The sequence below is a fragment of the Myotis lucifugus genome, unplaced genomic scaffold (assembly GCF_000147115.1).
Source record: "Myotis lucifugus unplaced genomic scaffold, Myoluc2.0 scaffold_166, whole genome shotgun sequence".
NCBI classification, from domain to species: domain Eukaryota; kingdom Metazoa; phylum Chordata; class Mammalia; order Chiroptera; family Vespertilionidae; genus Myotis; species Myotis lucifugus.
In genome coordinates, this window is record NW_005871214.1 from 1,897,347 (window position 1) to 2,041,525 (window position 144,179).

At 40.4% G+C, this 144,179-nt stretch overlaps 3 protein-coding genes and 1 pseudogene across 5 annotated transcripts in view; 1 reads left to right on the forward strand and 3 right to left on the reverse strand.

Moving 5' to 3' along the window:
* Positions 1-41,243: 41,243 nt before the first annotated feature.
* On the reverse strand, positions 41,244-106,658 carry SLC38A6 (solute carrier family 38 member 6). Its single transcript, XM_006096035.3, has 16 exons — positions 106,515-106,658; positions 105,077-105,207; positions 102,950-103,023; positions 88,148-88,200; positions 85,194-85,233; positions 67,660-67,738; positions 58,346-58,422; positions 57,808-57,866; positions 53,310-53,375; positions 53,014-53,067; positions 51,111-51,190; positions 50,663-50,763; positions 44,288-44,412; positions 42,980-43,124; positions 42,779-42,873; positions 41,244-42,598 (listed from the first exon to the last, which is right to left on the reverse strand). The coding sequence occupies exons 1-16, from the start codon at positions 106,623-106,625 to the stop codon at positions 42,515-42,517; spliced, it is 1,374 nt and encodes a 457-aa protein (XP_006096097.1). The 5' UTR covers positions 106,626-106,658; the 3' UTR covers positions 41,244-42,514.
* Positions 106,659-106,726: 68 nt separating this feature from the next.
* TRMT5 (tRNA methyltransferase 5) lies at positions 106,727-115,517 on the forward strand. Of its 2 annotated transcripts, none has more exons than XM_006096033.3 (5): positions 106,727-106,870; positions 108,440-109,095; positions 111,057-111,181; positions 113,911-114,565; positions 115,235-115,517. In XM_006096033.3, exons 1-5 carry the CDS (start codon positions 106,776-106,778, stop codon positions 115,312-115,314), a joined length of 1,611 nt encoding a protein of 536 aa, XP_006096095.1. In that variant the 5' UTR covers positions 106,727-106,775; the 3' UTR covers positions 115,315-115,517. The 2 variants fall into 2 exon arrangements, with proteins under 2 accessions (XP_006096095.1, XP_023615678.1); XM_023759910.1 differs by lacking the exon at positions 106,727-106,870 and adding an exon at positions 107,417-108,291.
* Positions 115,518-120,594: 5,077 nt separating this feature from the next.
* The window catches only part of MNAT1 (MNAT1, CDK activating kinase assembly factor), a 200,637-nt gene continuing 177,052 nt past the window's right edge, over positions 120,595-144,179 (reverse strand). For both annotated transcript variants that reach the window (XM_023759913.1, XM_006096036.3), the window contains one exon: positions 120,595-121,045. In XM_023759913.1, coding sequence (XP_023615681.1) covers positions 120,905-121,045 — 141 coding nt within the window. In that variant the 3' untranslated portion in view covers positions 120,595-120,904. The remainder of the gene's footprint in view (positions 121,046-144,179) is intronic.
* On the reverse strand, positions 121,849-125,231 carry LOC111827449 (annotated as a pseudogene).

Here is a 144,179-nt window from a genome sequence, read left to right on the forward strand (position 1 = left end):
ATTATCAAGCTTCTCATGAAATTCAGTTTCCTCATCTGCAAAAGTTGGGAAACAATGCATTCCTGACAGGTTGTTGAGAGGACTCAGTGAGATGATGTCAAGGACTCAGCACTGTGCCTGACAGAGGAAGTGCTCCAAAGTAGTAGCACACGTTCCTCATCACCCACAAAATGCCACCCCTGGAGAGCAGGGCACCTGGAACTCCCCACACCCCACGAGGCTGCAAAGCATCTCAGAGTCTCCAGGCCCCTTGTGCTTAGCTCTGCTGATGGAGGAGGCTCAGGCAGGCTGGTGCAGGCCACAGAAGCCGCCAGGGAGCAGAGGGATGGCAGCCACATGCAGCAGTCTGGCAAAGTCAGAGAACCAGCCCTGGCCTCCCTAAGCCCTGACATGTCCCGCTGCTGGCTGCCACATTTGGAGCTGAAACCCAATCAGCCTGGTTTATGTCAGTTCTCCTGAGCAGAGTGCAGAAGGGCTGCTATGGGGTGAGAAGCGGGATCTTGATGCTGGCTTGTCTACCCTTCTCCCCTCCCCATCCCAAACTTCCCTCTGGGCAGAGCAGAGGGGAAGGAGTCTGACCCCATTGGGTGGCTGCTCTTGGCTTTTTGCTTGTGATTTTCCATAGATGCCAGCAACCTGGTAAATTCCCAAGCGCCCCCTGTGGGTTTGAGTGACGATCTTTGCCAAGGAACTTGGCTTCCAAAGCTGGTGAGGCTGGGGGGCACTTCCCAACCTCGCTCCTGCTCTCTCTTGACTGTGCCTCTGTCATGTCCCAGAACCAGAGGACACCACTGCCCTGATGGGCCACAGAGTAATCCGGGCCATCTGAGAACAAGAGAGAGAGGTGGATGCCATTTCTGCTTCTCTCTTTGACCTCCTGGAGCAAAGGGGTGATTTTGGGGAAAGCTCAAGGTCAGTTCATGGCCCAGAACAAACATAGCACCAGCTGCTTGGTGGCAGCACAGAGAGGCAGCTTTCGTGGCTGCTCTACCTTATGGACAGAAACCCCACCCCTCGGTTTTCATGCCAAGAAAGCAAGCTGAGATTTACGGGGACTTATAGAAGGAAGAAAGGAGGGGAAGACAGAGAGAAAAACTTGATCTCATAGTCTTGAAACAGACCTGCTATATATAGCTGGGCAGAAGATCCTGGCAACCAACCAAGCCATAGCAAGAGCGTGATGGCTGGTGCAAGCACTGAACCAAGAGCCAAGAATGCCAGCAAAATGGATGTGGCCACTGACCAACAGCCATCATTCCCCCAGAGCAGGTGCAGAGGGGAGATGGGCAAATGGAGCCTCTTTGTCTTTGTCACCGCACCCATCATGCCCACAGTGCTGTGAACCCCATTTGTCCTGGTGGCAGGGAAGAGAAAAAGGAGCTGGAAAAAGATGACTGCTCACTCCGGATCCATAAATCACTGGAAGGAAGAGACCTTGCCCTGTGAAGTTGGAGATTCTACCTGGCACTACCCTGATGGTGAACCCAGGTATCATAAGTCACCAGGGCTCTGCCAACAACAGCCCCGCCCCCTGGCCTGGCGCAAAGGTGGTGGTTGTTTTGCTGGCACTGGAGCAGGTGTCTGCCTGCCCATGGACACAAGCCCATTCTGTGTTTCCCTTGGGTGGCATGGGGAGGGGAGCAGAGTGGGTAGCTGTCCTGGGAACTTGGCCCGGTGGCCTGGCAGAGATGGAATGTCCTTGGCCAGCTCTTTGTGAGCAGTCAGAGATGGTCAGGAGATGAGTCTTATGATCAGATGACTTAGGCTTGCTGGAGTATTTTCCCCAGGTTTCAGAATCATCTGAGGTCACTTGAGTGTCCTTGCAGTCCTTGTTGGGTCCCTCGGGTAGCTCTCTGAGTTTTAATTGTTCAGCTTGTACTGAATTTGTTTAGCTTGGATGTGCTCGACCAAGAGGTAGATGTGTCAAAGTAGACTTAATAGTTTACCTTTTTGTCCCATCCATCAAGGAGGGGCTTATACAAAAAGGGGCAGATTACCAATAGCGGTTGTGCCCCCTCCCTACCACTCCAGGTGGGCTACCTGTAGCCCTGCCCCAGCCTTCACCACCATCAGAATCACATCCATGCTCATACACCTGCAATGGCCCTTCCATCTGGCAAACACTTAACACTACAAGGCTCTTCTCAACTGTCCTGTCTTCTGGAAGCCTTCCATGACATCTCTCCAACCTCACACCACCAAATACTGGAGAACCAATAAGAGCCCTTCTTTCCTTTATTTGCTTAATAAATGGTGATTAAGTCCCTACTATGTGCTAGGTGTTGTCAATATAGGAGAAAGCACTACGGATGCAATCTCTGCCTTCATGGAGGTTACTGTTATAGATTAGAGAGATAGTAAATATCCTATATAATAAAAGGGTAATATGCAAACTGACCCTAACAGCAGAACGACTGGGAATGACTGGTCACTATGACACACACTGACCACCAGGGGGCAGACGCTCAATGAAGGAGCTGCCCCCTGGTGGTTAGTGCGCTCCCACAGGGGGGGCTCTGCTCAGCCACAAGCCAGGCTGATGGCTGCCAGTACAGTGGTGGTGGTGGGAGCCTCTCCTGCCTCCTCAGCAGCACTAAGGATGTCAGACTGCAGCTTAGGCCTGCTCCCCACTGGCAAGTGGACATCCCCCAGGGATCCCGGGCTGCCAGAGGGATGTCTGATTGCCAGCTTAGGCCCAATCCCCTGGGGAGCGGGCCTAAGCCAGCAGGTGGTCATCCCCCGAGGGGTCCCAGACTGCGAGAGGGCACAGGCCGGGCTGAGGGACCCCCCACACACATGCCCCCGAGTGCACAAATTTTTGTGCACCGGGCCTCTAGTAAATAAATAAGATGGTCACACTTGACAGGTGCTTTAAAGGAAATAAACAAGTAGCTGAGAGCAAATAATGAGGATTAAAGTGGAGAGGTTACCACATAGCGGGTGATGGAAGAAGGCCTCTGTGAGGAAACGATGTTCAGTGGAAGCTGGACAGTGAAACAGAGCTGGCGGTACGTAACCAGAGGAAGAGCGCTCTGGCAGAGGCTCGTGCAATGGAGAGCAGGCAGGCTCAGATCCCAGGGGCCCGGGGTCACGGGAAGGAGTCGGGTGCGGTCCATGCTTGGGTCCTCCGATCCTTTGGCCTTTCACCCTATTTGGCAGGTGTTCTGCTGCATTGGTCCTATTGGGTCGCTTCCCCACTTCCAAGCGGAGTATGAGTGCTTCGGGGCAGGGTTGCATTTGTTCATGATTTTGTCTTTGGCACCATTTAGTGCATCGTGCATGACCACCCGGGGAGATGTCATACCCGTCTGCCCCTTCCCCTTTTCCCCCCCTTTCAAAGGTGACAGAGAAGCCCTCGTTGGCTCCTCCTGTCGGAGGAAGGGGATGCAGAGCCCAGTGGCTGGAGTAACTGACCTGACCTTTGTCCTGAGATGACCCTGGCACCTGAGAGACAAAGTCCGCGCCTGGAACTGCTGCAGGCTCTGGGTGCTTTTCCAGCTGCGGGCGATCTCAGGGTTCTCAGTAAGACTGAGCACCTTTTATGGGCTCATCCATGTCTTGAATGCATGCCCGAAACTCATGGTCTGTCCCCACCCGCCCTCCCCCCCAACACACACACACCCATTGTTTGGGAATTGTTACTATACACAACACCTGATAAAAACATATCAAGTAATATATGCTCATCAACACATGATCCAATCTGTGGCAGCAAGCCCTGAACATATGACATATGTACACTTTCCTATTTCAATCCAACATGTGTTTCCATGTCAGGTACAGACATGCTAAGAACAATATAGCCCTTGCCTTCAGAGAGCGTGCAGTTGGTGAGGGGAAAAGGAAAAAAAAAAGACCTGTAAGTGATTCAGTGGTATTCAATGCTAGAAAATACATTAATTGTGATGATGTAGGAAGATTCTGGAAGTAAGAAGGAGTTGGGTCACTAGAACGGAATGCTGCTTTGGTGATGAGGAAGGCCTTCCCCTCTCAGAGGTGGATGATGGCACTTTTCCTGGAGGCAGAATAAAGAGGGGGGAGTAGATTTGGTGGGAAAGTCATCCTGTTTTAAACAGGCCGAGTTTGACATACTCAAGTTAAGACTTAGACTTGGATACCTGGGTTCCTGCCCTGGGCCCCACACTTTGGGAACCCATCCTAGCCCTTCCTGAGGGACACCACTTCCCACAAGGCGATGAGAAGCCAGCAGGACCAAGGGAATATGTCCACTTAGACCCAGTGAGGGCTCCTTGCTCCGCATAACTAGAACCTGGAATTCCCTGCCCAAATAGTCCCAGCCTGGGACCTCTGCCCAGATCCGTCCTCCCAAGGGTAGCCAATGTGCCCACTGCTGCTCCTTTGGTGGGGTACAGAGATGTAGCTTGGATATGGGCTGGCCATGCACATACATGTGTGTAAGCACATGTGTGGGGGACAAGGGAGTGGTTTGGAAGAGAAACAGTCTCCATTTATCTCTCACCAATATTAAAGACAGGCATGCAGGTAACCTACGGGCTATTTTTTAGTGTTCTGAAGTCTTCTCTTTTCTAGACTAGTTACAACATCTGTTCTAGACTAGTTCCAATATCTGTAATACCTCCCCACCCAAGTTGCTCTGACTCAGTTACCAGAGCCCCCCCCCCCATCATCTTGGTTACCCTTTTTTTAATTAACTCTACATTTTACATAACTAGGAATTCAGATAACTGTTGCATAAATAAACTCCATAATTGGGGACAACCGGGGAATATGGATTCAGCTACCTATCCTAAATCCCCCAAACATTGATGGATGTGGATAGAGGTGACTCAGGGATTATGTCAGTGGGTGGGAAGGGGGTGCTACCTGGGGCGGGTTTGGAGCTGCCAACCTATAACTCAGAGGAGCAGATGATGAGCCAAGAACAGAGAGGAAGGGAAGCTGAGTGCAAGGATCTCATGTGACTCCAGAGAAGACAAAGACACACCTAAATGTCCTGCAAGTGCCATCGAAGACAAGGGCAGGGTCCACATCTCTTTCAAGCCTGTACTCCTCACCCAGGCTCCTCAAAGTCTTCCTTTTGTCCCCTTCATGCAAACCCGTAGGTCTCCCCCCTCCCTCCTCCCCTCTGCTCCAATTACAATGCAGCGTCTCCCAGGGAGCAACAGCCATCTGGATTATCTTCTCTGTGTCTGGCCCGCTCATCATCTCATCATCTTTTTAATAATCTCATCTGAAAACATATGCCTCCTAATTTCTCCCTCCTCCAGCATGTTCTTCTTCTCTCGCTCACTTTCTCTCTCGAAACCTTATTATTATTACCGTATAGAACACTGGGGGATAGATAGCCTAAGAAACATGCACTGTAAAGTAAACGCATATGGTGTGTCTGCATTATTCCCATCTAGTCCAGCTGTGCAACTGCACAAGCCCAGCTGTTTACTTGTGCACAGCCCAACAGCTTCGTGATGTGGGGACAGGCTTAGAAGCTACCCTGGCGCTGCTCAGGAGCTTCCCGAGCACGGTTAACCTTAGATCACCGTGGTGAATCGAGCACAGCCCTGGTAGATCACCCCAACCCAGGCCCCTGGCGAGCCAAGCAGGAGCACCGCACCAGCCACGGCGGGAGCAGATATTAATTCCAGGCCATCAGGAGCTGCCTGACATCGGTGTCCCCATGGTGTTTCATAAGCCTCGACAGCTCCTCACCATTGTTTCAGGGGAAGTGAGAGGGGGTTCCTCTCGCTTCCCCACCCCATTGCTTCCCTGGAATTGAACACTTTCCCCCCATTTTGAATAGCGTCCCAGAGGAAGGAGAGGAAATAACTGCACGTATCAAAGAAGGTCAAGTATGGCCTGAAAGAAAAGGATGCTCAGACTGCGTTCCCAGGAGCCCCTTGCAGTTCCCAGGAATTGGCTTGTTTTGTGCTCCTCTCAGGTGGGCGAGCCCAGGATCCCTCTGTCAACAGCTCTATCTATAGCGGAACCCGGAGGACCCAGCCTGCACCCGGCCTCTGCGCCTGCAGGGCGCTCACTGACCCTGAGGCTCAGCTGTGAGAATCAATCATCTCCTTCCAGAACTCATCCTTCAGCAGCTGCGGGGCCTCGGTTATTTTTATCACCCCAGGAAGCCGGTGGCCAAGGACGTGCTGGGCTACCTTCACGGGAGGTGTTGCTGTAGAAATGAGCTGCGGGTTGTCAGGGCAGCTGAGCCTCTGCCTCAAGGTTAAAGCCCAAGTGCCTGACCTGGAACAGGAACACGTGACCTTCCTCTGCTCTGCAGCAGCGAAAGCCCCTAGATGTCCCAAGGAGGGGCAGGGGCCAGGGACACTGCGGAAGGACTTGGGGTGGGAGGGAGCGAAAAATCAGGTGCACAGGAGTGTGCATGTGCCTGGGCTTCTCCTATGCAAACAGGGATATCAGAAACTGAAACACACCGAGCAGCTGGCCTCCATCACCTGCACATCCCAGCCAAGGAACGCCCAGCTTGCTGCGTGCCCATCAACAACCAACATTTGTGGGCACCTTGTATGTGCCAGGCCCTGGACTGGGCCTGAGGGTCCAGGGGTCTGCCTTGTGTTTGTCCAGAGTCTAGAGAGGCCAAAGGAAACCGACCATCGAAAAAACCCATGAGGGCCCCTTGCTTCCCAGCCTGCCTGTCCCCCCAGGTCCTTCGCCTGGCCTGCGTTTACAACCATCTTCCTGTTTGGTTCCCAGGGGAGCAACCTGTGTGGTGTAAGAGCAGGTGACGCAAAGCGTTTATATTTATAAAGGTCCATCCGATACCCTACACAAGTTCCTTCAGCACAATCCCCTGAGGTAAGTCAGTATTTTTAGTCTGTTTAAAAATAGTCTGGACGGCCCATCTCGGCGGCATGTGCAGATGCGTGCTTTGCTCACAGAGCGCAGGGTGGGGGAGTCTGGGGTTCCACTCTCTCTCACCTCTGGGAAGGAGAGAAGGGGGTCTGGAGAGGAAAGAGGCGCACTAAGATTGCGTGCATGTCCTCTTGTGGTTTTAGGGAGAGGGAGAGCAGACCCTTGAAACTGTCTACTGGAGGAAGGAGAGGGTGTGGTAGCTGAGGCCCATGATCCCATCTAAGCTCCAATGAGGGAGAAAGCAATGAGTTCCCTTCTGAGCTGGAGAGGAGGCTGGTGTGCCCAGGGTCACCGGGTCTATTTTGGAATGGCTGGGAGGAGTGGCTGAGGGAGGCGTATCCAAGGTGGAGTGAGAGCTACCCCAGGGAATCCTGCATCTCCAGAGCAGGAGGCAGGGGTGAGGACCCACTTGGATTCCAGGGGTCAGTGGGCATCCTTGCCTGGGAGGGCAGCAGGGCCAGAGGCCCTGAGAGGTTTGTGGACTGAGCGATCCCAAGGCCCTGGCATCCAGCCAGGCCGAGAACTTGCTCAGTGCCCCGGGCTCTCTGTGGCTGTAACTGACCAGACACTCCACTGCCCTGGAGGAGTCTCTCCCACAGCCAACAGCACATTAGCAAATCATTTAAAGAATAAAGTCACTTGACACTCTCACAGCTTGGAGTGTGTAAATTGACATAACCTCTCTGAAGGACATTTTGGCAATTAGTATTGGCCCTTAAAAATATTCACACCCCTTGAACTAATCATTTCTGCTTTATATATTTCCCCAAAGCAAAGAATGCCCAACAATAGCGGAATAGTGAAATGAGTAACAGTGCGTCTACTTAATGAAACACTGCGGCGTTACATATTTAGTGATATGGGAAAGTGCTAAAAATGTAATGTTCAATTAAGAAGGTCAGAATATAATAAGGACTGTTTATAGAGTATAATCCTGAGATTTTTATTATTGTGACAGAAGAAAAGCCCCTGTTTAAGAAAAGTCCTTCAAAATAAAAGCCCTTCATCAGCCACTTATCTTAGAACAGTGGTTCTCAACCTTCTGGCCCTTTAAATACAGTTCCTCATGTTGTGACCCAACCATAAAATTATTTTCGTTGCTACTTCATAACTGTAATGTTGCTACTGTTATGAATCGTAATGTAAATATCTGATATGCAGGATGGTCTTAGGCGACCCCTGTGAAAGGGTCGTTCGACGGCCAAAGGGGTCGAAACACACAGGTTGAGAACCGCTGTCTTAGAAGGAAGACCTTGAAGGTCGGGGGTTGACAGGTGCAAAGCAACAGGAGAAGCTTTGGAGCTACAGTGGTGAGGGTGCGAAGGACGGGGTACAGAACCACAAGAGGGCCAAAGAGCCGGGGTGGTGAGTCTGGGACCGGCCAGAGCGAGGCAGTCAGAGAAATTCTACATGGTGGGGGTTGGGGGGCCTACAGTCATTGAGGTGCCTAGGGTGCCATTTGAAGATGCTACTGTGGCCACAAGCTAAAGCCCAACTCGGTCCCCCCCCCCTGAAATTCTCAGTAAAGCCCACTTCATCAATACGTGTGCTGAGTGAGTGAACATTTGGGGTGGAAACCCAGAGGAAGACTTATTCACCTATGTTCATGAAATGCACAACAGCACAATTAAAGTGGCTGTAGACCCAGATGCTCGGAGGCAGAGGTGATCCTGAGGACATAAGAGGCCCGGAGTTTCCAGCAACACTGGGGAGGACTTTGGATTTCTGGAGAGTATGCAGTGTGGTCAAGCCTCTCCAGGTGTGCCAGGGGCTGGGACGTCCTGGCTGATGTCCGACTTGCGTGTAAATATCTGTACACACATGTGCACATAGGACTGAAGGAGCACTGCCAGGAGTTCAACAGTGGTATTACACGTGGGTCGTGGGATTACGATTTTTTTCTTTTTATATGGTTTAGAGTGTTCCAACTCTTTTATAATAATACATTACATTTTTTTAAACAATAAATATAAGTATTAATCACTGCCATTCCTTGTGGCTTGTGGAGCGCTTGAGTGTCTGCAGGTACTCTGCCTCGGGGCTAATGAGGTCTGGTGGGTCCAGATCCTACCATGGACACTGATTCTGTGTGTAACCCGGGCAGCCCTGGGGGCCGGGCCCTGCCCACTAACACACCAGTGACCACAGGGAACCCCCAAGCTGGTGCTCTGGGACTTGCCGGACATGTTCCGTTCTCGTCTGCAGCCCAGGACCTTCTGCAGCTCACGTATCGGGTCTGTGAAAGGGAACCTATTTCCCTGCAAATTGAGGCACAGCTACAGTTGTTGGAAGGATATACCTGACCACTGTCTCTTGATTTCTTTGCCTTCCTTTGATTTCTGGTTATACGTATGTCCTAAAAGCTGTAAGTAAAACATTATCCCATGCTGAGTTTTGCCTTTGAGTATCTTTCCCCTTCTTATAATAGAGCAGAAGCCTACACTGCTGAACTACTTCTCTTTTTCTTCTCTTTTATTGAAGGGAAATTCTGCACATACTAGTAGTAAAAAGAGACGGAGAGACAACCAAGCCACATACCCATTGCCCCTAAATAAAAGTTCATATTTAGAGTTTTTCTACCATCGCCTATGGAGGGCCTTGAAAATGCTTTACTGCCCTGCCATGAATTCTCAAACCATTTTGATGAAAAAGAGAGGAAGCTGGGAAAAATTATTTGCGGCGTTCTTTCTCTGGATGGTGCCTTCAAGTTTTTTGACTGTGGCCAGTTTAGACTTGGCGGGAGTCCCCACAGCTCATGTCCCTCAGCCTGTTCCCTCTTTCCAGGACAAAAATAAAACAAAACAAAACTCAGGTAATAAGTGGCAGAGGCAGGCCTGGCATTCAGCTCTGATTCCGGAGGCCGGACTCATTCTTATGAAGGTGCATCAAGCACCCTTCTTGGATATCCTTGGGGGTGTGAAAGGGAGGACAGTAGACAGACGCCGAGGGGCTGGAGGAAGCCATGGGGTTGGGAAGGTCATGAGCCACCGCAAAGGAGTGTGTTCAACCAGCGAGCGAATGGCAGGCGCCCTCTGTGGCCCTGTCCCCAGGCCAAATGCTGGGGAGGGCACCAAGGAACCAGAGGAGGCGGACCCTTAGCCACATCAGGGAGGGCAGGTGAGGTCAGAGGGCAGATAACGGGGCAGTCACTGTGGGGTTGAGTAGGGGAATCTTAGGACTCAGCTTTGTGGGGGTGCAGCCTGGTGAGGAAGGGCCTGGTCGGGGTTAACTCTGGGCACGCCGTGGTCAGTACACTTCACAGAAAACATGCTGCTGTTCCCCTTAACAAACAATGTGGGCAGTGAGTGGCCCTTGTGCCCAGGCTGGGGCACAGAGTTCTTCTCTTGAGTGAAAAATATGGCCAGTCGATGGACTTCCTGGGCTGGTTTTATTTGTTCTACAAAAGTATAAATATAAGAACATTTCTCAGACAGCAAATTACAATAAACACAACTCAGCAAGCACACAAGGTCATGAAGCTTCTAATGCAAGGTCTGCTGCATCCCAGGCACTCAGTCCCCAGAACAGCTCTGCCAGGCTATGCGTGGGCCCCCACCCCTTGCACATCTATGGGGTCCTCCTGCTACACACTCCATGCCGTCCCGATGCCCACTCTGGCTCCTCAGGCAGTGCCCTGGTGTTGCCTAAGTTGGGTATCATTCTGGCTTTTGATGTCTTCCCTTGTAGCTAAATGTCTCTCTCTCTGAAATTCAATGATTTGGTGGGTGCTCTCCCCACTTTTTCCATTCTCCTAGGAGTGGGCATTGTCCTTGTGCTCTGGAAACCTCTGTGAACTTGGTCTAGACCTGCCCGCAGGCAACTGCAAAGGCCTAGATGGAGCGAAAGGGTTTGGCCAAATCCTAAAGAAAATAAAACGATTCAACCCCAAGGAGGCGGACAGTCCTGATTCCGGGCACACGAGGTGAACGCCGAGTGGAAATCCAACTGCTGCAGAGAGTGATTACTCAGATGGAGCAAATGTGCTGTGAAATCAGCCCTTGGAAAATCATCTGGAGTTCATCTCAGTGAAATCCAAAAACAATAACGGGCTCCCCGGCCGCTCCGGGGGGAGCCTCAGGAGCTCCCCTCGTCAGAAGCCCGGAAAGCCGCGGCAGGAGCGAGGCCCTGGGTCTCGACTCTGCTCTTGTTTATTTACAAGCCTGCTTTTCTTTCCCACCTCCGCTCATCCTCGCTCCCTGGGGAGCTCAGGGCATCCATCTGGCCTCTCACAGGGCGCCGCAGAGTCACAGATGAAAAAGCTGTGCCTGCCTCTCCATCCCAGAGACTGGCAGAGTCCCCGCTTCTGGGCGGGAGGTGGGCACCCCTGGGACTCCCCTCTGGGCTGTTGCAACAGATGTCAAAGGAGAGGAGCCTCAGGGGGAGAGGCTGAGAGTTCCTAGAAAAATCGGACAAGGTTGGGCTTGGCCTGTCACGGTGCACATTCTTCAATGTCATAGAAGCCCTCGGGTCCCTGGTCCCTGATCTTGCAAGTGGCCTGAGCTCATCTCCATTCCCGAGGCCCCGGGAGCAGCCCAGGGAAGGTGGCCACCCTACCAGCCGGCAGAGCCAGGTGGCCTGTCAGTGGGCGTGGTGTGCGCCTGAGGTCCTGGGATGGCTCCCACGGATGAGGTTGGAGCTCTGAGGAACTTAGGGCTTAGTGGCCTTGCGATGGGTTCTGATATCACAAAAAATAGCATGAAATGGGGGACTCTCCAGAGACTGATGGCCCCATCACAAAACCTCACACCTCCCAGACATCCTCCCCCGCCGGGCCTGTGATCTCACTTGAAAAATTCAGGGTCGGGCTGAAGCAAAGAAGCCGGGGGAGCCCGGGGAAGGAACGGGAAGATGTTTGTAAGCTGCTCAGCAGATGAAAGTGACGACGTGTCAGGTTTTCCAAGCTGGTTTCCAAGGCGTCCTCTTAATGGGTCTTCCAGAAAGCCCATCGCTTAACAACCTGAACGAGGTTTGGTTCCCGACATCTTTCTGCCACAACATACAAGATGACGACATTTATATGGGCAACACACCCCAGGGACCAGCCCACACTTATGCCCAATTCCCAGCACACGAGCTATCCTCCGCCCTTCCTCTCCCACCCGGGGAAGCAAATCGCGATAAAAGTGAGTGTGGGGGCTTCATTATGGGCTAATCTAGAAGCTACTCTGGTTGTTTTTTTTTAAATTAGTGAACAAGCCATTCGCACACTCTGACACTTTACTAGAAGGGGCAGACGATGGCTGTCCACGGGCAGTCTCATTGGGACCGTGATGGGGGGGAGAGCTGAGCGGCAGCGAGCCTCCTGAGGGTTTGGGTCTGGCCCCTGGGCAGCAGGCCTGGCTGCCCCCGTTTCAGGGTCTGGTGTGGGGGACTGGCCATTGTTCCAGGCCGTGACCCCATCCTCTCTGAAGCAGTAGCCCAGGGCTGGTGCCGCCCCTACAGGAGCACTTTAGCTGTCTGCACCCCCGCTGTCGTAGACTGAGAAAGTCCATTCTGGCAGGGGTTAGGGTAATTAAAATATAATTACATGGTCAAGATGATCAAGCTATGAGCCATGGCCCCCCAAAAGGCATGAGACCCGGGCCCTGGGCCATTTGAGAAGATAGATGAGGCCGAGGAAGGCGGGCTAGCGATGGGGGCCTTTGGACTTTGAGAGGAACCAGAGGGGAAAATGTGGGGAAATGACCCAGTGAGCAGCATTCCCAGGAACTGGGTAGAAGGGCTCTCTCGGCTTCGAGAATCTGCTGTCTTTGTTCTACATCTTGGCCTCCAGCCAGCCGGTACCTTCTTTCCGTCCTGTGTGCCTCTAACAGAGAAAGCAGCCAGAAGCGTGTATTTCAGGGCAGTGACTCAAACGAGCAGCAGCTATGCCACACACCACGGAGCCGTTTCTCACACCGGAGCCAGAGGTTCTTGGACCAACGACCTCATGGGAGGAAGCTGCCCACACCCGTCGTAGGGGCAGGCCCAGAGTTCTTTCGAGCTAATTGGGCATTTAGATGTGATTGAAACCAAAGTGGACATTCCACAGAAAGTCTAAATATGCGTCCCTCTCTTTTAAACACCCCTCCAGTCCTCTGAGCACAAGTCATGGCGTATGTATACCAAATAAAAAACTGGGAGCTGTAGGCATTTGTAATAACTTGGAAATCACTTGCTCCTTTTTGTGTGGTGCAAGTCCCTTGTCCCTCAGCAATCCAATGGCCTCGCTTGTTTAATGGCAGCACCGGGGTCCTGGCCCAGTCACTCACTGACCTTGGGTAGGGTCAGTGTTTCGTTCTCATCCATTGGGCAAACGTGTGTCGTGAACACACACAATCCTGCTCTCCTGGAGGTACTTTTCTCTGGGAAGACAGAAGAGAAACAAACCCAGAAACCTCAAATGGCATCTCCACGACAGGGAGGAATTTTTTCCATTTTGTCTCCCCAGACTCCCGAGGAGTACTTGGCACATAATAGGTGCTCAACAAATGAATATGTTACTAACCATGGAAAAGCATCAGAGTTGCAAGTGTGATGGCACGCATGACGGTGTGCCGAGCTAGAGAGGGTCCAGGGGAATCACCGGCAAAGTGCAGCTGCCATGAGAATGAATCTGATCACTCGCTGCTCACCGTTCATGACTGACTACACATGGCCCTTACGTGGTGAGAGCTAGAACTGAGCGGCGAAGTACTGCAGACTGGGAGGCTAGAGGTCCAAGGTCAGGGTGTCAGCAGGGTTGCTTCCTTCTAAGGCTCTGAGGGAAAATTTTTCCAAGCCTCTCTCCTTGGCTCGTAGATGGCCATCTTCTCCCTGTGTCTGTGCACACTATCTTCCCTCTATATGTATCTCGGTGTCCAATTTTCTCCTTATAAGGACACCAGGTATACTAGACGAGGGCCCACCCAAAAGATTTCATTTTAGCTTGGTTACTTTGATAAAGATCCTGTCTCCACATAAGGCCACACCCTGAGATTCTGGGGTTAGGACTTCATCATGTGAATTTTGGGGTGGACGCAATTCAACCCATACTGTTCCATAAATATTATCGATGACGTTACTAACGATGGCAGTAAGATCAATAAAAAGGAAAAAGTAGAAACACAAGACAAAACAAAGCCACTGATAATAAAGTCAAAACATTTGCCTCATTAGTTCAAACTCTGTCCATAGCTCCATGTAGCCCAAGAGATAAAGAGCAGGTTCCGGGGCCAGGCCGTCGGAACAGCCATGCTGAGTCTTCCTCTTGTTTTCTAGCTTTCCCTCCTGTCTAGGCAAAGCCTCCTAACCTGCACTGGTCTTTCTGGCACCTCTGCTAGGCTGGGCTCCTCTGGGAAGCCCTTTTGTCTCTTCTCTGTTTACCCAACTTCAACACCCCCTCAGAAGCCCAGCTCCAGGCTCGCTCCTTCAGAGGGTATTTTCCAAGCTGGTTTACCAGCGAGCGACTGGCACACTATTCCTGCTGTGGCTGGCAGCGGGGACCAGCCACAGCAGGAAGCCACACCGCCCTGCGCCTCTACAGGAGCCGTGAGGATCCAGCCAAACCAGAATCGCAACAAGACAAGGAGGAAGCAGTGAGGGAATGCAGGCGGCCTCACTCTCCTCCTGCCCTCCCATCTCCTGCCGGTGGCTCCATTGGCAAGCCCAACTGGAGCTGGGGGCAGGGACCAGTGGATGTGGTCTAACACAGTCCCAGGGCACCCAGCAGGAAAGAGGGGGGCTCCGGGGCTGCATAGCAGGCAAGCAGATCATCGGCGCACGTGCTGCCCGTCTGTTATGCCCGCCTCTGAGCCCACACTGTATTATCTAACTCCACTTATGTGACCTGGAACCAAACAGAGCCCCCTGGCTGGTGACCTCACTTTCCAAGTGTGTGCTGTCATTATGGCTTACCAACAGCAGAGAGCCTGTCAGATGCATCCTCTGTGCCCTCCCTACTCCCCACCTTCCTCCTGTCCTGCCCCCCCCCCCAACCCCTGCACATCCCTGGCCCCACCCACCTCCATCCTAGCCCTGAGGACAGAGCTGGGCTTGTAGTATGTGCTTAGTAAATCAGTGTTGACCACGAGCTGGGGTTTGAGAGATGGAGTGTGGGTGGGATCGTCCAAATGCATCCTGCAAAATCACCGGCTCTGGAAGAACAATTGTCAGGCCCATTTCCTGCTGCAGATGGAGCCAGGAGACGCTCAGGGCTTGGCAACCTGACAGCTGAGGAGCAGCCAGGGAATTTAGCAGGAGACAGAGAAAATGAGCCCTGCGGGTCTGGCCCAGCCCCATCAAAAGCAGACTCAAGGCAGAGTCTCTTCCCAGAGTGGGGCCGAAGTGGGGTGGGGGCTGGCTCTGTTTGCTCAGGTCTGCTGTGAGCCAGAGTGTGGGGAGTCAGGAGGTGGCGGCAGTCGGGGAGGAGGCAGCATCGTATTTTTGGAAGCGGTGGCTCAGCCTGAGTTCTGACAGAGCTTAAGGGCGTAGAAATTGTCTCCTGAAGGGAGACCACTGATGGACCAGTTGTGGTACTTGTCATGCCCCAGGCCCTCCTGTGATTGAAACTGTCTGCCCTTGACCTAGGCTGGTTTGGGGGCAGCCCCTGAATGGACCAGCAGGGGGCACCTGCCTCAATGACAACCTGTCCATAGGCTAGTCATGGACACGTGATGGCCATTGTGGTTCTCACCTTGACACCCTTTCCACCCGAGAAAACCTTCCTGGTCCGTTCATTTCCCTTTCCATAAAAGGAGCGTGGCACTCAATTCTCACCAATGACATCGATAAAGAAGTCTGTTGAGGGACTTTTAGGAGAAGGGAAAAGACGAAGCCATCTCTCCTATTTCTCTGGACGCTGTGTCAGTGGGATGCTAAGACCACCGCTGCCATCTTGCCACCAGCAGCAGCACCACCGAGGTCACTGGGACAGGGGGTGGAAAGGATTCAACCTTTGATGAGCCCCTAACACAACCAGTCTTCATACCTCGCCATTCTAATATCCCAGGGTGTGAGGTAATGATGACTGTCCTTATTACTGAGTCAGCTCCAGGGGAGTTTCTGCGCCTTGGAGCTGCGAGCACGCTCTCTGTTATCACCTGAGAGGGGTCGGCTAAGCCGGTCTACTCCTCCAGGACAGGTCGCCCACCAGGAGCCCAGGAGATGGATTTAGCTGTTACACAAGCATTTAACAGCTAATGTTGGCTTTAACATCAATAGACTTAAACATGGTAAGTAGACGATCAACCCACATAGTGTTTCTTCTCAAAATAAATTTGTGTGTGTAGAAACATGAATTATTTTAAAGGAGAACATTAGGGAAGTACTGGTACAAGTGGCGCACAGTGAAATATGGTAAACAGCACGTGACTCTGAAACGTGGGCGAATCGGATGAGAGGCTCCTGAGGAACGGGCCCGTCAGGAGAGAGGGGAGAAGGGAGCGGAATCACCAACAGTGAGAGACCTTCAACTCAGCAGCCGCGAACCAAGTGCCTCTATGTGCCACGCCTGGGCCACGTCCAGGGGATGCAGCAAAGAACAGAGCACTTACTTGCCCTGCTGTCCTGGTGCTCCCCAGCGAGCAGGGAGGTGGCTGGGGACCAGATAACGTTACAACACATGGTGTCATCCCAGTGCTGGTAAACGCTGCATGGAAGACAAATCCTACATGCCAGGAAGACCCGACCTCAGCGCAAGGAAATGGAAAAGCCACGACAGAGACTGAGAAGGAAAACTCCCTGGAGCTGCCATCCACACCGACCCAGCGCAGCTCCGGGCCATGAGCACCCTGGGAATAAACCTGCTCTGAGAGGCCGTTACAGGCTGAATTGTGCCCCTTAACACTTGTGTATGTTGAAGTCCTAACCCCCAGGACCTCAGAATACCTCCGTGACTGTACTTGGAGTTAGGATCTTAAAGGATAACTAACTAAAAATGAGGTCATTAGGGTGGAGCCCAGTCCAGTCTGGCTGGTGGGGCGATGCGGGCCAGGGGCAAGCATAGATGATGGGAAGACGGAGGGAGAAGACGAACATCCACAAGCCAAGGAGAGAGGCCAGAACAGAGCCTCCCCTCACAGCCCTCAGGAGGAAGCAAACCTGCCGAGACCGTGGTTTCGGACTTCCAGACTCCAAAACTGAGACCGTCCGTTTCTGTTGTTTATGCCCCCACTCTGGTAACTTCGCTACGGCAGCTCTAGTAAACTAATGCAGAGGCCTGGGCGAGTGTTTGTCCTCTACAGTCAAAGAGCCCAACTGACCCTGGGAGCAAACAGACTTGAGTTTGGGGAGGATCCTGGCTGGGCCAGGGGACTTCACAGGGCAGCCCCTTGTGCCCCGCAGGCTCATGGTTCCCCTCCACCCCCAACCCCCCAAATGGGAAATCTGCAGCGGACACCTGTCTTTCCTCCTGGGGAGCGAGCGGATGAGGAGAACGCCCACCCCTGCCAGGTTATGGGCTCCCTGATGTCCTACCCTTGGATCAGTCATAACAGTCCTGCAGGGACCACTGGGTTTACTGCCAGGAAGAGAAACCCCAGGAAGCAGCCTTCCTGCTCTGGGGGCAGTGGGGTGGGGTGAGATTCTGCAGCCATGACTCATGCAGGCTTCATGGGGAAGGAAGTGAAGAGAGTCGTAATGACCATACTGAAAAGCAGTTAGGCCATTTTCATGGCCGCATCACACAGAATTAAAAACTGCAGATTTGATCCTATTTGTGACTGCAGCTGCCATGAACTAACGCACAAGCAGCCGGGGCAGGGTGAGCTCAGTGCCTGGCTCAGGCTGGGCACAGTGGGTGCATGGGCCTGCAGCCAGGGCAGGGAGACTTGGAGCCTCTCCAGAAAAGGCTCACACCCATCTGTTCCTTCCCAGGCCTCAGGACCCTTGAAACCTCATGGGTGTCTGCCGCTTGGGTGGGGACATCATCAGGGCTGGCCTGGGCCAGTAGAAGAACAGGGGTCTTGCTTGGCCAGACTTCACAGAGTCCGAGAATGAAACTCCCTGTTGTCCTGGTAAGAAGAAACCCCCGAGGCTGTTGAGAAAGTGAAGTGTTTGTAGCCAGGCGGAGAGCTCCTAGATTTTCCATTCCCAGTGCTTCTGGACCTGAGCAACACCCCCGGCAGCAGAAAGACTTGGACAGACAGCACTGAGGAAATCCCAGAGAAGTGGGGGGCCAGCAGGGAGAAAAACAAGCTCTTTCATAGAGGACAGGAGATTGACAGGTGCTAAGTTTGGGGTGTGAGGCTCAGCCAGGGCTCTGCCACCCACCAAGACGTAGAAGCTGGGACAACCTCTCCCCGCCAGCAGCCAGCGCTCTGCGGGCTGGACTGTTGGTACTTTCAGGCCAGCTGGTTGGCGTCGGTGCTTCTGTCTGCTAGCATTTATTGAGTGCCGAGTGTTTACCAAGTGCATACTAACAGCAGAGAACTTGACAAATAGGCAGTTATTCTATGGTGTCCCTGTCTTTGAACTTGGTCTAGATCAGTGATGGCGAACCTTTTGAGCTCGGCGTGTCAGCATTTTGAAAAAACCCTAACTTAACTCTGGTGCCGTGTCACATATAGAAAGTTTTTGATATTTGCAACCATAGTAAAACAAAGACTTATATTTTTGATATTTATTTTATATAATTAAATGCCATTGAACAAAGAAAAATCAACCAAAAAAATGAGTTCATGTGTCACCTCTGACATGCATGTCATAGGTTCACCTTCACTGGTCTAGATGCATGGAGGCATCCTACATCCTCCTGCTCCTTCTTTCAATGGAAGAAAGAAGCAGGAATGGTCACAGAAAAAAGAGCTATTTGTCCAACTGCTTTAGCTGTCCCTGAGCTCATCCAAGCCCTATTTGCTTTGCGCCAACCTGGCTTCTGAAGTCCATGAACATGTGCTGTGTGTGCTGCTGAGGGATGTCCAAAGCAGTTCCGGTTGGAGCACACGCCTACAAGGAGAAATGTGCACGTGAGCTACCACTCACAGCACCGGCATTGTGGGTGGGGACCTCTATGCTCAACCACTTCCTCAAGGCACCCTCAAAAGACCCCTCCATGATGCCAGAAGGAGAAAACCTTTTCAGAAAGGAGCACAGTAAAAAAGACCATATTCTCCCAGCACCCTCTACCCCTACCCTGTCCCAAATGCCAAAGCATCACAAAGGAGCTAGCTGGCTTTCCCACCCTAAACATTCTTCGTAACAATAACCAGAACTCTTTGTTGAGGGTATGAGTCAGGCTCTGTGGGGTTACTCTTTTCAATCTTCACAATAATTCTGCAATATAAGCGGTATCTCCCTATCTTATAGATGTGAAAATACAATGACAAGATGAAATCCTTGCCAAGGGCACGGAGCCGGAGGCAGGGTTGAATGCAGGAGAGTCTGATGACAAAGGCTCCCTCCCAGCCTGCCCCAAATTGTTCACTGTTTCCACAGTGATCACGACTAATTCGATGTCAAGAATAATAAATTGGGAGTGCGTCTGAGAGGGAGTCAACCGGCTATAAATAAATACTCATGTGTGTTTCTCTTGAGCAAGATCCAGTAAATTGTACGGAGCCACAGTTCTACCTGGAATCCATTCTTCACTCAGGACACAAGCCAGCAGCGGCCGCTCTTTCTCAGGCACCACAACGCAAGAAGAGTGAGGCCGTCAGCGCTGTCCCCGGGAGTCCTGCCGTGCGGTGGCAGTTTAGTCTAGGAACCGCACGGCAGAGCGTGACCAAAAATAGAAATGCGGGTTTTGCAAATGTCATTCCCCCTTTGACCCTGGCCACCGTGGGCCGGGATGGCTGCTGTGATTAATCAAACTTTATTGACACTTGGTGTGTCCCAAGTTGGCTGAAGTGCCAGGTGCCTCAAAGGTGACAGTTACTTTCAGATGAGCACTTACGTCAAAGTTTCATAGTGTCAGCACATTGACCTCCCTTGAAGCAAACTTTTTAAACTTTAATAGGTACTGAGAAGGAATGTGTTCTTCAAGGCTTGGGCCATGGTTAAGCATGGGTTTGACTTTATGTTTTGAAACAGCGAGGATGACTGACTAAGGTGATTTGATATGGCCTAACTAACAACACATCCATTTAGGTTCATTCCTGACCCTGATGGTTTGGACAGTTGATCCTAGCAACCACGGCTCTGTTCCCATAACAGTTGTGAGCCGGAGGCTGAGAAAGTGAGCTACTGAGGCATGTTCGCAGAGAGCCAAGGGGGAAAGGCAAGGCAGACAGCAAGGAAACCCGATATTTTCTGGTCGGTTCCCACTCGGCCCTGCTGGTGCCTGACTTCCCACCATTTAATATTGATTCATCTCTTCTAGTTAACACAGGACTTCTCAAAAGACCATCACTGGCCAGCAGCAAGATGAAGGTAGATTTCCATAAGCTGAATCTATTCCATGTAAAAGACTATCCTTTGTGCTAAAAGTCTACCCTTTTCATTATTTCTCATTAAAATATGCTTTTAGGAAGTATTGATGATATTAGGTGGGAATTTGTGATTTTTTAATGTTGTCACATAGCAAGAGTAAAAGTCAGCACTTTGTCAGGGTTTGCCAAATTTTGAGTATTTTACTGATCTAGGAACCCCTGCATTCGAGCATTCTCAGAAAGCTGCCTTCAGGGGGCTGCCAGTGCCGGGTAAGCCCAGGCCAGTCCCTGGGAGTGAGCTTGCAGGTCCCTTCTTCTCTGACAGGGGGGGCCGAGTTCAGTGAGCACAGGGAGCCTAGATGGGGAGACTTCACACTGGCAGGGTGTCAGGCAAAGGCACGTGGTGTTTACTTTATAATTTTTGCCAAAGCTCTTCCTAGCTGCCTCTTCACCAGAGAGGGGTGAGGGGAGGAGATGCAAATACATCCCCCAAGGAAAGAAAAGGAAAACGAGGCAGATTACGGTCTGGAAGGGAGTTTATATTATGGATGATTTACCTCCCATCAAAAGAGACAGGTTATTGTCAGGGCATCTCTTATCAGTGTTCTCTATCTCCCAAAGTCCTGAACAAGAGGAAATTGCCTCAAAATGAAACAAGAACGGGTCTCGTTAGGACTTGCTCTTCCCCTGGCCTCGAAAGCTCTTCCCCCACCTTCTCCATCTTCAAGGCCCAAATGAAACTTCTTCCTGATCCCGTCCCAGCCCTTCCCAGGCAGCCCACGCCCTTCTCTCTGGGCCCCCACGGCACTTTATTGATACTTCTAGCACAGCCCCTCTCATTAGGTATTTTTAAATAGGCCACTTCCTTCTGATTATGAAAACATAAAAGTTAAAATGTTGAACCTTTGAAATAATAACAAACTTCTGCAAAGCTTGCTAGGAGCCTGGCCCTCTTGTAAGCAGTTTCCAGATGTCAACCACGTTAATCCTCTCAATAACCCAATGGCTCAGCACGCCCGGGGGTCACCCTCCTTTCCGAGCCAGAACCAGGTCCTGTTGCTCTTTCTGCCGCTGGTGTCTGATGCAGTGCTGGCCACAGCCAAAGCCTAATAAAAGGTCTTTGCGTTTACAAGAAAGAGAACAGTTTGATTTGGATATTTCAGGCATTGCCAAATTGAGGACTACGAGGCTGGTCTATGATGTTTGGAAACTTTCTGCAGCTGTTTAATTGTGGAAACCCGTAATTAACTTGCACATCGACAGTCTCATTGAGAATACAAGTGTATCAGTACACTCATCATTTGCCAATTTATTGATGACTGACTGGCAGTTCTGGGTGGGTGCATAATTCTATCTCCACCTTGGATGTTCTGAAGTTATGAGTGTATGTCCCAAAGGATTAGCAAATTAGTACATTATGCCTGTGTCAACACTTCTATTTTTAAACTACACTATTTACTTACTTAACTAACTTTTGGCTTTACTAACAGCTGTTAGTACAGCAAACTGGTATTTAATGAAGCAGGAAAAATAATAAACCATATTGACATTATTCCCCCCAATCACTGCTTTTTAAAAACATCTCTTTGCTGGGAAGGCAAAATGGAGCTGGAGGAGATCCAGAGAAATGCAATAATATGGTCAAGAAAATGGTATTACACAGCCAAAAAAAAGAATCTCTTTTTCCTGGAAAGATGAGAGAAAATGTAATAAAAAGCTATAAACTTGTGAAAGGTACAGAGAAGATAAACACGGAGAGTTGGTTCCAAATTCCAGAAGAGCAGAGTTACTTTTCTTCTCTACCTTGGAGATCAAGGTAAATTGAGGAATGTAAAAGAAAATACTAGTGGGGGAGTGGGGCACGCCAGGGTTAAGATGGCGAAGGATGTTTCTCGCACCTCCTCCCAAAACCAAACTGGAATTAAAATTAAATGCCCTCTACCAGTCCCACCTCAAACCAAGCACGCTGAGCGAGCCATGAATCAATGCATGCATTTCCTGCCGTGCTTGTGTATCAGATGACGAATCTGATCTTCTCTAGTATGTATGTTATCTTCCTTTGGCCAGTTTCAGAGCATCACTACCCGTAAAAACAATTATCTTCTAATAACAGGTCTTGTTTTAGTGACGAATGATAGTCCTTCCCAACAGAAGTACCAGCAGGCCACTATAATGCCAGGCTGTTTGGCTGCTCTCTTGAACATTCGTCCAAGTTCTGCCTTTGGCCAGGAGACGTCTCTATCCCTCATCCTAGCGAATCCAATCACTAAATTACCGTATGTTCCAGATGCAACAGCCATGTCAATCAATGCTCCCTCTGCTCATAAACTCGCCTTTGACTCAGGACACTGAGTCCTGGCACCCCTGCCATCGAGGTGCCCACGGGGACATGTTCTAACACATAACAGCGATGATGAAAAAGGGTTGGGAGCCCTTCCTGGGTTTTGGTTCGGCATGAAGTTGCCATTCTCCTGGCTTCTCCTGACACAGCCTTCACGTAGCAGATAATCACAGTTCACCCTGCAGCACATGTGATTCGTATTAATGGTGCAGCGTTGCCTCGCAGGGCGGCCCACTTTCCCATGGCGGCTGGACGAGTGTGGTGTGTGTCCACAGATCTGGGGCAGCGCCAGCATCTTCTGCTCCAAGTAAAATCTTGGAGACCTTTGCTTTAAATGGTAATTATTCTGGCAAAGGTCCTTTATACCTTGCTCTAAATGTTATCCTTCCAAAAGCAGAAAATGACTTTGTGGAAAGTCTTTCTTGTTAAAAAAAAAAAAAAAAAAGCTTTAGTAAAGGCATAGCAACTCCAGAAATGGAATATGTGTACTTTTATGGGCCATTATGAAACGAACTTGCAGTCACTAGTAACTATTTCACACACCCATTTGCCTCCGTCAGCAATCTTCCAGGATTCAAGATCCCAGACCTCTCTCTGGCTAACGAGAAATTCCCAGGAACCCCTTCTTCCAGGAGGCAGCACCGGGGCCACGCCAAGGAAAAGGCACTTGGAAAACTGTGTTTCCCAATATTAGGGTGCATTATGGATATGAAATCTTCGTCCAAATCCTCTTGGCCATATAAAACATCATATAATTATATATTTGGTCAGGGAGGAGTGTTACAAAATAAATATTTCCCCATTAGAGCACACTGGGCAATGTTTGCTGACACCTACACTCAACCCCAGCAGGTTCCCTTGGAAGAGCTTGGCTAAGAACAGGCCCCTCCTTAATGAGGTGCCGGAGTTGTTTGAAAATTAAATATTAATTTACCAAAAAAAATGGTTGCATCTTAAAAATCAAAATTGAGGCCTGCATGTGGGCGTCTGCGCCTCCTGCGTGCCTCTGGCTTTGCGTCTGTGAAATGTCCTGGGTCAACCAAGGATCACCGTCTTTTATTGAATTGCATAACTCCTTTCTTTCTAAAGCAGGCTGGGGAAGACATCAAGAAGTTTTGTTACTTTTCTTTTTCTTTCTCAGAATGTTGTCCTTTCTGTTTCCCCTACTGGAAAACCTTTCAGAAACTACTGATGGGTGTGTTTTGTTTTGTTTTTTCATTTGATTCCAAGAGATTCAAAGTTGCAAGAGCTATAGGATACAAATCAATGGATGTAATGAGTGCTGGTTTCTCTTGGAGAACTTTTTCCTCCAACGAACCCCCTGGCTAGGTCTACCCCATTCGCACCAGTGGCTCTGAAGAGTCTTGTCTGCTTGGCTCCAGCTTTCCTCTGGGGGCCAGATTCAAGCGCCATGACCACAGAGGTGGTGGGGCTTTCACTCCCGCTGCTCCTCTCCGCCAGGGGGCTCAGAGTCTTCATGCTCCACTTCTCAGGTGCTCTCAGTTCAGATCCAGTGATTTCCCCTCAGCTTCCATGTTCTTTTTATTATTATTTTATTTTGATTGATTTCAGAGTGGAAGGGAGAGGGAGAGAGGGAGAGAGAAATATCAAGGATAAGAGAGAATCATTGATCAGCTGCCTCCTGCACAGCCCCTACTGGGGATCGAGCCCACAACCCGGGCATGTGCCTGGACCAGGAATCGAACCGTGATCTCCTGGTTCATAGGTTGATGCTTAACCACTGAGCAACACCGGCTGGGCTCTAGCTTCCATGTTCTTAACAGAATTCCTCGTGCTTATTTACCCACACATTCACACGGCTACTCATTCGATTACGTAAGGCTTTGTCGAGTTCCGTGGCACGCATTTTTAGTGAAGTGATGTTTGGGAAGTATTACTACACTGGTCCTTTGGAGGCAAACTGCGTGTATTGTTGATCCCCCAAGGTTCTGGAAAGGTTTCTCCCACCTCCAAGGCAGACAGTTCCGAGCAGCAGGGCAAACAGTGAAGACTTCAAGGCAGACTGGCCTTTGAGGATTTTTCCAATCACAACACCTGCTCTGCTGCTGTGTTCTGATCTTGTGGATGGGAGGTTTGAAACTATCTGAGACCCCAATTCGTCTATATATTTTAACACCATTTTAATCAGGAAATATTTTTTGAGGGGTTGGAAGATGAAAAGCTTGATAAAAAATGATTCTAAAGTGTATTTAAGGCAATAAATACATGAAGCTAGCCAAGAAAAATTCTGAAATGAATAATAAGGAGGGTATACACGCTTGATTTGATATGAAAACACGAGTTCCACTGCTGCCTAAGATGTAGAAAACTGAAAACAGTGCCTCTCCCATCCTAACAACAACAGAGAGAAGTCAGGTAAACTACAAAACCATACATTTGCTTAAATGCATCAGAAAGCCAAGGTCATGCAGAATCAAAAAGCCTGAAATCTCAGGAAATACAGCACCTCCAAGGAGAAAGGGGACATAAGCAAGGACTTACTTGTGTTGAATATAGGAAGAAGAAACACGGGGTACCATGCAAGAAAGAATAGAGAATTCATCTAAAAGTTTTAAACTGCTAAAGGCCAAAAGCCAAGGAGCATGAGAATACATCACCCCTCCCCACATGTGCAAATACAAGAGGAATTCACACCCACTTGCAGGCTCTCATCCATGGGCCTCCACCCAGGGCTTGAGAAAGGACTGAAAGCAGGACAGGCCAGCAAAGACCCTTCCCGCCCTGGTGCGGGCCAGATGACAACAGGACAACACCCCAAAATGGAGCCACTCATGCTAAGTTCCACACCACCAAAACAAGGCTTAACTTCGATTTTCCTAGAAATGGGTGCTGCCCAACTCATGGACTGTTGCATAAAGCCAGTAAGATCTTTAAAATTTACTCCGTTGAATTTCCTTCTTTAACACATGTAAGAACCTTACCACTGTATAGTGCCAATTGCTCTCTCCAACATTTGTACAATGTCATACATGTGACATATACAGTTCATGCACGTATAATACATTGCTACTATCTTTTACTCGAGAGTCGTTTATCTTTCAGAACAATAAAAATTTTAAAAACGTCTTGTACTTTACCTTCATTTGTACTCCCAGTGCTATGCAGGGATTCTTGCTCAGGACTTCAGCCAGTCTTTGCTGCAAGTGCCTGATGCTTTCTGTGGGGAAAGCCCGCAGGAAGATGCAAACGCCCTCTGTGTATGTGGAACCCCGAGACTCCGCACTCCCTCCCCAGCCCACACTCATTCTCCGCTAATGCTCACCTGTCCCAGGTGAGTTCTATTGGCTGCATCTGAACCCAGTTAAGCAGGGCTCTGTCCCTGCTCCTCCACCGGCCCCCGTGCATCCTCAGATCTCAGGCTAGTTGACTGCCCTGTGACCTCAGCTTTCTGACAGATCCAAAAAACATAGTCAACTTGCCCTTTGTCTGGAGTTTGTATTTTTTAATGAGGGTGGAAGTGAATCTCTACATCTTGAGCTTTTTATTCTCTTGTCACCTGGCTAACCCACAAGACCATTTCATTCCTCAATATGCTTTCACACCCACAAGAATGCCTGAGTCACAGCCAGAGCTGATGACAACTGGAAATAGTGGTACAGGGTACACTCATACACTCGCAAAGAGGTGCTCCCATCCCCAGAGGCAGCTTTCTTCCAGGAGCAGCTCTTCCCTGGAGGGAGCCAGAGGCCGACAGAAGGGCAGCCTGGCTCTCCCGCAGGCGCTGGGAGGGGCCTGTAGAGAGTTGCAGAGAGAACAAGGATTCAAGAAGCTGCCGCCTGCCCCAGCCCCTTCCCTTTCCAGGCCCCATCTCCGTCTCCAGCACCTGTCAGTCCCTCCCAATGGCAACCAGGGAGGCTGGGCCTGCCCCATCCTAGCACCATCCCTGTGTCATGTCAGGATGTCCCGCTTCGCAGTGTGGGGGGCGGTAACGATTGTTTCAGCGTTTGCAGGTGGAGGTGACATGGTTGAGAAGCCTCGTTTATTGGCAATAGAAAACAGGACCCAGAACAGTCTGTTCCTCTCTACAAGCCACACCGTTTTGGGGTCTGAGCTGCTCTGGCCTCCAGCTGGTTAAAGGGGACAAGGCAAAGAGGTGGGCACATTCACCTGCTGTGCATATGGGGCCTGTGTCTGTATGAAATAAAACTGGTTTCTTTCTTTTTAAGGAAGAGCTAATAGGGAGCGTCTGAGCAAAGGCCTGAACTACACCCAGGGCCAGTAAAAATCTAGCAAAGATCTCCATTCTCTTGCCTTCAAAGTATACTTTGTGCGTACTCATCAATGAAATTGCTTATGGATATGCTACATGAAAGCACTTTCTTTCTTTGCAGGTTTCTCTCAGTTAATTCACATTTGCATCCAATATGTACCTCAAAATACCCCCGAAGAGGCAGCTTTTGCTTTCTATGCTTTACACACAGTAAAACTGAAACCCACAGGGAATGACTAACCCAGTCACTCAGCTCCTAAGGAGAGTGAACACCTGGGACAGCACCAGAACCCAGGAGGGCCCGCAGGAGGGGTGTTGGGTGGCAGACACCTTTAAGGGGGCTGCTTTCAGTGATGTATATTCTTGCCTTTGTCACTAAGCGCTCCTGTTAAAGTCTAGGCTTGTATATCAGTCTGGGTCCCAGTAAGAAACAGATGTCATGCCCAAAAGGAAAGATTAGTAAAGGGACTTACTTATGCAATGTAATATGCAGGGTGGAAATTGCCAGGGGATAGTGAAGTACTGTGCATTCGTTCGCTGGAGCCGCCATAGCCCAATACCACAGCCTGGGTGGCTGAAACACCCCAAGTTAACTTTCTCACAGTTCTGGAGGCTAGAAGTCCAAGAGCAAGGTATTGGCAGGTGTGGTTTCTCCTGAGGCCTCTCTCCTGGGCTTGTAGATGGCTGTCTCCTGCATCCTCCTATGGCAGTGATGGTGAACCTATGACACGCGTGTCAGAGGTGACACGCGAACTCATTTTTTTGGTTGATTTTTCTTTGTTAAATGGCATTTAAATATATAAAATAAATATCAAAAATGTCTTTGTTTTACTATGGTTGCAAATATCCAAAAATTTCTATATGTGACACGGCACCAGAGTTAAGGTTTTTCAAAATGCTGACACGTCGAGCTCAAAAGGTTCGCCATCACTGTCCTATGGTCTGTCCTCTGTGCATGTGCATCCCTGGTATCTCTTTGTTTGCACTAACCTCCTCCTTTCACAGGGATACCGTCAAAGCAGATGAGGGCCCACTCAAATGCCCATTTAACTCAATCACCCTTTAAAGGCCCTATCTCGAAATATAGTTACATTCTGAGGAGTTGGGCATTAGGGCTTCAACATATGAAATTTGGGCGAGACACAATTTAGCCCAAAATGGCGGTGGGGGAGGACTGTTACCACGCTATGGCTGCAGGGGCAATAGGAAGGGGAGATTACCAGAACCCAGACCCCAGCGAGGATGGCTACAGGCAGCGGGCCTTTGGCAGAGGGTGCCCACAGGGCCTGGCAGGGAGACAGTGGGGGGAACAGATACCCTGACATCCGTTTCCTTCCATCCCTGAGTTCCCACTGGTGCCTCTTTGGCTGAACCCATGGGAAGCCAGAGGCAAGGAAACCCACTGACATGGTCCACTGGGGTCAGCCTCCTAGGCTTAGAGAGGGCAGGACAGGGCAGAGGGGAAGGTACAGGATACTCAGTGGTGGCAAGCTGCACACTGAATCCTGCTCTGAAGCAGTGGTGACTTAGGAGAGGGGCATCCTCGTGCCTGGGTTTTCAATTATTCCCGGGGATGCTCAAAGGAGAGAGGACACGGAGGACACAGCTGTCCGCAGGGGCATTCCAAGGAGGCATTTCCTAGGAAAGCAGAATTCAGAGACGTCTTCCCCGGGATCAGCGTCAGAAGGGTCACTACATCGCTCGTGTGGATGGCAGAGAAGGTGAGGGTGCATCCTGGGTTTCCACCCTCCTCAGAGGCCTTTCCAGTCAGGAGTCCAGCTGCACTCACTAGGGCATGTGAGCGAGCCTCCAGGCCTTTGTCCTCGCCCTTCTCTGCCTGGGGCGCCCTTCACACCCCTGGGCACTGGCTGACTCTCATCCTCGGGGAACCAGCCCTGGACTCTCGGGCCAGGTCAGGTGCCCCTCCAAGTGGAGTCCCGCTGTCTCTGATGCTCCCATTTAATACCTGTTTGTGTGACTGAAACAGACTCATAGAAGTAAATAAGAAAGCTCATTTGGGGGGCCCACCGTGGCAATAGGCCTTGGTCCAGATTCAGAAACAAAATCAAGGCAGTCACATTCTCTGAACTTCCTATAAGGTAAGGAGATTCTTGTTGACGTAACAGGCAGACCAATTTTATTGTTTTAGCCTCGTGTCAGAGGACAACAGAAAGCGAGAGGAGTGGTTATCCAAAGATCTCAATATTTTAATACGTCTCGGGAGGGAAATAGCATAGGTGAGGGGGAGGGGGCTGTGTAACCATCCACCCATTCACCCATCCATCCATCCATCCATCTGCACTCGGAGGTCAGGGCGTCCAGAGAGGCAGTGGTGACGGTGCCTGCCCTGCAGGTCCTTACAGCCGGGCAGGCGAGCCAGCGCTGTGCATGTGCGGCCTTAGACAGCAGCCCTGCGCATTTCCCGGAGCCACAGACGGTCTCTCCTCAGTACACGGGCCAAGTGGCACTAAGTAGCCAACTCCCGGTGCCGAACACAGGCTTTGGAGTCAGTTTTCCACCCTGACTCTTACGGGCTCTGACACTGGACACATTATTTAATCTTTCTGAAGCGATGTCATCATCTGTACGATGGAAATAAGAGTGCCTTCCGCATAGACTGTTGTGAGGGTAAAATGTGCTGGTAGCACAAATGAAGCACTCAGTAACTGTGAGCTGTCTTATTGACAACAGTGTACGGGAGAGAAATCACTGCGGCCTGGGTGGTCAGGAAGGCTTCACGGAACTTGAGAGACTTGAATTAGGCCTGGGAAGGTGGGTTTGAAATTTCTATGGATGATGTGCAAAAGGATGGGTCAAGTAATGACCCAAAACACTGGCCTAATGAGAATAATTCCTGCAGCTTCGGGGCTTAGACCCTGGTCCAACTTACTTTGGTTTCTATTTTTCAATCAAGACTCTGGCCTCTGGCACCACCCCCTCCACAGCCCGTTTCCAGGTCTGGCTAATTCCCCTCCTGCTCCAAACCCCCATGATTTGCTACATGCCATGTGGCCCTCTAATTCCATCCCAAGGCTCCAGAGGTGCAGATCTGCAAACCAGCATGATTAGCCACCACTGCTGGCTTCCCATTCAGCATATAAATCTAGTGCCTGGGATTACCTCATGCCAGAAAACCGAAATCCAAGTCAGATGGTTAAGGCATTAATAGCAGTGAGTGTTGTAAAGACTCAACAATGCGAACCTTCCCAAAATGAACCATCCTGACCTCCCTCGCGCTGACAATGCGTGTGTGACATCATGTGTAAATGAGCCTTAAATTTGAACCAGGTGCCGAGAGCTGTCTGGCGTCTCCTGGCTGCTGTATTAACCACTAACATGCACAGGGGGATTGAGGCAGTAAAATGGAGTGAAACGATGGCAGTGACCAGCCCTGGACGCAGCAGCTGTGCAGTGAACATTCAAATCACGCCCACCCTGTTGAGCCCAGGGCCCGGGGCCCTGTAAGGCTTGTTTCCGGAGGGCTGGGGAACCCAGGGAATTTGGCTGGCTTCACTCAACCAACAAAAGCTCTTCCATGCAAATCAAATCACTGGGACTTGCTTCCCAACTGGATTCTGAGCTCTGTTTTAATTTGCATCCGTGAGGTGGGGCTCTGAAGTTCAGGCTAAAGCTTGGCAGTTGGTGACAGTCAACGCTGATGCATGCAGGACAGGCAGCCTAAGATATTCTTGGAGGGCTCCCTTTCCAAGGAAGAGAGCCAGCTTCAATCCTTAGGTGCTATGATTTCTACCAGGCTTGTACCTGGAGATAAAACTATGCCTCTGCCCACCTAGCATCACCAATGCCTCACGGGAGGTCCCATGACAGGCAGGCTCTAGAGACCACTAAATAAAATTTGGAGGGATTGGAACCAGGTATATATGCGGGGTGGGCTGTAGGCATGAGAGAACAGATGAAGACAGGTAAAAGTGAGTTAACAAGAAATTAAGCCTGGATAAAATTAAGAGTTGTGTGGGGGGTTTTTTAATGCTTACTGTTCATGGTGCCCAATCCCAGGTTATGAACAGCATGGCCATGTTAATGGCCTGTATTCTGATCATCACTAGCAGGCACACACAAACTGGAGCCAGTGAGCATAGGAAGGAGGCATACGAAGTGATTCTCTCTTGGAGGGGGCTGTTCTGGTAGCTCTACACATGCCAGTGAAAAGAAGCTTGAGCCAGAGGGGTGAAAACCCACACTCCATGGATCCCATAGGACTTCAGCTCCAACGAAGGACTGTGCTGTTCAGGCAAGCGCCTACACCACTAACAGCCACTGCGCTGCACTGTGAAGTGGAATGGGATGGGGTGGGATAGGAGGCAGGTCTTGGACGGAGGATATAAAGGGGCTGGTAGATGTAGTCTTTCCTAAAAGCTATTATAGTGTGCTTAGATGTAAATATGTAAGAATTTGTCTATTTTGTAAAACAAAAAGTGAATGTAGCACCAAGATGTTGGGGATGGGTCTCCAGATGTTACATGAAGTCGCAGTCTTAGAAGTCCTTCAAGCGGAGGTAGCATTTAGTTAGGTTTTGAGGAAGAGGAGGAGCTTGGGAGAGGAAACAGCACAGCACGGATGGCTCTGCAAAAGTGTGGGGGCAGGAACTCATGGGGAGTCCCTTGAGATACCAGAGTAAGACCTCCTATTCTTAACAGAATCTGAGGGCATGAGGGATTTCCCAAAACTCCTGAAAAAGTTCCTCAGGACCCCTGGCGCTAAAACTTTGGAACAAATTATGTGTGGGTGTTCGATGACCAGCTCCTGAAGGCTGGAGGTTCTTCTTTTCATAGAGCTTTTGGAAGGCAGTGATGGCGATAGTGCAGAGGCACCTGACGTTCTTCTATCCTGCCTTCCTCAAAGGCCTTCAACCAAGACCTTAATTTTTGTTTGATGTAAAGTCCAAACTCAGCCTGGCTCCCAGCATCTTTTACAACCAGGATCCTACTCTTCAGCTTTATTTCTCAAACTACCATTACATCTCTGCTCCTGGCAAAATGGTTGTCATTTCAAAAATATACCATTTACTTGTACATTTGTTTCTATTTTCTTCCCAAATGGGAATGCCTTCCTCCCACTCTCACTTCTGTGATTTTATTCAGCTATTACTTCCTCCACAGAATTATCCCCACTCCCCCAGAAGGCAGTGAGCCACACCCCAATGAAACTGTCTGGCAGAGCTTGCAATGTTCATATTACTCATCAAGCTATGTCATTCTTTCAGCAAGAGCCCACTGATGGTCTAGCATGCACATGGCACACGCTATGGCCAAACCCTGTCCTGCAGTATATTACAATCTTAGTTATTGCAGAGAGGTTGTCTCTATTACATTGTAACCCCTAAGAGTGGTTTACCAACTAAAGAACAAATACTATATATGCTGAACGATGCCATATACCTATGTGACAGGCAAAAATCATCCTTTCACAAATGAGATTGGGAATGGAGTTCAATAATTTTCTCTCATCCGAATAAAGTTCTAAGTTGCTAAAGTATGGCTTGCTGATTTACTAAAAGCAAGTTTTTGTTTTACTATAGAAGTGACAATGTTGTGAAATGTTTAAGTGATAGTCTGGGAGTGATTAGACATCTTTTGGGAGATTTGATTGAAAAGAAAAAATATCTGGGAACCCATTTTTACACTGACATTAAAATGCACGAATGCAACTCTTTTTAGTCTGGTTAACTAATAAGTTGAGAACTATTCTGGATGAGTGGGGGGGGGGCGATGGGAATTTGTATGAATGCAAATGAATGACTAATCTTTTTTTTTCTTAATGACTAATCTTTAGACAGAGACATGGGGGCCCAAGTCTCCAAGTATTATACTTCCCTGTGAAGTGTAAGTACTACTGTGAAATGTAAATACATTATTGATTGACTTTCTATATAGCATTTAAACCTATGAAGTGTCACAGCAAAAATAGTGTTTATTTCCTAAATCCTGAAATGTTGACAAAATTTTGTAAAGTTGTAAACTAGGAACCTATTATTTAGATATTTTCCCTTCCAAAATTTAGAATCAGCAATTACTGGGGAGAAAGCCAACTAAATAATTAATCCACTTTTATAACCAACATATATATATATATTATTTCTTTCCAAACATAAGATGATTGATGTTCATGAGCATTAGAGGTGAGAAAATTTTTACTGAATTTTCAAATATAGACTGTTTATTTAGATCAGTAGGTTTCAAATGCTGGCCCATGGGAAACTTTTCATTGGTCCTTGGGAAAAATAAAAAAATACATAGCAAGTTTTTAACAAATGTAGACCTGAATTTAAAGAACTATATTTTATTATATTATGACCTTCCTTACTTTTTTATATGAAAGGATGGTGCTGATCGGTGGCAAGTTTTTTTAATATCCTCAATTAATTTGAAAAATAAAAAGTTGATAATCTTATGAATGTCCCCAAAAATTCATTTGAAGTTCTAAGGATCCAAAAGATATCCAAGTTCTAGGAAACTCTGAATTAGACTGTTGGTATCTGAGCTATATTTCAATTTTTTTAATAATTGTATTTGCAGAGAGTCATAGAACACAAAAACGGATTTATTCCTTTTTCAAGGGATCCAAGATTTTTCAAAGTCTGATTGACAAGTATTGGGACACATTCTTGGTCTATGTAAAAGCCCACATACCTCTCCTTTGCCTAGAATTTCCTCTGACATACTTCACCAAGAGGAAACAAAATGCTGTGAAAGTAGACCATGACTCAGGACGGAGACACGAAGCGGTCAATGCCGTCTGGCTGGTGTGAGGAACAAACTTAGACAGCGCAACAATTTAAATGAATAAAGCCCTCTCAGCACAGTCAGTATCATCTATGAATCTACTATGAGCAGAATCATTCTGTGGGAAAACTCCAACAGCTGGATACACTATTGTTAGCATAATAGTTAAGCACACATGTTTTATAGTCAAACAAGTCAAAATTCTGAATGTGTGATCTTGGACAAGTCACTTGAACTCCATAACCTCTCTAAACTTTAACTTGTAACCTATTAAATGAGGGAATATACCTGTACCTACCTCAGGTTACATGAGATAATGTGGTTGCCATAGTGCCTAGTCCATACATACAAGTGCTTGCTCATCATACTATTTTATGCTCCTGACAACCTTCCATTCATTTAAAATACCAAATTCTTTTGAACAGAGAACTGAGTAAGAGAATCAGGAGCTATGAAAATGGTCTTCACTATTTCCCTAAGGGAATAGTGCCCTTCCCTAGGGGCCCAACTCCCTTTGAGTCCTACTACCACCATCCAACTAGAAGTGGGGTCGAGTTGTGATCCCAAACACACGACACCTCGGGTTGATACAAGGCACGTTCTGGGAGCCCAGTTTCTAAACTCCTAGGCTTGGTTCTAGAGAACCTAGACTAATGACTCTAGGGCAGCGGTTCTCAACCTGGGGGTCGCGACCCCTTTGGCGGTCAAACGACCCTTTCCATCCTGCATATCAGATATTTACATTACGATTCATAACAGTAGCAACATTACAGTTATGAAGTAGCAACAAAAATAATTTTATGGTTGGGTCACAACATGAGGAACTGTATTTAAAGGGCCAGAAGGTTGAGAACCACTGCTCTAGGGGGAAGTGTTAGGAAGTGTAGAGCTATCCCCAATACCAGAGATCCACTTCTTTGAAGGTTGGTCTTTTGTTGTTAATTTTATGTCACATCACATAAAATTAACCATTTTAAAGTATATGGATTCACACTGTTGTGAAAATGGGTAGGGTCCCACCTTTCATCCAAATGACCTATCAAGGTATTTTCCTAAACAAAGACATAGATAGTTCCTTTACTAGAAGAAATTGTGGTGCCCGCTGCTTCCCCCACTTAAACCTTGTTGTGTCCTGGATACAGGTCTTTTGGCATCTGAGGAAAAGATGCCATCAAACAGCCTTCTTATCCTTTCAGAGAAAGGAATATAATTTGTAAAAAAAATAAAAAATGTTGTGAAACATTTAAACTACATTTGTTCACAGAAGGAGATATTTACAAAATTAATTTTCAGCTTTATTTACTACCCAATAGAATATCAGCAAGAATTGCTTGCAAATCATTCAGCAGATACATATATTCATGTTTATATGTGGGTAGCAAAATAAATATGAACAAAGGTTAAATGTCAGTGGTGGGTATATGGATGTCTTATTCTAACTTTATATATATGTTTGAGATTTTTCATTATAAAAAGTTGGAAAAAACTCAAGAAGTATTTCTGTCTAGATAATTTATAGTAAATGGGAGAAAAATGTGTTATCCACAAAGTTGCAGGATATGAAGCATTCTAGGTACTGTCTGATGTCACTGCAGTCCTTATACTGAAATACTCAAACTAAACCTGATAGTAGGTCTAAAGACTGGCTGATCTTTCAGAGACAATGATAACACAGAATCCTGGGAAGAAATAACAATAAATGGCATTTCTCCTACGAATATCACACATAGGAACGTCCTCTCCTGGGAACAGCACATGTATGAAGGGGACAACTCTCATGTGGCATTCATCACAACCTTAAGAAAACTCCCTAGACCAGTGGTCGGCAAACTTGCGGGTCGGCAAACTGCAGCTTGCGAGCCACATGCGGCTCTTTGGCCCCTTGAGTGTGGCGGTATTTTGTGGAAGACCCACACTCAAGGGGCCAAAGAGCCGCATGTGGCTCGTGAGCCACGGTTTGCCGACCATGGCCCTAGACCAGTGGTTCTCAACCTTGGCTGCACATTGGCCTCAGGAGGCCCAGAAATCAGGATTTTAAAAAGATTCCCAGGTGATTCTAATGTGCAGCCAAGGTTGAGAACCACTACCCTAGACATACAATGAAGTGAGATTAAACAAATATTTGCTGACACCAGTTAAATAAACTCATGGTGATAGGCATTATGTATAAGCACAGGACATATATGTGCATCTTTGTGTTAATAACAACCGAGTCAGGGAAAGAAGGTGTTTAAATGTGAAAAGACAAATGACCTCACAACATTTAAAGAGCAATTACTAGATTGTTGGTGGGAATGTAAGTTAGTAAAACCTATAACAAAGGGCAATTTAGTTATATATATCAAAACTCAAAACGCACATACCCTTTGACTCAGAATTCCAGTTAAATGGGTGTGAATTTAACCTACAGATATACTCATATATGGGCTAAATGATGTAGGCATAAATTTAATAATCGAAGCATTATAATAAAATAGCAAAATTAAAAAAACTAAAACTCTTAAAAAATGCATTGATAGGAAACTGATGAATTAGGGTACATGCATTAATGGATTACTATGAGCTGTTAGAGTTAGACAGATTTATATGTTTTGAAAATGCAACCTACAGAATGGGAGAAAATATTCACAAACCATATATCTGAAATATGTAATAACTGAAATATATAATAACTAAAATATATAATAACTCCTACAACTTAATAACAACATTAACAAAAAATAGCCTTATTTTAAAATGGGTGAAGGACTTAAATAGATGTTTCTTCAGAGAAGACACAGAAATGGCCAATGAGTATATGAAAAGATGTTCAACATCATTAATTATGGGGGAAATGCAAATCAAAGCCATAATGAGATAACATCTCACACCTGTCAGGATGGTCATTATAAAGAAAGACAACCAAAAAACAGAAAACAACAAATGCTGGTGAGGAAGTGGGTAAAATGAAGCCTTGTGCATTACTGGTGGAAATGTAAAATGGTACTGCCATTATTGAAAATGTGTAGAGGTTCCTCATAAAATAAAAAATAGAATTTCCATATGATCCAGCAATTCCACTTCTGGGTATATATCCTAAAGAACTGAAAGAGATATTTGCACCAAGTTCATTGATTACAGCATTACTCACAACAGCCAAGAGGTGGAAACAATCTAAATTTCCATTGACAGATGAATGGATAAAGAAATCGTGGTACATACATACAATAGAGTATTATTCAGCCTTTCAAGAAGGACTCCTGTCACATGCTACAATATGAATGAAACTTGAAGATATTACGCTAAGTGAAACAAGCCAGTCACAAATACTGCATGTTTCCACTGTATGAGGTAGCTGAAGTAGTCAAACACAAAGTAAAATGGTAGCTGCCAGGGAAGAAAACAGGGGGAAATGGGGAGCTGCTGTCCAAAAGGCATAGAGTTTTGTCATACATGATGAAAATGTTCTAGAGATCTGCTGTACAAATATGTACATATAATTAACAACAGTATTATACACTTAAAAGTTTAAGAGGGCAGATTTCCTGTTAGGTGCGTTTCACCACAATTTAAAAATAACTTATCTATATCTTTAAATATATTTATTAGTATATCTCTCTCAGTGAAAAGAAGTCAAAGTGCAGAGGATTCATGTAGTTTGCTAACATTCGTGTGTGTGTGTGTGTGTGTGTGTGTGCGTGTGTGTTCTGTAGAACTCTACAGTTAGCTAGGCTTCGAATGTATTTGCAAGGACACAGAAAGTTGCAAGAGTGGTTGCATCCAAGGAAGAAAACTAGATGCTTGGGGCAGAAGTGAGAGAGAAGCAATTCTGTAAATTTTGAATTTGTACCACATGTATATTAACTATTAAAAATGAAATGCAAAAGCAATTTACTAAGAAACAGAAAATATATTACAAGGTACTAATGGCATGTACCAAAAGAACCACACAGATCATAAGGGGTAAGGTGGAGTGGAGGATGAAGCATTTATTTTACAAGGTGGTATCTGAGCTGGTTCCTGGAGAACGGGAAGTATGTGGCGAGGCAGAGGAAAGCAATGAGGACATTGTGGGTGTGTATGTGGAAGTGGGACTGGGGAAAGGAGGATAGTGGAAGTAAAAATGCTGAAACATGGTAACCAAAGGCAAATCAAGTACCAAACAGTGAAACAATTGCAGTGTATTGTAGAATGTAGGCAAGAAAAGGATAAAATACAGTTTAGTAGATGAGACAGGGGAATGTGGAATTAAGCCCAGTTGTGTGATGTGACATAAAATTAACAACAAAAGACCAAACCTTCAAAGAAGTAGGAAGCCACCTGAGGCTTTTGAGCAGGAAAGTCATCCTATGAAAGCAGGATTCCAAGTGGACAGCAACAGACAAAATGGACTGGAAGGCAGACATCTGTGAGAAGGCTGATGTAGCAATCCAGTGGTTGCCCATTACAGTCATCTGGGAAGCTTTAAAAATATGTATCGGTGCCTAGGCCCCATCCCATATTAGAATGTCTTTTAATCCATCTGTTTTGTGTGGGGTTTTTTCCTGCCAACTCCATTTCCCTTTGCACCCATTTACTTTGTGCTACAGGTGAATGAACCTCTCATTCCCACCTGTCCACCTGGCCGTCAGCCAAGATGAGTCTTCCTGCACCTCATAATTGCTCACCTTAATTGACAGCCTGGAAAACTAGGTCAGTGGATCATGATGACAGTAGGACATTTATCAGATTGTTTAGGAAGGGTGAGAGACAGAAAGAGTTCTGATCGCAGTGAGGAAAACACCCCCACAATATCTTTATTCATCCTTTATCAAAATTTTGTTTATCTTAAATTTCCTACTTCATAGAGAGACTATCGAAGGATTACGACAGGAGAAAAAGGGATAAATTTTGTGTTTAAATTAGAAAAACAAATTTTACTACAGAAGGTTCTGAGAAGTTCTAAGACCAAAAATTGTAACACCTGAAATTTAGGCAGAGTAATTTGCAGGAAACAAACTGTTTTTAATTGGGCTAATTCTAACACAGCCCAATACAGGTTTAGATGAATTGGTTGGGCCCTTGTGTTTCTAGCATCTACTTTCCATTTCTATATACTGTACTGGCAATGTCAACATGAGAGGCAGCCCAAATGGAAATACTGTCCACACCCAGCTGCCCACAGATTATCTAGCAACTTGATCCTGCAAATACACGGGCAGAGATTGGACACAAGAAAAATCTGTTTACGTTAAAAAGATCTTCCAAATTCATTGACATGGTGAAGGGGGCACTGCTCATAAAATGCTCATACAGCCTTATTGCTAGCCTCTAAAACTAATTATTTCAGAATCGATTGGCTAGAAGACTTCCATCAATGGGGGGAATGCACATTTCAAATATACAACATTACTACCACAGAGAACACACTGACAAACGCCTCTCCCATTGGATCCCTGCTCACTTCAACCACATGCCATACCCCCAAATGGGGGAGAAAATAGCTGTTAAAGATGCAAACCTTATGTCAGGCAAAGGCAGAACTTGAGAGTTGCGAAGATGATAATGCGAGGATTATTTCATAAACCATTTAAAGGCATGTGCAAAGTTTACCCCAAAATGGATGGTTCCTTTCTGCTTTTCCACTGGTGAATTACTAGTGGAACTTTAATATAAACGGTGCCATGGTAGGAAGAAACACTAGAGTACAGGAACAAATAAAGCCAGGTAGGAACTTGCAGATAACAGAGAATCTATGGTACTTTCAAGACTTCAATTCTATACCTAAATTGTGCTGAATTTCAGATTCTGCTTCTAGGTGAAAAAGAAAAAAACAACAACAACAAAGATTTCCAGACCTTGGGTGTTTAAAGGGCCTTCACACAGTAAATCAACCCACTGCTGTCTTGTTTTCTCCGCAGCCAGACTGAAATAATACAGCACCAGCAGAGGTGTGAATTACCCCCATTCATCTTAATGGAGTGTTAACTTCAAAGGCTTGTTTTAACCATTTAAATGCTAAGCTCATGAGTAAACATTCCGTTAAAAAAAGTACAATTTAAACATTCACCCTCAACATATGAAAGTAATTTTATATTCTCAGCACTTCGTCTTTTAATTTAGCAAACAAGTCTCCAAGTGTTGGAGAAGTATACATTTTGTGCTTAACTTCGTTTTATTTTAAATAGTTATTACCTAATAAATTATGAACATTAAGCCCATAATGAGAAGGCCTATATTTCGCAGGAAAAACGCTGAGGAGTACTTGAAGGTTTTTGGGTAATGCTGGTGAAGGGGGCACTGCTCATACCTGCCATCTTATTAGCTTCTTCCAAACTCATAGGGAAAGCTGTGACTCTACACAGGCAACTAGATAAGGCAGAATATTAACGTAAAATAAAAACACCTCCACAAATAATTTCTCTTGATATTAACAGAGTTTTGTGCAAGAGTGTTCAATAGGTTACTTTTGTCCCTTTGCCAAACCTCCCATGATCCTATCCCATGAGCGGGTGACAAATGTAATAATTGATGCCCAGCTGTCATCACACTTAACATTTGCCCCAGGGGGCATCCTTGCATCTGTTGCAGACTTAGGGTTATTTTGGTATTACTGCAGTTAGATTTATTTAAGCAGCTGAACCCCTATTTGTATTTGGATCTATAATTTCATAAACAGAAAAAGAGGGTACAAGAATGAGCTTATCAGGTGGATAGACTCTGGCTGACCCGAAGCCACATGGAAGGCCATGCCCGGCGGTGCCTCTGGGACCAGGCTCAGTGCCCAGTTTCAGGAAGGCATTAGTAGGAGTCCAGCTGGGGTAGAACTGTGGGAAAGCACTAAAGTTGTGCAAGATGCAAGATGAAGAAATTCCATGTCCCTGATTGAAAGCAAATTTATTTTATTGCTCCAGATAAAGGGATGGAAGAAAGGGGATAAATAGCTAATCTATGAAGGGAGCCTGTTTCAAACTGTACCTAATTTATACAAGGTCACTTAATCCTCTCAGCACAACCCTGCATAATTGGTATTAACTCCATCTAATACCTATGTGAAAGTGGAGGCTTAGAGAGGTTAAGTAGTTTCCCTAAACTCACTGAGATTTGAATCTAAGTCTTTCTAACCCCCAAACTTGGACTTCTTCCATTAGACCATGCAGATCTCAGATTTGCCAAAGAAGTATCTTAACTCAAAAGAAAAGCTCAGTTGTCAATTTTTCAGCCAATTTCCTAAGTGGGAAGCAAGAGGCACCTGCAAAAGTGTGGATTTCCATACATGCAAACTGGCATTTTGCATGTAATTCCCTACTTTACATGTGCACAGGGATGGGATTACATTTTCACTGATACACCCTGGCTTTGGTAGGCTGCTAAGGTGCCCTTTACATAGAATATTCACGGGGAGGAGAGACTCAGCTTCTGGTTCCCAACCAGAAACAAGCCACATCACTGGGAAGACTGGAATGATTTATAACCTCCAAACAAAATATGAAATAAAGCATCAATATTTGTCATATTGCCAAGTAGAAAGTCACATGTTTTAGTGACAAACAAGAAAGCTCAGAGAACTTTCAAGTCCACAGCCAAGCATCACAATTCTGTCTCATAATGCACAACAGAGAAAAATCACAAAAGTTTCTTGGAGAGGATTTGGAGTCAGGGCAAAGTACCAAATGGAATAATCCCACAGTTTTGTTGGTGATTGACGCTGACAACATTAGCCCACAAGCTAAGATTCAATTTTGTATATAAGCTTAACACATTGATTTCTTTAAAAAATAAACAAAAGATTGACTTAATATATTTAATAACATTAAACACTTCTGCTCTGTGAATTACACTGTTAAAGAGAATGAAAAGAGAAACAGACTGGGAGAAAATCTTTGCAAAACACATATCTGATAAAGAACCAGTATCTAAAATAGACAAATGCTTAAAACTCAACAATGAGAAAACAACCTAATTTAAAAAACAGGCATAAGATCTGAACCTTACCAAAGAAAATACACAGATGACAAATAAGCACATGAAAAGATGATCAACATCGTATGTCATTAGGGAAATACAAATTAAAACAACAGAGGTACAACTACACACCCATTAGAATGGTAAAAATACAAAATACTGTCAACACCAAATGCTAGTGAGGATGTAGAATAACAGGAATTCTCAATCACTGCTGGTGGGAATGAAAAATGTTACAGCCACTTTGGAAGGCAGTTTGGCAATTTCTTACAGGACTAAACATATTCTTACCACATGATGTGGCAATTGTGTCCTTTGGTATTAACTCAAATAAGCTGAAATTTTATGTCCACACAAAAACCTGCCAAAATTTGGAAGCAACCAAGAGGTCCTTCAATAGGTGAATGGAAAACAAAACTGTGGTACATCCAATAAATGAGCTACCAAGCCATGACAAGACATGTAGACAACTTAATTGCATATTGCTTAGTGAAAGAAGCCAGTCTGAAAGGTTAGATACTATTTTTCATTCCAACTATAGGACATGCTAGAAAAGGCTCAGAGTTTTTACGAAGGTAGTAAAATGATTAGTGACTGCCAATGCTTACATCAAGAGTGAACCCCAATGTGAACTATGGACTTTAGTTAATAATAATATTTGGCTCAACAAGTATAATAAATATACCACACTAATTCAAGATGTTAATAATATGGGAAACTATGGATGTTTTGAGGGTGAAGCCACATATGGGAATCTACTTTCTGCTCAACATTTGTGAAAATTAAAACTACCCTAAAAAACTAAGTCTATTAATCTAAAAAAAACAACAGACCCACAAATAGACAAAGAAAAGATTGACCTAATACATTTAAGAGTATTCTGAGTTTGTTTCTTATTTTGATTAAAACTGCTATGAGTCCACTTTCCCTTGCCCACTCCCATGTTGTTCCACTTTTCAGTTAATAATGTTTACAGAAATGTTAACCCATATAGAGAGCATTCATCTAAGGTACCTTCCAGAATTGGTTTTTCTTTCGTTTGTTTTTTGCATATGGAGGTAAATTATTCTTCACAAGAAATGGAAAAAGATATCTTTCATTTGTTATTAATCCAATTAAAAATGATGAGGGCTAAACTAAAAGTCCCAACCAAAATTCCAAAGATGAGCAAAGCAAAGGCCTGTGGAAATAAGAAAAAAGATAAAAACAATTAGGGTATTTTTTAAAATCTCCACCCTTTCCAATAATGTATGTTATCACTCAAAATACATTATTCTTTATGTAGATAAAATAATTAGAAAATGACAAATTATTTCTTAAAATAGGATTCTTAAAAGAAACAAAACAAAAATCAACCTACCCCAAGCTTTTTCCATGAGAGGAAATCCTCTCTGCTAAGTTTAAGATAAAATAGTCCTGGGAATACAAAAATCAAACACGTGGATGTGCTGGAACCTTTAAGCAGGAGAAAAAGAGAGGATGATTGCCAGACTCAGATGTTAGGCTGGATAACAAGTTTACCCATTTTATTATGTGGATCTTTTTGAAATATAAAACTTACCAACTACACCAAATACATTCTTAATGTCAGGAACATATATTGCAAGTAAGACAATGATAATATTGAGTGCTAGCGTGGTCACAAAATGGTGAATCCATGAGAATGGAAAATTGGAGAAAAACATCATCATTAAAGCTTTCCTTGCCTGTATAGCATAAAGAGAAACAGATTTAAGCAAAGAGAAAGTGTGAAAGCCAAAATACTCGCTTGGGGAAACACATGTACAGTACCGTAACCATGATATTCCTGTCCCCAACACCACTTAGTTTTCAAAAATATAACACAAACCATTATCGTGTTTATTATTCACAAACTAAGAAATACATATTTCTGTGTGATCTTCATAAAAATTATTTTGCTTTAATTCTTGAAAAAATGTTCACATACAATTTCTTTAAGTTGCATAATTTTCAAAAGTTTCAACAATAACACTGTGTGATGAAATCTTGGAGAATCATTAATTTCAACAGAAGAACAAAAGGTTTAAAACGAGAAAAGAAATCATGCCATGTGGAAGAAACACCATTTACTATTTTATTTTATATTATCTGTTTCACAGCATGTAAATATGAAAACTAATTCATGACACTTCCCACTGCTAAGGCAGGCAGCAGGCGGTCACGTCCACAAATGTTTACACAGCCCCTGCTGCACTCCTGGCCCTGCAGTCTGCACAGGGAGGGGGCAGAACTCCTGAAGGCCCAGGGCTTAAGGAACTCACTGTTCAGGAATTCGGGACTTCCATGCAGAAGCATTTATACCCAAAGCCTTTGTTTCCATTTTCTCAGAAATTCTTAAGATTCTTAAGTATGGCAACTAAATGCAGAATGAAAATCTGTTCTGTCCTTAAACTATAATTCTAGAGCAAATAAAATAGTTGGACTTAGATTAAACTAGAATGTCTCCATGAAGATAAATTTACAATAAACCAGAAGGAGCTTATTTTTGCTGACTTGACTTTTTCCTCTTCATGCACATTCTTTTGAAAAAAACAGAATACAGAATTAAAGGGGGGGGGGGGGACACATCCAAAACCTTAGAAGAACTATAGTCTCTAAATTGGAAACAATGCTGTGGGAAAGCATAAATCTAAACTAAATCTCAAAAAGCACAAATTAGCTTAGGGGCTCACTGTTATTTTTGTGCATTCATGGGTTATACGCAAGTATGAAGTCTTTGATCAATTACTTAACAAATGAATAAGATACACAAGACTAGATGTGATTCAAACATTCTAGTCTGCAAAGAATTAGTGTTGCCACATTAGGGAGCTGCTACACCGACAGCAGAACCTTTAAGAGTACTTACAGGGAAGTGGATTAGAGGGACTGTCAGAAGCACAGCAAACAGTATGCATAACTTCACAGTCCTCACAACAACATCATGAGGCAAGTATTTACTATAAGCTTCAAGTATATCAGACGCCACTTTGTCTGTAAATTTAAAGAAATAACAATAAGGATCACAATAAAAACTACTAAGATGTCAATAACAGCAAATTGTTTGCCTTTGCACAAAGGAATCTTAACAGATTTTGGATTCCCAGTCCCCAACCCATCTCTGGCCTTTTTCTCTCCTATGAAACACAGAGACATTAGTTAAATATCTTCTTGAAGCCCACAATCTCTTCTTTTAATGACACTAGAGATCAGCACAGGCAGAACTTAAATTATGACAATAAAATATATATAAAAATATCTCATTAGAACTTTCCCACAATCTGAAGGTTTTGAACATGTATGTTGTTTGCTTTGTAAAGTGCTTTCACGTGTATATACTACTGAATTTGGTCTGTGTGATAATAATATAAGATTGGTAGCTCATTGGGGCAGAGCTGGCACAGCTGTACACCTTTTTTTTTTTTTTTGGTACCAAAGCCAATATCTTTTCCTCGATACTGCAATTTTTCTAGAGTCTCACTGAGTTGCGCGCATCTTACCAGTTTCCTCAACATCTCATCTGTAGATAATCTTTCATACAAGTTTTAGGGAACTGGCTTACTTAGCTAGCCAGTGTGGTAGTCAGTGACAGAATTTGTACCTGCTAACCATGCCTTATTCCACGGTGTTCTTCCACTCCGTTTTCCGCACCCCAAGACAGATAAAGTGTACCCAAGTGAGGGTATTCAGAACATTGCATATCACTGCCTTGTAGGGAAAGACAGATTTATTTGTACGTACTTATGAAAGAATAGTGCTTTTTAAATTTGAGCATATATGATTTGGAAAGGTACTTTGGAGGAAATAAGAGACAAATCAAACACACCTCCATTTTCAAGGATCTTAAAATTTAAAGGGCAGATAAGGTGAATAGACACTCACATATATAATAGTGTCTAAGCACAGATACACACATAAGTGACAGAAGAAGGTCCAAACAAATAGCTATGGCAGCCGTGGGCAAACTATGGCCCGCGGGCCGGATGCGGCCAGTTTGAAGTGAATAAAACTAAAAAAAAAAAAGACCGTACCCTTTTATGTAATGATGTTTACTTTGAATTTATATTAGTTCACACAAACACTCCATCCATGATTTTGTTCCGGCCCTCCGGTCCAGTTTAAGAACCCATTGTGGCCCTCGAGTCAAAAAGTTTGCCCACCCCTGAGCTATGGTGATTCTGAACAGAGAACGATAACTATGGCCTTGGAATGAGCAAGAAAGAAATCCAGGAAGGCTTAGGGAGAGTCACCATGACATAGTGGGCAGCAGGATGGTAGAGGGGGGCTTGAAATCTGGGACCACACAGACTAATGTTCAAGTCCCACTACTTAATAGCAAATTAACTTTTGAGTCCCTTGGTTCTTACACCTGTAAAATGGAGACAATGATACATTCACCTGTAGAGTTAAGGCATTAAATGAGTCAGTGTATGTGTGCTGACACTCAAAGTTGTGGGAAAGAGAGCAGAAGTCCTGAGGAAGCAGAGGGAATAGGCAGCTGAGAAAATGAGATTCCAGAGGAGCACAGCGGCTGACGTAGAGGGTGCCGCAGTGCAAGAGCAGAGGGTGGTAAGGCTGGAGACACATTTAAGACTCAGCAATGGAACTCTTTCTTCAAGGGTTAGGGCTCACTCTGGTAGAACAGAGATGCCATGACTTATGAAGAATAGTGTATTTTGATCTGAACTAAGCAGGAGGACAGATTGGGAGAAATGAGACCCAAAACAGGGATAACAGAAGCAACGGTCATAATCACTGAGAGTAATGAGGACTGGACTAGACCAGTGATAATGGAAAGGGGAGAGGAACTAATTGTCTAAATTATCAAAGATGTACTTTACATAGTGTGGAACTATGGACTAAGTAGGAGATTAAAGTTGAATTCTATTCCCAGATCTGTGAGATACTTGTGAGTTTTGGAGAAATACGGCAAACTGCCCCCCCTTCTGAATCATAAAAATGAGCTATTAACACTTATTGCTTAACAACCTCATAGACTTTTTACATGGTCTGGTTATTATGCAACATTTGGGCATTGGCCTGGCTTACCAAAGGAACACTTTTCCCCCTCAACTTAAAATGCTTTAACATCTGCAATCAGAGCCAATATTAGTAATCTAGATACATACTCATAGGTCTCTTTAATCTGACAAAAGTTAAGTATTAACTAAGCCTGGGGAGCACTGTGACAGAACCCCAAGCAGCTCCAGAAGGCTGAAGAACTAGACTTATTATATATTGAAAATAGCGGTTACATGTCCACTTTCTACTTTCTGAGGATGAAGCCCTTCCTTCTGAGCCAGTCAGTTCTGTGTTCTTAGCTGAGCCTTACCATATGTAAGGAATAGAGCATGACATGCTTCTCTGGATTCAGACAAATCTCTACAAATCTCAGTAAGAACCGGTGGTGGTCTCTGCGAGTTGTGTATGCTACTGAAGTCAGGAGGCTGTCCTGTTTCATACACATTGTCAAACTGGTATGAAGTTTCTAAAGATCACTACAGAGCAGCGGAAAGACCACGGGATTAGGATTCAGGAGGCCTGCCACTAATCACTAATCGCGTGACAGGTCACTTCGCCTCTTTGGGCTTTAGATGCTCATCTATAAATGAGTTGAAGCCTTAACTTGTGATAAGCCCTTTTGATTAAGGCCTCAGACTCTATTAGCAATTTATTTTCATAAGACTGAGAGCTATTGTTGTCCAGATAGAAATATACAAGATTTTCCCTGGTTATGATTAACAAAACACTGACTAGCAAATCAGTATCAGAATTTTCCTCTGTCTTTGGAAAAATTATTTTTCTTTAATTCTCTTTCTTTTATTATTGTGTGTGTGTGTGTGCGCGCGCACGCGCACGCTTTTTTTGTTAATCCTCACCCAAAGATATTTTTTCATTGATTTTAAGAAAGAGTAAAGGGAGGGGAAGAGACAGAGTGAAACATCTATGTGAGAGAGATACATCGATTGGTTGCCTCCTGCACGTGCCCTGACCAGGGCTCGGGATTAAGCCTGAAACTAAGGTACATGCCCTTGACCAGAATCGAACCCGAAACCCATCAGCCAAACTGGTTAGGATTTCTTCCTTCCTTCCTTCCTTCCTCCCTCCCTCCCTTCCTTCCTTCTCCCTCCTCTCTCTCTTTCTCTCCCCCCTCCTTCTCCCTCTCTTCCTTCCTTCCTTCCTTCCTTCCTTCCATACATACATACATCCTTCCATCCCTACATTCCTTCCTTTCGTTCCCGATCCATGTACCTATCTACCTACCTACCTACCTACCTACGTACCATGTTATTTTTCTTAGATGTGCATTTCTCCATAATATAAAATGTGGATACTCTGAAGAATCTGCATTGGTGGGGAAGGATTAAGTCCAAGACAACATAACAGTGTTACTTGATAATCAGGAAAACCCCTGGGTAGTAAACATTACATTTACATGATGATCATACAGCTCCTAAGCATCTCATGGTAATTTATGTAACTACTTCTCAAGCTATCCTGGAGATGTGTAGCCCATCTGAGGTTTCTTCCAATAGCTCTATTTGTCCATAGGGAGAAGAAGGAGGTCCATTTTTTAGACTTTCTTTTCAATGTTGAAGAGCCCTAAATATAATAGTATTTGTGCCAAGTTTCAATTTTAATTTAGAAAAATATACAACTATTCTGATATACTGTTTTTGCTGAATCCCAACAGAGACCCTGCTATCATATCTTATGTTAAAAAAAGTCTTACTGAGCTAAAGTCTGTATAAAAACTAATAAACAAGCCCTAGCCGGTTTTGCTCAGTGGATAGAGCTTCGGCCTGCGGACTGAAAGGTCCCAGGTTCGATTCCGGTCAAGGGCACATGTCGGGGTTGTAAGCTCGATTCCCCAGTAGGGGGCGTGCAGGAGACAGCCATCAATGATTCTCTCTCATCATTAATGTTTCTATCTCTCCCTCTCCCTTCCTCTCTGAAATCAATAAAAATATATTTAAAAACTAACAAACCAGCCCTAGCTGGTTTGGCTCAATAGACACAGTATCGGCCTGCGGACTGAAGGGTCCCAGGTTTGATTCCAGTCAAGGGCATGTGCCCAGTTTGCGGGCTTGATCCCCAGTAGGGGGCATGCAGAGGTGGCCAATCAATGATTCTCTCTCATCATTGATGTCTCTAGCTCTACCTCTCCAAAATCAATTAATATATCTATAATAATAAAAGCGTAATAAGCTAATTAGACCGGACGTCCTTCCAGATGACCTTCCGGACTGTTGCAAGGGAAGCCTGGGTCCCAGGTGCCTGCTGGCAGCTGGGGGAAGGAAGGCCTACTCTTGCACGAATTCGTGCATCAGGCCTCTAGTAAGTATGTGTGTGTATGTGTATATATATATATATATATATATATATATATATATATATATATACAAGAAACCACATCAAAAATAGAGCTTATGTATTTCAAGATTTTTGTTTCATTAGCAATGATCAAAAAGCTTAACAGCCTGTTTTAACTTTATTTGTGGTGTATACAGCAGGGTACCATGCTCAAGCTGGAAATAGTACAAAAACGCAAGAGCAGCTTTAGATTAATGACTGACCTTTATAACTGTTGAAATAACAAAGAGATAGCAAAGAAAGGACTATATAGAGCAATTATAATTTTCTCACACCCTGAAAATCCAAAATAATACTCACAACATATACTGAAAAGCTACCATATTTAAATTAAATGTCATTAAAGACAGTAAGAAGTACCATGTTGAAAAACAGAGCACCTATAAATATGCAATAATACACTAGTAATGATAATAACACACCATCAGCAGGCGCTTCCCTTTGTGGAAGACTGTTGTGTGCCAGACACGGTAACAGGCACTCTTTGCAACTATCCCTTGTAACAGATTAGGACAGCGGTCGGCAAACTCATTAGTCAACAGAGCCAAATATCAACAGTACAACGATTGAAATTTCTTTTGAGAGCCAAATGTTTTAAACTTAAACTATATAGGTAGGTACACTGTTATTAACTTAATTAGGGTACTCCGAAGGCTTAGGAAGAGCCACACTCAAGGGGCCAAAGAGCCGCATGTGGCTCGCGAGCCGCAGTTTGCTGACCACGGGATTAGGAGATAAGATACTGTAAGTACCCTGCTCAAGGTCACATAACTAGTTAGAGCAGAATAGTCATTTAGATAATATTTGTTGGATTCAGAAATCCATACTCTTTCCACCAGGCTTAGGAAAGGAAGCTATGCAAGTAAATGTTCTCCAAAATCTTGGCAGATGTGGACAAACTCTGAGAGAGAAGCAAAGGCCCATTACAAGTCATCATGGATGGCTAAAACCTGAAGCATGCGCACAAGGCTATCAACTGTGAAATCAGAGTCGTAACAGCTAACTATCACCAAAGTAATAACAGTCATTTACTTGGAGAGTTGTTACAAAAGCATTCATAAACTGACAAGTGTACTGAAGTGTCTGACAAACTAAGTATAATTTGTTATAATGTGTTTGTTTGCAAATTAAACAAGAAGCATGTTTGCAAATTAGAGAGCTTACAGATTTTAAGGTCTTATTCTAGACTTTGAAGTTTTACTTTTTCTTGAGGTTCTTATCAGAAGAGAAAAAAACACATACCAAGCAAGCAATTTTTCAAAAATAAATACAAGAAGTATTTAATTTTAATTTATGAATTTAAAAGAATCCTTTTAAAAAATTATGTCTTGAGTCATATGACTTGAGGCTGAAGGCAGAAATGTCTGACATGTAAGCATACAACTATAGTTCAGTATAAAACCCTTTCCCTTCTCAATTTGTTCTTCTGCAGTTAAAATAGCTGATTCTCCCAAACTGCTGAACTAGTCTAATGTATCGAAAATAAAATTCTAAAATATTTTTTAAATAAATCATTATTGTACATTTTTTCTTGTAGAAAGACATTAATCCCGAGGTTTTATTCAGGTGTTTAAGAAAATTTTCATATAAAATTATTAATCCTGAACCTGATTCTTTATAAGAGAAAGAAAATCAATTCTTTAGGCCCGTAGAGCCACACAGTACTGCAGTGAATTCTGGTACCCTGAATAAATTAGCTTACTAATGAAAGGCAGAAACAAAGTTCAGATTCAAGTGTGAGATCAACTAGAGCAGCGGTCACCAACCTTTTGGACCTCATGGACCACCAGTGGTCCACGGACCACCGGTTGGCAATCGCTGAACGAGAGGACAATCTATTTTTTCGCCTACAATTAAATGATATACTTACCATAAAAAGTGAGGTACCCAAAGAGTGCCGATATAAAATAAATGAGGAAACTTAAAGCAATTGCGGTATTGGTTACATTCTGCATTCTTTTCTTTGAAGGGCTAAAAGACAAAAATGGCAAAAGTAGAATCAGTGAAATGATTTATATCTATAGAAACACTCTCCCAAGCTAGACAAAAGGGTTCCTTAATCATTTAAGACCTAGTTCATTAGTGATTATACACTAGAATTCCTGATTTAAAATTACCACACAAAGATTATGCTTCCAGGAAACATTCTCAATTTGGACAAAACTAACTCTTGGTTGTTTCATTTTGTTTTAAACTAACACTTAGAATCCAGTGATGGGAGGAAAGAATTCATAAAGGAGAATGTCATTCAACCTGAAAGGCCTAGAAGTAAAAGATCATATTTAATACATTTAAAAGAATCCAGGATCCTGTGGTACCTGTGAAGTTCACAGTATATGGGCAATACTGAGGTATGGCAGAGAAATGAAAAAGCCATGGTTGGTATCGCATAAGCACTCTGAAAAGAAAAAAAGGACAAAATTACTAAATGCTACTCTGTCGAAACCACTACTTCATTTGACAATAAGCTTAGTTCTTAAAAAAAAAAATCAATTTGGTTACATTCACTTCATTTTTCATAAATTGTCTCTATAAAATAAGATTGTGTTTTTTTGTTTTGTTTTGTTTTAAGAGAGACACAAATTATGGTCATCAGCAAATCTTTTCTCTGGTAGATGGAATGCTTGTACTAGCCAGATATTTCTTGGCTGGCTTCTATACCATGTTACTTTTACTACAACTGCTGTTGCTCGTGTATCATTTGGGTAAGATAAAAATAACTTATGTGAAATAAGTAATATTTAGGTAAGATTCAAAATAATAACATTTAGAAATAATCTTAATTCTAATGTATGCATTAGAAAATTTAAATACAACTTTCTTCTGTAAGCAGAAATAATCATTAATGCTTTTGAACCTTCTTTTACCAACTCAATCCAAGGTAATATCACCAATTTAATCTAAGGGAATATTACAAATATTAATCACACCTCAGCATCTTTGCCTATGTTCTCTTTCAATGGGAATGAACATGATTTATTCTAGACAGGCAAATTTTTGGAGGTCCACTGGAATACACAAACATAACTTTAAAAATAAATTAGAATATTTAAGAGCCAGAGGTCATTACAAAGCAAACAAAAGTTACCAACGAAATGAAAATACTGTCTCTACAAAATGATGGTGATGATTTACTTTCTTACTCTACTCTAAAATAATTTTCCCCTTACTAACTTCAGGCTCTTCAGCAAAAGAAGTTCCAGATGACTGAAGACCTATCTTGGGACATAATGCCTCCTCAAATATTTGAAGGGAATTGAGAGGAAGGAAAGCTGTAGTGTTTCCTGAGACTGGATTAGGGGAATGAGACTTTAATTCACAAATTCTCTTTCATATATTGCTCAATTTCCTGGCTTGTCAATTACCCTACCTAGATCTTTAAGGCACACAGGGGCCTTTACCACATAAGATGTGGTAACCTCCCTTGGGGGGCCAGAGAGACATTTCTCGTGTAAAAATTGCAAATAAAAGGGAAAGTTCTGCGTGGAGGAGTTACTGCACTGAAATAGTACACTGACAGAGTTGTACATGAGTGGAGGGTTCCTAGCATCTGGAACCTGCATTTCAGCAGAATCTAAAAGTGTAGATTAAAAAACAACAAAAAACAACTTATAGCCACCGGGAAGTCTAAGCTCTTCCAAAATGCTAGAGATCACCGTCTCCCCTGTAGGTACCAAGGGCTCTTGCAGGCATTGTCAGTATCGGAGGCTCTCAGAGAAGGCAAGGGGACCTGGTTTTCCAGTCTCCACTAAAGGCATCATAAATTTCAACTGTGGAATGTCTGCCAGAAGACATACTGGCAGTGCTCAATTGCTGGTCCAAAGATGAGGCTGTTTAGCTGCAGACCAAGGTTTTACTCACAAGGGAGGAGTTTTTTATATAATTGGCTATTTAGCTTTACAAGTCCAGAGGGCAACAGGAAGTCTGTATCCACAGAGGACCTTATTGGCCAGACCAGACTTTTAGTAAATCTGTTCTTTTAGGCAGTTGCCCATTTAAAACAGGCTCCATTTAAAGGCATGCCAAAAAAAGGTGGCTGTTTCATAATAGGCCACCCTGTGTTAAATAATATTATTCTTCTGGTAGGCAACCCTATACTTAGCACTTTCATGAAAATTAATTAGTTACAGGTACAAAGACCTAAGAGACCCTGTTACACAAATCTCTTAAAACTTGAAATGTGAAAAATCAACCAAAAGTATCTGTTAATAACTTACACACCTCTTTGGAGAAATGAAAGAGCTTTGGTTTACAATCATCTGTAGCATTTGAAATCTGTTTAAGAGGATTGAGGGGAAAAAGAGAAACCAACAGTCATTAAAAGTCAGAAAGCATCAACAAACATGATGAATTTATTATAACTAGGCTTTCAAATAAAAACATTTCAAAATAAAGTTCCAAAATGCAAACTAGTCATTACTTTTCCATTTATTAGAAAAAAAAGATATTAGCCTGATTTTTTTCTTTTTAGCTTAAAATAAAAAGAAAGAAACTAAAAAGAAAATATAAAATATTACCTGGAAGTACTGCTCTCTACAATTTAATGTCAGAGGACAAGGGATGGACCATTTTTTAATTACTATCTGTAAGAATAAGTAGAATCAACAATCAGATTATTTCTTCTAAAATTCATGAAAAGAAATTATTTCAATTAATCTAACACCATGCCAAACCATATGCTAGCCAACAGAAGATTCTTGGATCGTATAATTTTCCCTCAGGGTGGGGCCACCTACAGTGGGGGTGAGGTTGGGAGCTGCCTATCTGTTTAGTGGGGATCTCCCCCATTAAAGACTCAGAGTACTCTCAAGTCAACTTTCAAAATTCCAATAGCATCAGGGCATTAAAAAAAAGTGCAACTCAAAGTGAGAACACAATGTTTTTAGTGACAATGGTACAAGAATACGGTTATTTGTGGACCTGGCATCAGTGGCAGATGGAGAAATAGTAACAGCTGTTTTAGAAATGGCCACAGGCAGAAGTGAGTAGAGACCTTATGCAAAGGGTGAACTTAGAGATTTCTGATATATAAGTACTATCCCTCCTTGCTTTTTTCAAACTTATATTACTTTCAGTGAATGTGGAAAGAACTGGCTAAGACTAAAAGCACATAGCTAGGGAATTCCAGCTGTTAAAATTTAAATTTAAAAAATAAAAAAAAATCCAGAGGGATGCCAATTTCCAGAAATAATCCATAAAAATGTTTCATAATTTTACTTTTCTTTCTTTCTTTTTTCCCCCTCAGGATTTTACTCTTAATTGTGGCCATCCTGTTCCTAGACCTAAGGTTGTGGTTGTGTCAACATTGCCATTGTTGCCCTTGTTTCAGGGCACATAATTACTCTGTAAATATTTGCTCTAGGCTGAAACCCAGCATACAAAGGGGCAAGGGAGAATAAAGGAAGCGTTTGTCCTTTGCAGGAGACCAATAAGTAAATACTGCTCCTATTCCTATTCCTATTTGGTATTTATCTAGCTTTGGATTCAAACTAATTCAACCAAGATTTTATATAGTGATAAAACAAATCTAAGGAAAACATATACCTTTAAGATTAAGTTAATGAGTAAACTAAAGAATGACTCTTAATTAAAACCCTCCCCAAGGGGGTGGGAGGGGGAGAATTATAAGGGTAAACTAGGAAAATTGCTTTGACATTTCCAGATATGTTTTCCATATGTAATAAAAATGAATAGTCAACTTACCAAGAGAGAAGAAAAAAATCAAAAGCAACAATCTCACCATCTTTTTCTTGGTATGTTTAAAAGGACTGACACTGCAGAGAAGTTATTCTCCATCACTGCTCAGCAAAATCATATCTGCTCACTGCTTAATCATCACTTGTACTTTTTCATTTCATTTTTCCAGCTTCCTTGCATTATTATAGTGTCACTGGATTTTAAGAGCTTGTTTATAACTAAAGATGTTAACCATTGCTCATGCATTGCAAATGATATACCATGTTTTTTGTTACTATTTTACTCTGCTGTTTTACTTTTTGGTTGTATCAAACTTGTGCATTAAATATAATCATATAAGGATGGGTGGGGTAGAAGCTAGTCTCTTTAGCCCTGCTCCAGTGGTGGTGGTGGCAGCAACAACCATTATGGTGCATTTGTTGTGTACCAGTACTGCAATAAGTTGATGTGTGAGCTACCTCATTTACTTTCTCAGCTGTTATCACGAGGCTTGCAATTCAAAATATTGAAAGCAATGCTCCAAAATGCAATATAATCATTATTTTTTCATTAATTAGAAAATATCATTAGCAACCTGATTTTATATTGATATAAAATTAGTTACTAGAGCTAATATCTCTGCAGAGATCCATCCCAACCCCAGTGGGCTGGGGTTGTTAGAAGTGATGTCCTACACACCAGAAGTAAGGGCAGGAATGGGGAAATACCCAACAGCCAAGAGTGACAGGCAGTCCTTGCTCAGCGAAGACAGAACATGGTCAGAAGATAATCCCAGGAGTTAGAAAGACAGGGGAAAGATGACTAAGTATTTAAAATACTTTCCATTGCACAGAAGGCCCTTCTTTCACTCTTCTCCCAGTCTTCCCCATCTTTCAATGCTCCGCTCATTTATTTCCTTCCACATCCTTCTTTACTCTAGCTCTCAGTGATCTTTAACTCTTGCAATTCTTACTCTGAAGCAAATAAATCAATACTTATGTATTGCCTATATTGTTCTCTATCTACTTGTTTTCTAATAAATTTATCTTATCTCATCTACACAATTGACTGACCCTTAGAGCTGGGTCCAAGTTAAACTCCCACATGCCTAACACAGTGCTCAGCAGAAGGAAAGCATCTGACTAAAATCCTTTCAAATAGTTCACTATTTTGATTTACCACTTATTAAAATATTTCTTAGAATACTAATCTGTACTCCAGACAGAACTTTTAGAAAGACTAGAAATACATTTGTGTTCTAAAATGGACCAAAAAAGGTAATCCATCTGGTTATTGTCATTCTAAGCCACTGTTAAAATAAATATTTTAAAAATTTTTAGATATTTCAGAGGGGAGCAAAATTTTGTTAAAATTTTTATGAAAAATATGGATGTGGGACAACAGATAAAATTATAGGTTTTGATCTGCTTTTTTATAGAGTGTAATTTAAGAGAATAAGTGTTTTCTTGATTTTTTTTAGTGTAATATAAATGGTATACCGATTTGCAAACACATACAGACAAAAACAATTAATGAAAAATTGGCATCTTTTAAAAATTTGGGGGGAATTACATACATGTGCCTTTTCCCTAACCACTATGTATTCAAAACCTAATACTTAGAGACTCTAAAATAAATATGCCAATTAAAAGGGGTATTTCTTAAAAAAAAAATACAGTGTCTTCGTCATCCCATTGTAGACCAAATTGTAATTGTGCTCACAAGTAAAAATGTGAGCAGATGGTTTATAAAGCAGTACAGTAAATGCAAAATAAGGGTATTTTTCCATATGACTGCTACAGTAGAAACCTGCATCGAATTAAAGAGTATCTGCAATGACAAATGAGTACTGTGAAAACTATGTACAACAGACATATCATATGAATACATTTCACCTGCTTCAAACTACTGGCTAGAAAAATCAAACTAATCCTACCGATGCAAAGTTTGGAATGCCAATCATCTGCGAGGGAAAATTCATTGTTAACTATGCTAATTCTCTCTTAATATCCATATGTTTATTTGCATACACAGGCTACTCCTAACCATGTAGATGCTTCTCAACAATCAAATTATGATGAAAATATTTATTGTTTCCCTCTTCATTGTGGGGTCTAAAAAGTGTGTGTTCATGGATGCTAACTAAACTTATTGTGGTAATCATTTTACAATATATGTAAGTCAAGACATTATGCTGGGCATCTTAAACTTATACAGTGCTGTATGCAATTATACCTCACTATAACTGAAAGAAAAAATCTAAAAGAAAGTGTATGTTCAATTCACTTACTTGTAAGATATAAGTCATACAATTTGAGGGGGAAAGACAATTTTTGATAAGTTCAACAAATGATTAAATGTAAACACTGTTAAGTATTTTTGGTTTTAAGAGCATTCGTTAAAGTATAATTGTTTCTGTACACCGAAACCAGCGTCACTTCCACTCTTTAAAATAATCTGAAGTTGTTTTATCTTTGTGTCCCAGAAGATCAGTTTAGACTAAGTTAAATGCATCTTAGATTGTCTGACCGCATGGAAATCTGGCTATGCAATATGATTTAACTACTGATGTATTATCTTGCTCTTTTGGGTGGCATTTTTCTTTTATTCATTTCTCATTAGTAAGGGAGAGTTTAATGAAGCTTATGATTTTAAAAGTTTAATCAAGTCATTTAAGCATGTATCTTTTAAAGAGATTATTTTATAAATAGTAAGTTTACCATCTGATATTTTTCCTAATTTTTAAATATAAGAAAAAAATGTATTACACAGTGAAAAAAATATTTCTTTGCAGTAGTATTTTTATGAGAACCTAACTATGCTGAATAAACCAGACCAGATACAATTCAGACACCCCAGTTCTTACTAAATCTCAACAGTTAAGCCCCAGAAGCTCTTGTGTCATTAATGGAACAAAGTTTCATAATTAAGATAACTAGTATCAAACCATTTTACAGATTAGAACCAGCCTGATTCTCATAATTGAATACTCCCAACACACACACACACACACACACACACACAGAGTATTGTACAGAAATAAAGTGATTACACAACCTACACAAAGAATTACACTCCATCTAAGGTTTTAACAGAATGGTGTGCTCTCCTTTCTAATTAACCACAAATGATACTGAACTTGAAATGCTGGTCCAGCTTTGCCTCTTTAAAATAGATAAAATGGAGGAAATAATTTTGTGAAACAAAAGTGCTTTGAATAACACACTGAAATAAAATGGGATACCTCCCCAAAACAGAGTTAAAAGAAAAAAAAGACATTAAGACAATGAGTTCAGTTTTAGTGAGGAGATAAGCAATACACTATTATTTTAAACTTACCACAAGAGCAAAGAACACCATAAAGAAAAATGATAAACTACTTGTGTAGCCAAGAAAGCCTGTAAAATAACAGTAAAAATAAAAAACAATTTATAAGGAAAATGATCCTAATGTACAGCTAAGGCTATACATCTTGGGCATGTTTTCTATTACAGTGCTTGGTATCTGGGGCTTAGGATTGAGAATAACAACATTCCAACTATCTGTCACAGATCATTTATGCAGCTCTGTACGGCAGAATTGGAACTGGCTTACCACTAATGGTACACTGTAAGGAAAGGCTGCCCTTTAATGTTCCACTGTAAAGATTTTATTTTAGTGGGGCAGACAAAATACTACTGCAAACCAAGTAATAGGTTAACTAGACAGGGCTGAAGGCTGAACAACCTAAAATAAGTCCAAGTTCAAAACTATGCACAACCACCACCCTTCTGCTAAAAATGTGGTACTGTGAACTTCCAAAGCCCCTTAATATTATTTTCTTTCTTTCTTTTTACTTTATTTTAAACAAATAATGTTCTCTTCAACAAAGACTTACCTATTTTAGGAAGAAGAGCAAGAGGAATGACAACACAAATGATTATTAGTAGTGTTTGTTCATCAAGATACCAAGACCTATTAGAAAAAAAAAATAATTCTATTCTATTTTAGGCGCAGGACTCCAGTGTTTGTGTACACACACACACACACACACACACACACACACACTTACAAAAAGCCTACTTCCTTTTGTTAAGCTATGTTCTTGTGGGATCCTAATATTATTATTAATAAATTTACATTTAAGAAATGTATCAAAATAATGAGATGCCATTTCAAGTACCAAATTAGAAAATAATTTTAAAAAATAAGATAGGCAATGTTGGTGAGGAGTAATGAGTGTACAAAACTGGTGAAAATAATAATAAATATTGGAAACAAACACCTAATACCATGACAATTTAAAAATAAATTATGGAACTATGGGATACTCATAAAAGATCACTTCATAGATATAATAATATAATGAATATTCAGTAAACATAATAAATATTTACAGCATGATTATAATTTTGAGGAAGAATACAGATTAAAAATGGAAAGGAATTGCAATAAATCAGTAGACATTATCTCTAGGTGGTAGAATAATGGGTAATTTTTCTTCTTTATAGTTTATATTTTTCAAACTTTCAGGAAAGTACATGGATTACCAGAAAAAAAGTATTAAAATTTTCATAAGTCATTAGAATGCTGAATTAGAAAAGGTAGGTTAAAAAGTGGGATGGTATATTTAATTATTTAAAAAAGTGGATGCACATTTTTTAAAAATCAGAAGGATATACTCAAAATACAAAAAGTAGATATTTCTGTGTGGTAACAATACGAGCAATTTTATTTTCTCCTTGTTTGCATATATGTTCCTTTAATTTTTCAATATAAAATATCTTATAGAAGTTTTAAAAAGTTAGAATGAATTTCCCAAGACTTTAATACTAGAGACTTTAGTATGTAAAGGACAAACAACTCATGAAAGAAGTACACATGAAGAAAAATCCAATGCAATTAAAGAAATAATGAGGCTGTTGAAATTAAACTAGTAGATTTATTTTTTATTTATTTTTTAAATGTATTTTTATTGATTTCAGGGAGGAAGAGAGAGAGAGATAGAAACAACAATGAGAGAAAATTGGCTGTCTCCTGCATGCCCCACACTGGGATTAAACCCACAACCCAGGCATGTGGTCTGGCCAGGAATCGAACTGTGACCTCCAGGTTCATAGATGAATGCTCTACCACTGAACCACACTGGCTGGGCACTAAAATTATTTTAAACATAAAATTTGAAGATGTAGCATAATTGGTCCTTCATATGTTGCCAGTGACTTTGTCAATCTAGTTCTATCTCCTAGAAAAACATTGATAATATGTAGCAAGAACAAAGCAAATGTGGTAATTTAGTCTCAAAAATAATCTTAAATATAAAGAATTCTATGTGCATGAAGCTATGAATACATCATTATAGTATTAAATAGCTGGGGGAAATCCTATATATCCAACAATAGAAAAATATCGATAACAGCATATTCAATGGGATATTAAGCAGCTTTTTAAAAAAGACAATTTAGTAGCCCGGCCGATGAGGCTGCTCAATGTTTGAACATCGACCTACGAATTAGGAGGTCACAGTTCAATTCCCACTCACAAAAATTAATTCAAAATAGATTAATGACTTAAGTGTAAGATCTGAAACCATAAAACTTCAGAAGAAAACATAGAGGGAAAGCTCCTTGATGTCTTAGCAACAATTTTTTGGATATGACACCAGAAGCACAAGCAACAAAAGCAAAATTAAGTGGGAATACATCGAACTAAAAACCTATATAGAAAAAGAAACAACAAAATGGAGAGCAATCTACAGAATGGGAGAAAATATTTGCAAACCATATATCTGACAAGGAATTAATATCCAAAATATATAAAGAACTCATACAATTCAATTACAAAAAAAATAAATAAAAAATCTGATTTAAAAATGGGCAGAAAAAAATGAACATTTTTCCAAAGAAGACATACCAATAGCCAATGGGTACATGAAAAGGTGTTCAACATCACTAATCACCAGGGAAATAAGAATCAAAACACAATAAGACAACACACCTGTCAGAATAGGAATCATCAAAAAGATAAGAGATAAGTGTTGGCCAGGATGTGGAGAAAAGGGACCCTCGTGTACTGCTGGTGGGATTGTAAATTGGTTCAGCCACTATGGAAAATAATATGGAAGCTCCTCAAAAAACTAAAAATTGAACTACCATATGATCCAACAATCCCACTTCTGGGCATATATCCAAAGGAAATGAAAAGATATCTGCACTCCCATGTTTATTGCAGCATTATTCACAATAGCCAAGATATGGAAACAGCCTAAGTGTCTGTCAATGGATGATGGATAAAGAAGATGTGATATATATAATGAAATATTATTGAGCCAGGAGAAAGAAGGAAACCTATTATTTGTGACAACATGGATGGACCTTAGGGGCATTATACTAAGATGAGTAAGAAAGAAAAAGACAAATATTGTATATCACTTATATGTGGAATCTAAAACATCCTAAACTCATAGAAACAGAGAAGAATGGTGATTCCTAAAGGCTGGGGGTTAGGGGGACCAAGGAGATGTTGGTCAAAGGGTACAAACTTGCAGTTAGAGATGAGTAAGTTCTGGGGGTCTAATGCACAACACTGTGATTACAGTCAACAGTACTGCATTATGTACTTGAAAGCTGCTAAGAGGCTAACTCTTAAATGCTCTCACCACAAAACACAATGATAATGATGTGACATGATGGAGGCATTAAACACCACCACTGTGGTAATCATATCTATACTAATAAAAGGGTAATATGCTAATTAGACTGACATCCATCCGGATGTCCTTCTGGACAAAGCCATGGTGGCGGGAGCCAAGGCAGAGGCAGTTTAGGGCAATCATGCCAGCAGGGAAGAGAAGTTAGGGGCAACCAGACCGGCAGGGGAGGGCAGTTGGGGGCGACCAGGCCAGCAGGGGAGGGCAGCTGGGGGCAACCAGGCCGGCAGGGGAGGGTAGTTGGTGGCGATGAGGCCGGCAGGGGAGGGCAGTTAGGGGCAATCAGGCAGGCAGAGGCAGTTAAAGGCGATCAGGCAGGCAGGGGAGCATTTAGGGGCATCAGGCAGGCAGGCAGGTGAGCGGTTAGGAACCAGCGGTCCTGAATTGTGAGAGGGATGTCTGACTGCTGGTTTAAACAGGGGTCCCAGATTGGAGAGGGTGCAGGCTGGGCTAAGGGACCCCAACTGTGCACAAATTTCATGCACCAGGCCTCTAGTCCTATATAATAAAAGGGTAATATGCAAATAGACCAACCAACCAATCAAAACGTAACATGCTAAGGCTGCTCAACCACTCGCTATGATGTGCATTGACCACCAGGGGGCAGAAAGTCAACTGGTCGACCAGTCGCTATTACGTGCACTGACCACCAGGGGGCAGATGCTCTGACCAGTAGGTTAGCTTGCTGCTGGGGTCCGGCCGATCGGAACTGAGTGAGATGGGCCTGACATGCCCTGGAGCCCTCCCATGGTCCCTCCCCGGCCCGATTGTGCACCGGTGGGGTCCCTCAGCCTGACCTGCACCCTCTCGCAATCCAGGACCCCTCGGGGGATGTTGGAGAGCCGGTTTCAGCCTGATCCCACAGGCCACTCCCCTTGGGAGGGTGCCAGGTGCAAGGCTCATGGTTGGTGAGCGCTGCTGCCGCAGCATGAGCCTCTCACAATCGGGACTGATTGGGCACGAGCCTGCGGCAGGCACAGGGGGGCCGGGATGATCAGGAGCGGCAGTAGGAGCTGCAGGCAGCGTTGGACTGAGGGTTTCAGCCTGATCCCTCCAGGCCACAGAGGGACTCCACCCATGCACGAATTCATGCACAGGGCCTCTACTTGCAATATATAATTGTATCAAATCAACACACTGTATACTTTAAACTTACACAATGTTATATGTCAATTTATCTCAATTAAGAATGAATGAATGAAAGAAAGAAAATAGGAGAAAAGGTGTTCCTCTGCATGGTTTCAACCCTAGCTTCTAACATGGACTTCATGATTCATTCACTGTGTCTCTTTTTACACCCTGGTGTATGAGGAAATCCTCTCTATGTATCTTTAATGGGTACTATTGGGTGCTGACAACTTCCTCTTTAACAGGACTGGAAAAGGAGCAATAGCAGAAATAGCACTGTGAAGCCTGGCCGGTGTGGCTCAGTGGTTGACGACCTATGAACTAGTGGGTCCCAGTTTGATTCCTGATCAGGGCACATGCCTGGGTTTCAGGCTTGATCCCCAGTGTGTGTGTGTGGCGGGGGATGGGGAGCTGTGCAGGAAGCAGCCAATCGATGATTCCCTCTCATCATTGATGTTTCTATCTCTCTCCCTCTCCCTGCCTCTTTGAAATCAATAAAAATAAATAGCACTGTGAACATAACTTTCCCTTCTCCACCCTAATTCATGTCTTTAGAAAATGCAAGTGCCAGAAACTAAAGCCTATGTACACGTATTTCTAGGTCTAATGGACTTGAAGCTGTGCTCTCTGCATTTTCATTCACATGCCCCTCAATTCCTGGTATGCAGGAGGTCCTAAGAGAAGACACATATTAACAATACAAATGATACTTGGCACGTTCATCTTCTCGCCACTCTTAAATAGGTAGTATCAGAGTGGAAACTTCAAAATATCCCTCACTGAAGAACACCTGGCAACTAAACTTCTTAAGCTGGCGAAGAGCCCAGGCTCTGGGCCTGAAATCTCCCTCGTCTGGGACTCAATCAGACCCAGACAGTGGCAGCGCCGGGAGGAGAGGCCAGAGCAGCACCAAGGCAGATCCTGCAGTTAGTCCTGCGTTCCCTGCCGTCAGGAGGGCAGAGCAGTGAAGGGAGCACCTTAATCCTCAGGACCAGACTCTGTTCTGTTGCATAAAGGAGCACTTCGGAATCCTGAACTTTATAATTTATACCATTATATTATACTGTATAATGTTATACTATTTCAAATCACAATTTACTCATCATAGAAGCCACATGACTGCCCACAGCACTGAACTGAGGTCTGAGATAACTTCACCCCTCCCAGCAGTAACTCAGAATCAGTCACAGCACCTCACAGATCACCTGGCTCAACAACTTCATCTCATATGTCATTAGAATCAGCAAACGGATGATGCTGATCTTAGGGATAGAGTAATGGAAATACTCCCTACTCTTGAGGAGTCACTTTGAGTTTATTGTATTTTCCAGATATTGCTTCATTTTTCTCAACATTGTGCTTCCTTTATTCACCTCATTACCAGATTGACTTAATTCCTAATGTAAAAAACTGTATTCAAAATATAATTTCTCTATCCCTGCTTGGCTGCTGGTTATTAATTATTTCTTACCCTTATTAAGTTATATTCATAATGCTGATAATAAAGGCAATACAGTAATGCTCAGTAAAGTTAGTTTACATTTCACATGCATGTCAGTCAACTGAATTTTCTTTCCAAGGGATATTTCCAAAGAACAGAAGTGATTAAACTTATAAAATACAAACCAGTAAAAAGAAATCTCAAAAAGCACACATTAAATAAATATATTTTATAAATCAAGATTTTAGATTTACCCTACTCTTAAATCTGAGAGGGAGAAAAAAGAATTATCTAACAGAACTCCTGTTTTCCTACTGTGATATATAAATATACTTTCTCTTTAAGCTAACAGAATTAGAGTAAAAAGTTTTATACCTCCTAGAAAACTTGTTTGATCTGTGGATTTAATCCTGTATGATAAAAATGTTCCAACTATGAAATATAGAGTATAAATCCTAAACTATATTTCAAATGCTTTGGCATGCAGACTTTTTTCCCCCATATTTTAATGAAAACCAGATTTATTTATAAGTTGCTTTAATTTCATTCTCGAATGGAATGGAACAAGAGTATCATATGTTCTGAATTAGGATCTGACTCACATCCCATATCAATTTTGTAACTCAAATGCAAGACAACTTAATTGTGTCAATCATATTCCCCTGACAAGATCATTAAATGTTAACAGAGAGCTTCCACATTTTAACAGACATAGATTTTTAAAATAGAAACTATTCTATGAAAAATATAGATGTCTCATAATAGTTTGGTATAAGTATTATAGCTTCTGACTTCTAATAGTAATTTTTGAAAGTGGAATATTATGAACATAAAGTTTCTTTTCAATAACATCTTTGTAAAGGTTTATGTTTCACAAAGGTACATCATATCTCACAGACAACCCAGAAAATAAGCTCACTTAAAAGATCTTAACTGCAAGTCACTGTAAGTCAAACTCTAAAATAAAAGCATACCAATATCATATTGATCTCATAGAAGAAATAGTGCTATGTAACTCTATCTAGAAATAAACTACCCTAGATAGTTAAGTAAATTACCCTATCATTTGTTTCTTACTTTACAGCTTTAAGCTTTAAAGACTAATGATTTATCTGCATGCTAACCAATATAATTAGTCGTATTAATTTTTTCAAAAATTTGAAATCCAAAATAAGCAAATATATATTAGATTTTAAACATTAAAGCTGTTAAATATGCAATTTTAAAACTTCATAACAGAGATTATGCAAATTGGATACAGTATTTTGAAGTATATAATTTTTTAAAATATATTTTATTGATTTTTTACAGAGAGGAAGGGAGAAGGATAGAGAGCTAGAAACATCAATGAGAGAGAAACATCGATCAGCTGCCTCCCGCACACTCCCCACTGGGAATGTGCCTGCAACCAAGGTACATGCCCTTGACCGGAATCGAACCTGGGACCCTTGAGTCCGCAGGCCGACGCTCTATCCACTGAGCCAAACCGGTTAGGGCTGAAGTATATAATTTTAAAAGTTCATGTGTGACATGTAAAAGTAACATTTTTATCAATTTTCTATTAATATAAGTGAGATGGGAATTAATTTTTATTTTTTTAAACAAGCCAGAAAAAAAAAAAATGGCAACTGATTTAAACTGAAGCTATGGTAAAAGTACCACTTTTAGAGAAAGAAGACCTACGTTTTAAAATCAGTTCTGTCATATACTACCTTAATTTTATATGTATTTTTATTATTCCTCTTTGCACAAACACATATAACAATAAAAAACTGTGAATATTGCCCTAACAGGTTTGGCTCAGTGGATAGAGCGTCAGCCTGCGGACTGAAGGGTCCTAGGTTTGATTCAGGTCAAGGGTATGTACCTTGGTTGCGGCACATCCCCAGTGCGGGGTGTGCAGGAGGCAGCTGATCGATGTTTCTCTCTTATCGATGTTTCTAACTCTATCCCTCTCCCTTCCTCTCTGTAAAAAAATCAATAAAATATTTAAAAAAAACACACACAAAAAACTGTGAATATGCCCGGCTGGTTGAGCTTCAACTTATAAACCAGGAGGTCCCAGTTCGATTCCCAGTCAGGGCACATGCCCGGGTTGCAGGCTCAATTACCAGTAGGGGGCATGCAGAAGGCAGCCGATCAATGATTCTCTCTCGTCATTGATGTTTTTATCTCTCTCTCTCTCTCAAATCAATAAAAAACATTTTTTAAAATGTGTATAGAAGTGACCCAATTCAGGACCAAGGAAAAGAAAGAAAACACGTGTATGACAACTATCAGGATTAACATTCAAATTTGACTCTGACCTTCCAGGCAAGCAGAGCAAATAAGAAAAAATCATCTTTAATACAGACACTATTGAAATTTCTTTTCTTCTAATTCTGCATATTTACACTATGCTATCAACTTACAAAAGCACATATACATACAATATTTTATTTGATTTTCCCAACAACTTTTTTAAGAAGGCAATATAGTACTGCTAGTATTATAGCAGGTGAAGAAACCTAAGTCTTTTATGGTGAAAAGAAGTTAAATTAATTTCCTGATGTTTCTGAATATGAAATGGGTAGGACACACACCTCCTTACTCTTGGTTTAACAGTCTTTATTTTACCTCATATTGCCTAGAGTTCTTAGCCCTGTATTATAAAAGAAATTTATCACATAGAACTTTTTGAGTAATAAAAGTTGTCTGCAATATTTTTACTGCAAGTACAAAAGTGATTTCCTCATAGCTATTTATTATAGGAATTATTTATCAAAGTAAGATCATAAAAATTAAAAGTAACTGTGTAAAGCTGTAGATAAAAAAGGTACTGGTGAGCATCAAATGTGATAATGAATGAGGAAACCTTGTGAACTAATAATGTACTATATTAAGGCACAATATTTCTGATAATGAAACATCATTAAGAACTTTTTTCAACCACATTTTCTTGACAGTTCTTAGTTAGATCTAAAGTATACCATACTTTTTATTAACCAATGTCACCCCAATAAAGTTGATGAAAAAATAAAGTATACATACTTTCCTTATAAATATGTATTTACAGTTATCTAAGGAGAATTCTTTCATATAAACCAAGTTGTAAACGCTAAAAACTACATTTTGAAAACTTGCTCTTTAATCCAGATTAAGTTCAAATATTAGAGCAAAACAACCAAATACTTAAATCTAAAAGTCTGACAGGTTGTTGTTGTTTATAAATTATATAAAATAACTTGATGACAAAAAAATGTATTCTGTCTTTTTAAGTTTATTTTTCTCAAAATTTCTTGTTCTATGTAGTGAAAGGAAAAGTATAATTAATTTGTTTTTCCCCTATAAAAAGAAATGAGTCAACAGTCTTTACAGCACAGTGTTTTTAAAATAAGGAGAAAAGGGGGTATGATGTGGTTTAGTACTGTTTATAACACTGTTAAAAAACAATCTTTGAAAATAATTTTTTAAATCATGCTTTATAATAGGAATCTCACATAAGTATGGCTATAACTTTATTAATATGATTTATCTTTATCATGATAGCTGGCTGAAAAGTGACAGCGGTTTTATCCACTCCATCCTTTGCTGGCCTTTACTATCAGTACTTTCAGTCTTTTTCTACATTCCCCCATCCCAATCTTGCATATCCCCAGAAATTTCTCCTTTACCCTTCTCTAAGATCTAGCTCAAACCTGTCCTGCCCTATCCCACCCTCACAGACTGTAAGGGTTACACCTGGCCTTTCAAAGGGCTCATGGCTCAGAGCTTCATACATAATGGATCACCAATAAACGTCTGCTGAGTGTTTTCTCCTCCATGACTGCTCTGCCCCTGCCTAATATGTAAGTGTCTTGTGGGCAGGGACTACATTTGTTTTACTTCCCACTAGCTTAATAAATACTTATTGAACTAGTAAATAAGTGGACACATGTGAAGTATTTTTTCTTACCCACTATAGTCTCCAGACAAAAATTCTGAAATAGCTGCAGGAAGCTCTGTCTTAATAATTAAAAGATAAGATGACATAGCTGCAAAAAGAACAAAAAGAATTCCTGTTAGAATTCTATCATCTTTAAGATTCTATCACTTAAAGAAGAATTTATCCAGAAACACAGGTATCTATTAGGGCTATGTGGAAGATTAACTTATACTGCACTGTCCTCAAAGATACACACACACACATATATATATGGAGAGAGAGATCTATATACTGGGAATGCAGATAAATAACTCTGTAGAGAAGAATAATTGTAGCCAAAACCGGTTTGGCTCAGTGGATAGAGTGTCGGCCTGCGGACTCAAGGGTCCCAGGTTCGATTCCGGTCAAGGGCATGTACCTGGGTTGCGGGCACATCCCCAGTAGGAGATGTGCAGGAGGCAGCTGATCGATGTTTCTGATGTTTCTCTCTCATCGATGTTTCTACCTCTCTATCTCTCTCCCTTACTCTCTGTAAAAAAATCAATAAAATATATTTTAAAAAAAAAGAATAATTGTAAATTCATTAAGTATCCTTTGCTTACATTTCAAGTTCAAGGCAAATAATTAAGCTTAAATGCTTAAGTACATAGAAACCCAGGTGATCTGGAGTCAAAATTTCAGTTTCACAGAGAAATAATCTCTTTCCCCCATAGGTTAAATATATATTGAGAAAGAGCCCTGACTAGTGTGCCTCAGTGGTTGAAGTATCAGTCCCCGCACTGAAGGGTCATGGGTTCGATTCCAGGTCAAGAGCATGTACCTGGATTGCAGGTTCCTGGCCCTGGTTGGGTGGGTGCGGGAGTCAACCAATCAATGTGTCTCCCTCACATTGATGTTTCTCTCCCTTTCTCTTCCTCCCTCCCTCCCTTCCACTTGCTCATAAAAAAAAAATGGAAAAAATATCTTCAGGTAAGGATTAACCAAAAAGAAAGAAAGGAAGGAAGGAAGAAAAAAGAGCCAACAAGAATATGTCCATGAAGAATAAAGAGTGTACATTAATTTTATTATTTATATACTAGAAGCCCAGTGCACGATTAAATCGTGCATGTGTAGGGTCCCCTAGGCCTAGCCTGCCATCAGGGCCATGTTCGCTGCCCCGCGACTCTGCAGATGCTGCTGGTGCCCCGCGACGTTCCATGGACACTGCCAGGGCCCCACAATGCTCTGCCGACGCTGCTGGCACCCGGGGGGTGGGGTATGCGGGGGACAGCGTGGAGGGAGGGCCCGAGAGGTGCTCCATGCACCTCCTGATGACTGGTCATTTGGTCGTTACAGCGTTAAGGCCCCTGGCCTTTTATAATATAGATATTTCAGGAAACACTTCACTTTCTCCCTAAACCTACAAAAACTAAGAACACAAATGAATGCCAGGCCTTCATAGCAAAAATATGGGGGGAAACTGATTAAAAGGTTCAAATAGTTTAAGAAGAAGAATATATATTTCTCAATCAACATATTTAAAAGTAGCTGGACTCCTGAACAATTATTATAATGCTGTGTGATCACTTAACCCTGGAGAGAAAAAAAAGACTCTGTACTACTTTGTGTATAAATTTATATGAAAAAGCAATAATTACACACACAAACATACACTCAATTTTTTAAGTAAAATAACATGTACCTATGGCAAAGTAAAATTTGGAACAGTTAAGTAAGTAACCACTTCTTTGTAATGAAAATGTACATATACACCTTTTCCAGTTTATGACCATTCGTTTTCTCCGGCAGAAGGACAACTGTTGAAGTACAGCTTTTTCCAGGCAGCAGTACGGTACATTTCTTCAAACTCTCCTTTACTTATGGGATTGTACAAGAAAAGGTGTTCTATATTGCTTACACTCTCATAAGGAAACACTTGCTATTAATTTGGTACAGAAGGAAGGTTTAATTTTTTCCACTCAAGGATTTGAAGTCTCTGTTTATACTTTATCTATTCCAAAGAATCATACACATATGGTGTGATAATAAAAATCATGAACAGAATTTTCTGAAACTGGCCTAGAGCTACTTAAATATATCTTGCCAGGAAAAAAAAAAACAACCTTGAAAACAAGGAATGCAGACTTCCTACACAATGTAATTTATTATCTGCCCATCAGTCTTTCTTGCTTGGATTAATCCAACACTCCATGGATTTCTAAAGTTTCAGACATTCATCTCTTTCAGTAATTTTCTATTATTTCTTTTAGATCTTTAGCTGTAAAAAGCTTCAATGAATATGAGATCATATTTCTTTCTAATATACAATCTGTCATTCTTCCCAGAATTTCTATTAGCCTCTGGCTAATCATTTGATCACTTTTATCCTCTGTTGTAGCTTTAACTCTTTGGTTTTCAAATGGGTGTCCTATTTCATTAGATTCCAGTCTGAAGAATCATGTATATTTCAAGAAATATAAACATTTCTCTCTCAAAAAAATATCTCAGCATACAAGATATAAATATATGATAAGACAAGCAAAATACTGCTTCTTAGAGACTGCTGGTGCTTGTTTTAAGAGCTACAGAACCACAGAACTCATGACTAAGCAAGTAAAACAAAGAAAGACACTATACTTTCCACTAAATTATTTTTTTAACTACAAGTAAACTTTCATGCAAGGACTAGCACCTTAATATATTATATATAATACAGAAAGGAAACAAGAATATACATTAAGTTAGGAAATACATCTTCATTAGATTCACATGAAAAGAACAATCAGCTCAGTAAAGTAAACTGGAAAAAATTTTACTAGTAAAGATATGATATCAATAAGAAAGTTCACATATCCATTGATTTTTAACCAAAAGGTTCACTTGATCAAAAAGCTGCCTGTCACACCTTTTGTCTCATGTCTTATATTAATGGCATAAGGAAGTGTTTAAAGACATCTTAGAGACAGGTCACAAGCAAGAATTTGTAAGTGATATTTGCTGACATTGATACATAGCATACACTCCTGATACAAGACACACCAATATTGTAATCTAAATTAATAGCTGTAACAGGGTCATCCATAAGTGCCATGGTTATAGTTAAGTGGTTCTGGCCTACACACTACCAAAGCCAGAATTAGTGCTAGAAGACATACCTTGATGACAGGTATTCAACCATTACATTTCGTTTCACCGCATTAACTAAATAGGTATTCTTTTCTCATTCATTTTAAACATAACTAATAGAATTCATTTCATGGAAACTATCCTGGGAAGAAAATTCAAAAAATCTGTGAACCTAATCAAAACACAGAAGTTGAAAGTATTCTTTAAAAACCATGTGGGAAAAGCAACTCTTATATTAAGAAATGACTAAAATAGGGTAAAATTTGATTAGGCCATAGCAAGTGGAAAGGTATTGATATTGGTTGTCTAATCATAAAGAGAAACACATGAGTTGGCAGCATGGAGGTTGAGGGGAGCGACGTCAGAAGCAGAGGAAAGGGGAAAGGGAGAAGTGTGAGAACAGCAAGCATGTTTGGTTTGGGGTGCCTAGTGTATGCTTGACTGTGTTCTAAGTGATCTCTACGTTATTTCCTCACTTAACCTTCACCACAGACCTGAAACGCAGAATTATTTATTTCACAGATGAAGAAATGAAGGCACAAAGGAGTAACTTGCCCAAGCTAGGGATGGTGGGAGAAGCCAGTCTGGCTTGAGAAACTTGCACTTAACTACTCTGCTATGGGAAAGTGCGGGCACCAAGTGAAGAAATCCACCACAGCAAAGAAAAAGGAAGTCTATCAAGAGAACCACTCCCCAGGGCTGTTCTTTTTTCTTTTATCATCAGCATTTACAGTAAATTGTGTCTGAATGTTGTGTTTAACATTTGGGTTCAAAGAAATTAAAGAATTTAAACAACATAGAAAATTAATTAGAAGCTTTACTAGTAAGATCACTTATAATGTTCATTTCATATTGAAATGTATTTTCAGCATAATTCATTTCATTTTTGTGAGCTGGCTTAGTGAAGTAATTAGTACAAGATTCCTCAGACAAGCTAATGAGTTTCATGGTAGGACTCTACCTAATAGGATACTATGGATAGGACTCTGCCACTATGATTCTACTGTATCAACAACTATTGTTATAGTTCAGAAAAGAAAGTTTCCTATTTCACATGTCTGAGATATTAACACTATATTGAAATTTTAAAAAATTAAAATGAAAACCAACCCCTCTTCCCGCAAACTTTGTACTCTTATGGACTATTTTTCCCAGGACTCCTTTAAAAAAAAAAAAAGAAAAAAAAAAAAAGCAGGGTCACTCTACACACACACACACACACACACACACACACACAAATATATATACATACAAAAGGCCTCAGTTGGAGTTTGGGTCTAAGAAATCATTAGTTTACAAAAATAATTACCTTTTTGTTAAACACTTAAAATACACATATGAAGATAAAATTACACACAGCTATTTTTAAAACAGAATTAGGTTTTCAGCACTTGGAGGAAGTTCAGCAACTTCTTAAAGGATTAGTCAGCCAGCCCTAAACAGATGTACTATGGGAGGAAATAATAACTTTGCTTTTGTCTAAAAGAGGTTCAATTTTACTTCAAACATGTTTTTAGTCACAGATTGCAACTAGTTTATTATATTCAACATGTCTTTCTTATTAACCAGGTGTTTCTATTAAATGTTCAAATACCACTGAAAATCTATCCCTACTCAAAATAGTACACAAAAATCAATAAAATATATTTTTAAAAAAAAATATTTAAAGCCAAAACCGGTTTGGCTCAGTGGATAGAGCATCGGCCTGCGGACTGAAAGGTCCCAGGTTCGATTCCGGTCAAGGGCATGTACCTGGGTTGCGGGCACATCCCCAGTAGGAGATGTGCAGGAGGCAGCTGGTTGATGTTTCTCTCTCATCGATGTTTCTAACTATCTCTCTCCCTTCCTCTCTGTAAAAAATCAATAAAATATATTTAAAAAAAATAGTACACAAACACAATCTCTCTTTTTTTTTAAAAGGACTTTTTAAAAAATGTTGATGATGTATCTTTCCTCAATTGTTTTTAAAAATATTTTAATTGATTTTAGAGAGAACAAGGGAGAGGGAGAGAGAGAGAGAAACATCTATGTGAGAGAGAAATATCAATCAGTTGCCTTCTGCACATGCACCCTGATGGGGATGGAACCTGTAACCTGGTATGTGCCCTGACTGGGAGTCAGACCAGTGACCCTTCAGTGCACGAGACTCCTGACGCTCAACCAACTGAGCCATATCAGCCAAGGCAAGGATTTTTCTTTTTAAAACCCTGACAACAATGTCATTTCCCTAATTTGTGTACAAATGAAAATCACAATATATGGAGGAACTTCTCCCCCATAACCCTAAAAAAAATTATAACTTTGTTTTACCATTATCAAGATCTTAAATTTGAATGAAAAGTGACCGGAATATTCACTATTCTAAACCCCTATAAATAAAAATTAGTACTAAGAAATGCATTATTATTAAACCTTTTTAAAGTGACATGTTACCAGTAAATATTGCTACAGGAAGTACTTGTGCAAAAGACTCCTTCCAAATTTCCTCTCTCTCCCCTAAGTGCTTCCTAGAATTTCTGAACAATATTGAGGCTCAATAAAGCTGCAGTTTAACTACAGATGATGTTACCAGCAGATGGCATTGTAACAGCGCACCCAATCCTTGTTTCCCATAAGACAATACAAACTAGTACATCTAAAAAATTTCACTATCTTACCAAAAGAAAAAAAGAAAAGGAAAAAAAAAGACCAAATAGTTTCAGAATTATCTAATATTAAATCATAAATTTGAAAAACACTGAGAATTTAAAATGTTTATAGTTCTCGACTGAAAATGACCTTATTTATACCTTTCTGTTTATGAATGAGATTTAGTAACTAGGCTGCCTGAGGAATAAAAGGGCTGCTGAGTTTCTCTTAAAACAGATTCCCAAACCGAGGTGTTAATTGAGGCTGCTAGAATAAGGTTAGTGGGATTCGTGCCAGACTAGAGAAGCAGGGTCACTCTACCTATTTCAGGAGATCTCGGTAAGACTACTAATGCTTAGGGTTTTCCTTTCACAATATGCAGCAGTAATTCAACCTTTAATCTCCTTTAAAGGTTTGGGGCTTTAGAGAACTAAGGAAAGAATATGCTATCCATAGTGGTCCTTCACATTTTAAGAGCAAAATAAGAATTTAACATATGCCTAAAAGCCACTCACCTTTCCACATTGAGTTGGGCAAGATATGAAACCAGTAATAACATCAATTAACTTTTATCAGGTACTTGTAAGAGTTCATAGTTAATAGACTTTCTCTAGCTTGACTAACGATGATTTGGGGTTTACCGTTTGATTTGCGGGGATATTTTAGCCTTCCGGGTGGTCTATCTCAGGAGTTCAAATGAATTGAAACCATGTAACTACTTACCTTGGTTCTTAAGAAAAGAACTTCATTATGCAACACAGTTAGAGGAACTATGTGGAAAGTACCTATACTTATTTGCTATTACAGCTCTTAATCCTTTTACTAGTAGTATGCTAAATTCAAACTCTAAGCCAGAGTTCTCTTGCCCGTAACAGCATTAAATATGAAAACTTCCAGACGCTTTTCTGACTTTGTGTCCCAACAGCAATGACTCTCGGCAAACACCACTCAGGCTCCTGAGGAAATGGGCAGCTGGGGGGGCTATCTCAGGCTCTAATTCATTAGTGTTGGGAAGAGATCAGGAATTGCTTTTCAGTAGTATTTTACTATATGGCTCTCCATTTTCCAAAGGTAAGGGCTCCAATAACCTTAGAATAAAAGCACTAAGTTTGTGAGTCACATTTTTTTCTATCATAAAGTTTAGAGATTATTCAAAAACAGATTTTTTCCACAAAATTTGTTAGGACACATTAGTGCCCAATAACATACTTGGTGCCTGATTGGTCTTGGGGGAAACAAGATTTTCTGTGAAGTTCTGAAAGTAGATTCTTTCCTAAAGAAACTATATGTTCACTAATATATTCTGTGGTCTTCTCTTCCCAGTTGATTACCTTTCTTTTCCTCCTAAAGGAGTATCACGCCAGGTCAATGACTTTTCCTTCTTGTTCTCCATGTCTTATGCCTTCCTTTCTTCCTATAATGAGTCTTACTTACTAAATGCCTACTATGTGCTAGATACTAAGGATGTAAATCAATGAGCAAGTTACCTAGAGTTATGGAATCTGGAGACGTAGGGAATAAACTGGGTCTTCATTTTGCTGGTAAGGGTCTCTCTGTTCCATTTACCTCATAGATTCATCCAGGGCACAGAATCCCAAGAAAACTGAGACATGTTTAAATGTTACAAAGAATAAAAGAGTCAGGCAGCATTAATTTAAGACATAATTACCTAATCTGAAAACAGATTTCAAAATACCTTATTTTCTATTTCACATAAGTTCTAACTCTCCTCAATCCTTTTAATGTTTAAAGAATTCTAAATTACAAATCATTCATCGGGCTTTCAAGTCTCTTTATATCATTTATATAATATATAAAATTGTCTCTTTGAGGCAAAATCTTAGGCTTTTAAGTAGAACCTTTTTTTAACTGTCTCATTCACTCAACAAATATTATTTATTGAGTTCCTTTACCAGAAACTAGGTCAGGTTATGAAAACACATAGTTCCTGTCCCCAAGGAGATTTTAAAATCCTCGACATTTAATCTTTTCACGGCTTTTCAAACATTTACTATATCATAGCAGAAAGAATTAAGGCTTTAGAATAGACAGACAGAGTGGGGTTTGAGTCCTGGCTTGATTAAGGGGTAAAGGTAAGCAAGTTACTTATACCCCCTGAGCACTGATCTCTGCCTCTATAAAACAAGGGTCAGATCATCTACCTTGAAGAGTTGCGGTAAATATAATTAAAGTGACTAGTGGAACACTTGACCAAGGTAGAAGCTATTATATTATTTTTCAGTTCTAAACAATCACTGCAAAAACTCAGACCATTTATACCAGGGGTCCTCAAACTTTTTAAACAGGGGGCCAGTTCACTGTCCCTCAGACCGTTGGAGGGCTGGACTATAGTTTAAAAAAAAAAACTATGAACAAATTCCTATCCACACTGCACATATCTTATTTTGAAGTAAAAAAACAAAACGGGAACAAATACAATATTTGTATTTGCATGTGGCCCGCGGGCCGTAGTTTGAGGACCCCTGATTTATACTAACAGGCTATAACAGAACATCCTATCTTTCAAAAAAATGCTATCTGAATTATATTATATGCAGATAGGCATGGAAGAAGTATACAAATTAAATCTGATGCTACACACTTTATAAGTATCCAATGAATTTCTAATTAATAACAAAAAATCCACTTTGTAGAAATAACATTAAATAAGTCATATGCACAATATATTAAAGATCCTCCTAAATAAGTGTTTCTTCTCATGCATATATGGTCTAGCTACTTAGGACTTACACAGACCCAGCGTACATCAATCAAGGAACTACTTCTTAAGGCTGGAGCTCCTAGTCATTAACCTCCAAGGCTCAATGGCTCCCCTAAAGTTCCAAGAACTGAGATTCCCCTTTTCTGACAAGAAATAGCATCTATGAAAGCTTTTAGACCAATAGTTGCTGATTTGTTAAAGATACCTAACAAAACACCAAAGTATTTTTTAGAGAATCTTTTTTCTTTTATTATTTTTTTAAATAAATCTTTATTGTTCATACTATTACAGTTGTTCCTCTTTTTCCCCCCATAGCTCCCCTCCACCCGGTTCCCACCCCACCCCCTGCCCTTACCCCTCTCACTGTCCTCGTCCATAGGTGTATGATTTTGTCCAGTCTCTTCCTGCACCCCCCCACACCCCCTTCCTCCCGAGAATTGTCAGTCCACTCCCTTTCTATGCCCCTGATTCTATTATATTCACGAGTTTATTCTGTTCGTCGGATTTTTTATTCACTTGATTTTTAGATTCACTTCTTGATAGTTATGTATTTATTGCCACTTTGTTGTTCATAATTTTTATCTTTACCTTTTTCTTCTTCTTCCTCTTCTGTAGGGAGCGGCTATAGGGTTAAGCCTCGGACTGACCTGTTGGCAAAGCCACAAACAAGTCCCAGCTTAGAAGGCACAGTCCTCTTAGCATAATTAGGCTTGACCTTATGATGCTCCCTAGATCCTTCCTAGGTAGCTAATAGGCTGTGGGAGGTGCAGCAAGTGCTGCCAAAACAAGTGAAACTCACAAGAACATTGTAACTATGGTGACCACTACCTTGTTTACCTCTGGCTATAAAATAAAGGCTCAGCTTGCCTCTGGATCTCTCTCTGTGGCCTCAGCCAGGCATTGGAAGATCCGCCTAGACCAGGGGTGGGCAAACTTTTTGACTTGAGGGCCACAATGGGTTCTTAAACTGGACCGGAGGGCCGGAACAAAAGCATGGATGGAGTGTTTGTGTGAACTAATATAAATTCAAAGTAAACATCATTACATAAAAGGGTACGGTCTTTTTTTTTTTTTTAGTTTTATTCATTTCAAACGGGCCGGATCCGGCCCGCGGGCCGTAGTTTGCCCACAGCTGGCCTAGACCCAGCTTATTCTCTCTGTCTGTCATTTCTCCATCCTTCATCGCTCTCACTCAGGCTTCTGGAACCCTTGGCTGAGCTAGCTCAGCACACTCTTCTTAAAGAATACCCTTCAGCATTTCATATAATACTGGTTTGGTGGTGATGAACTCCTTTAGCTTTTTTTTTTTTATCTGTGAAGCTCTTTATCTGACCTTCAATTCTAAATGATAGCTTTGCTGGGTAGAGTAATCTTGGTTGTAGGTTCTTGGTATTCATCACTTTGAATATTTCTTGCCACTCCCTTCTGGCCTGCATAGTTTTTGTTGAGAAATCAGCTAACAGTCGTATGGGTACTCCCTTGTCGGTAACTAACTGTTTTTCTCTTGCTGCTCTCTTTGTCTTTTGCCCTTGGCATTTTAATTATGATGTGCCTTGGTGTGGTCCTCTTTGGATTCCTTTTGTTTGGGGTTCTCTGCGCTTCCTGGACTTGTAAGTCTATTTCTTTCACCAGGTAGGGGAAGTTTTCTGTCATTGTTTCTTCAAATAGGTTTTCAATATCTTGCTCTCTCTCTTCTTCTGGCACCCCTATAATTCGGATGTTGGGACGCTTTAAGTTGTCCCAGAGGCTCCTTACACTATCTTGATATTTTTGGATTCTTTTTTCCTTTTGCTTTTCCGGTGTTTTCTGCTTCTTCGTATTTCAAATCTTTGACTTGATTCTTGCGCTCATCTGGTCTGCTGTTGGGTGTCTGTATAATATTCTTTATTTCAGTCAGTGTATGCTTAATTTCTAATTGGTCCTTTTTCATATCCTTGAGGGTCTCACTATATTTCTCGGAGGTTTCTAGAAGATTCTTGAGTCATCCTATAACCGTGGTTTTGAACTCTATATCCAGTAGTTTGCTTTCCTCCACTTATTTCATTTGTGACCTGTTCTTTGTCTCCGCATTTTCGCTGCTTCCCTGTGTTAATAGAGTGGCTTTGTGTGTTAGGTGTCCTATAGGGCCCAGTGGCTCAGCCTTCTTGATTACCTGAGGTGGACACTCTTGGTGCACCCCTTTGTGGGCTGTGTGCACAATCCTGTTGTAGTTAAGCCTTGATTGCTGTTGGTATCACTGGGAGGAATTGACCTCCAGGCCAGTTGGCTGTGAGGACCAGTTGTGTCTGCAGGGGAAGAACTTCTGTGCTGGAGACACCTTTATGGGGCAGGACTTGCTTCAGTGGGGCTTTGGCGCTCACTGAGTCTGCCCAGGTTTTTAGACAGAGAAAGGCCAGGCCATTCATATGCACAAGCCTCTGGGCACTGCTTGGGTGGGGTTATAAATAGGGTGGGGCAGGGCCTCAGGGAATCTCCAGGGCAGAGCAAACCACAATGGCTGCCAGACTGCTCTGCCTCAGAGTGGTCCCGGGGTCTGTGTCCCAAGGCCCCATGCAGGAACAGTGAACGCTGCAAGCACCTCTGCGAGAAAGCCGCCCTCACATTCCGGCCCAATGCCAGACAGTACAGTTTCTCTCCGTATGAGTCTGGGTCCCCAAATTCTCGCCCGGAACTGGAGTTCAGAGCAGTCAGGAGCTTGTATCTCCCTCCCAGTTGAAAAAGACAACAGCGTACCCAGCTGCCAGCCCTTTCGGGTGCACTTCCGTACCTCCGCACTTCCACACCTCTGCACCTCCTACCGGACTCAATGCGCTTTTCTCTTTCCTTCTAGTTGTAGAATTTCCACTCAGCCAGCCTTCCTGTGGTTCTGGATGATATTCGTTTTGTCTTTTAGTTGTAGTTTTAATGTGGTTGTGCATGGCAGCAAATTCAGGTGTTTACCTATACCGCCATCTTGGTAGTCTCCTTCCCAAATTATATATATATAAATAATTGATTTCAGAGAGGAAGGGAGAGGGATAGAGAAAGATAGAAACATCAATGATGAGAAAGAATCATTGATCAGCTGCCTCCTGCAGGCCTCCTACTGGGGATCAAGCCCAAAACACGGGCATGTGCCCTTGACCGGAATCAAACCCGGGCGCTTCAGTCCCCAGGCTGATGCTCTATCCACTGAGCCAAACTGGCTAGGGCACCAAATCATCTTTTAAACCAAGCATAACCCTCCCACTGAACTTTCCTGTAATACAAATATTTTAATGTTCTGAAAGAATTAATATGTCTCCCAAACTACCAAAGTAGAAATCGAATTTTGAGGTAAGAAGTTACCTTAAGCTCCCTGCCTCCCATCCTACCCCCAGCAATTTAACAAAGAGAAAACTGAGGCAAAGAGACTGAGGGAGGGACTTCCCTAAGACACATGGCTACCCAATGACAGAGACTAGAGTAGATAGAACTCAAGGTATGTAACTTCCAGCCCAGTGTTCTGCTCACAAGAACAAGCTTCCAATTCAATTGAAATTAGGGAATGATTTGTGTATACCTGGCTAAGACAAAAAGCTCTCCAATGTGTTTCAATTATTACTTAGTGACTGTCAATAAATAAACTTTTAACCAATGTAAAGAAAATCATGGAGACAGTCTTTTAAAACTAAGTAAGCCTCACCTGCTTTTCTGAATTGGGGGGACATTAAAAGTTGCTGTGACTACTTCTAAGTCATTTTTTTAAAGGTTCTAAAACAAAGCAAGCAAGCAAATCAACAAACTTAGAGTTGGGAGAACTGATTATTTATCTGCCACCTAATGGAGGAATCCTTCCTAGAACATTCTGACATTTGACCAACCAGCTCTGTTTGAATGTTTTCAGGGATAAGGAGCATTTTCAAAGAGTGTGGGTCATTCCCATTATTACACAGCTTACTTACAAAGGTATTTCAAATGCACCCAAACTAGCTTCACTGTGGACCCATCAGAACCAGCTCTGCTCTCTGGAACAATACTGAATTAGTCTAACATTTTTTTTATTTTTTCATGTTCAGCTTTTCATATATTTAAACTACCAATCAGTCTAGCAATCCCCTTTTCTCTTCTTTTTTTAATACATATTTTTTACTGATTTCAAAAAGGAAGGGAGAGAGAGAGAGAGAGAGAGAGAGAGAGAGAGGGAGAGAGAAAGAGAGAAACATCAATGATGAAAGAGAATCATTGATCGGCTGCCTCCTGCATACCCCACACTGGGGATCAAGCCCGCAACCCAAGCATGTGCCCTGACTGGAAATGGAACCATGACCTCCTGGTTCATAGGTTGACACTCAACCACTGAGCAACACCAGCTGGGCCCCTTTTCTCTTCTTGATATATATATATATATATATATATATATATATATATATATATATATATATATATATATATTAATGATTTCAGAGAGGAAGGGAGAGGGAGAGAGAAAGATAGAAACATCAATGATGAGAGAGAATCATTGATCAGCTGCCTCCTGCACACCTCCTACTGGGGATCAAGCCCGCAACCCGGGCACTTAAAAGTACTTGGAAATAGCCCATAGAAATCATATCCAGCTCCAATCAGTTCAACAAAGGTTCATCAAGCCTCAGGTATTGTGCTAGGTTCTGGGAGTACAAAGAGAAATGAGACATAATCCTTGCCCTGGAGGAACTTAAATGTAGTGGGGGAGAAAAGCACATACAGAGATAACTTTAATAACAGCAAGGGCTACAATAGAATCCTGTTCAATAACAGTTACATACAAGATTAGAGAACAGGGATTAGGGTGAAGGATATAGAGAATACAACAGCAAGTAGGCACTGTGCCAGGGTCACAAAATTGAATCCAAATTCCTGGAATGAAAATTCTACATAAAATGATAAAAAAAAAATAGCTCAACCTAATCTAAGAAAAAATGTGATGGTGCTTACTAATTACATGGAGAGGAAAATGATGGACTAAAAATAACAAAATATACATTCATATTAGAGATCAAGTGTACAGTTAAGCAATAAGTATTTGCTAAAATAAAATAAATTATTCCAAAGAAGATCTTAAAATCAATGACATTATATAGATTCCTAAAGGAAGAGACTTATTTTACTGAATTCTAGTCTGAAGAGTAAAGTAGTGTTTGTTAGACAGAAATTATTTTGTGTGACATCCAAGAAAGCATTCCTCTCATTCAATATTTGTTTCCATGAACATTGAAAGAATGAAAACAAGAATGTTCAGGATTTCCAGAGCAATGGCAACTACAATTTATTGTTGGAATGTTAATATTTTTTTAAGCCATAGTGAAGTATTTTATTTGTAGGGCAATGGAGAGTCACTGTCTGATCCATACAGTCACAAAAATAAGCCACAAATACAAAATTAGGTTGGAAAAGGCAATTCCTCCAACATACCCAAATGCCTGGTCTTCACAGGCTCAGCTATTCCCTCCAATATTCTCTTGGAACTCAACTGGACCAAGCCTCCTTTTGAATGGGTGGGAAAACTAAGGTTTGGAGTGAGAAAATAATGTGCCTCAAGGAATGACTTAAAATTAGTTACAAAGGATAAGTAGAAGCAAGACTCCTGATCATACAGAACTGAGAGGAAATATTGGGCTCTTAAGCTCAATTCAAATCTTTAGCTCTACAACTTAGCTATGTGGATCATGAGCAAGTTCTTCAATACCACTAACTCTTTTTAAAATATATTTTTTATTTTTGACATTACAGATATCCCCCCCTTTTACCCTCTCCACTCAGCCCCTCCCTCTCCCCATTCCTCCACCCCCTGCCAGGCCTTCACCACACTACTGTGTCTATGGGTTATGCATATCTATCTATCTATATAAAAGCCTAAAAAACCAAATGACCAAATAACCAGTCACTATGATGTGCACTGACCACCAGGGGGCAGACGCTAAACACAGGAGTTGCCCCCTGGTGGTCAGTGCACTCCCATAGCGGGAGCGCCGCTCAGCTGACCAACAGGTGCCCGATGTCAGGCTCATGCTGGCAAGCGCAGCTGTGGGGGCGTAAGCCTCTCCCGCCTCTGCAGCAGTGCTACTGAGTGGCAGTGGCTGCAGGAGCAGCAGTGCCGGGATGAGTGGGAGCGGCTCGGTGCCAGGCTCAGACTCCTCCCCAGCCTCCTGCCACTACTACATCCCTCAGGGGATGTCGGACTGCCGGTTTCGGCCCACGGGGATCGGGTTGAAACCAGTGGTCTGAAATCCCCCAAGGGGTCCTGGATTGTGAGAGGGCGTAGGCCAGGCTGAGAGACCCCATCGGTGCACGAATCTGTGCATCAGGCCTCTAGTAAGTACATAATTTCTTTGGTCTATCTCTTCTAACTCTTAGTTACCACATCAGTAAAATAGAATAATAAAATGTTTGGGGGAGGATAAGATAACCTGGGTAATTTGCTTAACTCTCACTAAATGTAGCCAAGGGAATGTTAATATTTTCCTTGACCAAGAAACCCATTACAGACTAGAGGCCCGGTGCACAAAAATTTGTGCACTCGAGGGGGAGGGGGGGTCCCTCAGCCCGGCCTGTGCCCTCTCGCAGTCTGGAACCCCTCAGGGGATGACCACCTGCTGGCTTAGGCCCGCTCCCCGGGGGATTGGGCCTAAGATGGCAATCAGACATCCCTCTGGCAGCCCGTCAGCCCTCGGGGGATGTCCACTTGCCAGCGGGGAGCAGGCCTAAACTACAGTCGGACATCCTTAACGCTGCTGAGGAGGCAGGAGAGGCTCCCACCACCACCGCTGTACTGGCAGCCGTCAGCCTGGCTTGTGGCTGAGCAGAGCTCCTCCCATGTGAGAGCACCCTGACCACCAGAGGGCAGCTTCTGCATTGAGCGTCTGCCCCCTGGTGGTCAATGTGTGTCATAGTGACCAGTCATTCCCAGTCCTTCTGCTGTTAGGGTCAGTTTGCATATTACCCTTTTACTATATAGGATAGAGGCCTGGTGCATGGGTGGGGGCCGGCTGGTTTGCCCTGAAGGGTGTCCCGGATCAGGGTGGGGGGTCCCGCTTGGGTGCCTGGCCAGCCTGGGTGAGGGGCGGATGGCTGTTTGCAGCTGGTCACACCCCCTTCAGGGTGGGGGTCCCCACTGGGGTGCCTGGCCAGCCTGGGTGAGGGGCTGAGGGCCGTTTTCAGGCTGGCAGCTGACTGAAGCTCCCAACCTCTCCTTTTTTTCTTTTTTTTTTTATTCTGGGATTTATTTACCTTCTATGGCTGTCACTGGAGCTGAGAGCTGGCCTTAGCTCTGAGGCTCAGCTCCAGCTCTGAGACCTTGGCTGCTGAAAGCAAGTATCTGGGCTTTGTTTAGCTTCTATAATTGAAACTTTGTTGCAACTCCAGCTCTGAGGCTGGGCTGGCTGAAAGCAGGTTTCTGGGTTTGTTTAGCTTCTACAATTGCAACATAGTTGCTTAGAGTGCAGCTCAGAGCTGGGCGGCGGCAGGCGGGGAACCTTGGCTTCCTCCATCACTGGAGCAAGCAAGCCTCCTGTTCGCTTCAGCTGCCTGGCTGCCGGCCGCCATCTTGGCTGGCAGTTAATTTGCATATCACCCTGATTAGCCAATGGGAAGTGTGTTGGAGGTACAGTTAATTACCATGTTTGTCTATTATTAGATAGGATAGGATAGACTTCAGTTGAATAATACTTAAAGTGCAATAGTTCAGATCTCGAGTATCAGAGTTGAACTTTATTAAAACTGTCATCTTTCAATTATTTTGAACTGTTACATATAAGATTAAAATTTCCTTTGACCATACAATCTTGTGTAAGACCCAAAGTGCATGTCAACCTTCTCTGTGTATATTCCTTTAAACCAGCGATTTTCAACCTTTTTTTTTATCTCATGGCACACATAAACTAATTACTAAAATTCTGAGGCATACCAAAAATATTTTTTTTGCTGATCTGACAAAAAATTAGGTATAATTTTGATTCATTCACACTGGACAGCTATTGTGTTGACTGTTGTCATTTTTTTTAAAATTTGACAATTTAAGGCAGCGGTTCTCAACCTGTGGGTCGCAACCTCTTTGGCGGTCGAACGACCCTTTCACAGGGGTCACCTAAGACCATCCTGCATATCAGATATTTACATTATGATTCATAACAGTAGCAACACTACAGTTATGAAGTAGCAACAAAAATAATTTTATGGTTGGGTCACAACATGAGGAACTGTATTTAAAGGGGCAGAAGGTTGAGAACCACTGATTTAAGGGAAAATAGGTCAGTGCCCTGACTAAATAGCCAGGTATTGTATGCTTTAAAAATTCCTGAATTTTTAAATTCAAGAATTTAAACACAGCGTACAGGTTGAAAATCGCTGCTTTTAAACTAATAGCATTAACTTAGTACTCCAGTCAATGCTAAAAATATGTTCAGCACTATGTAACTTCTTTACAACATATATAAATATAATTCCCATATTTTGTATTTAAATGTGTAGCTATCTCTAATAACACTAATTTTTGGTTCTTGATACTGGGATTTTTTGATGGGAACAAGATAACAGATAAATGTGACAATGTTTTTCTCAGGTCTATTTTTTAAACCACTTGGTCATTTTTCTCTGCTATAAGAGGACACTGTTTGTCTACACCTGAATGTTCACAGCTCATAGACTACCATTCCCACTAAAGCAGTCCCCACTAATGGGGGCGAGTAGGACAAAAGTGGAGGGGAAGTATTTCAGAATCACCTGGAGAGTTTTCTAAAGCAGCGGTCGCCAACCTTTCAGACCTCATGGACCACCAGTGGTCCACAGACCACCGGTTGGCGACCACTGTTCTAAATAATACCTCACCACTATCACAACTACAGAACGCAAATGTTTTAGAGGTGTGTTGTGGGCCTAAGAGCAAGACTGAAATCAAGGGTTTACCTGGAACTGATTTAGAAGTTATTGTCCAGGAGGGCTGCTTAAAAAACCTACAAAAAAAGAGTAATGAGGACAACCCGCAAGGTTTCTGAGGATACCTGTGACTACAGGGGTTCAGGTTCCCAGCTAGACCTGTGGTACGGCAAGAAACCAAAAGAGGAAATCATTTCCATCACAGCTATACATAAACCACGTACTTCCCACTGCTTACCTCCAATATTCTGGATTATTATGGTGCCTGCCACCACCACCTATAAAAGAACAAATGTATTTAGAAGATGAAAGGGGAAGTAATATAAAAAATGGTATTTTATTAAAATCCAATAACTACTACTAAAAAAACAGATGCAGAAATCCAGAAAAATTGGAAAGAATAAATTTTGCCAGCCATTTGTAATACATAAAACTAATAATCATTACATTAAAAAGCCTTTCTTTAATAGTTCCATGGTTACTATAAAGAATACTTTTGAAAGTTTTCTTGGCAGTCATTTTTAACAGTTAAAAGTGTTAAAAAGCTAGTAATCAGTGGTTATCAAAGTACCAAAAAAATGAAATTGGATCTATCTGGTCTCATTCTCCATTTTTACTGGTTTACCACACTGCTTTAGTAGGTAGACTGAGACAGCTTGAGGTGTGCTCTGCCAATGCTGTACTACCTAAAAGGAAATGATACAGTCTTCTGAACATATTACCCCTCATACATCAAGGCTTTCCACATCTCTTGTCCCAGGGAATAATAATCTAGAGCAGGAAACTTTAGAATCCATATATTCTCAAACCTGAAAATTTAGCAACATTTCAAACTCAATAATATGCAGTGGGCTGAGTGTAAGACAATGGGAGGTTATAAAGACTGTAGTATCTGCCCTGGCTGGTTTGACACAGTGGCTAGAGCGTCGGCCTGTGGACTGAAGAATTCCGGGTTAGATTCTGGTCATGCCTGGGTTGCAGGCTCGATCCCCAGTGGGGGGTATGCAGGAAGCAGCTGATCAATGATTCTCTCATCATTGATGTTCCTGTCTGTCTGTCTCTCTCTCCCTTCCTCTCTGGAATCAGTAATATATAGAATTGGTGAACTCCTCCCCTCTCAAAATGGGGCAGCTGCTACTAAGCTCTGGTTAGTTGCTGGCATAGGGGCATGTGGATCCAATGCAGCTAGATCTTCCAATTGTAAAAGTCAAAAATTGAATTCTTTAAAATTTCGTAACTCTTAGTTAGCAATCAGTTAAAAATAAAAAGGATTTGAACTGAACAAAATATGCTTGAGGACTAAGTTCAGCCTGCAGGCTGCTAGCTTGTGATCTTTGATGAGACTCCTGGGAAACTCAAGACAGCAGTTGATCCATTCTTGGTAACCAGATGTACTCAGAAGAAAGACATTCTCCTTCCCCTTGGGCCTTCCGATCACTCAAACAAATCTTGGTGGATCTGCACCCCCAATGTGTGTTGGAACTAACTATCTAGGGTCATGCAGTCCTACACAGATTGGAAACAGATCACCTTTCCAGGAATCCCATCAGTGGCACAGCATTTACCTATCCTGGGAACAATCTAAGTTACTGAGGCCTAGAGGCCTTGGAGTCTCCAGAGCAGGACTAATGACAGGAAAATTTAGACACACGTCTTTGAAAATGTGGTCATCGTCTCTCTAACATTTTCCAGAAAATAAAAATAAAAAAACTTTGCATATCAACCCATTTAAAAATTAGTTTCAAAATTCAGTTATTTGTGAAAAGACTTTTTGAACTTTTTTTAACACTACCTTTCATCAGTCATACATAATAACTGGATTTCTTTTCAGTCATATATAATAATGGATTTTTTTCTATTAATATCTTGCAAAAAGCAATAATATCAACTTATTGGTGATTATTTTTTCCGTTGTTTTCTTTTTTTAGCATTTAAGATCTAGAAAGGCTATCTATCTATCTATTGGTTTGAAACCAATATGAAAATAGGTTTTATAAGTATGATAGCTCTTGAGAAATAAAAAAAAAAGTACTATGGCACTAACAATATTTACCTCCTGATCACCTGTGGAAGAAGACAGTGTTTCCCCTACCTGCTAAATTAGTTTAGTATGCCTATCACAAATGAATGCCCAACAAATATTGCTGTTAGTTCTCTCATTCTGAGGAGGAAAAAGCAGTTAGAGTCTAGAGTCCTTTAAGTAACTGTGGACAAATAGGCCCCTCTATTTCTCTGGGCCTTAATTTCCTCACCTATAAATGAGGAGATAGCTACAAAATCTTGCAGCACTGTTAACCTCTTATATAATATGATCTTCTAATTAGCTGTTTTGTAAATAGTCATGGTATAACTTTTTAAAATATATTTTTATTGATTTCAGAGAGGAAGGGAGAGGGAGAGATAGAAACATCAATGATGAGAATCATTGACCGTTGCCTCCTGCACGCCCCCTATTGGGAATCGATCCTGCAACCCAGGCATGTGCCCTTGACCAGAATCGAACCCAGGACCCTTCAGTCCACAGGCTGACACTCTATCCACTGAGCCAAACTGGCTAGTGCTAGTTATGGTATAATTTTAATCCTATGCTTCTCTACTCTCCTGTCTTTTGGGGGATATACTCAGAGAATATAATCAAAATTAATAAGGAAAACTTAAAATAGACCACTGCTACTATTTTAAAATTATCCAAGTCATTGCTGTCCTTCATTAGGGTGAAAAATACTAAAAGATTTAAGTGTTGAATTAAATTTATTGATGCATTTTTAGAAAGGGCATAAAGCAGTGATGGTGAACCTTTTGAGCTCAGCGTGTCAGCATTTTGTAAAACCCTAACTTAACTCTGGTGTCATGTCACATATAGAAATTTTTTGATATTTGCAACCATAGTAAAACAAAGATTTATATTTTTGATATTTATTTTATATATTTAAATGACATTTAACAAAGAAAAATCAACCAAAAAAATGAGTTTGCGTGTCACCTCTGACACGCGTGTCATAGGTTCGCCATCACTGGCATAAAGAGATTTCTTCTCTTCCACTTCCTATTCCCATCATTCTGCCTTTACTTTAATTTCCTTTTATTTCTCTAATTTCTTTCCCTGATATATACTTGTCTTTTCTAACTGGAAAGAGAAGGAAAATATGCCTCTCTGGATTTTGGACATAGCAAGGAGAAGGAAAAAATTACCTTTCCACATAATCCAAATGCAAAGAGTCCAAGATCCTCATAAGATGTCACAGCTGTTAAGAGAAATTGTAATTTTCATTTTTACACAAAACTATTTGTGTGCCAAGTCTTAAAGGGAAGAAAGTTATAGCTATTGGATGGTCACACTAAATTTAAAGTAGAAGTAACCACTTTTGGGGACACTTTTGAAAACTTATGGTCTGCAAGGATAGAGTCCTCTTAGAAGAAGTAGAGCTTAGCAAACCCCAAGGTTGTCTAACCACCACCCAGGCTGCATTAATCCAAATGGAATAATTACTCAAGAACAAACCCCATTTCTCACTAAACAGTACTTGCCTACTGCACTGTCCAAATGTAAGTTTTTGTTGGCAAGTTTCTGAAACTGCATATGTAAATAAAGTTAAAGTATGAAAGTTGTATCATACTTTCAGAAACATTTACTTTTCCAGCTACCTAGGATAATGACACTGTGTTCATGATAGAAAAAAATACCCTTATCCCACAATTAGTAAGGCATACATTTTCTTTTTTCATAAAATTACTCTCATCTCATTTCATACATTCTCATTTCATATGTTCAAAAAATGTGGACACAGATGAAAATTCAATGGCTCATAAAAGCACTACATTTTTCCTCAAGCCATATAGCTTCATGCTCTAACTAGTGACACCACTGGTAAAAATAAGAAAAGTAAAAACATTTGTATAATCCTACAGTGTGGACAAGTGCTTAACCTCATACTTCTTATACTAAAAAGAAGCACACTACCAAATCCCAAGGCTTGGTGGGAACACACATCTCCTACTGAGTCAGAGATATGGCTCATCATTTCTTAAAGCAAGTTTTCATATATCCCCTCAAGCTATATATGGGTTTTCTTTAAACTGCCACTAAATTAACAAAAAAATTCTTCTATTATTTTATAAATAAGTCTTCCAGGTATGTAAAAATAAGGACTTTAAATACCACCTAAGGCCTTTACATGTTATAACAACATGGTCTAAGAGAAAACAGTGAAATGCTGAAAAAAGTAAGTTTTAATAATTAAGAACGCCGAAACCGGTTTGGCTCAGTGGATAGAGCGTCGGCCTGCGGACTGAAAGGTCCCAGGTTCCATTCCGGTCAAGGGCATGTATCTGGGTTGCGGGCACATCCCCAGTAGGAGATGTGCAGGAGGCAGCTGATCGATGTTTCTCTCTCATCGATGTTTCTAACTCTCTATCTCTCTCCCTTCCTGTCTGTAAATAATCAATAAAATATATATTAAAAAAAATAATTAAGAACAAAAATGCTAGCTTTTCTTGCCAAGTATACATTTAAGATTTTAACTTTATTATCAGAGTTGATCAAAGAATTTACAAACTTTTTGGATGGTACAGCTATTGACATCCTACTAAACATTACAGGCAAAGACAAATTAGTTTTGAATTGGGGATATATAAGTTGATTTTAAGTAGGAAACTTCATGCTTTAACAAGGAAAGACTTCAGTAATCATTTTACAGGGGTTGATTTTAAGTACTATACAGTTAGCCCTTGAACAATACCATGGTTAAGGGCGCCAACTCCCAGGCAGTCAAAAATCTGTGCATAACTTTTGACTCCGCAAAAACTTAACTGCTTATAGCCTTCTGTTGACCATAAATCTTACCAGTAAAGAAAGCCCATTTTTTTTTGTATATGTATTATATACTGTATATGTATTATATATTGTATTCTTACAATAAAGTAAGCTAGAGAAAAAGTATTATTAAGAAAATCATAAGGAAAAATACATTAATAGTACTATATTTATCAATACTGTAAGTTCATGTCATCTGTTTACAAGATGCATCATTTGTCAGTACCTACATCAATACTGTCTTATATGATACAAAAAATTAGATGTTAATGTATTACTAACACTAGATATCAAAAATGAAAAGATAATGTGAAGAAGAAATTCATATTTATTTACAGGTATAACAGTTCCTGCATTGATAATGAAGCAGCAGCAATATGATTGCTTTATGGTAGCCTAGCCTAATTGACACAATTGCTTCACAGTAGTAAGAAAATCTCCAAAAAATTTTCCAACATAGTTATTGAAAAAAATCTGCATATACTAGCAAGTGGACCCACACAGATCAAAATCGTGTTGTTCAGAGGTCAACAGTATTTTAGAACATAAAATTAAAAAGCAGAATCACAAAACTAAGAACTGGAATTATTTCCTCCTATGGAAAATGCCGACATTCTTTTTTTCCAAATACATATTCTAACATGAATGTCATCACAAAAGTTAGTAATTATTTGAAGCAATAAATCTTTACTAATTTAATATTCCTAAACACAACTGAGTGTTAATGATGTATAGGGGCACGATTTCTTATATTAAACATTCCAAAGCTTTGGTATTCATTTATAAAACGAGAACATTTTCTAAATGTTAGCTTCTATCTAATTTGGCACTGGGAAGGTAATACTATATAATAAAAGGCTAATATGCAAATCAACCAAATGGCGGAATGAAAGGTCTCTGTGACACACACTGACCACCATGGGGTAGATGCTCAATGCAGGAGCTGCCCCCTAGTGGTCAGTGCACTCCCACAGGGGGAGCGCCACTCAGCCAGAAGCCAGGCTCACAGCTGGGGAGTGCAGTGGTGGTGGCAGGATCCTCTCCTGACTCCGCAGCAATGCTAAGGATGTCCGACTGCCGGCTTAGGCCCACTCCCAGCATGCCTAAGCCATCAGTCGGACATCCCCTAAGGGCCCCTGGACTGCGAGAGGATGCAGGTTGGGCTGAGGGACCATCCCCCACCACCGAGTGCACAAATGTCATGCACCGGGCCTCTAGTTTTATGATATAATATGTGTATGTGACCCAAGTGTCCAGAAGGTCTCTGATCTGTCACTATAAGGCATGAGATTAAAGAAACATCATTGTTTATTTTTTACATCCTTTTTTAAAAATCCTCACCCAAAGATGTTTTATTGTTTGTTTTTTTAAAGAGAGGAAGTGGGGAGGGAGGGGGGGAGAGAGAGACAGACATCGATGTGAGAGAGAAACATTGATCTGTTACCTTCCATACATGCCCTGACAGGGAATCGAATCTAAAACCTTTTGCTATACCAGAAGACTCTGGCCAATTGTACCACCTGGCCAGGGCAACATCCCTCTTTTATAGTATAATTAAATATAGTCTTTCTTAAGAAAAACTTTCCTTCCAAGAATTTTAAGCAAGAAGAATTTTCAGTGTTATATCAAATAACTTAGTTTTATTTTTATATTTAATGCAATTTATTTTTATTGAATTAGAGTTGACATCCACTATTATATTAGTTTCAGGTATACAATGCAGCGATTCACTATTTTTGTACATTACAAAATTATCACTACGGTATGGCTAGTTACCATCTGTCACCATATAAAGTTATTACAATATTATTGTCAACATTTCTCATGCTGTATGTTACATCCCCATGACTTACTTTATAAATTAAGTTTCTACCTCTTATTCTCCTTCAACTGTTTCACCCACCCTGCCATTCTCCACTCCTCTGGCAACCACCAGTTTGTTATTTGTATCTATGATTCTATTTCTGTTTTGTTCAAATAACTTGCTTTTAAGATGACCTACTTTGCATCAGTTTCTCAGTTGGTGAGCATGTTATCAAGATAATACTCATTATGCCCGGCCAATGTGGCTCAGTAGTTGAGCATTGGCTCATGCACCAGGAGGTCCTTGGTTCGATTCCTGGTCAGGGCACATACCCTGGTTGCAGGCTGGATACCCAGCAGGAGGCATGCAATGTTTCTCTCTCATGGATGTCTCTGTCTCTCCCTCTCCCTTTCTCTCTCTGAAAGCAATAAAAACATATTTTAAAAAAAGATAATACTCATCAAAAAGTTTAACTAGGGTTTATTTTATTTTTAAACAGCATAAACAAGTATAGATTATATATTTAATGAACATAAAAAGCAAATAACTTTCCTAAAAGCAAAAATCATATTAAAAGACCCCAAAAGAACTTGTATTTCAGCTATCAAAATTTAAGTAAATTAAAGGTTTATTCTTAATTTTTTAATTAGAACACAACCTTTATTATTGCAGAAAATATAATTAAAAAAACAGCACAATAAGACAGCTGTAATTGCAACTTCTGACAATAGTGGCATACATTTTAGCAATCTCAAATTTCTCTCTTATTTTCTAGTTTTATGAAAATATCTCTAAATGCAGCACACTCCCAAATTTACAGTGAAAAGGGCTTAGACTATAAAGTGGAGACTGAGTACAATGTTCAAATCCTAACTCTATCTTTCAACTCAGCATGTCTGGCTAGTCATTCAGTTCTGTCCCTGGCATCATACTTCTATGTGGCAAAAATCAGACGCCCTTTTCCACATCTGAGACATTGTGAATATGAACAATGACTTCTGGTTTAACAATGAGGCTGAACCAAAATATGTACAGTCAGTCAAATGCTTTATCTCTACATATTCACTTTTTAATGGTTTTCTGAATCATCTCAACATATAAACCAAATCAACACCAGTGAAATACTTTTAAAATTCTGTCATTTGGACACTTAAGATGCTGGAAACAGTATAAATTGGTACTGACTTTTGGACTTCAATTTGAACAAGGAACCTTTAAAATATTTATAACATTTGACCACTAGGAGCATGCATCTGAGGAAACGACAAAAACCAGAGAAATCATTATATGCAAAGATGCTCATCATGCATTATTTATATTGACAATAAAAAACTACTTAAGTGCTAAACAATGGTAAGGTAGTTAAGTAAATTATGATAGGTATATCTGATTAAATAATATGTAGCTATTAAAAACTATGTTTATAATAACATAAAAATGTCAATATAAAGAAATGGGATTCAAATATGATTTATAAAGCAAAACATAAAAACAGTAGAATAGATTATAAACAAACAATTATATAGTCTTCTTTGTCTTCCTTTTTTTAGGGGGGGGATTCAAATACTCTATAATGAGTATAACAGAGTGGTAAAACTTTACTTTTAAAAACAGTATCACTTGAACAGTTTGGTTTCCTCCACCAAATACCTGATAGGGCTTATTTAAGCTGCAGTTTTTAATTTCTCTGGTGTTTAGTAATTTAAGTATTAATTTGTCTACTAATAAGGGATACTTTTGCTGCTCGTTCACATGATCAACGTTTTAATATCTTAAAGTGAAAGATGTTTTGATATCAGAATAAGATGTGGTAATGGTCAATCACATTAATAGCATATTCCTACAGATTAGGAATAACATTAATTATGAAAATTATGAAATGAATTCAGTCTTTTACAGGAATTCATATAAGCAATACCTGGCACAATTCCCCTTAAATAAATAACTGAAAGCAGTCATAGCGATCTATTTTAGGAAATAATTTTTTTATATTTAAGAAATCAATGTTATGCTTTTGAGGCGGCAGAAAGGCTATAAATCCTAATGAAGTAAATTGGGGGAAAATTTCTTCTTTAATGTACCATCAAGGTACACTTTAGTGCTATTTTGGCTAGACCAAGACTTTGGCCTCTACAGGAATCGTTTGGAAAGCTGCTTCCCATGAAGTAGTGGAATATTTCCAGCTAGTTACTCCAGTGTTCTGTCTGCTTTGCATTTTCCCCTCAATGAAACAGGACAATTAATAAACTGTGGTTACAGTACAAAGCCCAAGCTTCAGCAGCAGCAATATTATCTTTGGATCTGGACTGAGGGGCATGAGTTAGTCAAATACAGTTCAACTCTCAGAAAGCTGGCCATTTGGAATGCACTCTTATTTTTTCGAAATTCTTTTCTTTCTTGTGTTTTCCATCATTTTCCTCTCACCTTTTTTCTCCCTAAGAGTGTCATGCAGGTCATTCATTTATTGAATGTCTATTATGCAATTATATTGCCACTTTTCATCTTTCTTAATAGGTACTTAAATGTCAGTTTATCAACTAAATGTGGCATATTTTTAAAGAACTCAATGTAGAAAAAAGAAAAAGAATACTGAAAAAAAAAGAAAAGAAAAAGAATACGGGACTACTAGGAATATCCTCCTTTCAAATGGCACAGAGGCCGTGATAACTCATACATAAGGGGTTCTGGGATCCCAATCTACTGCTTGGCTCTGAAGTGAACAACATTTATATAATCAGATCCTATAAATAGTATTCATTAGTTTTCAACTTTCAGACTCAACTTATAGATAAAACAAGAACTTACATATGATTAGAGAATAAAGACCTTGTCAGTGTAAGAGTGCAGCAGAAAGACTGTGGAAAATAGGAAGAAAGGTGAAAGAAATGATGGGAGCACTCATTACCACATATAGCAGAGCATCGAGAGGTACTATCTCAAGAACATGGAAGAAAAATAAAGATTTAAATGTATTATTTAGAATTACAAAATAATCAATGAAATTAAATACAAACAAATGAAAATTAGAAAGGAGAAAGGAGAATTAGTATACCCAAGCTAAATCCTGACCTTTAGTAATGAAGTGTCAACAGATAATCTGTTAAGTAAGTCAATAAACAAAAGTAGAAGAATATTATTTAGCCTTAGGAAGATAACACCGAAAGAATTAAAAACAAAAACTTTTTATGTTGCTAGCTCTGGGAAATGAGACTAGAATTGGAGAGGATAGATGGGAAATGCTCCACACCCTCCTGCACAAGTACACACATACATACACATTTATGCACACGTGTGTGACTAGAGATTACTTTTGATTAAATAAAATAGCAGGTTAATTTAAAAATATGTTTAACCTACAGAGATTCACACCCACCCTTTCCCTGTAGTTCAAGAACATCATGTTCAATTTCTGCTAGAGGAAGCACTTCTCTAACGTCAAGGCCAACAATATGAAGGAGTCACTACATGAGCAAAGCACACACATAACCTGGCCCAGGGTTTCTCAGCCTTGCCACTACTAACATTTTTGGATTGGATCATTCTTTGTAGTACAGGGCTGTCCTGTGCGTTGTGGGGTGGTCAGCAGCATCCTTGGCCTTTATCCTCTAGCTGCCAGTGGACCTGTGACAACCAGAAATGTGTCTAGACTGCCAAATGCACTTGGAAGAGAAAAATCAAGCTCAACTGAGAACTACTCATTAGCAAAAGGATGTGACAAGAACACCAATCCACTGAAGATGGAGTCACATAATCAGCCCACTTAATTAATTGTGGGTCTACTGAACCATGCTCACTAATGACAAGAAGAAAAAGAGATGAAAAGTGCTCACATTGCACATGAGATGTAAAAGGATTCTATATTCTTTTGATCAGTTCCGTTCTTGTGTGCTCTCAGTGAGAGCATCTTGCAGGGCTGAATGAGATTCATCATGACCATGAAGCAATCCATATCGTTTATATGGTGCCCAGACTAAGGCTTGACAAAAAAACAAACAAACAAAATAAAAAAAGGCACTCAGCTTTATTGAGAAATGGTATGTTAGTGACATCCAACAGGTCATGTAAATGTTGAACACTATTTTATAAACTATATAGGAAAAAAACATTTTTTTCCTCACCCGAGGATATTTTTTCTATTGATTTCTAGAGAATGGAAGGGAAGTAGGAGGGGGAAAGAGAGGGAGAGAAACATTGATCAGAGAGACAGATCAACTGGTTGCCTCCCGCACCAGCTCTTACTGGGGCTGTGGAACCTGCAACCAAGGTACATGCCCTTGACCAAGAATCGAACTTGAGACCCTTTGGTCCTCCGGCCAAAGCTCTAACCACTGAGAAACCAGCCAGGGCCTATATAAGAAACTTTCAAAGGTAATTTTGACTATACATAATTTTTGCCTTGTGTGTTGATTTTGGAACTTTTATTTATTTATTTATTTATTTAGGAACTTAAAAAAAAATTTTAATTTTTTTTGTGTTTTGTGGGTTTTCTTTTTAAATATATTTTTTATTGATTTTTTACAGAGAGGAGGGGAGAGGGATAGAGAGTTAGAAACATCAATGAGAGAGAAACATCGATCAGCTGCCTCCTGCACACCCCCTATTGGGGATGTGCCTGCAACCAAGGTACATGCCCTTGACCAGAATCAAACCTGGCACCTTTCAGTCCACAGGCCAACGTTCTATCCACTGAACCAAACCAGTTAGGGCTATTTAGGAACTTTTAAAACAGAATCTCTCTGTAGCTCTAATACATCCATCCATTCATAGCCCATGCATCCAGCTTTTATTAAATACCCTCTGTGTGTCAAGCACAGTTTGGTAGATGCTAAGAAAACAATGGTTGTTTAAATATACACTAAATTTTCAAGGAATGTAATTACCATGTAAATGTATATTTTGTTTTGTTTGGAACTTTGTCAAAAATTGTTCACCATTTAGAAAAATCATATAACCAACAGCATTTACTTTGGTTTTGGGTCTCCTTTTTTCTACTGTACAATATTATTTATGTATAAGTAGATTTAGTTTCCCAGGACTGCTGGAACATATTGTCACAAACAGAAATTAACTAACAGTTCTGGAGGCCTAGTTTCAGTGGGTCAAAATCAAGGTGTCAACAGGGCCATGGTCCCTCAGAGGCTCCAGGGAGAACCCATTCCTTGTCTTTTCCAGTTTCTGGTGACTGCTAGCCTGCCTTGATTTGTGGCCATATCTCTGCCTCTGTGGTCACAATGCCTTCTTCTCTTCTGTCTGCGGTCTCCCTCCATGACATATTTATTTATTCATTCATTCATTCATTCTTTTATTTTATATTTTTGTATAGAATGTCTGTAAAGCCTTACAGTTAATTTTTTTCCTTTATTAAGGTTTTACCTATGTGTCCTTATCGCCCCATTCCCCCACACCCCCCACCCCCACTCATGCCTGACCCCTTGGTGTCTGTCTCTCTTTCTTAGGCCTATAAGTCTGAATAAAAGTTCTTTGGGTAAAACCCTCCCCCTTTCTTCTCCCCTCAACTAACTTTCCTCTGAGGTGTTGACAGACTGATCGATATTTATTTTCTCTGACTGGCTTATTTCACTTAGCATAATGCTCTCCAGTTCCATCACGCTGTTACAAATGGTAAGAGTCCCTTCTTTTTTACAGCAGCATATTATTCCCATTCTGTAGATGTACCACAGTTTTTTAATCCACTCATCTGCTGATGGGCACTTAGGCTGTTTTCAAATCTTAGCTATGGTAAATTGTGCTGCTATGAACATAGGGGTGCATATATCCTTTCTGATTGGTGTTTCTGGTTTCTTGGGATATATTCCTAGAAGTGGGATCATGGGGTCAAATGGCAGTTCCATTTTTAGCTTTTTTTTTTTTTTAATATATTTTATTGATTTTTTACAGAGAGGAAGGGAGAGAGATAGTTAGAAACATCAATGAGAGAGAAACATCGATCAGCTGCCTCCTGCACATCTCCTACTGGGGATGTGCCCGCAACCCAAGTACATGCCCTTGACAGGAATCGAACCCGGGACCCTTCAGTCCGCAGGCCGACGCTCTATCCACTGAGCCAAACCGGTTTCGGCTTTTTTTTAGCTTTTTGAGAAAACTCCATACTGTTCTCCACAGTGGCTGCACCCATCTGCATTACCACCAGCAGTGCACGAGGGTTCCTTTTTCTCCGCATCCTCTCCAGCACTTGTCCTTTGTTGATTTGTTGACGATAGCCATTCTGACAGGTGTGAGATGGTACCGCATTGCCTCCATGACACATTTAGAGTCCACCAGGATAATATACCCACCTCAATATTCTTAACTTAATCACATCTGCAAAGGCCTTTTTGCCATTTAAATTAACACTCACGGGTTCCAAGGATTAGGATATAGATATATTTGGGGGGACCATTATGCAGCCCATCACAGGTAGGTCATAGTACCTCTAGGCATTTCATTTCAGATAGTAAAGGGAGCATCTAGAATTTTTTTATATATAAAAGGGGAGAGGGTTGTGATGGATGGTACTGAGAATTACTGTTCTAGAGGGGGTAAGTAAAAAAACAATATCCAGAGCATAAGGGACCATTTTATTCTTTGACTCTTTTCTTTTTTAAATTTATATATTTTTATTGATTTCAGAGAGGAAGGGAGAGGGAAAGAGAAATAGAAACACCAATGATGAAAATCACTGATTGGCTGCCTCCTGCACGCCCCACACTGGAGATCAAGCCACAACCCAGGCATGTGCCCCGACCAGGAATCAAACCATGACCTCCTGGTTCATAGGTCAACACTCAACCACTGAGCCCCACCGGCAGGTGTTTGACTCTTTTCAAACACCTCAGTGCCTTCTTACTGCCTCAACTACAACTCCAAATTCTTTAGGATCTGACACTTGCCTGTCTCTTCAGTTTCATTTTCTTCTGTGTACTTTATGCATGAATATAGTAAGCTATTTTTTGTACCTTATGTAAAATATGCAGTATATGCCTTTGTACCTTTGTATTCTCTCTTGCCTTGTCTGCCAATCAAATTCTTTGTTAGCTCAGTCCTCCAGTAATATTTACTGACCCCTCACTCCCTCCTCTGAGTTATCACTGCACCTTGCACATATTTGAATTGTTACATTTATCATACTACATTATAAATTATTTGTTCCCCTATTATTAGACTATAAGCATTTGTCTCCCCTATTATAAGACTACTAGAGGCCCGGTGCACAAAATTTGCCCTCGTAGCCCTGGCTTCATCCGGAAGGTCGTCTGGAAGGACGTCTGGTCTAATTAGCATATTACACTTTTATTATTATAGATAAGCTTTTACAGGGAAGTGAGTCTTATTTATCTCTGTAGATAAGAGTATTGAATGAATAAATTAACCTCTATTCTGGGCTTATGTTCTAGGACCTGTCTATCTAGATATACTTCAAAGTCCACATATCCAAAACGGAATTCATTTTTATTTTGAACCAACACCTTCTGCTGAGTTCTTATCTTCATTAGTGATACTATAAATGACCCAGTGGCCCATGCCAGAAATCTGACATCCTTAGACATCTCTTTCTCCATTACTTTCCACATTCAGTCAAACTTCAGCTCCTCTCAATTCTAACTCCCACATTGCTTAGCCTGCTTCTTTCTTTTATTCCCCTTGATACCTTGTCTCTATCTCCCACTATTTGATTCTCACTCCTTTGAAATATTCAGGCCTGAAGTTAACTTACTCAGGTACTGTGAGCCAAATTGGAACTAGACAGATAAATGAGAAGGACATTCCCTTCAGGAAGACAAAAAAGGAAAGGGTTTCTATCCTAAACACATCCTGGGGGCAAGCCTGGAGGGCTGACGGTGCCTATGTAAAAAGAACTACTCCCATCTGGGGGTGGCTCTTAGATATGCTGTTCAATTGTTGTCCTGGAAATTACCTTTACTTCTCTCCTGTGCTAGATTCCCTGTTTCTTTTTTATTCCCTAACTTTGGTAAATGGCATCTTTCATTGCTCACTAAGTAAGGATGCGTGGTAGATAATTTTTGCGTCCTTGCATGTATAAAAAATGTCATTATTCTATCATCACATTTAAATGATAATTTGGCTGGGTACAGAATTCTATAATGAAATCATTTTCCCCAAGATTTTGGAGGGTCATCTCCAGACTAGTATGAGGGACATGGGAGAGAAGAGAGTGGCTACTTGAGAGCACTACAGTGTCCTCAAAAAAGACTTAGGTCCTCTCAGAGTAAGAAAGTGAAGGAAATGTTTAGAGAAAAACTGAGGGCAGTTTTGCTGCTGACTGACCATAAATTCTTGAGAGCAAAGTGGAAAGGTTTCAGGAGTTTGGGAGGAGTGGGAGATGAAGTTAGAATACGGTTAACAGAGCCATATGGGATGAGTCTGGGAAATGAAGGGTAAACTAGGATTCTTTTTTAAAAAATGTGTTTTTATTGATTCAGAGAGAGGAAGGGAGAGGGAGAGAGAATTATCAATCAGCTGCCTCCCAACTGGGCAAAGAGCAGCAAACCGGTCATGTGCCCTGACTGGGAATCAAACCATGACCTCCTGGTTTATGGGTTGATGCTCAACCACTGAGCCACATCGGCCAGGCTAACCTAGGATTCTTGTGGTGACTGATTTGAAATTGAGATAAATGGTATAATGTAATTATCCAAATGATGTCAAGGCAAATATTGGTAACAATTAAGTGAGTAGTGGGAATTGAGGACTAGGGAGTAGGGATTTGACCAAAAGCATGCAGAGTTCTAAAACTCTCATTCCCTGCTGGTGATAAGGATATGGAAGCCAGAAGAGGGGAGACTATGAGTTTATTCCCAGAGCATAGAAATTTTCCAAAGAATCGCAATAAGCCAACTATTTCTCAGCACAGTTAAAAATCCTTAAGGGTTCTGCTCCAATGAGAACGCATAATAATAAAAGTTAGTATTTACCAAGGACCTGGCATTTTATATGTATCATTTTATTTCATTCTCACAACAATCCCAAGAGGAAATTTTTATCATTACCATTTTATAGATGACAAACTAAGGCTAAAGAGATTAAACTGCCTTATATGCTGCTACCTTAGCTCCCAAGAAAAGTCCTGATGGAACCCAAACCTTATATAAAACCTAAAATAGCAGAATTTCATATGAAAGAGTCCTTTACTTTTGTAAAGATAAAAATTTCTCTTCACCTTTTACCTCCATGCAAATACATAAAGAAGTTATTTTGTAAAGACTTACCATAATGCTTTCTCTGACCAATGAGTTCTATCTAAGCACAATACTCCTTAATAGTAGTTCAGTAAACTGAGGAGAAAATTTATCTACATGTTATTCTCTAGTATATATGTATATATTTTTAAAGCCTACCTCCACAGAGAATTTTACAATGACTGAAGGAATTCAATCAACAGAAGACAGGTGCAAGGTGCATCAGTGTATATGAAGAACCATGAAGTTAGTTCACAGACCAAGAAAGCTACAAAAAAATCAAAGAAAAAGAAAGAAAAACAGAGGTTTTCACTTTATATGCCCCAAAGTTATAGAAAAGAACAGTATCAGAATTTTAAAGTTAAATATTGATTAACTGAAGAACAGCATATTTAGCCTTACTTGGAAATCTTCATAAACTGAATATTACTCCCAAGTAAGTGAAATTAATAAAACAAAAAATTTTAGTTAGTGAAAACATAATTGTCACATACTTGATTAAGATACTCATCTTTGCCCAGCTGGTGTGGCTCAGTGGCTGAGCATTGACCTATGAACCAGGAGGTCACAGTTCGATTCCCAGTCAGGGCACATGCCTGGGTTGCAGGCTTGATCCCCAGTAGGGTGTGGACAGGAGGCAGCCAATCAATGATTCTCTTTCATCATTGATGTTTCTATCTCTCTCCCTCTCCCATCCTCTCTGAAATCAATAAAAACATATTTTTTAAGGTATTCATCTTTTAGTAGAATCCATAATAAAATATGAAGGTATTAGGTAACTACCACAATCAAGCAAAAATAAGTTTTTCAGAAAAATAACAAATTTCAAAATACGTCATTAAAATTCTAGTCAGGTTGCAGGAGGATTTACAAATATACTTCTTTTAATGCTATTATTCCTGAATTTGAGATGCTGTTATGAACAACTTGTTACTTTGAGATTAACATTTGCATTGTTTCCTAGCCTTTTTATCTGTCTGTACTTTTGCCCAATCCCTTTGAAAGCAGGGGCGTACACTTGTAGGTTGGATGGACAAAGGCATTGGCACAGTTACTGCTATGAACTATGAATCCTGAACCAGTTTTGCATAAGAATTACCTGGAGAACTTCTAAAAAATGTATTTCTGAATCCCACCTCAGATTCTTAGAAATGTCTGTTTATACAAAGATCTGCAGGTGTGTCTGAGGCATTGACAGATTTTAGGAAAATAGACGATAGTTATGGGTTTAGAACTGTGTTCTAAAGAGTCTTAAAATTCTCACGAAATACCTTTGGGTAGTTCTCACATATTCTAGTCAGAATAATTCCATTTCTATGTATTTTATGTATCTCTTATGCTTCTTAAAATCTGAAAGCTACAAGACCAGCTAGAACAAAGTGAACTCACCCACATAGATATTAAACTCATGATTTTGGCATCATAATTGACCTAATCCAAGGATAAAGAGACTAGACAGATAAAAAGACCAGGATTGATGAACACAGAATATCTGTTAATGCCAAAAGAAAAATCTTATAAAAGCAGTTCTGTAATTCATTTACTGTATTTTTTATTACAAGTTAAAAGAACTTATTCAATACTGAATTGCATGATAAAGTTCTCTAAATGGAAAAAACACACATAAACATATTGTATTAATTGCATATGCAGCTGTCACTTATAAAAACTACCTTACTCTAGACTGCAAGTAAAAATACAAACCATTTCAATAAATCCAAAGCTTAGTGACCTTTTCTCCTACAGTCTTAATTCCGGCAGACAGAGAGGAGGCAGGGAAGGCAGTAGTAGATCTGAAAGGTGCGCTCCTTGAGGAAATGATCACCCTAGAAATGTGATCAGAATGAACCCTTGTCTATTGCTTCCCCATTAGCATGAGGTTTGGATCCTTTGAACTCATTTGTGGTCCTTCCCACAATGTCCTCTAACCCAGAAAACTATGTTGTGTTGTGGTGAAAGGCAGGTAAGAATGCTAGTTTCCTCCTCCCATCCTGTCCTTAGATATTGCCCAACAGAACTGTCTCTATATATCCTGGCCTTTGAAATTCTCCATTTCAACCACACTGCCTGGTAATAATGTATCCCCAGTGGAAATCAGATGTGAGACATCCAATCTTATACGTGAATACAATCTCAAGGGGCTGCTTCATCAAATGGATCAGCATAATGTTTTTACTCACCTGTCTGAATACACATACTAAGCAGGAGATGAACTGAGAAAGAAGCCAGAAGAGCAACTATCAGCAGCAAAAAACTAAAATACAAAAGGGTACAAAAAAAGGTTTTTTACCGTATCTCTTACAACAATAATTTTTTTTAAAGTCTCATAGAGACTATCTTTGAGTAGTTGGGTTATGGTCACTGAAGAAAGTAAGAAGATACTTTTCTGTATTTACCAAATTTTATTTAAGTGAAAATATACTGCTTTAAAACTAGGAAAAAAATCAGAAAGAAACAAGCTTTATTTAAAGTAAAAACGAATTTCCTATTTTAGCATTCTTGTTTACTGACTGATGGTTCAGCCACTCAATAATCTTTTAATATTTCCCTTTTATGACTATTTTTCCTATTTTGAAGTTTTAAAGTTATAAAGTTTGCGATGAATACCTCCCATAATAAAAACAAGTTGAGTTACTTAAAAGTTGGTTTGCTTATCAAGAAATTCAAAATAAAAATAACCTAGGGAACACTGCGGGGAGGAGGGGTTTTCTTCCCCTCTTCTTTCCCCGGGTGCCTTACCTTTGCCTTTCTCTCTCCTAAGCTCCAAGGGGCCCTCTTTTGTCTCTGTAACTTGTTTCCTGAGCCTACACAGCCCATCTGGCTCACTACTTCTTCCTCTGTAACTTTCTTTTAAAATATATATATATATTCTAACACTTGGAGTGCGGGAAACGAGTTAAGTCGGCTCGCGTGAATTGCGCGTACTCCGCGGGAGCCGTCTTTAACTCGGTTCATATAGATTTGCGGTGGAGTGCGGGAAACGTGTAAACTCGGGCCGATTGTAACTGCGTATTACCAAATATTTGTTTGTAATCCACCCTTTTGGTGGATGGAACAAAACCAAAAGACAGAGCCATCTTATATTTTGGCGGGAAATTCACCCGCACTCCAAGTGCTAATTGATCTCAGAGAGGAAGGGAGAGAGAGAGAGAGATAGAAACATTAATGATGAGAGAGAATCATTGATCAGCTGTCTCCTGCACGCCCACACTGGGCACGTGCCCAACCAGGAATCAAACTATGACCTCCTGGTGCATAGGTCAACGTTCAAACACTGAGCTACACTGGCTGGGCTAAATAAACTTCCTTTTTTTATTTGAAAAAATAAAAAATGAAATAAAAAATAATTTAAAACACCTAAATGACACTGAATATTTTAAATTTACTAGTAAAATAGATCTTCTACTGACAAAACAAGTATGTTCATTCTACCAACCCTGGTGCTAGATCAGGGGTGGGCAAACTTTTTGACTCGAGGGCCACAATGGGTTCTTAAACTGGACCGGAGGGCCGGAACAAAAGCATGGATGAAGTGTTTGTGTGAACTAATATAAATTCAAAGTAAACATCATTACATAAAAGGGTACAGTCTTTTTTTTTTTTTTAGTTTTATTCATTTCAAACTGGCCGGATCGGCCCAAGGGCCGTAGTTTGCCCACGGCTGTGCTAGATGCTAAAGATAAGGTTCAGTTCTATAGGATTTAAGAGTTTAGTGGTGAAACTAATTTGCAAACAAATCATTATATCAAATGATAACAAAATGAATATACAGAGTACTATGGGAGCACAGAAAAGCTAGGAATGTCTTTTATTTTGGGCAAACTGGCGTATGAGCAGTCTTGAAAGATGAAAAGAAATAGGCACAGACCACATCTGGCCTCGGAAAGGAAAAAGGCTACTTAACAGTGGGAGGACAGGAGGAGTTAGACAGCAATGAAAAGAATATGTGCTTTACTTACACTCACAAAATTGCTATTTATAAGTAATCTGCATGGCTGATAAGTCTTGATTCACTTTGGCCAACATGACACAACAAATAAGTCATGTCTTAACGTCATAAACTAGTGTAGATCAAGTCTCCCATTTTTTTAAATTAGCCACACTTTTGGATTTAAAAAATGCAAATTATATAGCATTCCTCCAAGCTACAGACTAGCAACAACAACAAATGCTAAAATCCCAGAAATAACTTAATTAGAAATTAGATAACACCAGCTTCTGGAGTCTATCTCATTTGTCTTACAGTACTATCCAAATGGAGGGGGGAGGGTGGGGAAAGTAATGGTAAAATAAGAAAAAAAACTCACCTAAATCCAAGGATACCAGTATGAGCCATAACAAAAGCTAAGCCAAGGATGCCACTTCCCATGATGGCATTCATCAAATTAAACACTGAGAAACCATATGAAACACCTGGGGATCCTTGTCTGTGAAGTTCCTGTAAGCACCCAAATTTAATAGTGTTAAATGTTTGCATGGTGAATTCAAGTTTCATCGAGAAATGACTGACAGGTTATCTGCAGGACCACAAGCATTGTGTGACACACTAGCTGCCCGGTCAGGACTAGTTGCTTTCCTTTCCTTCCCTTCTCACCTCCCACCGGCAGCTCCAGGAATCTAGTTTCCTGGGAGAATCATCTCCACCGCTACAGAAGCCAGGTAGGCTTCAGGAAGAGCGTGATTAATCTGATGGCAAAAGATTACGGCAGGATTGGAATGGAGCGGGGAGGGAGAGCAGGCTGATGGCCTCAGCTCGTGATTCCTGAAGACTTCCTGAGTCAGCTTGAGGCTGCTGTACACAACTGTTGTTCCCCAATTACTAGTAGGGCAACACTAAGTTTTGTTTTGTTTTGTTAATCCTCACACGAGGATATTTTTCATTGATTTTTTTTTAGAGAGAGTGGAAGAGAGAAGAAAGAGAGAAAAAGAAACACCAGAGACACATCGATTGGTTGCCTCCCGCATGCGCCCTGAACAGAGTTGGGGATAATAGAGCCTCCAACGAAGGTAGGAGCCCTAATCTAACCTGCGACCCTTCCTTCAGTCCGCAGGCTGACGTTCTACTCAGTGAGCCAAACCGGCTAGGGCTAATTTTTATTTGTATTACTTAATGAATTAAGTCCACCCAACTGGAAGTATGGTCAAGAATACCTTGCAATGACAGTAGAATCAGCAATTCATTTTGCTCTTGAGGATATTTCTGAAAACACCCACCCCCAAAATAGCCTTTGGGAACAAGGTCCTAGAATCTGTTAATTCAGGGACTTGAGTTAAAATGCCGAGTACCCATGGCACAGGCCTCAGGGTCAGGAAAGTGTTATGTACTTACTACCGGACCACCTCCACTCTTTACAGTTAAGGATCTCTGTATTAAGATGACTAAGTCAAGAACAGAAAAATCTTGTGACTCTTGCAAAAATCTCACAAGACTGGTGGGGGAAACGGGAAGCTGACAAAGACAACTAGGAACAGCACTGAGCTACCTAACCCAAGGGCTGCTCCTGCGGCCGCGTATCCCGCGGTACGTGTCCCACCTGCGCCCGGAGTCAGCTTCTCTTCCTAGGGCACTTAGGGTGCTCTCACATGGATGCACCCCGCCGAATCTGAATCTCTACTGCTGCCTCTGGCCCCACGGCCCACGCCCCTCTCCCGTGCCATCCCCCTTCGTTTCCCGGTCTTATTTGGCAGGCACTTCAGGGGAGCCGGGTGGCAGGCAGCGCCAAGAGGGTAGCGGAGCCAACTTACGTTGCTTAGCAACGGGCTCAACTCTTCTGCCTGCGCCTCCGCCTCCTCGGGCTGCTGGGAAGAGACGTAGCAGCCCGGCTGGACGTTGATGACTCCCCAGGGTGCCTCCATGATGCTCGCTGGCCAACGACCAGGTCCATCTGGGAGCTACTACCCCTGCCCTCCCGTCGTCAGTCGCGCCAGAGGCGGAGCTTTAGGCCCGGCCCTTCCGGGTTCCCGGTCCTCCACAAGGCCCGGGAGAAAGGAGGGAATCGGCGCGATATGATGACGTTTCTCCTCGCGGCGAGCAGTGATGATGTCATCCAGAGCCAACCCACGCACCGGCGACCCATTTCCGAGCTGCACCAGAGCATGAGGTGAGGGACCTGAGTCGCGGAGCCAGATGCGGAGCGACACCACGAATTAGGTGGTGACCTTGGGGAGGTGGCCGCCGCGGGGCCTTTTTTAGTTCGTAGGGGCTGAGGGTCCGCCTGTGGTACCTGACTGACCCGGCGCCTAAACGTCGCGAGGTCACCCATTTTCAGCCCTAGTGCTGAGCCCAGGTTCGAGTGCCGGGTAGTGAGGAACGGTTTATTCTTTTCAAAAGCTTTCTGATAGGCCCTGTAGCCACATTTTATATAGGGGAAGCCAGACTTATTAAGTAATTGACGCAGGACCACACAGCTGGTTAACTGGTGGACCAACCCAATTTGAACCCTGGCTGTGAAGTCTGACATTTGTTTTACAGGGTTGGGGCAGGACCCGTTCCTCTTACAATTACTTCTTTAGTATTCAAGAAGGCAAAGTGGAAAATATATATATATATATGAAATCATATATATATGATTTCAGAGAGGAGAGGGAGAAAGAGAAACATCAATGATGAGAGAGAATCATTGATCAGCTGCCTCAGGCATGCCCCACACTGGGGATCCAGCCCTGGTGTGCCCTGACCGGGAATCAGCTGTGTGACCTCCTGACTCATTGGTCAGCATTCAACCACTGAGCCACTCCATGCAGGACAGTAACCGATACTCTTAATGGCATGTGTATATAACACTCAGTAAAGAACCCTGTCCTCAAAATACCAAAACCTCGTTATAGGCAGGGCTTGGGGCAATAAAGCATCAAAGGTAACATTGCAGTATATTAATAACACAGGCACTAAACTCAGACCTGGGTTTTAATCCTTGCTCATCCATTTACCGACAAGGAAACTGAGTGAATTAACCTACTTATGAGCTTTAGTTTACTCATTTATAAAATGAAAATGCGCGCCCTAACCAGTTTGGCTCGGTGGATAGAGCGTTGGCCTGCGGACTAAAGGGTCCCAGGTTCCAGTCTGGTCAAAGGCATGTACCTTGGTTGCGGGCACATCCCCAGTAGGAGGTGTGCAGGAGGCAGCTGATCGATGTCTCTCTCTATCCCTCTCCCTTCCTCTCTGTAAAAAATCAATAAAATGTACTTTTTAAAAAATGAAGATGCGATACCACAAGCCTCCCAAGTTGGATGTGTGTAAAGCATTTAGCTTAGCATCTGACACAATAAGCAACCACAATAATATCCTAGGAAATATTGCTATTGGTAAAGCCATGAATATAATGACCATTTCATTTAGAGATGATTCCTTAATTCAAATCTCAGTCTTAAATGTATTCTGTAGCAAACTGTGGGTGGAGAGGTTCATTAAGTATAGGAGGTAGATAGATCACTAAGCCCTCATCCTGGCAGCAGGTGGGGTGAAGGTGCAAATTTGTTATTTACCACTAACAAAAGTCATTCTGCCCTGGAAAAGATGGTACGTATACTCACACACCACTAAAAGCTTTAATTAATAGCATTTAGCAGGTTATGTAAAACAGAATTTAGGTTTTCATTCTGAAAACCTATTGTGCACATGTAAGTTGGCTTGTAGCTTTATGATTTTTAAATGAATACTTTTTTAGGATCTTCTGGAGGCCATTTGGATTCTTAAGAAGACTTCTCAAAGTGGAAAGCTGTAGAATAACTGAATCAGAATCATTGATCCCATTAGCTTGGACATCACTGATACAGAAACTTAGCAAAGCACCTGGTATTTTCTTGCTGGATCAAAGAAAAAGATTCTCAACCATGCCTGAAATAGAAACAAGTCAAAGTGACTCAGAATTGTTTTCACCACCCTCTGATGTTCGAGGAATGACAACACTTGATAGAACAGCTTTTAACAAGGTAGTCACTATCCCAGTGCTTAAAGTGAGGAAAGAAATTGTCAATAAATTGATGCGATCCCTTAAAAGGGCAGCACTGCAGCGACCGGGCATAAAACGTGTGATTGAAGATCCAGAAGATGAAGAAAGTAGACTAATTATGTTGGATCCCTATAAAATATTGACTAATGATTCCTTTGAGGAAGCAGAACTCAGTATTTTAAAGCAGCTTAATGTCAGTCCACAGATATCTAAATATAATTTGGAACTAACTTATGAAAACTTTAAGTCAGAAGAAATCTTGAGAGCTGTGCTTCCTGAAGGTCAAGATGTGACTTCAGGGTTTAGCAGAGTTGGACATATTGCGCACCTGAACCTTCGAGATCATCAACTACCTTTCAAGCATTTAATTGGTAGGTATGTCTTAAGAATATTCCTGTGCTAGAAAGCAATTACAAAGTTCTAATTTTATAAATTTTTTTTAAATGCCAAATTGCAGAAGCAAACCATTTTATCTTTTTAATTTTCATCTGGATCTTAAGCTACATTCTCTTTTGAGGGCCATTTTGGAATCCCCATTCCAGAGTCATAGCAAGCTTTAAATATCAGTTCAAGCTTTTGTGTACACAGTACATAAGCTTAGATAACACTTAAATGACTTGCTTTGGCAGAATTCTTTGGCAACTCATCACTTTGGTACACAGGCTTTAGTAGGCCTTGGGAATGTGTTGAATGCTAGGTTTCATGAAATTGAGTATTTTTATAGTCACAATTGCAAAACACTATTTACTCATACTTTCATGGATTCAACTAACTGAGCCTCTTCTGTATGTCAGCACCATACTTTGGTTTTTAGTGCTCCTAGTCTTTTAGAAATGATGCTTGTGGGCGAGAGGCTGGAGATGGGGGGCCAGGAGGGGAGCCAGGAAGGGGGGGGAAAGGGGGGGGAGAAGCGGGGAACTGGGAGGGGGGGCTGGCCAGCGGTGCACATTTGCACATTTGGGCCACTCGCGCTCCCATGCCCACTGGCTTCACGTGAAGCACCGGCCCTCTGCCTCCTCCCTCCCCTTCCTTCCCTAGCTGCCTCCCATCCCCTCCTCCTCCCCCTCCTCCTCAAAAAAAAAAAAAAAAAAAAATATATATATATATATATATATAGCTTGTGTATGTTACTTTCTTTGGCATAAAAGAAAGTAAAAAAAACTAATCAAAATTGCACTTGTCATTATATGAGTATTTGATGCCCATGCATTCTCCAGATTATTTTAATGTAGAATAATAGTCAGAACTTCTGGGAATTATTTTCATCTTTAAAATATAGCGCTTGGATTTTGTATGGGTAGGATTTGAGAAATATGCTGTTATGCACTTCCTTTGTTTTACTGATGAAAAGGGCTGATAATGCATAATTATAGCATAATAAATACTTCAGTAGACCCTTATAATTATGACTGGGTGCAAATGTCAAGTCCAGGCTTTCCTATGATTGAGTTCTGATACCTGAAGCAGAACAGGATAAGAACAATGATTGACTAGAATTTATTGATATTATCATATTCAAAATCAGGTATCTAGTTATCAGAGAGAAACTGGACAAATTCTGGTTGTATTTCAGCATATTTGTATTATTGAGTACTTTTAACTAACTTAAAATCAAATTATTTTTCCTTATGCAATGAGATAGAATGCAGATTCTTATAAATTTCTTAACTGCTGACCAAAAAAAGTAGGCTTTGATTAAAGGGTATCAATATACCATTTCTGGTGAATTTTATGTATTATTTTGGTAGCTTTTTCTGCTGTAGCAAATATTTGACAAAAGGAACAATTTAAATGAAAATTTTATTTAGCCAAGTCTGAAGAATCTGTTTCCTTTATTTGAAAACATTATTTTGCTGGTCTATATTTCCAAAGTGGAGGCATGTATTTCAAATATACAGTAAAACAAACATTTGATTTGAGGCCAGTGGATACAGGGCTTGTGTTTTCTGAGATGTTGCCTCGGGCCTTACATCTCTTTTTTCTATACTTTACAAATTCCCTATGATCTACCTTTTTAGTTATTGCAGTATTGGTACATTTGAGATTTAGCAAAAAACATAGAAAAATAGTAGGTAGACCCAAACTCTTCAAAACTGTTTCCTTAAAAATGTACCCATACAGTTATTGTGTGTTTATATTGGAGGCTGCTGGGTGCTAATTTTTAGTAATCTGTTGAATTTTTAGAATTGCATGTCACTTCACACACATTAGATGCAGTTTTTATCTATAAAACCAAAGAAAATACATTTCATTTCCATTTCATGCAGTTTTAGTTTTTCTTTTTTTAATTCAATAGGCAACATTTCATATGAATTTTAATCTTTTCTTTTAGGCCAAGTTATGATTGACAAAAATCCAGGAATCACCTCAGCAGTAAATAAAATCAACCATATAGATAACACTTACCGAAATTTCCAAATGGAAGTGCTATATGGAGAGGAGAACATGATGACCAAGGTATTTTTGTCTTAGTGTCGTGTTATATAAAATTTAATGTTTAGAATGAGAGATGACAAAAATTAAAATATTTTTAATACCCAGTATGAGTATGTGAGAATGTGAGCATTTCCATATACTATTGATGGGAGTCCAAATTTGATACATTCAGGACAAGTGTATGATAATACACAGGGTGGGGCAAAAGTAGGATTATAGTTGTTTATACGGAAAATAATACAGTAATAAATAAAAATACAAGAATAAACTGTGCTTCATATAATCACAATTATAAACCTACTTTTGCCTCACCCTGTATAGCAATTTTGAATAGGTATGTCTTTTGACCTAGCATTTCATTTATAGGAAGTTATCCCAAGGGTGTAAGTAAACAAAATTATAATGATGTATGCACTAGGTTCTTCATCGTTATTTTTATAGTAACAAAGTAAGTGAACGAATGAGAACAACCTGAATGTTCATCAGTAGAGTACTCATTAAATTCTGGTATAACAATACAATGGAATATTCCATCATTAAAGGTTATTTAGCTCCATACTTATTAAAATAAATTGCCCACTGACAGGTGAAGCAAGTATATAACATAGTTAGTTCAATTTTAACTAAATATCTATGTAAATATGCACATATATCAGAATGTTTAACAGGGGGCATATTTTTTATGTGTTATTGGTGACCTTTGTTATCATCTTTATACTTTTCTACTGCCCAAATATTTCTTTTATAAGAAAAATCTATTTCAAAGAAAAACATAATTTAAAATATGTAGGAATAGATTCCTGATATAAAATAATTTATAATTCTCCACCCCCAAAATCCTCAGGAGTGCTGGATGTAATAAACTATTTTTTGGCCAAAAGTCTTATAGTATGATATGTTAATGTGAAATTCTGTACCCAAGCTAGAAAATAGGCTAAACTCTATAAGTTGACAAAAATTTTAATAACAAAGGCCACTCTTAAAATGTTAAACATATTTTTCAAACAGGACTTTATAAAACTCAGGACAGAATTTATGCAAAATAATTATTTTTTAAAATTCTAGGACACATAACCTTAGGTGAATATTATTTTAAGTATATTATCTCTCCATAATTTAATATCAGAATATTAAAATACCATTTACTACACACTTACTGTTGGGCCCTGAGTTAAATGCTTGAAATGTAGCAAATCCTAAGAAGCCCACAAGATAATGATGGTTGTTATTAATATGCTCTTTATGCAGGTAAAGTAACAAGGAATGACTGAGCAGGGTGTTTGGAGCCAGGCTTCTGACTCCAGAGTCCATGCATGGTCTTTCTCTGTACAGCAAACCTCCACTGCCTACTACTTGTGTATAATATATGAGGTCTGCTATGGCAAGTAAAATTTGGATGTGAATCCTTTGATAATAACAGTGTTTATTTCAGTCGACATTAAGGCATACACTTAATTGAACATTGTGCATGTTCTTCACTTGGTACTGACTCTTAGGGTAACAGGTAACAACATCATCCTTCTCAAGAGATCTAAACGTTCTAAGAAACTTCTGTAATGTAATAAATGCTTTGTAATTGATTTCCTAATTCATGAAGTTTGTTCTTAGGACATATGTTATACCTAATACTTTTACCATAAAATATATGTTAAAAGTCAGTATAATTTCTGTGCTCCAAAGAGTCACATTTAAGATAAACTTTAGGAGTTCATACAACATTTAAGTACTATGTGTGTATATTTTAAGTAAAAAGATTTCTGAGAGTGAATTTGGCTGAAATTAATGCTGATTAAGGGAGTGAGGTATCAAAGGCAGCATGAAGAAAACCAGAGGGATATTTAGAATCTAATTTTTAAACTAGATCTGTGCCTCACATTAAGGAACTGAAAAGGGGGAGTAGAAAGATTTCAGGAAAAGTAGTCACAAGACATAGTTAAACCTTCCAGGTTGTATACCCAGAAAGACTTTTAATTGGGCAGAACCATGAAGAAATATTTCCAACTCTGGAACCTTACTAATATAGCCAGAGCATTTGATGTGGTTGTGAGGGGGAAAAATATGTACAAATTTGGAAGTAAAGCCCATGAAAGCAGAATATAAAAGACATATCTCTATCAGATTTATAGAACTTTCTGGCCTTTGATTCTTTATGAATTCAAATTGGGAAAGAAGAAAATAGAATGATTTGTTCTATACACTGGTTCTAATTTATAAATATGAAACTTGCAAAGTCCAAGTAACTATCTACAAACATAGCAAAATACTTGAAAATTGAATAACACATGACTTATCTATCATGCTTCCTCCTACAAACTGAAAACTAAGTAAGGAGGGAAGTGCTATGTGGAAGTGCTGTTTGCAACTTAGCTACTCGCCATGAAGATACAGGTAGTGTTGTTTCAGATTATAGATTTTTTTTCCCTCCATCAGGTCAGCCAGTCAATTGGTCTATCTGAAAAATTCCTCATGTGGTTTGGGAACCATTTTATGGCCCTTTATGATGGATGAGATAGGGAGCCATTTGACTTTGAAGAGATGACTTCTCATGAAAAAGTCTAAAGCAGGATTTTAACTGGTCTCAAGTATAACATGAACACCAGAATTCTAATCAAAATGCCTTTAAATGCACTGTTATTTGCTCCTAGTAGTAGTATATTGAAATATGTATATGTGCATGGGTGCATCTATCCATATCAATGGCTGAAATTGAAGACTAAGCAAATTAACCAAAAACTTAATACCTTTTTCAGGTTCGGGAAAACAACTATACCTATGAATTTGATTTTTCAAAAGTCTATTGGAATCCCCGTCTCTCTACAGAACACAGCCGTATCACAGAACTTCTCAAACCTGGAGATGTTCTATTTGATGTTTTTGCTGGGGTTGGGCCCTTTGCCATTCCAGCAGCAAAGAAAAACTGCACTGTATTTGCCAATGATCTCAATCCTGAATCCTATAAATGGCTATTGCACAACTGTAAATTAAATAAAGTGGACAATAAAGTAAAAGTCTTTAACTTGGATGGGAAAGACTTCCTCCAAGGACCAGTCAGAGAAGAATTAATGCAGCAGCTGGGACCACTGTCGAAAGAAAGAAAACACGCTGTGCACATTGTCATGAACTTACCAGCAAAGGCAATTGAGTTTCTCAGTGCTTTCAAATCTCTTTTGGATGGGCAGCCATGTGGCAGCGAGCTCCTTCCCATAGTACACTGTTACAGCTTTTCCAAAGATGCTAATCCTGCTAAGGATGTTCAGCAACAAGCTGAAGCTGTGTTAGGCATTTCCTTGGATCCATGCAGTTCAGTTCATCTAGTAAGAAACGTGGCCCCTAACAAGGAAATGTTATGCATCACCTTTCAGATTCCTGCTGTTATACTCTACAAGAACCAGACCCTAGATCTAGGTGAGCAATTTCTGGGAAATTAAATGTAAGCTATAATACTTTTCATGTAGCTTTCTTAGACTATATATTTCATATTATTTATTAAATTTGGAGTGGGTTAATCTAATTCTAGTCAGATATTTCAGTTTAAGTCCCTTGTCATTTGTGATTGGTTTCTCCCAATTTAACAAATTTTAGTAAGTCACACTGTTCAATATAGTAGAAGGCTATTTCATTAAATAATAACTCCACAGGAATTCATATAAGTTGAATAGATTAAAAAGCCTATATTATTTGCCTTTTAAACATATTTTCAAATGTTAAGTATCTTATCTAATATTAGAGGCCCGGTGCACACAATTTGTGCACTCAGCGGGGCTTCCCTCAGTCCAGCCTGTGACCTCTCCCAGTCTGGGAGCCCTCGGGAGATGTCCAACTGACAGCTTAGGCCTGCTCCCCGGGGGCATACTTAGCGCTGCTGTGGAGGCAGTAAAGGCTCCCTTCACCGCTGCTGCATTCGCCAGCCATGAGCCCAGCTTCTGGCACACTCACCAATAGGAGGCAGCTCCTGTGTTGAGCATCTGCACCCTGGTGGTCAGTGCCTGTTATAGCGACCAATCATTCTGCTGTTTGGTCGATTTGCATATTAGCCTTTTATTATCTAATATAAGTTTTCTGGATCTGTTACAGAGAATCATGAAGATCCTCCACCTCTTAAACGCCAGAGGACTGATAAAGCCTTTTCAGAAGAAAAAACAACAATTGCTTAAATGACTTAATTGGAACTATTTTCTCCATCTCCCCACTAGATTGTTACGTAGTGAAATATAATTTGTATGATTTCATAAAATTTTGGCATTTAGTTACTTTAGTATTAAACTGTTATATTTTGCCCATGTTGTATTGTAAATTGAGGATTATCAAAAGTTTAAATGAAATGTCTATTAAACATTTTATTACCTAAATTATACTATATAAGTTTATTATCTAAATTATTTAAATACACTTAAATATGTCTGTCTCTTGTATACTAACTGGGAAAGCACTAATATCACTTTGCAGACATCCTTAGCTGAAGACTGTTGCTAAGTTTTATATAGTACTCTTATACTACCACTTAAAAGTAATAAAAATGAGATTATTTAGATCAGGAATATGCAACCCATGTCTGGCAGCCAAATCTGGCCTGCCACCAGTTTTTGTATGGCAAGTAATTTGAGAATGGTTCTTACATTTTAAAATGGTTGATAAATAATCAAAATAATAAGATTTGGGGGGACACAGATGTGGAGTGGAGGGGCACATACAAGAATCAACCAATGAATGCATACATAAGTAGAACAACAAATTGATGTTTCTCCCTTCCTCTCTCTAAAAAAAAGAATTCAATAATAAAACATGTTTTAAAAAAATTAAAACAAGATTTCCCTTCACACATAGATTAGCAGTAAATATACGTTCAGAGTTCAGCATTTTTGGGTCCTTGGTGCAAATGCAAAGGAAATTTCTGTCTTTCAAAATCCATTAAACTACAATTGAGCTTCCACCTAATCTTCAATTGAAAGTGAATAATGTGCTGTGTAATGACATACTAAAAGGCAGATATCAAGGGAAGAATCTAATAGAGTCTTACAAATGCCTTCCAAGTGATGAATATGCTCAGAATCATATGCTCTGGATTGATATCTGTATTAGGCAGCCTCTATCTGTGTGAAAATGTTACCGAAGAGATGAGAAGACCTCAGCTCTTACCTTCTTGAGGGAAGGATTTCAATCAAGAGACAAAATGTAGAAAAGCAAGCAAGAATTTATTGACTGCAGCAAAAACATACTTGGGGCAGTGAAACCAGGAAGGGCAGAGAAGAAGCAACAGGAGAGCCTAGGCTGGGCTGCTTTGGCTCACTCAGAAGTCAGAGAAAAGGGGACCTTGGAGACAGGTTCAGGGGGTTATCCTGGGATGAGCTGAAGCTGCCCATTGCTCCCCAAGTTGGAAGTCTCAAGGGATCTCTTAGGTTAGGGGACACATGCATGTGGGAGAAGGGAATGGCACAGGTATACTCCTTGGAGAGAGAGTGCACTGGGACCTTCATTTTTAAGGGTTTTTAAAGGCTGGGCATTTAGGGGAGGAGGTCTTAGGGGCAGATCAAAAGAATATTCATCAGCTTTATGCTAATGTACCAAAATGAGATTTATTCTCTTACTGTCTGTCCTTGGGTGTGGTTGGCAAATGGCACTTAATTAGATTTCTGTTATGTCTCCCTGAGTAGGGTGATTTAAACTATTAACCCTCTGTTTGGAGAGAAGTGCAAATCACTTACCCTTAAGTATCCTTAGTTTGGGGAAGATAGGACTTACTAGGTGGCTGCAAACTGCTGTTTTAACTATCTTTAAGTTTCCCTATTCCGTTTGTCCTGGAGTTTTCCTAGCTTTTTACTATTCTATAACAAAAAGATGGTTTTTTTAAAAGGTGAAATGTGTAAAATCTCATTACAGATAACCATTAACAGGTGATAATTTACAATTGATTTTAATGATAGGAAACACTTAGAATCCCCATTAAAGGAAATGTTATTCTTCCCAAAAAACGCATTACAAAAAATACTCAATTATATCTGGAATTTTGTTAATTAAAAAATTGTGCCAATTTATCTATTGTTATATAAGTACCTATTTTAATGTCCTCAATTTTGCTTAGTCCACAAAGCCTAATATATTTACAATCTAGCCCTACAGAAAAAGCTTTGAGGACCCCTGATCCAAGTCATTAATTACAAACTCAAATGCGTTCAGAAGCCAGACAGGTAATATAAGTAGATGAAGACAATCAATGATAAGAAGTGTAGAAAAGTAATGAATTGGAGCCTTTATTCCTTATCTAATGGCACTTTAAAAAATCATTTTGAAACTCAACCCAACCTCAAGCAAGAACTTGAGGGCTAATTCAGCTAGGGATTACTAGTTTGGGACTTCTAATTTTATTACCCTCCTTTCCCTCCCAGGGAGAAGTATGTAGGTCAGGGGTCAGAAAACTTTCTATAATGGGCCAGATAGTATTTTAGGCTTCATAAGTCATAATAAGGTCTGTAGCTTCTCAACTCTGCCATAGTAGCCCAAACGTAGCCAAAGACAATACATAAACACTGTGTTCCCAAAAAACTCTATTTATGGACAATGAAATTTGACTTTCATATGCTTTTCATGTATTAAAAAGTGTATTAATCTTTAGGCATTTTTCAAACTTGAAAAGAATGTAGACACCAATCTTAGCTTACAGAGCATACAAAAGCAGGCAGTAGTTGGATGTGGCCAGGGGTCAATAGTTCGCCTCCTCTTGATCTATTCTAGGTGAAGAAAATTAATTGCAAGTAGGAATAAAATTTTCTAGTACTGTATGTGCTAGGTTATGAATATTAAGTACAGGTAAAAATGATGTTATTTGTACATGTAAAGTGGTAAGAGTCCTGCCTCCATTTAGTCATGCCTTAATTAGACAGAATATGCAGTATGTAGTTGTAAAGAAAACATAATCCTTAAATGCTTTCTATTAACATTTTAACACCCCCCCCCCCCCCCCGGCTCGGCATGGATAAATGAATGTGTGATTATTTCATTATTTAAATCTAGGCCCTCTCTAAACTTTCTGATGGTGATGGCTGATAATAACTAAACTCTTGATGAATCCACTAGAAACTGACAGCTCATTAGATACAATTTTTAATTTTGTTAATTTTTGACAAGTTTTGTGCCACCTTAAATTGAAATGATTATCTCATCACCTGTTGACAGCCTAAAGATACTTCTAAAAAAAGCATAGATCAAATATTTATTGAATGAAATTAAGGAATAATGCATCTCAACTATGATATAAATGTATTCAATACCACTAATATCTGCTTAAAAGGAGGAGAGTAGTTAATGATCAATCATGTTCTATGTCATGAATTTCTTAACTTCTCTCAGGATATCAAGAAGGTTATTTAGATTATGTCATTTATACCTCATAAAAAATCTAGGTACTTGATATATAAAAGTTCTGTGAAATCTTAAGAAGATTTCTACTCAGATGATTTTATACAGCTGTTGTTTGTAAGTTTGAACCTGACAGTCATCTCAAGAGCACGGACTCTGGAGTTTGACCACTTGGATTCAAATCCAAATTCTGCTACTTTTAGGTTGTGTTGACCTTTGTGAAGTTATTTGCCCTTTCTAAATAACTTGCCTCAGCTTCTCCATCTGTTAAAGTGGGGAAAATAGTACTAACACTGTTGTAAGGATTAGAAAATGCACAAAGCAGGAAGCATCATACTTGGCACATGCTCAGTAGTTGTTAGCTATTACTTCTGTGCTAGTAAAATGTTAAAAGTAGTAATTCATGCCAATGGTTGAGCATCCACCCATGAACAAAGAGGTCACTGGTTTGATTCCAGTCAGGGCACATGCCCAGGTTGCTGGCTTGATCCCCAGTAGGGGGCGTGCAGGAGACAGCAGATGGATGATGTTTCTCCCTCATCAATGTTTCTATCTCTCTCCCTCTCTCTCTAAAAAGAAATAAAAACATTAAAAAAAAAAAAAGTAATTCATGTAGATAAAAGACTTCTACAACCTTTTGTCTCCAAGAGGAAATCACTGGAAGGATAGGGAATAACCTAATCAATTTAGAATATTTCTGTTTTTTAGTGAATTATTGTCATTAGGTTAGCTTTCACCATTCCCTTTGATCTAATAGGATCATTTAACAACTTCTAAATTCTGCCTATTGAACAAAACATGGCAATAGTAAGGGCAAAATATTTAGAAAGACACAGAAGTTTGGGAATTTATTTGCCAAATCAAGTGCAGGCAATTCCCACAATAATAAGATAGGCTCAAAAAAGTTTCAAAAGTTTTTGAAATGTTCTATTAATTAGTTAATTCCATTTAAATACATGATGCAAGGTACTGAGAACTAGTAATAGTGTTTCTTTTTGAAAGACAATACCTAGCTTTGTCAGCAGAGTAGACAGAGCAAAGCCTTAACTATAGGTCCAAAGTTCTCACTGTTCTTTGAATAGATTTATAGATTATATCAAAAATGCTAATTCTCAGTTGGGGAATACTAATAGATAAGAGAAACAGGATGCAGCCTCATAGAGTATAGATAAAACTAGACTTCAAAACAAAAAACCTGTTTTCTAATTCTGGCTTTTTACTAACTTGTGTATATGATCATCCCTACTCAATTATTTGATGCCTTGGTGTTCTCAAGTATCAAAGATGGTTAGAAGTACTGTAAAGATGAAGATGTACTCCTGAAATTAATACTTGCTTAGTCAAGTAAGATGGAGTTGTTACATAAGGATATTTCACACAACTTTCCACTCATAAAATTAACATCTGCTAAAATGGGGATTTGATAGGAAATCCCTTAATTTGCTTGAGAAACTATGTCCCATATCCAGTGGTCTATATAATAATCATAAATGGTTGAGATCCAACAAATATCCATCCTATCCACATCCAAACTCTCTAAGCAAAATCCTGGGTATACTAAAAATCTTTGAAGTTTCAACAGAAACTACATCAGAGTCTCATAAGGAAATTTCATTTAAAATGTATCCATTCCAGTCGGTCTCCAAAGTTTCATCATAAAATGAGTTCACTTTGGAGGTGAAAGGTGCCATTTAAGTATTAAGTTTTATTAACTTACTTCTTTGAATTTGTCATTAAAGCAGGTTAATACTCTTCTCTAGTTTATCCTAAGTATGGCTCACAGCTGGAAACTGTAACACCTTAATCAAGGTTTGTCTCACTTTCCACTGCTCAAAACAGGCACTGAGTCCTTAATATTAAAACAGTGACTTTATCACAGGTCAGGTTTTACTTGCCATAACTTTCTGGTAGAAGGAAATATATCCACTTGTCTGGACTAGTATTAAGAAGACATTGAGAAAATAAGGAACATTTTATGAGAAGAAATAATAGACTTGGATATTAACACTAAATGTTGTATTCAAATGGCATTTTATAATGTGTTCAAGTAAAACACTGTAATAAGAGAAAAACCACAAAACTTAGCATAAAGTCTAGCTTTATTTTTAAAAAGATTTTACAAGTCTGTCAATTTCAAATATACATAGGTAAATTATTCATATCTTTCATCAGATGAGGCTTCAATCCCTCTCAAAAAATATAAGTAAAAAATCTTTTCCCCACAAATATGTTTGCACTATATTGCTCAGCTTAGTTCTGAAATGTTCTCTTTATAAATACTTTAGCACAGCTGCTATGCTGATACTGTTGTTGTGCAACTACATATGGCTACAAGTTTACAAGTCTGCTTTACTTTAGTCAGCTCCCTAGCTCTGCTCCCAGGTCCAAATCTTATAAAGGAAGAATAAAGGTTAACTGGCCTGCCAGAAAAGCCCACTGAATGCATCCTGTAGTGCTCTGTGGCAAGCAAGAGAAGAAGTATAGCCTCCAGCAAGGTCCTGTGGAGAGGCAGCTCTGACGTGGTTTAAATACCTAAAAAACAAAACAAAAATGTAGCATTGATATAAAAAGCACATAAAATTGGTAACATTTTAAAAAGCGATGGTAAAGCTGTGGATGAAAAAGAGGCCACATACTAAACCTAACAAGTTCAGAGAGGCCTGCATGGCAGGCCTTACAAACTCAGATATCTAAAGTAACCACATAGGATAGTCTGAAATTAGAACTTCATAACTAAAAGCAAGGCATGGTGTGTAGTCCTGTCCTAGGCAGGTATCTTCCTTGACAAAGGTCAATCTTTACCTTACCTAAACCTGTCTATTGTCTTTTGCATTTATGATAACACTAGAGGCCCAATGCATGAAATTCATGCACGGGTAGGGTCCCTAGGCCTGGCCTGCGATCAGGGCAGATCATCCCCGGCTGACAGCAGCCGGCCCTGCCCCTAGCCACCAACGCTGCCGGTCGCCCTCCATTTGTGGGGCGACCAGAGGGGCGATTGGGGCCCTGTTTGCTCGCACCGGCCTTGGCCTGGTGCCACCCGCATCTGCCGCCACCCATCCCCAGTTCCCATTCCCCATCAGGCGATCGGAGCCTGCTGGCCAGGGTGAGGGACCAAGAGGTTGGCTGTTCCCACCCGCTCGCTGGCCCCGCCCCCACCGCTGGTCGCCCTCTGTATGTGGGGCGACCAGTGGGACGATTAGGGGCCCGCTCACTCGCACCCACCTTGGCCTGGCACCGCCCATGTCCGCTGCCACCCACCCACGGTTCCCCATCGGGCAATCGGGGCCTGCAGGCTGGGGGCAGCTCCTGCGTTGAGTGTCTGCCCCCTGGTGGTCAGTGCGCATCATAGCGACTGGTCATTCCGCTGTCCGGTCGAATTGCATATTACACTTTATATATATAGATAGGAATGTCAGGGTAATTTCTTTTTTCCATACTCCTCAGGGCACAATTTCCCATCAGAGCAGAGACCACAAGACCCTCTCATTGTTATTGTTATCCTGTTAATTGTCAACTGTTAACTATCCTTTACCCACTAATGTAAAAGAAGTATGTGTCTATTTGAGTTATTTTTATGCAATCCGAGATATCACTGGGCTTTGCTTTCCCCCACCTCCCTAATCTACCACCAATGGATTTCATGTAACTCCCCTTAGGCTGGCCTCCTCCTCTGATTGTAGTGTATAAAATAAGGTGCAAAACTGCCATCCTCTGGAGCATTTTCTCAATCCCTTGAGCTTTTTGCTTCCCAGCAATTGTCAGTTTGGCTCAAATAAACTCATAAAAATTCTTACAGGTTCGGACATTTCCTATGTTGACAAGCAGATTCAAATTTTAAAGAGGAATTCTGATTTGAAATGTACATCTGATGAGAGAAAAGCTCTCCTTTCAGATGAAGGTCAACCCCATGGTGAGGGACCATATGGGGAATGCTCTCTGCCAAATGCTGTACAGTACTTGGAACATCAAGTGCATAAAGATCTTTTTCTCAAAGTTCAATTTAAGTCTCAGTTAATTTTTGTCTGAGGGAGGAATATTTTTTCCTTAAATCATTGAGGTTTCTTTCAGCAGTCTGAGCTGCCAATCAATTATCATGTGCTTTCTTCTCAGGGGAAATAATCTGCCCTTGATAAGAATGAATGGTTCTCGCCCTAGCCAGTTTGGCTCAGTGGATAGAGCGTCGGCCTGCAGACTGAAAGGTCCCAGGTTCGATTCTGGTCAAGGGCATGTACCTTGGTTGTGGGCACATGCCCAGTAGCGAGTGTGCAGGATGCAGCTGAATCGATGTTTCTCTCTCATGGATGTTTCTAACTCTCTATCCCTCTCCCTTCCTCTCTGTAAAAAATCAATAAAATATATTTTTTAAAAAAAAGAATGAATGGTTCTCTCCAATTCTTCAAGATCTTTGGCTCGCTTTCTATAGGTCTCCAACTCTTCAGCTACATGGCTGATCTTTTCCACCTGCTTTAGAAAGTTTTTCCTTTTTCTCTCTAACAGGTAATTTTCTTCTGTTATTTTCCTAAGAAGTATGATTACATTTACTTGATACAGGTTAGCCATTACTTTAAGTTTGTGCTGAAGCTTTTGAGTCTCATTTTCAAGCTGTTCACTTTCTGACTGTAAAGATGCTTCTTCATTCTGAAGATTTTCAGTACACTCTATAAGCTCTTCTTTTGTTTTTTCTACTTCAGTTAATTGAGTGTATATTTGGTTTCTTTCTCCTTCAAGGGTTTTTTAAGAAGCCTTTAGCTTAGCAGGATGAATCAGCTTCTTCAAAGCTCCTTTTGGTTGATTATCTAAGAATGCACCATTTTATGAATCACTCTTCATTACCAATTCCAAGTTATCCCTTAAGTCTTCTAGCACAGCAGCCCACTCTTGCTGCAAGCATTCATTTCATCAGAGACTTGATCTGATTTTCATTATCACATAGAATTTGTTTTGCATATACTTTGGAGTCTTCAATGTTATTTTCTGTTTATTATGTTCACTCATTTTTTTCATTCTTCAGCTTCTTGTAAAAGCTGTTTCTGGCTTTCCTGAAGTTGGGAATTTTCACTCAAAGCATCTTACAGCTCTCTTAAGTCCTTCATTCGTTTGAAATATTTTGAAGGTTGCTTTGGCTTCAGCTACCTGTGATTTGAATGATTCTCATTCATCTTCCAAGGACTGGATCCTTTTTTGAAATATCCACCATCAATTCAAATTGCTCAGAATGTTTCGATTTCTCTCCCTTTAACTTTTTCTAGAAAGAGTATCACTTCCTCAAATGCAGATTTGGAAGAGTTCAGCTTTTTACAGATTGCCTCCAAACTTTAAGCTTCTGTTGACTCCTTCTCAAAGCTGGAATCCTTTAATGACTAAGCTGCATTCTGTCCAGAACTCAAACCCACACCGGGCAATGGCAACCAGACCACTACCGAGCTGTGTGTGCGGGGAGGGGGAAAGTGTGGGCGGGGCGGGGGGGAGGGGCGATGCTGGAGGACAAGGCGCCAGCAAGCCTCAAGTGTGCAAGCTATATGCTGGGGAGCCTTGGACCCTATGTTACAATTTGCGTCCCGAAGGTCCAAGCCAAGAGCCTGAGATTTTCCCTCTCCTCGCCACACACACCTCGGTTTAGTTTCCGCCAGGCCAAGCCAGGCACCTGCCAGAAGGCGGGACATGGTGAATTTATGCTACTACTTTAGCGAGGTTCACAGACATGTCCCGGCCTTTGCTCTTAAAGGGGCTGGCACTCTACCTGGCAAAGCTACTCCACTTTTCGAAGTCCAGGAACTCAGGGCTGAGAAAATGGGATTTGGCTCAGGCTCGCACTGTGCTATGGGCCACTCAGTCCAGATGACAAGGACTTTGGCCCAGGTCACACATGCCCCACCCCCCAAACACACACTCTACGGGGTGACCTTAAGGCTCCCCCTGGAGACCCCTCCATGCAGCCCGGTTGAGCGCTGCACACCGCACTCCTGGACCAGGGGCCAGCGCCAGCCCCAATCCACGGCGCTTTCTTCTTGCAGCCCTGTAAGAGCGCATGGATGCTCAGAGGAACCTGCCAGTCCGGGAAAACGGGTCGCACCATTTGTGGCAGGATTTTTGGCAATATTTTATAAGCCCTTCGGACCTATATTTAATTTATAGAGGATTTATTTATAATGATGAACCCTTAAAGCACAGAGCTTGGGACAATCGCAGCTTGTTTCTGTCTTCATTACAAAACCAAGGATTTTTGGTTTGACTGATTATGTTTATTTGGGCAAAGACACATTTACTTAAGTCTTCTTTTATGAATACTCTGCTGAGTTCTGCTCGCCATACTGTTTTTTCATTCGCTTTATATTAGTGTGATATTGCCTACTACCCTATGATAATTTATACTTTTTTTTTGGTTTTCTTTTAAAAAGGTTACTTTTGTTCGAATTTATTTGAAAGCATTCTTAGAGGTCATTTGTGGGAACAGCTTGGATGAAGATGGACCAATTGCCTGTCACTCTTTGTAAGTCCCCATGCAACTAATCTAATCCTTTATCGTTCATTACATTTTTTTAAAAACCTTCAAAGTTTTGGGCTTTCATCTCTATTTTTTATCCTTCCTATAATTAAAATATAATAAAATTGTAAGTGAAGAGTAAGTGTGCATACATGAATAAAAAGTTGTACTCACTGTCAAAAGGATATCAGAATAGAGAATGATCTTGGAAGATTGTTGTGTTATAGACATTTGCACACTGAACTCTATTCCTGTTATTAAGGAATTACAGATGGGGAAGGCTTATCTATTCAGCATTCACAGGGGTGGGCAAAAGTAAGTTTAATTCTAGTTATAATACAAATAAATAACACAATAGTTAATAATACAAGAATAAACTCTGTTTTGTGTACTCAACTGTAAACCTACTTTTGCCAACCCTGTATGTTCTGAAACAAATACATAAACAACTGAGAGAAGGAAGAGAACCTACTAGTAGTTTCAAAATTACAAAATATATTGTCTCCTTCTTTTACAGGAAAGGAAACCTTAGAAAATTTCATGTTAAAGAAATCTCTGAGACTGTGTCTGAGTTCAAAAGAATGTCCCAATTAGTAAATACAGTATCTTTATCTCATCCTTTAATTAGTATATATTTTATAATATACTTATTATGTTAGTATATTATGTGTATAATTATGTATTATATACTATTGATAAAGGTAGATAAACAGGCCTAAAAAAAATTGGAGAATCCTATCCAAAGAAGGGCAACTTGTTAGCATGACTATTATAAAAAAGTTTGGAGGTCATTGCTCAATAAATATTTATTTCTCTTTTCCTTCCACTTTCCCCTTTTCCTGATGAAGTAAAGGAGCTTCACCCACCTTAGAATTACGGGTAGGGCAAATGAATAAATCAGGCACCAGAACATTTTAATAACTTGGAAACTTTTCTACTCATTCCTTCAAACTTCCTGTGTGTCAAAGTCTTGATGCATGAGCAACTTATTATTTCTAACATAATAACAAGTCTGTTTTTCATTTGTATCCATGTTTAATAAGCTTGTGTGATTAAAAAAATATATGGCGATATAAGAGGCCAAATAGAAAAAGTGGTCAAAGTAAGACACGGTGTAAGCTCCTGGAATTGGCTGTAATTTATTCACATTGCCACAAATCAAGGTGTTAACTCAATCCTTTGCTTCTCTGCCAAGGGGAAAAGGGGAAAGTGGAAGGAAAAGAGAAATAAATATTTATTGAGCAATGACCTCCAAACTTTTTTATAATATATTTATAGCAGTAAAAAATATTTGAGCATGCATCCTCAAAATGTATATACTTATTTATAAATTATATACATTTAGTAGTATATAATACATAATTATACACATAATATACTAACATAATAAGTATATTATAAAATATATACTAATTAAAGGATGAGATAAAGATACTTAATAAAAGTTCCAATAATTCCTCCCTATATCCTATCTTACATATCCTGGTGGAATGAATCCCACTTTGGAAACTACTATTATTAAATCGTCATTGTCAAACTCTTGATAAAACTTTAGGTCCCACAGAATTTAAATAAGAATTCACCAAATCTACTGCATGGTCATAAAAATATCTGTTTATTGCCTCCCAGAACACAATAAAATGGAAAACTGTTAAGACTCTGATGCACGAGAAATGAGGTAAGTGTTAAATCACCTTAGAAAATCTAAAAATCAACCTGGCACAGCATAAAATCACTGGGAACTAAATAACTATCACGCAAGTAATAAGTGAATAATAGTTTTTACGAGTATCTTGGAAATGCAATGTTTTATTCCTGATATAAGTTTCCACCTAATTTTTTTTATCATTACTCCAGATAATGTATCAGACTTTATCCTTTCCTCAGACTCTCAAAAGAAAAGCATAGTCTTGGCTCCAACGGCTGTTCACTCATGGCAAAATTCAAGTACCACAGAGGAATGCCTGTCAACTTTCACAAGCCAACTATCATAAATGAGAACTGGTTTTCATCGTGGTAATGCAAACCACTATGCAACTAGCTGTTTTGATTCATCACATTTTGGTACAACTTGCTTCTGGGAAAGTTGAGTCATACCATCTCTGGCTTGGCAATTCAAGCATAAACCTGCAGTGTACATACAGCTTTTTATATGTTATCCTGAGAAACCTGAAACAGCTGCACTGCTGGCAGGAAAACACAGGACCACCAGTAAAATATCCAAAACAGTTGCATCTTTTAATTTATGACTGTGCACTGTTTCCATAAAAAGTATATAAAACAGTTCAACTTTTTATAGGTAAAATGTAATAAACAGTCATACTCGGTGATGCCATAAATGTGTAAAAAAAGTTTATTTAAAATGATTAATTAGTGTTTGAAAATAGTGTTTCTTGAACACAGTCTTAATCCAGCGCAATGAGCAAATATTTTTATATTTGAGTTATTAATGCTAAGTTGTAGATTCTCACTGCCCAAACCAAGTCAATTAAAATTTCTCTGCATAGCACTGAAGAAAATGCATTTCCCTTCTAGCAATCATTTACATGAAACATGTCTGTGAGAATGATTCTTTAAAGATCTGCCTATTTACATTGCTGTTTTTGATCTCTAGGGCTGCACAAAACCGTTACTGTTAAATATTTTAACCTATCCTCACCATGGTAACCCACATTAATTCCAATTTTCAAAAATAAAACATAGTTCATTCTGTTATTCAACTCTGGGCTTTATTTTCTAGGTACCTTAACTTAATGTTCTTAAACACTTTAATTATTGTGGTACACCAAAGTATTTTCAAGGATCTGCCACATTGAAACCACACAAAGAGAATTTTGTATTTTGCCTACTTTTTCACATTAATCCACATCTGTGTTATTTTAATTCTTTCATGACCGTTACAAGTACATCACTGAATAGGATTCCTGGGGTTTCTGGCAGAGGTCAGTATCATTTCATGTACACCTTTATACAACTGAATGAGGAAGAAGTCTTAGCCAAATTTATTTCCAAAAGTCAAGCTCAGTTGGATTTTGGAGCCCAGAGGTAATTGCTCTGACTATTTAGCCAATCCCAGGGCAGTATTTCTGTTTTTCATGGGTTTATTTTAAATACCTGTAAATCTTATAAGCAGAAACCAAGGAGGGGAAAAAAGAAGTTTGCTTATTTTGGTATCTATACCTTATTATACCTTATTTTTACTAAAAGCAGACTAAACTCAAAGATTTAAAAATCATACCTTTGATTATTTTCTTAATAAGGCTTTAAAAAAGTATGTTTTCAAAAGCATGTCTAAGATAATTCCTGTACAAAGGGTATCTTATGCCCTAACTTACACTCAGTCTAAAGTTGCCTTCCTTTGCCATTACCCATCAAAATCCCTTTCAAACAAACTTCGGAGAAGGGGGAGGAAAGGAGGCAATGGATCCTTAGAGGGGAGTAAGCTTTAGAAAACCACATTGAAGTTTGTTCCTGAACTTTGATTTCCTACACTGTCATTTTCTTCTGTTACATTTAGCAGCTTTTGCTCCCAAAGAAGGTGGTATAATTTACACTTAGCTTCAGAAAGACTTCATTTTCTCTGTTCTTTAACATAAGAGAGTTCCTCTGAGATTACTCTTTTACCATTTCCCTTCCTTTAAAAGCCCTATATTGACCATCTGGCTGAAGTCTTGGACTCAGCTCATTTTAGTGCTATTCAACAATGCTTTGAGTTCTGAGCGAGGGGCAGAGGGCAGGGTCGTCACTCAAGACCAAGAGGCAGTACTCTTCCCCTCCAGTCATAACCTCCCCATGAAAACCCTTAAAAAACTTTGGCTCCAGAGAATCAAAGAATCTTGGAATTTAAATTGAAATGAAAATGTGAAGTTCATGTTAGTTCCCTCTACCTCAAATTACCAGGCCCTATGGAGAGTTAAAAGAAAAAAAAATAGAGTTAAAAACTTGGACTGGTTTAAACTAAGAAAGGGAGTGAACTCTAGAGACTAAGATTTTATTTTTACAAGGTGGCCCATTTTTTAAAGTTTGCATTTAAAGCCATCATGCATTAAACAGACCAGTTCCAAGTAGTTCTGCCTCCTAGCCTACAAAATTTAAATATAAGTACCATTAAGAGAGATCAGCCATCTGATCTCAGCTGTCAAGATCAAGAGCTCTTGTAAGAAATTCAGCCAAAGCTATAAAAGATTTACATTAACAACCTGGAGTTTATCTCAATGAGATTTAAAAACAATCAGAGCAATAGTGTGCTCAGACAATTAACACTAAAGAGCAGAAATATTCTGAAAACCGAGGTTAGTGCTCAGGTATCCTAATTTAATCATGAGGTCAGAATAATGAACTATCTACAGAGGGAAATTGATCATCATATATTCTAAGACAAATGGGGAAAGCACTACATGTCAGAAATGTCCATAATTCTGAGGGCTGTTTGGTTATAAAAACATATGGCTTAATGAATTACAAGCAAAAACAGAACAAACTTCCACAAACAGTCATAATGTTTCTCTTGGCTTTATTATCTAGTTATCAAGTGAGAACACAACTTGAATAAACTAATTATTAAAGCTGTTTCAGATTTATACTACTACACTTGGTAATCAAGTGACCAATTATTTCAGACATTCAGACCATCAGAACACCAAAGCTCAGATATGGAAATTAAAAGCCACAGGATGCTCACTTAAGTCTTTCTGAACTATAACTGAAGTAAATAAACTGTGAGATTTATTGCTATCAAAGAATCCACTAGGTATTTTAGGAGAGGTAGCTACTACTGAAAGTTAATGAAACTATACAGCAAAAGGAATACTTCCTTGACTTGAGTGTGAACTATCAAACACATAGAAGAAAGAACTGTAATATATTCTATGAACAACTGGCAGTTGGTAGTTCTGGGTATCTCAATGGACAGACCTCTGAGAACAGATTCCATCAATTTAATACAGACAAATATAGGAATATCTCAGGAATCAGGTGTGGTGAGATAAATCTGAATAGAGCCATGAAAACAAAATCAAAAGATTTTTTATAAATCTTAAATATACTTCTCAAAATCAGATGTTTATCTCAGCAACAATTACATTTGGCTAATTTCAGTATTGTTCTTACATACTTAGATGAGAGTAAGCAGAAAAATGGTATAATGTTTTTACTTACTGATTCTTAAAACATTATGATACTCATTCCTATGAATTTATTGAAGATAATAACCAGGGGAGAGAGAAGGCAAAGTTTCATGAAAAATCTAAAAATAAATCACATTAGAGTCATATAAAAATAACCATATGTAGATATGTAGATATTGTATATCCCAGTGAGGGACAAGTGCCACTTCTGTGGTGGAAATAAAATAGGTATTATAAAAATAAATATCCTAGTTTCTAAATTTTTTTAACTTCCTTTAAAAATCTAGTGCCCAATTCTGGTTTGTCTAATGTAATTTTTTACTATGAAGTAAGTCCATGCTAACAGATGTGTGCCAAAAATTTCATCACATCTTTATAAAGGCAGGATGAGTAATTTTTCCCTAAGGGTGGGACAGGGAAAATGCAGGAATTCATATGTATGTGGCTCATTCATTCTTCAAAAAATAAAAATAAAATTACTGAGTACCTAATATGTGCCAGGTACTGAAGCAACCCTGAGAATAAAACAGCAAAGATTCCATGGACCTTGTTTTCCATGTTTTCATGGACCTTATAATTCAGCAAGGGGAAAAAAGATGTTAAATAATTAATATAATGAGAAAATCAGGGCTCTATGGGTTTGGATAAAAAGGGAAGCCAACATGAGCAAGTTTAGAAAAGGTCTCCCTAAGAAAATGATAGGTAAGTTTAGACCCAAAAGATGAGGAAGAGCCAGAGGAATAGAGCAGAGATCCAGCAGAAGAGCACATATGAAGCAGCAAGAAGCCATCGCACATACTGAGACATACAAAAAAGGTGTCTCCAGCTAAGGATGAAGCTAGAGATGTAGGCAGATAGAATCCAAAAGAAGGCCTATACAACCAATGTCACCCCAATAAATTCAATTTTATTTAAAGTCATTATAGGAATGTTTAAGAACTGTGAAATTTATTCACAGGCCAATGGAGAGCCATTGAAAAGTTATCGTTAGGAACCTGATCATTTAAATAAGCTAAGTATTTGGCTGCATCGTGGACTGGAAAAATGCAGTTGATTATAGAGAGACTCCTTATGACAGGGATTTTTAACCTTTTTCATTTCATGGCACACATAAATCAATTACTAAAATTCTACAGCACACCAAAAAATGTATTTTGCCAATCTGACCAAAAAATAGGTATAATTTGGATTCATTAACACAAACAGCTATTGTAGTAGCTGTTGTCATTTTTTTTAATTTGGCAATCTAAGGGAAAAGACGTCAGTGCCCCTGACTAAATAGTCAAGTAGTGCACAGAGAATAGTCACAACTGCAGCTGTCATTAATCCAGTCAATATTGGCATGAAAATACTGTTTGAACCATTCTTAGCTGACCTTGGTTTTAGCTAATATTACTACTTATAGCCACTAAGATTCCATATGGAGAAAACAAATTCAGTTTCGTTCCTTGTTCAATGGTAGCCAAGCACTCTCCAAAGTTTGCAAAAGGAAAACTCTTCTCATTGGTGTGGTTTTCTATTGATGGCAAACTCTCTAAACTAAAATAAACAACCTCAGTTTTCTGTCCCGCATCACTTCCCATCTTTCCCTGTACTACATAAATACATAAAGACATCATGGTTTAGCCCTAACCGGTTTGCTCAGTGGATAGTGCGTCGGCCTGTGGACTGAAGGGTCCCAGGTTTGATTCCGGTCAAGGGCATGTACCTTGGTTGCGGGCACACACCCAGTAGGGAGTGTGCAGGAGGCAGCTGATCGATGTTTCTCTCTCATTGGTGTTTCTAACTCTCTATCCTTCTCCCTCCCTCTCTGTAAAAAAATCAATAAAATATATATTTTTTAAAAAGACATCATGGTTTAGTAGAAAAGACAAAGATTTTGGAAATGGATACATTTGACTTTGAATCCCTCCCTCCTTGAACAATTTATTAACATTATGATTTGGACAGTGCTTTTTATTTTTCAAGCCTCAGTTTCCTTAACTGTAAAAGTAAGACAATAATACCTCATAGTATTTTTTAGAAGATTAAACGAGAAAAGATATGTAAAGCGTCTGGCATAGAACAGACATTCTATAAAGTGTAGTGTCCCTGTCCACCTTATGTATTCTCTTTGATACTATTACTACAAAACATGCTTTCATGATGAATAGGCTTTTCATAGCCCAAATTTCCAAAATATTTTACTTCTGCTAATTAGTATGTACCTCTCCTTTTCCAACTCTGTGACTTTCCTATCTATTCTTACATCTATTCCAACAATAATAATGTTGCCCTCTCTCTTCTGCCTTTTACTGTACCCCAAATATGAAGATCTAAGTAGAGATTGTTTCTGTGTTGTTTTTTTAAATTAGACAAAATATAAGGAGTAGACCTGCTTGTTAATCTTTTACCATAGGGTAACAGAGCAACCCAAGTACACCAATACCTACTTATTAAAAAACAAAAGGGAAAAATTTTACACACATTTATATATACACAAGCATATATGTACAGATCTATATTTCACAATCCTATGCATAGCTTAGTATATTTTTTCTTTTAAAAAATATCTTTTTATTGATTTCAGAGAGGAAGGGAGAGGGAGAAAAAGATAGAAACATCAATGATGAGAGAGAATCATTGACTGGCTGTCTCCTGCATGCCCCACACTGGGGATCGAGCCCGCAACCTGGGCATATGACCTGACCGAGAATCAAACCGTGACCTCCTGCTTCATAGTTCTATGCCAGGGGTGGGCAAACTTTTTGACTCGAGGGCCACAATGGGTTCTTAAACTGGACCGGAGGGCCAGAACAAAAGCATGGATGGAGTGTTTGTGTGAACTAATATAAATTCAAAGTAAACATCATTACATAAAAGGGTACGGTCTTTTTTTTTTAGTTTTATTCATTTCAAACGGGCCGGATCCGGCCCACGGGCCGTAGTTTGCCCATGGCTGGTCTATGCTCAACTACTGAGCCATGCCAGCTGGGTCCATAGCCTAGTATATTTTATTTCAAAAGTTAAGATGCTACATTATTTCCTCTCTCACTGTCTATCCTTCCTTTTATTCTTCATAACCAGTATTTTGATTCCTATCACCATTAAATGGCCATTTTTCTGTACTCACCCTCCTCTACCTCTCTAAAAATCTGGAGACAGCCAACAGCTGTGAAATGCTCTTAGCCTCTGGCTTCTATAACAATGCCTATAATCTGGGCCACACTTCTACCCTTTGACAAATGATTTTCCAAATTTCTCTTTTTCCACCTGCTTCCTAATTACTAGTTTTCCTTTTGGCTTACCTCCTCTTCTCCTACTCTTGACTCTATCTCTGAAATGTATGGCTTCATTTATCACCTCTGTTCTACTAAACCCTACAATTCTATCTTTTGTCCCTTTGCCCATCTTAGTTATAGCCCAGCATTTTTATCTGCTTGGGTGTCCCAATGGTACTGCAAATTTATTATTTTCATAACTCAACTCATCTTCCTTTACAAACCTACCCTCTCTGTGTACCTCTTAGTTTCTCTTAATAGTTTCAATGTACTCCTAGGGTCGTCTTGGAATCCTCTTTCTCCTGCACACCAATGAGAAACATACATCACACTCTCTCTCTACAGATATCTAATTCACGTCATCTTCTTTGCCACTATTGTTGTCTATTTCAGCTCTTTATAACCCCTTTCTTAGATTACTGTTAACTGTCTCTTAACTGATCCCCCTATGTACAGTATATTTTTTCTATTCCAACCTATTCATAGTTACTAAATTAATCTTAGGGCAAAGCGCTGCATCACTCTCACACAAATACATTGGCTCCCTGCAGTATGTAGAATAAAGTCCAAATTCCTTAGCCTATCATTCAAGGGCTACTGTACTTGATTCTAATCCACCTTTCCAAACATATTTCCCATTAGTCGTTTCCATGTACACTAAACTTAAGCCAAAGTCAATCATCAGGTTTTCAGTTATTTCTTATGAAAACATTGTAACTACATTTCATATCTTTGCTTATGGTGTTTCATATCTGGGAATGCCCGCACCATTGCCTATCTTCCAAAGCCTTAGTTCAAATGTCAGCCCCTCAACTTTAAACAGATACATGAACCGAGCTGGTATGACTTAGTGACCCAGCACTGACCCATGAACCAAGAGGTCCCTGTTCGATTCCCAGTCAGGGCACATGCCCGGGTTGCTGGCTCAATCCCCAGTGGGGGGCATGCAGGAGGAAGCCAATCGATGATGTTTCTCTTTCATTGATGTTTCTACCTCTCTATCCCTCTCCCTTCCTCTCTCTCTAAAAATCAATAAGGAAAATAAATAAATAAATAAATAAATAGAAACACGAGAAGCTCCCCTATGCAACACAAAATGTGATATGTGTGTATTATGTATTATATATATTACAACAAACAAAAACAATAAAATAAACAACTAACCTTAAAAGCAAGAAAACTTTCAGGTGCCAGAAATTATATGGGAACTCAAAATCAGAGCATGAGCAGAGGCTAAAGTTCAGAAAGGTACTGGGTACCAGTGATTCAACACCCATATGAGGGACAGGAGATGGGTCTCAGTCCTGTCAGAAGTAGGAACTGGGCTTGGCCCCTGCATATTAACCTAGATCTACAAAATGCTGTCCCATCTGTAAAACAACTTGTAGGAAATTTTGCTCACTTGCCTAGGGATAGTCACAAGAAAGTCTAGGAGTATGAGTAGAAAAGAAATCATAGAACTATCCCTTGGGGATACCGAAGGACTGTAGTTCAGTTTGAGGGAGTCAAAAATTATGCAGAAAGAAATAGGTGCCATAAGGCAAGGAAAGAGACAATATAAAAAGACAATTTAAAAAATCAAACAGCAATTCTGGGAATAAAAATCTCAATGGACATGTTAAGCAGTTGAAATTAGTGAGTTGGAAGATGTGAGAAAAAACACAAAGAATTTAGCAGAACTAAAAGACAGAAAATATGAAAGAACCATTAAAGGAGGTATTTCAGCAAGAAGGAAAATTAAACCCCAATGGGAAAAACAGAATACAAGGAACAAAGATGAGCCAAAACCACCACCATCACCATACACTGGTAACAAAAACAACAAGAAAAATGGAAGGAGGAAATCTAAGGTTAAGCATTCTATACTTTGTTTTGTTCAGAGGAAGAGAGATGTGACCTTTTGACTTTTGAAAATAATATTTGTTAATTCTGAGTGGCAGAATTATAGTTTTTATATTCTACTCTCTGTATTCCTCTATGTTTGAAATATTTAACAATAATTTAGATGCCACCTCCTCTGGATTGTCCAGGCAGAATTATTTCTTTCCTCCTCTGAATTTGCACAGTACTTTACCTCTCTTGTAAGTACCATGACTAAATGTTATACATTTCCTGTTAGATAAGTTTCTTGATAGCAAGATAAATATCTATTCACTAACAGCCATCACATTAAAAAAATAATAAATCATCCTAACTTGAAGCAGAGAGTATAGAATTTTAAAAGTAAATAAAAATTCTGAATGGCCAGGATAATAGATGGCAAATAAAAACACAGAGGATATGAAGAATTACCACCACAAACTATTAAGCTTGGCAGAGGATTGAAGGGAACACAAGTTGTACATCAGTCACTGAAGACAATGGGAAAGTTTCCTGGAAATTAGAAGATGCCTATAAAAATGACAGAGATATCGGGTATAACTTTATTTAAATTATAAATATTAGCATTTTTAATAGATATATTTAAAACTTGCTTTGAGATTTTATCCTATCTCATAAGCTGAACTCTGTGTGTTAACCAATTTTATACTCAAAAAGACATACTAAATGGAATATAGCTGTGAATGCAAAGAAAAACAAGAAATTCAAACAGAACTGGGCACACCCAAAGCTAGATATTTTGTAAGATATTTATTTTTCCATTCAAAGCACTTTCTCAAAAGCTCTATTTCACACATTGGAATCTGAATCATGTCAATAACTTATATAAATCTCTAAAGCAAACAATAACAAGCAAAGACAAAGTCAAGTGGATAAAATAACTGATGTTTTCTCTTAATTATGGAAAATTCTATTTTCCTGCAAGTAGAAACAAGTTCATAAAATATCTACTCAGGGGACGAGTGATCATAAGCAATAAAATATGAAAAAGCTCCAAGAGTTCTGGTTTAATGCATAACAATTTCAAGTTTTTAAAAAGCATTTTTAATACATAAGCCCACAGAAAACTTGCACTCTCTTCCAAGAGCAAACCACAGCATCACTTTGGGGGAAAGAAAATCTATGCCCATTATCATTAAGTAATGTGCTAATGCAATCAATTTTATTAAAAAAATGTAGCTTTTTCTGGAACAGAATACTTTAATAGATTAGTGTTAGTTGGTTACATATCATCTGAACCAAAAACTTCATATGTAAAGAAAATATTTTCCTCTTACTTAAAAAATTATAGCATCATTTTCAGTATTCTCTTTTGCTTCCCAACTACATTTTCTGGCAATGCATTATGACTCTGCATATGCTGGTATAATGTTTTAATTAAAAACACATTCTAATCATTTACATATGACTTATTTTTGAAAGTCAAAAGTTTTAAAAGTTTAATTCAATTTTTTAAAATGTTTAATTTAAACCTATGTTTCTTATTTCATCACTTTTAAAGGATAAAGGAAAGAAAAAACATACTATTTTCTTGAATTCCATCTTATGGTAGAAAAATTATTTCCAAAATAATTAAAATAAGCCAATAAATAAAATCAAACCGTGACTTGCTGGTTCATGGGTCAATGCTCAACCACTGGGCAATACCAGCCTGATACATAGTGTTCTTATTTATATATCATACTTGGGGTGAATCTGCCACAGTGAGTTAACAAAAGTTTAAAAAAAAAATCCAAACTAAGATTACTTTGATATATTTTGTTCCTAATTGGCCTCCATTTGTAAAAACTAATGTTTTATGGAACAAAAATAGGATTTGCTTGAAATGATATAAAATAAATACCAAGGAGGTAAATCACATCCTTAAAGATACACTTCAGATTAATCCTACAGGTGTTTACTGAAAATAAATTTTAAATGTTTTATAAAATAAATGAGAAGAACAGTAGGTAGAGACTGTATACACAGTACAATAATGGAAGTAATTCAGAATGCTAAAACTGAGAGAGGACATTATAATGAAATTATCTTATCCCAGGCCCACACCAAGACACATCATAATTAAAATGGCAAAGGTTAAAGACAAAAAGAGAGTCTTAAAAGCAGCAAGAGAAAGACAGTTACCTACAGGGGAGCTTCCCATAAGATTGTCAGCTAATTTCTCAACAGAAACTTTTCAGGCCAGAAGGAACTGGCACGAAATATTCAAAGTGATGAAAAGCAAGGACCTACCAAGATTACTTTAGCAAGCCTATCATTTAAAACTGAAGGAAAAATAAAGAGCTTCCCAAACAAGAAAAAGCTAACAGGGTTCATCACCACCAAACCAGTATTACAAGAAATGTTAGAGGGACTTCTTTAATAAGAAAAAAATAATCTTATCCCACCGCCTCATAAACAGATAAAGCAGCTGACACCCAGATAGGTTAAAAAATTTTATCTTCTTGGAAAGAATCCATTTATTCAATTAACACATCTGAAACACTTGCTATACTATATACCAGTATTGTGCTAGGTGCTAAATGAGAAGATAGTCCCTGTTCCCAAGGAGCTCAAAGTCAAGTGTAAAAGAAGACATGAAAATAAACAATTTTTAAGTATAAGAAAACTGGAGAAGACAAGAGAGTGCTTGCAGAAAACATAGTTCATAAGTTGGTATATGAAGGGAGAACAATAATTTTCAGATACATAAAGAGGCAAAGAGGGTATCCAAAAAGGGGAAAAGCACAAAATGTCTGTAGGCCTGAGAGAACATGGTGTATTCTGAGTGTCAAATTGAAGGGCCCTCTGTATGCCTTGAATATTTTTTAAAATAAATAATGGGTACTCATGAAAAATGTTAATGGGTGAGTAATGTAATCTGACCTGAATTTTATAAATCTTTGTATGAAAAATAGACTGGAGAAAGAGAGGGTGAAAAGAGAGGCAAAGAAAAGGATTATGAGTGCCTCTAGGGGTTATGACCCTAAGGATCTTAACTGTCTAATTATATGTAAGATAGCAGCAAGAAAATAAGTCTTTTAACAACTCCCAAGTCTGGGACATAGAAGACTGGCTGGATTAGGAAGTTTCACCACAACAGAATATACAGTAGTTAGAAAAGTTTTCACAAAGAAGGAATAGAGGTACTTGTCTGACACAGGTAGAAAAATAGAAATTTTCAAGATCCAGCTGGAAATATGAGTTTAAAACAAATAAATACAGGCTTGGGATTTAATATAAATCACTTTACCTTTTAAATTGCCTTTCTCAGTTCTAAGTAAATGCCTTTAGGGCATTATAAGGGCAGAAAGGAAAGGGGGACAAACTAGACTTATCACCCACTGTATCAGAGTAGTTATGCTTTCATCTTTTGGGGTCCTAGAAAGATCTATTTTTTAAATAGTCTGTTTCTTTTAAAAGTTTGAAAATTATTATAATATAGCTTTAGAATCAAACAGATATGGTGTTAAATCCTGACTACTCCCTCTTCTCTAACAGAGAAGATCTGAAAAAGAGGTGGAGACCAACTTGATGGTGTAACATCCCTGAGTTGAAGGTCAAAGTAGACCACACAAGACAGATGGCAGGAGTAGCTTCAGGTAAAGGATAACCCTTCTGCGTGTAAGGACGGACAGAGGATCTAACAATGTGTACAAACAGACAAGTTTATAGTTGGGGCTGACTTTTGAGGGAATACATTCATACTTATATTTTCTTTGTATAGTGGGTTAATAGGTTAGCTGCTGAGTCTGAAAGAGGGAATGTAGAAGATTTGAGAAACCCATTGTGGGAAAAGAGAGATAAACCAACCATGGGTTTGTGCAAAATGATTGCTGAGTGGCGCCAAATACACTCAGTTGTATGATTTTCTCAGGCTGTACTCAGCAGAAACCACATAACAATTCATATAGTTAAAAAATATTTCCAATTACTCTTTGTATGTAAGTGCCATATACACTGAGTGGCCAGATTATTATGGCCACCTGACGTTTGTAGGCAAATTAGCTATAATTTCACGCTGAAGTTGCTACAGGGCCAGACTATTATAAATACGGAAGCAGGTTGTTTACCACGACAGAAGTGATTTTTTTTTCTGAAGATATGGGTAAACAACGTGATTTAACAGCCTTTGAACGTGGGATATATTTGAACGTGAGTGGCCAGATTATTATGACCACCTGACGTTTGTAGGCAAATTAGCCGTACACTGCATCATATGGGATATGGAAGCCGAAGCCCTGTTCAAACACCTTTACTGTCTGCGGTTACCAAGATAAAACGTCTCCAATTCGCACTGGAACACAAGGATTGGACAGTTGAGCATTGGAAAAAAGTCATGTGGTCCGATGAATCACGTTTCCAGTTGCATCATGCAGATGGCAGAGTGAGAATTTGGTGGAAACAGCATGAAAGCTTGCACCCCACATGCATGAGTACAACCCTTCAAGCTGGTGGAGGCAGTGTTATGGTTTGGGGCATGTTTTCCTGGCATGATTTGGGCCCTTTAATTCATGTGGATAGCACAACATACCTAAGTTGATCAAATTCATCCTATCATGTTGATGGCATATCCCAGTGGAGATGGCTTCTTCCAACAAGATAATGCACCATGCCACGATGTTCATATTGTGCAGGAGTGGTTTCAAGAACATGAGGGAGACTTTACCTTGCTTAGGTGGCCCCCACAATCACCAGATCTCAATCTAATTGAGCATTTGTGGGACGAAGTTAAAAGAGCCATCAGGCAGCTGGTTCCACAACCATCAAATCTCACAGAACTAGACAGTGCTATTCATCAGGCATGGTGTCAGATTCCTCGCATCACCTTTCAACATCTCGTGGAGTCAATGCCAAGAAGAATCACTGCAGTATTAAAGGCAAAAGGTGGCCCAACGAAGTACTGATGGGGTGGTCATAATAATCTGGCCACTCAGTGTATGTACGTATATGTATGTATGTATGTATGTATGTATGTACGTGTGTGTGTTGTGTATGTGTGTGTGTGTGTATATATATCTCCTATCTAATAATAGACAAATAGGGTAATTAACAGTATCTCCGCTATGCTTCCCATTGGCTAATCAGGGCGATATGCAAAATAACTGCCAACCAAGATGGCGGCCGGCAGCCATGCAGCTGAAGTGAACATGAGGCTTGCTTGCTCCAGTGATGGAGGAAGCCAAGGTTCCCCGCCTGTCGCATCCCGGCTCTGAGCTCCTGAAGCAACAGCTCCAAAAGCAACAACGTTTCAATTATAGAAGCTAAACAAACCCAGATACCTGCTTTCAGCCAACCAGGGCCTCAGAGCTGGAGCCGGGCCTCAGAGCTGGAGCTGGCTCTCAGCTCCAGTGACAGCTATAGAAGGTAAATAAATCCCAGAATAAAAAGAAAAAGAAAAAAAGGAGAGGCTGGGAGCTTCAGTCGCCCGCCAACCTGAAAACAGCCCTCAGCCCCTCACCCAGACTGGCCAGGCACCCCAGTGGGGATCCCCACCCTGAAGGGGGTGTGACCAGCTGCAAACAGCATTCAGCCCTTCACCCAGGCTGGTCAGGCACCCAAGCGGGACCCCCACCCTGATCCGAGACACCCTTCAGGGCAAACCAGCTGGCCCACACCCGTGCACCAGGCCTCTATCCTATATAGTAAAAGGGTAATATGCAAACTGACCCTAACAGCAGAAAGACTGGGAATGACTGGTCACTATGACACACACTGACCACCAGGGGGCAGACGCTCAATGCAGGAGCTGCCCTCTGGTGGTCAGTGTGCTCTCACAGGGGGGAGCTCTGCTCAGCCACAAGCCAGGCTGATGGCTGCCAGTACAGCGATGGTGGTGGGAGCCTCTCCTTCCTCCTCAGCAGCGCTAAGGATGTCCGACTGCAGCTTAGGTCTGCTCCCCGCTGGCAAGTGGACATCCTCGGAGGCCTGCCAGGCTGCCAGAGGGATGTCTGATTGCCATCGTAGGCCCAATCCCCCGGGGAGCAGGCCTAAGCCAGGAAGTGGTCATCCCCTGAGGGGTCCCAGACTGCGAGAGGGCACAGGCCGGGCTGAGGGGACCCCCACCCCCCAAGTGCAGAAATTTTTGTGCACTGGGCCTCTAGTATATATATATAATCATATATATCCCACATTCAAAGGCTGTTAAATCACATTGTTTACCCATATCTTCAGGAAAAAATCACTTCTACTGTCGTAAACGATCTGCTTCCCTATTTATAATTGTCTGGCCCTCTAGCAACTTAAGCACGAAATTACAGCTAATTTGCCTACAAACATCAGGTGGTCATAATAATCTCGCCACTCAATGTATTAGCACAATATAATTAAAGTACTAAAATTACTCATGTGATCTTGATTCATAAAAAATAAAGTATGTGCTTATAAAGGAATTTTACGAAGATCCCAATGGCTTATGCCCTTCTTGTCTTGTGGTTACAGAGAAGAATGACAAAAGATTTATTCAGCCTCAGGTCTGGGCACATATTGTGAAGTGTTTCTTATAAGAAATCCATTTTGTATTCAAGTTTATTCCAAATAAAAACAAAGAATACACATAATGTTAGAATTCCTTCATATGGAGACTCCATCTTTTTCCTGGCAAAGAGTTCTGGATAGAGGCCAACGTACTGTACCTGGCTTCTCTCTTAAATAAGAAGTTTTTTCCATGACTCAGAAGATGAATTTTTTAAAAAGGAAATGCTACCTGTGTCTCTAGAAAAGATTTCTGAACACAATAGGAGTCTATAATTTTGGAAATATCCTTACACCTACAGAAGTTTACCTTGCACAAGAAAGCATTGCTGAGACTTGATGAGTGAAAAGCACTTGGGCCCACATGATGATAGTAAGTGGTTCTTAGGAACTTTGAAATTCTGATTAATGTCTTCATATTCTCTGCTTAATTGCACTGACTGAATTTTTCATTAGGTGGTCAAACAGTTATTTTATTGGCTTTGGAAAACTGTTAAAGTCATATTTACAATAAGAATTTTCTAAACATTTATTTCCTCACAGTGAACAAAGACTTAACACTCCTTAATAGCTATGTTTGCATGAAAACTCCTTGAATTCTCATTATTTATTTTCCTATGAATAGTTAAGACAATAAAATGGTTCTCATTACTAGCCAGAAAACTAGAGATAATTTCTCATAGAAAATTATTAGTTCTAGAAACTAAAATGGAAGTGCCTGGCTTATCAGAACTTGGACAATGTGTAGTTTTATAATTCTTATGGAATTTTATAATTTTTAAGGCATTAGGAGGAAATCAGCTTTTATGCTAGTATAAACCAATATATTTGCAAACTTATGTTGGCTAATTTGGGCAAACATTTTAGATACCACCTATAAACAAGAAACTAAAGATCTCATATTTAATGCTTTAAAAATAGCATAGCATAAAGAAAACAGAAGATTAAGAATGATCTCTAAAACGCAGAAAACTGAGGTACAGCATTTTCATCAATTTATGCTTTAATGCTCTAGGTAATTGGCAATGTTTAAACTTAGATTTGATTACAAAAGAGTGAAAGGAATTTGACAATGTGAGTTTTCCCCTAGTGTGCTTCTTTTCTTTCTTTGCTCAAGGGCAAGCATTTTAGTCTGTAGTGATGCAAAAATATGCATGTTCTGCTGTAACCATAATTTGCTGACAAAATATATAGAACAGAGAATAGGTTCAGAGCTTGCAGTTTAACTTACTTCTACTCCATGGTTTTGATGAGTCATATTTCAATGACAAAAGAAAATAAGCCATTGATAAGGTTCAGGTCAACAGATTATATAATCAGATTAACTGTATACAAATACTTTTCATGTTTCTATTCTTATTTGGTTTTCATAAAAACCCATTGAAGGAGGAAAGAAGGGAGGAAAGAAGATTAACCTCAATTTCTAAAGAGCAAGTCATGGCTCAGAGAAGTTAAATATGGCCAAGGTAATGTCACCTCCACTTACCAGGAGAGGGTAATAGAAACATGAGTAAGACCATCTAGAAAGTGATTACATATGGTGGTCAAGAAGACAAAAATGAATTACAGATATGAATGAGGGACCAGAACATTAGGAAAATGGTAGAGAAGGCAGCTCTAAACTTCCATCCCTCCACAGAAACATTGGAAATTAGTAAAAACTGTCAGTCAGAAACAACTTTGTCAAACTCTGAAAAACAGTTAAAGGTTTATAGCAACCAAGGGAAGGCTGAATAAAGAAAAAAAGCTACTTAAAAATGGTAGCATACTTTTGTGGAATTGTTACTTGCCCTTGCCCCATACCCTCCCCAGCTCAGCAGCCCATCATCCCTGTGCTGGACCAGGACCCCTGGCTCCAGAGGAAACAGAGCAGATATTACAAGCAAATTATTGTGCTTGTCTGTTCTATCTGGTCTGGAGGCTACCTGAAGAAATGGCATAAGACACCCATCACTATCTGGGGAAAAAGATATGATTGAGAGATATAATAGACCGCCTAAAGCCAGGGAGGAAATGCTGGGGAGAGAATATACAGTTTTTAAAAATGTACACGGAACACTCTCTTGGACAGAACATATGGTAGGCCACAAAACAAGTCTTAAGACTGGAATCATACAAAGCATCCTCTCTGACCACAATGAAATGAAACCAGAAATGAAAAAAAAAGGAAAGTTGAAAATTCATGAATATGTGGAAATTAAACAATATACAGTTAAACAAGCCATGGGTCAAAGAAGATATCAAAGAGGAAATTAGAAAATACTTAGTGATGAATGAAAATGAAAATACAACACACAAAACATGCGATACAGAGAAGGTGGAGCTAAGAGAAAAGTTTATAGCACTTAATGCTTACATTAAGAAGACCTCAAGTCAATAACTTAATGTCATACCTTAAGGAATTAGAAAAAGAAGAGCAAACTAAATGGAAAACTAGCAAAAAGAAGGAAATAATGATT

What these genes read in the sequence shown, in the direction of transcription:
- TRMT5 (XM_006096033.3), top strand. Translation starts at nt 106,776, where the DNA reads ATGATGACGTTTCTCCTCGCGGCGAGCAGTGATGATGTCATCCAGAGC. An exon ending in ACCTTTCAAGCATTTAATTG is followed by an intron (nt 109,096 to 111,056) that starts GTAGGTATGTCT and finishes CTTTTCTTTTAG; the next exon opens with GCCAAGTTATGATTGACAAA. An exon ending in AGGAGAACATGATGACCAAG is followed by an intron (nt 111,182 to 113,910) that starts GTATTTTTGTCT and finishes TACCTTTTTCAG; the next exon opens with GTTCGGGAAAACAACTATAC.
- SLC38A6 (XM_006096035.3), bottom strand. Translation starts at nt 106,625, where the DNA reads ATGGAGGCACCCTGGGGAGTCATCAACGTCCAGCCGGGCTGCTACGTC. An exon ending in TCTTTCATTTCTCCAAAGAG is followed by an intron (nt 51,191 to 53,013) that starts GTGTGTAAGTTA and finishes TTTTCTTTTCAG; the next exon opens with AGTGCTTATGCGATACCAAC. An exon ending in TCCCTCTAATCCACTTCCCT is followed by an intron (nt 43,125 to 44,287) that starts GTAAGTACTCTT and finishes TATGCTATACAG; the next exon opens with GCAAGGAAAGCTTTAATGAT.